The sequence below is a fragment of the Drosophila nasuta genome, chromosome 2L (assembly GCF_023558535.2).
Source record: "Drosophila nasuta strain 15112-1781.00 chromosome 2L, ASM2355853v1, whole genome shotgun sequence".
Taxonomy (NCBI): Eukaryota; Metazoa; Arthropoda; class Insecta; order Diptera; family Drosophilidae; genus Drosophila; species Drosophila nasuta.
In genome coordinates, this window is record NC_083455.1 from 22,265,110 (window position 1) to 22,407,835 (window position 142,726).

General features: G+C 37.4%; 1 protein-coding gene across 2 annotated transcripts; it reads left to right on the forward strand.

The window, feature by feature from the left end:
* Positions 1 to 17,973: 17,973 nt before the first annotated feature.
* Positions 17,974 to 107,278, forward strand: LOC132783404 (fasciclin-3). 2 transcript variants are annotated; one of them, XM_060788555.1, is made up of 6 exons: positions 17,974 to 19,114; positions 99,460 to 99,777; positions 99,843 to 100,188; positions 101,274 to 101,707; positions 104,344 to 104,374; positions 105,659 to 107,278. In XM_060788555.1, exons 1-6 carry the CDS (start codon positions 19,072 to 19,074, stop codon positions 106,269 to 106,271), a joined length of 1,785 nt encoding a protein of 594 aa, XP_060644538.1. In that variant the 5' UTR covers positions 17,974 to 19,071; the 3' UTR covers positions 106,272 to 107,278. The 2 variants fall into 2 exon arrangements, with proteins under 2 accessions (XP_060644538.1, XP_060644530.1); XM_060788547.1 differs by lacking the exons at positions 101,274 to 101,707; positions 104,344 to 104,374; positions 105,659 to 107,278 and adding an exon at positions 103,126 to 104,112 and having other exon boundaries at positions 99,843 to 100,187.
* The last annotated feature ends 35,448 nt before the right edge of the window (positions 107,279 to 142,726 follow it).

A 142,726-nucleotide genomic window follows, 5' to 3' on the forward strand; every position in this document is an offset into this window, starting at 1 on the left:
AATGCATTTTACAATAGAAGGGCTTGAAATTCAAAATTGAAAATATTCATTTATTCAAAAAGAGAACAAAAACTTGTTTTCCTAGATTAATCATTTATTAAAATTAAAATATTAATTTATGAATAAAAAAGGAAATTCGATATTTCTTTGCTAGATTCATAATTTATTAAATTTAACAATAAATTTTAATGACCAACGTCAATATAAATCTTCAATCTATAAAAACACTTTTTACTCAACTATACGATCCACATAGAACTTCGATTCTGTGCGAGGTATTCGAAGCCCGCAAGACAAACTTTTATTGCATTTGGAATCTGTGTGGTTTTTCGTTTCGTTGTTGTTGTGACTGCTTTTGTTGTTTTTTTCCTCTCTTTTATTTTTGGACCATGGCTAACGTTAACTGCTCGGATTATTTGAAATTCAAGTGTCATCAAGTCGAGCTTTTGAGGCCACCGACTGCAGTGGGCAGTGGGCAGTGGGAAGTGGGCGTGGCGCGGTCATGTGGGCCAGTCTCGAGCGCGCAACAATTTATGTGCATTTATAATTGAAAGGGACAAAACAGGACAGTGAAGAAGAAAAAGCAGGAGGTGAACGAAAACGAAATGAAATGAAGAACGGACAATAAGAGCAAAACAAATGTCGGAGACAACGACACAAATTGAATTGGCTAAAAAGTTTTAATTAATTTATTGTTACTTCAGCTGCCAGCTTGTACTCCGTATTTATCCTCTTTCTCTCAACAAAAAAAAAGAGACAGAAGGGCGAAACAGTAAACCTAGTTGGCTGCTCATTTAAATTGTTATGTTTGCTGTGTTGGGGACACTTTTCATTTTCATTTTCATTTCGCATATTGCTGTTGTTCTTGCTCCTTGTTGCTGTTGTTGTCGTAGATGTTTTCGAATTAATGCATGGCTGCGAAAGTTGGCTAATTGTCTAGTGTCTGTGTGTGCGTGTGTGTGCGTGTGGGCTACAGCTCAATTGAGAAGAGGGTGCAGTAAATTGAGTATCTACTTGGTCTGGGTAATGGCCAGCCATGAGTCAGCATCTTTTTGGTCCACTTACTGCTTGTTGGCGCCCTCAAGGCATCTCTCACAACTTTAACCCATCAAATACAATTTCACTTTGGTTTCGGATGCGAAAAAAAAGGAAAAAACAAAGCTGAAAGTTTTCTAATTGAAAGCATTATCCCTTGCCTAACACCTAATGTTACAACATTTACAACAAAATAAACGTACTTTGGATTTGTAAATGAAAATGTAAATTACTTAAACGATTTGTTAAAGCTTCGAAAGCGCATTGAAAAGAGATTAAATCGGCAATTATTTGAATGGCAATTGCAGATAGAAATTGTATTTGTAAATCAGCTTTAGATATAGCTACAAGTATACTTGTTAAAATTTATAAAACTGAGAGAGTTAAGAGTTGATTTGGAAGTGCAATTTGATTTTATTAGTTTCGTGTTTTTGTCTCTAGAAGATTCTAAACTAACAAGTAAGAAACCTACAGTTGAGTGTGCTCGACTTAAAGATACCCGCTAACAATTTTGAATAAAGCAAAACTGTGCGGTATTCATTTTAAAATATATTTAGTATATTGATACAGTATCACATTCAAAATATATCACAGAGTGCAAAATATACCAACAAAAATCCGTAATAAGTAGACGCTATGTATATACTTTATAGGGTCAGAGATGTCTCCTTCTGCCAGTTACATTTATTTCTTTATAATACCCTTCTATGCTATCAGTAGCAGGTATAAATCCATATATTTCTTATATGTCATAAATAACTTCAACAGCATTTGCACCATTTATTTGCTAAACACAAAAATGTATTTTAATCCCAGCTTGTATTTGATATCAATAAATTGTATGCAGTGGACTATCGACAGCTCTCTTTCCATCTCACTCCTTATCGATGGTACTTTAAATCAAAATACAGTAATTGCCTTGGCCAAAACAAAATGGTCATTTGGTACTTCAGAGGCAAACCCGAAAAATGTTGCTGTGACATTTTTATTGAATTTTAATTTATGCCTCTGACATTTTTCTAAACAACACAAAGAGCAACGTCAACGACAACAACAAAACCGAAAACAGGTCGAGAGGGTCTCGATAGTTGAGAGTCGAGGCATTGTTGAAACCAATATCAAAATCAAAGTCAATAACCTGGCTAAAAGGCGGCTGCTGTTGATGCAACCAAAAACAAAAACAGAGAAAACGAAAAAAAAGCAATTTTAGTTCTTGAAGCGTGACAACAAACGACATTTTCCAGGCAGCGTCTTGGACCTTTTTCAAGATGCAGACAGGAGGAGGTCGCCTTGTTTTGATTACCTGATTACCTGAGACTGAGACTGAGGCTGCGCTGAAGATCTTGGTTGGAAGTTGGAGTTCAATGACATTGTCGCTGTGAGGTTCGTTTCTTTTTGAAATTCAGTTAAAGATTTTCTAGATATAATTTCTGAGTGTATCTCTATTGTCGAATTTTTATGGCTACTTAGCCCAAGAAACTGCAGGCAGTCTTTCGGCTTTGATATGGATTTATGTAAATGCGCGTTAGGATTTTCTTTTATGCCGTCGATAATCGTCGGTTCACTGAACTCAGCCTAGCCAAAGGTGACAGTTGATAAGCAGCATTGCACGTTGTTGCATCATCAACAAGTTGTGGCAAGCATTTTCGCCTCAACTGGCAGCGAAGTAGAAGTAGTAGAGAAAATACAATTTTCACACTCGACGAGAGAAGCAAACATGGCATTGGCTAATAACATAAGCGGGTAAGCAAACAACTTCCCTCCCTCACTCCCATCTCTAGCTCTCTGACTCTGACAGCGCCGAGAGAGAGAGAGAGTGCGAAAACTAATAAAGACAAGTGGCAAGTCAGTAGCAATTGCCCCAGCTCTAGCACAATCCACAAACCATGTCCAATCTCTGCCACATCTTTGGTTGCATGCACTTGTTCTGCCCAGATCCTTTCAGCAAACACATGGCTCGGTGTCTGGGTGTGTGTATGAGTGTATGAGTGTGTCAGGGTGTGTGTGTGTGGGGCGTCCCATTAGTGCCGTGCGCTAATCGCCATTGTCCACCCTTGTCAAAGTCGCACAAGGATAGAAACTTTTGCTCTGTTTGCTCTCTCTTTTTCGTATCTCAAAATCGCAGCATTGAAACATTTTATCTGAAGCAATTGCTTCTTTCACTTTCCTTCTCTGCGTTTGCTTCTCCTTCTCCTTTTCCTCCTCCGGCTTAGTACTAAAAGCGCAAATAAATAATCAGCAACAGTTGCCAAATACATCAACACTTTTTCCACACACACACACTCTTAAAGGGGCGTTGGGAGCATTGTAAGGCGTGGCTGGTAGTTTGTCACTATGTAATCCCTTTTGCTTTTTGGCATTTAAGACATTTGCTGGTTGCGCTCATCTAATAAATTGCAATAGATTATTGTCAGCAGCTTTCAATGTGTCAAGTCGAGCAACCCTCGCATTTGTTATTGTCCTTATTACACTTCGCTCTCCTCCACTTCTCCTCCTCCTACACATCCTTGTAATCTTTAAGCTGCATTGCGAATTCAACTCAGCACTCAAAACATATGATATCGAAACAGATGTAAATCGTCAAACAGATATTTAGTTAAATCGCGCGTAAGTAAACCAACCAAACAAAAAAATGGGCCAACTAATGGCCAATAACGCGGCTCCTTGAGCCACTCAATTTTGGTTATCAGTGGGTCAGCAGTCAAGCCACAATCGCTTATGGTTTTTGCGGCTGCTCTCAATGGCTTTTTCCATCGTCTTAATTGCTCTTGAGACGCGTCAGCTGCGATAAGCAGCATAAAGATGGCAAACGAAAAGAAAGAAAATCAATTCAAATTCGCGTCTATAACTTTGGCTCGAATTCAAGTAGCACTTTCAAGTTGCAACCGAGAAAGCGATGGAAGTTGAATTAAACTTGCCCAGACTTGGCTGCGTTGAGTGTGATAATTCTGCTCGAGACTTTTGCTCTTTGCTGGTTTCTTTACATTTTTATACTTACTTAACAACGAGCTGCAAAAGTAGCTAATAGAATATCTTTGTTGTATCAGCTAACTGCATCTTTATTAACACTTAAAAACACTTTTAAACATTTCAAATTTAATTAAGAAACATCCAATTTAACATATATTGCATTCAAGAGTAAATAAATTATATATAAAGTATTTATTACAAGAATTACAAGTGATAAACATAAAACAATGCTACTGTTTATGCATAATATTTGAATGCATATTCATTCTTCTAATGCATCACTTACTAACTATAATAAATTGTTTTATTTCCATTAAAGCTGCTACTTCAAGAGGTAAACATTTTATTATACCCGCTCCCCATAGGGTAGAAGGGTATTATAACTTTGTGCCGACAGGAAATGTATGTAACGGGTAGAAGGAGGCATCTCCGACCCTATAAAGTATATATATTCTTGACAGCGTCAACGGCCGAGACGATCTAGCCATGTCCGTCAGTCCGTCTGTCCGTCCGTCCGTATGAAACACTGGATCTCAGAGACTATAAGACACAGAGCTCTAATTCTTTTTCGACAGCATTTGTTATGTTTGCACGCAGATCAAGTCTGTTTCAAATTTTTGCCACGGCCACTTCCGCCCCGGCAAATCAAAATCGAATAACAAGCGTAATTTTAAAGCTAGAATTTTGGTACATACAATAATAACTATAGTAGTTATGATTCCTGAAAATTTGGTTGCGATCAGATAAAAACTGTCGAAGTTATTAAAGAACAATCTGGTATATTGTGCCGTCTATGGTATATTTTGAATGCGGTACATAATCGATACACCAAATATACCATTAGCTTTCTTACTTTTTTATTTTCATGATTGTAGGAAATCCAAAATTCAATCTGAAATCATAACTTTGAATGCAAAGCTTAAAGCTTAAAGTGCTGTAAAGCTTATTAATAATAACTGTAATTCAAGAAGCAAATGAGAATTGCTTAATTGATAATTAAAGCTGTTGCAATTAGAAACAAACAAGGCAAAATACTTCCACCTAGCGAAATTTAATCTCTACACAAATGAGCGAATAATTTTCAATTTCCATTAAGCTGCTTTCATGTAAATCACGTAAAAAAGTTTGCATGTTTTAATTTGAAAAGATATATACAATATATTTTTCTTAAAATTATTGATAGATTAAATTTCAAATATTACATAGATGCTTAATTTGGGCGATTTAGTTGCCTAATTTGATTAATCAATAAATAAATATTTAAGGTTTCGAAATTTAAAACAAATTTTCATCTAAACTAACGTTTTTCAACTTTGATGGATTAAATTTCAAATAACAGCAGCATTTAAGGTTTTCACTCAAAGAAATTTAATTTGTACAAAAATGAGTGAATAATTTATATTTTTATGTAAATTTCAGCTACCAACACAAAAATTAAACAACTCAGTTTGCATGAGAAATATACTTTTTCCAATATTCGACAGATTATATATCAAAGAATAAATAATCTAACTATGTAATAGAGTTTATTAAATTATCTTTTCATTGCACAAAATAATTTGATATAATATTGTACAATCTATACAAAATGATGTTGCAATAATATTAAATTTATTTTGCTATACTTTTTTGTACTTTTTGGCCCCAACCACATTTAGTAAAGCTGCAAATATTTGTTGACTTTACTTAATACTTTTACTCAACTACATTTATGCTTGAAACTTGGCCCCAGGAGTATTTGGTTGATGTCGTAGAGATTCAGAGCATTGTGTGTGGGAATTGAGTAGACGCTTTTGCTCACATCGCTTGACCATTGAGTTTTCAATTTTCCAATTTTCCATTTAGAGTCCTGCACATGACGCAGACCCCTGTAGGGCGGCAACTTTTAATTGCTGCCACGGATTTTGCAGCCAAACGTGCAACGCGACTGTTGGCCATGGCCAAGACAATGGGCAAACATTGAACATCATCATCAGCAGAAGCAGCAGCAGTAGAAGCAGCAGTGGGTAAAGTTTTGTGTAACATAGACAAAACTACTAAATGTCAAAAGTGTCAAAATTTCTTAGAATTATGTCTTGAGAACATCAAAAGTTGCCCGTAAAGCTCAAAGCTGACTGCAAAGTCTGTTGCGGTTGCCAGTTGCAACTCGTCGTTGTTCGTTGTTCGTTGTTGCTGCTGCTTTGGTTTTTCTTACATGCCGCAAGTTTCTGCTTGTAACATTTTCGACACATTAACGAGAGAGAGAGAGTGGGGAGGCAGAAGGATGCAAAAGGTAGCAAAGTAAAAGAGGAAACGATGACGCTGGGCACGTTTTGTCTGCTTTTCTTGTGCTGCAAAAATTGAAGGCAGCTCAAAGCACACCTTCAACGCGGTCTCAGTGTTGTGTGTGTGTGTGTGTGTGTGTGTTTGCCTGGGTGTGCCTGTGTATGTATGTGTATGTGTGTGTGTGATAGTTGGCCATGCGATATGTGAAATTGAGAACAGTAATGACGTTGTCAACGAAACGTTATGCCAACTGACAGACACGCCAAGAGTCACAAGAGCCAAACTGAGTCACGTACTGCAGCAGCAGCCACAACAACAACAACCACAACAACAACCAAAGCAACATCAGCAATCACAACAACAACAACCCAGGCAATGGCAAGCTGTTCCAATTTCAAGTCTTTGCCGTAGCCAAATACAATTAAGTAAATAATAAGGAGCTTAAGAATGTTGCCAGCAACATGTTGCTCTACATGTTGCCCGCACGTGCATAGATGCGGGTGTAGAAGAGAGAAGCATCAAATAGAATAGAGTGTTAAGCTAAAACCATACAATATGTGGCCAAGAGCATAAGTAAAGCATAAACGGACAACGGACAGCCAAAACAGAAACAGAAACAGAAAACGAAGCAGGCCAAAAGCATTGAAAGCGAAGACTTAAAACAAATGAAGGGAGCAAGAGGAGCGGGGGAGAGCTGCTGCTGCAGCAAAACTGGGTGCGTCTTGCAACAGTAGACGATGTCTTAGGCATGGAAACCTGTTCCTCATGATGACCATGGCTCACAGCAGCAGCAACAGCAGCCAGAGCAAGTCGTAGCATGACTTTTTTAGTGACGACACAAACCGGCTTTGCAGCTTGGCAACACAGAAGGCAAAAACGGGGGAGGAGAAGGTCTGACTGCCTCGACTCGACGACTGTGCAAAGTAAACTTCACATTTGCCGTCTACTTATTGTTATGTTTTATAATATTTTAGAGACAAAAGCCAAAAGACAACGGGGCTCAACACACATACATTAGCAACAGACATGTTGAGACTGTGGCAACAGCAACAGCAACAGCAACAACAACAGGCAGAGGCAAGGCGACACTTTAGTTATTTTCCACTTCTTCTCCACTTGCACTTCACATTTCAAAGGCACATTAAAATGCATGATGATAAAAACGAGCGCAGGAGATGAGAACGTTGCCTTGAGGCGCAAAATGTTGCTGCTGCACGGTGCTCGGTGCTTGCTGCTGCCTGCCTGCAACTGGTTGCAAGTTGCATGTGGGTTGCATTCACTTTGGTTTCATCTTTAATTGTAAGCGGGTGTGTGTGTGTGCCTGTGTGGGTGTGGGTGTGTGTGTGTGTGTGTAGGTGTGCCAGGAATATGATACATTTTAAATTTTCAAGCATTTTACATGCTGTGTGGATGCCAAGGCAAAACTTCACTTCAAACGCTGCTCGTGGGCGTTGACGAAGTTGAGAGAGAGAGAGAGAGAGAGGAGAAGTGGAGTGAAACAGAGACAGAGACAGTTGTAGAGTGCTTTTGCTGGCTGCTTCTTGCGTTGCCGGGTTAATGTCAGTCGTCTGCGGCTATCTGGGGACTCTTAAGCTCTAAGCTCTCTAGACTGGCTTTGCCTCTTGCCAAAAGGTTAAGTAGTTGAGCCTGTGTCGGGGTCTGGACTCTGCAACCCTGCCACACAGTTTGGCTTCGGCGTCGGCTCTGTCCTTAGCCTTGAATCAACATGCTAGAGTTTATATTCTTTTCAATTTTTGGTTTTTTTTTGGGCGCCTCAGGTCTTCTTTTCCACTCGACGTTTGTTAGTTGAAGTCGCTAGATATAATTATAATGCAACATGTAGTCGTCGTTGTTTTAGTGCAGTACTTAAACGCGTATTAGCCGCTGGCTACCGCTGGCAAATTGGTAATGGGCCAGGTCAAGAAACACACACGAAACAACAAACAGCTGAAGCTTCAACTACAAATAGACAATGCCAGTTAAAGTTGGCCATAAAAATGATTTGACCTTTTTGGCCAAAGCAAAACGCAACTGTAACACACACACACATTTTTTGGGTTAAAACGTCGAGTTCCGGCACATAAAAACTAAATCTAGCCAAGAGTGAAGAGAGGCGATTAGAAAGAACAGAGATGGGGGAGAAGTTGGGGAACCAAGCCAAGAGAAAAAAGAAACGAAAACGAAAAAGAATCGAAGCTCAAGCAAAGCAAAGCAATTGAATTCGAATTTGTGTATCTGTATCTAATCTAGCGTGGAGCCAGCCAACAAACGGCCAACAAACGTCGCGTTGCCAGACTCTGACTATGTGTGTCTGTGTATGTAGGGGTAAAGGCGCAGGGGGAAGCATGCGAGGGAGCTGCACGTAGCAGCAGAAAAGGAGAGTAAACGCAGTAAACACAGTAAATAAATAAAAAGCGATGCTGCTGCTGTAGTTGCTGCTGCTTCTCTTGCTTGAATTCGTTTCAGTTTGCCTCGGTTTCTGTTGCCTTTTTGTCCATTTTCTTTTATTTATTTACTTTTGTGTTTCGTTTGGTTTTTTTTTCTTCTGTCTTTTTTTTTTTGTTTTTTTGGTTAAGCATTGACCGTTGCTCGCTTTGGACTTTTTTTCAAAAGAAGAAGCTGTGACTGTAGCTGAAAGAAAAACGTGAGGCGGCGCAGTCAGCAAACAAACAAACAAAACAAAAGCTACAGATACATCTACAACTAGAGATACAGATACAGATACAAGAGATACAAATGAATACAGTGCTGCATGAACACAGTGTCTGTGTGTGTGTGTGTGTGTGTGTGCGTCAAAAGCGCGCGCAACGAGCATTGAAAAAGCCAACAAAACGAACAACAGGTACAAAAGGTACAGTCCACAAATGGAGCAGACGGCAAGGCAGGCAGGCAGGCAGACAGCGTTAACAGCGCGCTGTTAGATGCTGTTACCAATTGGTAATGCTTAGGGGAACAAAGTGGGAAATGAAACAAGAGCCCTGAGAGAAAGAGCGAGAGAGCGCAACATACGCTGTTAACTTTAACAGTTTAACGCTGTAGTTGATCAGCAATATGTTGATCCATGCCCTTTGAAGATACATGTTGTTTGGTTCAATAGCAACATGAAATGAAAATACACATATTGATAAATACTTTTTTACTATATACTCAAATATTCACCACAATAGTATCTAGGTCTTATAATTATGGTCTGCATTATGATAGTTTTGACTATTTATTTATTTACTACTATATATTGTACAGCAACATGTTGTTTGTCGTAGCAGTATGTTGATCTTGGCAGCACACTTATCTCTGCTCATTGACAACAGAAACATGTTGATCTTAGCAGCATGTTGATCCACGCTTACTAAGTACAGCAACAATTCACGCATATTAATCTTAACAACATGCTGTTTAACTTGGCAGCATGTTGCTCTTTAGTTATTGACAATAGCAACATGCTGATGGACTTGGCAGTATGTTGATCAACTTGGCTACATTTTATCCATGACAGCAACATGTTGATCGACTTGGCAGCATGTTGATCCATTCCCATCTACACTTCAGCAACATGCTGATCATTTTGGGAGCATGTTCGATCGGCTTGGCAGTATGTTGCTTCAAGTATTCACCACAACAGCATGCTGCTCATCTTCGCAACTTGTCAACATGTGCAATTGACATTACCAGCATGTTGCGCGACGTTGACAACATGTTCGCCTGTCGCTTTTAATTTTGTATGTTTGAACGCAAACATTTATTTTGCATCTTTCGCAGGCACTTAAGTTAGTTGTTAACTGCCAAAAAGTGCAAGCAAACGCAAAAGCAAAAGAGAAGCATACAGTAAACAAGCAAACAGCTTAATCCCCAGCGCCCTTAACCTTTTGGCTATGGAAAGTTTTGCAACATATGCCAAAAACCACAAGTTGAGATTGCAACGCAGCAGGACGACGAAGGCAGGACTTGGAGACTGTGCTAGCTAATGTTGCAGCGGCGACAACTTTGTGAACTTTGCCAGTTGCTGTTGTTTTTAGTTCGCTCCGCATAAAACCCATTTGCCATTTACCATATTCCCACACCGCCACCGCCACAATGGTCACCAAGCGTCACACACACACACACACAATTGGCTGAGGTTGCGCAACTTTTTGCACTAGCCTTTCGCACATAAATCTCAATTTGTTGCCACGCTCCAAGTGCGAATAGTTTTGCGAATACTGTGCAATATACTCTATGTGAATGACTCACACACACACACAAACTTACACATGTGTGTGCGTATACTTTTACTCACACACTCTTAACGTCATAAGTGCAAGTCCCTCTACTCAGCGTGCGGCACATTTGAATTTATGCTCACTCGAGTCCCAATTGGACCCAGCCAACCGCAACATGTTGCACGCTCTCCACGCTCCACACTGCATGTTGCACGCTGCTTGCCGTTTGCTGTTTGCTGCTGCTGCTGCTGCTGCTGCACGTCGCATCAACGCTAACAATGCCCAAAAGTCAAGCGTCCAACGCTGCTTTTAAGTAGACAGCAACTTGCACCATTTTTCAGCACTGCATACCCTGCCTTTACTTAGGAGCATGGCAGGGTATTTTGAACTCTGTCAGCAGAAAGTAGTGACCTGTAAGAGAATAGTGTAATATATCATATCAACACAAGAACTTAAAACGACTATTGATTACTCTGCCGTATAAGTTTAATGTAACTTCAATTAAATATGTATATACATATAAAAACAGAATTAATTGCACTTAGAACTTATTAATATCAAAGAAAAATCTAATCAAATTAATGGAGGGAGAAATAATATTTTCGCTATTTATATAACTTTTTTTAAATAAACCTATTTTAATCAAACATTCCACATTTCAAATAATTAATCTTTTTTTACCAAATTTTGCAATTAATATTATTATAATATTAACACTTAAGTACTTTAGTTTTTAGTTTCTTTATTTTTGTCACTCTCTGTTAGATAACATCCCTAAAAAACTCCCGAAGAATTCGCGTGGAACCGATTCTCTCAACTTTAAAGTCGATATTATTTAAAATAAATTTTTTAATCGATATTCATATATTGAATTGTGGCTTTTGCCAAGTAGTTTCCAACAAATATTTATGGGTTTTTATATGTAAAGTAAAATGAAATTGGAGTATGCAAGTTTTTAATATTTTCATAATTTGTTATTCTACTTAACTGAAAGATAATTTCATATAAATGTTCACAAAATATTCAGTTTAGATCTATTATAAAAACTATTTTGCCAAGCTGAAACAAGAGATATTTAAACAAATTATAATTGAACTACATTTGCTATTTATTAATATATTTGTGTTTGGATTATATTATTGATTTTTCGATAATTTCATATAAATTGTAAAAACGAAAAAGTAATAATTGTCCTTTTTATTTCATAAAAGATAATTTTTCAATGATGAACTAATCATATTAGCATAAATTGAATACAATTTTGTGCAAACAAATTTGTGGCATTAATATATGTGAATTTAATAGTTAGAAAAATAAGTTTTTAGTTGAACTCAGATACAACATTTTAACATTAACTGCACTTGATTTATGTTAAGTAATTTGTTTAGGTAACTTTTGTTTTTAATGCCAAAGTGAATGGACTTTGATTTAGACGCATTTTCAGTTTCATGTATGCTTATGCTTTAAAATGACTTTGCCCGAGATAAGCGCCTGCCACGCCCTTAACGCCTTTGGCTGCTAATCAAAAAAAAAAGAAAGAAGAAGGAGTAAAACTAGTGAGGAAGGGCGAAAGCATTTGAATCCAGAATCCAGAGCTTATGCCAAAAAGGGCTTGGTGCGAATTCAGTGCTGACGTTGTTGGTTACGTTTCTAACAACAACAACAACAACAATAGCAAAGTGAAAAAAATGCTTTAATGCAAATTGCCAGCGGCTGCTTCTACACCCACCCACAACAACAATAACAGCACCGACAACAACAAGAGAAAATTCTCATTACAAGCGGAGTTTAATCTGGAGCCAACGCAGTGAGCAGAGGCCCACGGGCGAAAGGCAGTCGGAGGGGAGGAAGGGGAGCCACCAGCAAGTCAAATGTGTGTAAAGCTGCAACACCCTACGCCCCTCTGCAACACTGTCCTTTGCCGCCTTCGAGCGATGCTGCAACAAAACACAACAAAAATAAAAACAAATAAAACAAAGAAAAAAAAAAGCAAAATAAAAACGAATATAAATTCATTGTTTCGCACAATATGAGCGGAGTTCTCTTTGCACTTCCCTCCTTCCTTGCCCCATGTGGCAGCCCCCACTGTGGTACAGTGGAGTCTGCTGCTGTTGCTGTTGCAGTAATAATGGCAACACAAAACTCAAACTGAACTGTAACTCAATTGTAATGCAAGGTCTTTACTCGCTCATCTCCAGCACAAAACCGGGCAGGTCGGACCTCTCTCTGCTATACGTAACGCCTCCAAAACACACACACACACACACACACACACACACATCTAACCCTGCCACATGCCCCCGTTTGGGGCAAGGATGCCTGCCTGGCGTGCTAAATTTGCATGTTTTGGTAACTTTATATAGTTGTACTACTCGCTTCTAGTACTTCAAACCAGCTTCTAGGCGATTTTCATTTCATTATATTGCAGGTTATTGTTTTTTCCCCCCATTCACACTCAATTCTCCCTCCCTCCTCCCTCCTCCCCCTCTCGCTCTCTCTTGAAGTGAACGCTGCACTATGGAAATGACTTGCAATGAAATTATAATGAGTTTCGACTTGGCTTTTTCGGTTCGTGGGCGTTGATGTTGCCACAACGCAGAGCGGCGGCGAGGGGCGTGGCATGATTGGATGCCACATTCGTTTTAGCATAAAATGCATATGACAGCACACACACTGTGTGTGTATGTGTGTGTGTGTGTGTGTGCTGTGTTGGCAGTTGCAATCAGAAAGCAAAACTCTCACATACTACAAATACTAGAAATAGAAACTGCAGCTATAAAACTGATGTTGCAAGCTGAAGCAAAACTGAAATTGAAACCAAAACTGGAACTGGAACCAGAGACTGCAGCACTCACTGCAAATGCACTCTGATTCCGGACTCTGACTCTTGTCAGATTGTCAGTTCAAATCTCGCAGGTTACGACCAGAGAGACATCCAGTGAGTGAGCGTTGAGTGTTGACATCTTGGCAAGCTGTGAAAGAGTGCGAAAGAGAGTGCAGAGAGCTCAGACATTTCAATCGAGGGGGGCAAACTCCTCAAAAAATATAAATATATTTTTTTTTTGCTCTCGCTTAATTTGAAAAAGTTTTGAAAGTCAAATTAATATACAGCATAAGGGACAGCAAAGGGCACAACAAAGTTGTTAAACTTTTAACCCGAAAAAAAACATTCAGATGGGGTTGCATATTTTATGTTTCATATGTTGGCATTGAATTTTCAAGCAAGAGATGAATCTAGCTTAAACAAGTATGAAAGCTATTGCTAGACTGTGAAATACCCGCTACACATTTTGGTTGTAAAATATACCAAATTAATATACCGCGAAAATACTAAAAAAATATATCGAACGTCATAGTTTTATATATGTTTATAGAGTACTACATTCAAAATATACCATAGATTACAAAATATACCAAATTAATATACCGCGAAATACTTAAAAATATACCCAACCTTATAGTTTTATATATATTATATTTATAAAGTAAAACATTCAAAATATACAATACAGTGCAAAATATACCAGATTCTAAACCAAATCAGCTATGACCCGTAGTAAGTAGGAGTTTTTACCCAATTTTCTTCTACGATTTTCATCCGATTGCAACCAAATTTTGAGGAATCATAAAAAATATAGTTATAATAGCCTGTTCCAAATTTCGGGGCGGGGCAAAAATTTGATCTGCTTGAAACAATAACAAGTGCTGTCGAAAAAAATTATAAAACGATCTCTTATAGTCTCTGAAATCTGGCTGTTCATACGAACGGACGGACAGACGGACAGACGGACATCGCTATACATATGTACATTATAGGGTCGAAGATGTCGCCTTCTGCCTGTTACATACATTTCATGGAGGCATAATACCCTTCTATGGATAGCGGGTAAAAAAAGGATTGCAGGATTTGAAGAGGGTGGAGAATATACATATATTATTGATGTTTCGTAAACTGTAAAGCATTTAATATGTGAATATATTTAAATATATATTTTTGAGTTAATTGGCGTTTGATTTTAACTACAATATAGAGTAATTTTTATAATACTTACACAAGTATTTATACAAACATGAAAAAATGCCATTGAAAGCAATTGAAAACGTAAAGAAAAGTGAACAGCAAGTCAAATATTTCAGAGTAATTAAGTAAAATCATATTTGTTGTTGTGTTTTGTGTAGTGTGTTGCAGTTATGCTGCAAAATTCTCATGCTTTATTTAGCAGTTGTTTTTAACAGCTTTCAGCAACTTGCACAAAGTCCTAAGGACAAGACATCCTTGGCATATGGCAAACAGTTACAGTTACATTTCTAGTAACACAGACAGACAGAAAGATGGAGAGATGGAGGGACAGCCAGAGAGAGTTACGGTTGTATCCTCCATTCTCTCATGCATCTGACATTGTTTTTCTATATATTTGCTTGCCACATGCCTCATCATAGTCTGGCAACCGCCGACGTTGCTGCTTCTGCTCCTGATGCTGATGCTGATGCTGATGCTGCTGTTCTGTCGCCAGACGGGCTGCCTTTTGCCTTCTGGAGTTGGAGCTGGAGCTTGTGCTTTCTGCTGCTGATGTTGCTCAACCACACACGCAAAATTGAGTTGCTGCAAGCAGCGTTCTTGCCACTGGCAGTGGCAGTGACTGAGGCAGTGGCAGAGACTGAGGCTGAGGCAGAGCCTGCAGTTGTCCATTGCCAACGCCTGTTAGTTTCGCCGGCTGCATGCCGTTTTTCCGGCTGCTTTTCCGGGGTAGAACTTAACACGCCCCACTGCGCCCTACTTTAACTTCCACTCCCACTCTTCTGGCGTTGCCTTTTGCCTCTCCCATCCATTTGCACATTACGTGTAATCATCATTTTCTGCTGGCAATAAACACATGCTGCCTGTTCTCAACTCAACTAGCCCCAGTTTGTGCCACATCCCAATCCACATCCACATCCTCATCCACATCCATATCAACAGCCACATTCGCATTTGCAGCCACAGAGTCCAGGCGTGAGCATATCTGGACTACATTTTGCGACGCCTTTGACCAAGTGATGAACGGGTGGCAAGTTCTCTTCCCTTCATCCTTTACCCTTCTGCACTCCCTTCCCACACACCTCCCTCGCTTGCACACATTTCCATAGTGCTGCTGTTGCTGCCACCGCCTGGCTATAACATGAATTTACAATTTCCAGTGCACTGCACACTGTTCACATTCTTTATAGCATGCGATATTTTTATTGCATGCAAAATGCAGAGCCATCGACAAGCAAAAAAAAGAAAATATAGAAACATACAAATAAGCTAGGCTAGGCGACTGCAAGTTACTCTAAGTACTGAGTTTATAGGGTTTCTTTTCGAATAATAAAACATTATTAAATATATACATATATAAGAGATAATAAGTCTGTGCTAGATATCTTGATCAAGTGCTTCAAGTCTTGTTTTTAATTCATTCTTTCTATTTAGACTATTAAGATTTTATGTGTAAATTTGTAATATAATAAATGCCAGTGTATAGTAAATTATTATTAATCAACAATTATTTCTTCTTTTAATTCAGAACGCATCACTTTTTATATTTACACATAATCTTGAGTTCTTGTTGATGTTTTGATGTTCTACATTTTATTTAAGTGTTCTATTTCCATTTCGTTGAAAAGTAAATTAACGTTATTTATTTATTTTATATTAATCAGTTGTCCCATTAATATGTAGAGCAATCATAGACAACAATGAAAGCAAAAAACAAATGAGAGTTGATCAATAAATGGACATCGTTATTTTACGGGTTACATTTATTTTAAGAATCTGTATTTTCAAATATTATTTTCTCAGTTAGTATTTAAATATACCATACTCTGTATTAGATATACCACTTTGTATGCTTACCAAATTTGTTGATTGAATTTCGTTTATTTATTTTATTAGCGTAATTAGAAACTCAACATTATTTTAAGAAAATAAGTAAATTGGTTGTTTTTAATATTTTTTCAGCTAGTATTTAAATGTACCACATTCTCTATTATATATATTGTATTCTGTGCTTGTCGACATTTTAAGATTTACAATTATGTAAAGAAAATAAATAAATTCCATGTTTTTAAAATAATTATTTCTTTGTTAGTACTTATAGTTACTATTATATATACCATATTCTATATTTATTATTATTTAAGGGTTACAATTATTTTAAGCAAACAATGTTTTGAAGTAATATATTCTCAGTTAGTATTTAAATATACTATATTCTCTATTATGTTGAATTGGTTTTTTTTTTGGTTTTATTGGCCTAACAAGTAACTTTCGTTTACTCTCCGCACATTTTGTGAGCAAGCTGTTCAGGCAATTCGAGAGGACACGAATTGTTGCATGTTGCAGTGTATGCATTGGTCCTGGAATGCAGTGTTGCATGGTGGCATGCTTGAGCGTATGCAAAATATAGCCAAAGGGCATTCAAAGCGAGTATTTGTTGAAAAAATAGAAGCTTTGATTAAATTTAAAAGGTGGGTAATATTATTGGCCACGTGAGTTGCACGTTTAGTGTATGTTTCTGTGTGTGTGTGTGTGAGCGAATGGAGATGCAGCGATTGCTGCTGTGCTGCTGCCGGTAAAATGAATATGTTATGTGGCATAATAAATATCGGTGGCGCCGCAGATACCCTAGAGACCTATTCGCTTATAGAATATGCATATTTCGATTGCAGTTCATAATTGATTTATGTAGATGTGTTATGTTGAACACTGTGTGTTGCAGCTAATCATTGAGGTCAGTTCAACAGAGTTGAACACAGGGCTGGCATTGGGAGCTGCTGCTGGGGTTTGGCACTGGCCGCGATTTGTGTTAGCTATTAGCCTATAGACAGAGCCACAGCGGGAGACCTTCGATAGGAGCGTATTTGCGGTAAGCAAAAGCAAAGCCAAAGCGAAGCCAGAGAGTGTGCCACTGTGCAACACACTCACACACAGACAGGCTGTAGCTGTGGCAAACAAAAGCCAGAGATTATCAGGCAACAAATAGACAGAAATGCGGCTGCCACACAAATGCAAGCAGCAGCAACAACAGCAAACTGTTAGAGGAGAGCCAATGGCAATGCACAAGAGACAAACAAATTCAAATCAAACTGCCTGGCTGCCTGCCTGCTGCATGCCACAGTCGCTTTGTTGTTGCCTCCAACTCCTCTATGTTGCTGCTGCATGTCAAAGTAGAACACAACACTGGCAACAAATGCAATGCGGGCAGCGCAACATGAAATGTTGCTAGCTTACTGCGCATGTTGCTAACGCAAATGTTGCCAACATACGCTATCTGTCTGTGTTTGTGTGTGAACTGCGCTGCTTGCATGCGAGTGTGTGTGTGTATGCTGCATATGTGTGTGCAATCAACACACTCTCCCCTGTGTGTGTGTGTGTGTGTGTGTATCTGACGCTGTCGCTGTCGCTGCCGCTGCTGCCGCTGCGTGGCTGACGCTGTCGGTGTCGCTGCCGTTTGGCAACTTCATAGATACAGATACACTCAGTCTGTTGGTAACTGTTGCATTCAACGCTTCGTTCGCTCTCCAACCGAATTAAAGCATTTTTATTCTCGCACACACACACAAGCAGTTCGTGTACTTCGTAAAAATAACCGACGCTCGTTTCAATCGTTCGTACGTTCGTTCGTTCGTTTGTTCGCAACGTTCGTTAGTCGCTTCGTAATTTCGTTTTTTCATTTGGCGTTTTCGGTTCTATCGCCCACACTCTCTCAGTGTGTTTGTGTTATTTGTGAGTGTATGTGTATGCATACCGTAAGCGTGTGAGTGAGTGAGTTGATTTTGGAGCCGGTAACCGAACGTCGTTCAACGTCATCGTCATCGTCAATTTCATAACGTCATTTCGTTTTGGCCGTTCGCCTCACAGCACTCACTGTGTGCACTGTGCGTGTATCTCTGTCACAACTGTATCTGCATCTGTATCTGTTACCCGCCCGCAGCTAGTCAGCCGGACTTGCGTCTTTCGTCTGCTCAATTTCGGCGCGTTAAGCCAAAAATAAAGTACAAGAAATTAAACACAACCACAACAAAGAGAAACACGACAAAAATCCTTTCATATTTACAAACAAAGTGCTCAACAACAGCAAAAAAAAGTGAAGTGTAAAGCAAGAAATCCGCAAAATTGTGTTTGACAGTGCGCGCTAAAAGTAAACACATCTTAAATATATGCACAACAGCAACAACAACAAAAACACACACACCTACACCACATATATTATACACCACATACCAAAACACACACAAAGGCTGCAACGGCCGTAAAGTGCCCCCCACTTCAACTAAAGCGACACATTTTATGCTTGAGCTAAGCAGTAACAACAACAACAACAAAAGCAACTACACAGGCAGCCAGCAAAATCACTAAGCTCTTTGCCAAATACGCGAGAGTGAAAAAAATATATATAATAATAAAAAAAAGAAAATCAAGTATATATAAAAACGTCCCCAGCATCATAATAATAAAAAAAAGAAGGCAAGCAAGCGCCTTTGGCCAAATATCAAAGTGCACATATTGGGATTAAAGAAGCAGCTAAACAACCAGAAGAAGTATAAGAAGAAGAGGCAGCAACCACACAACTACAACAAAATGTCACGGATCGTTTTAGTGTTTCTGGCAGCCATTTTATCAGGTAAGCAACGACGACGACGTCAATATGATATCACGAGGCGCGTTTATTTTAAGCGCTGATTGAAACTCTCACTGCGAATGTGGAAAAACTTGTTCTCACCTACATAGATGTATGTAAATTCCTAGCCATTGTATCGCTAAACTAACTTGATTGATGAAGCCTAATCGATGGTAATAAAGCTATACAATTGAATAGCTTTGCACAAAAAGTATTCACTTCCTCATTTTTTTTTTTTTAACTGCTGCTTGCAACTGACACTTGAATTTGGCGCTCTTTTTGCGGCTTGTCTTGTGACCTCTTTATGCAAATTTGTTGAACGTTGCGATATTTTCAAGTACTGCGCATGCTCGTAGGCTCCAAGAGCCGAAGTTGTTGTTGGCCACACGAAGCCAAACTTTTTCGTGTGTGACCTTTAGGCGAGTGGCAAACAAAGGTCAGACATGGGCAAAGTAATGCGGCAGCCGAAATAAAGCGATTGTCAAGAAGAGAGTCTTATCTTCTGGCTCCTATGTTAGAACTATCTGCGTCTTATCTTTCTCAATTTATGCAACTCAGCTGCTGAGTTTCTTTAAAATTTAATGAAATGCTCGAAAGAATTATGCGACAATAAAGGTGTTCATGCTACATCCTAGCAATTAACAAAAAAGAACGGCAATCCTCAACTGCGGCCCCCTTTCTGCGCTTTCTTTTGGCTGCAAAATTTACAACTTGCCTATTTAATTAAAATCCTTCAATGGTTTTTTTTTCTTTCCCACTCTCGCTGCTGTTTATTTTGGTTTTTTGTTTTGCCGTTGCCGTTGCCGTTGCCGTTGCCGTTGCTTGAGCGCCAACCTCTTATTATGCCACACAAAATTTTGCGAGGCCTTCATGCTGTGAAGGCCCGCACATGGCAGACACGCAAACAGACAGACTCAAAATAGAGAGAGAGAGAGAGCGAGGGGGGAAAAACGAGATGTAGTGAGTCCCATTCTCATTAGCTGAAAAGAAGCTGTTGCTGTTGCTGTTTCTGATGCTATTTATCCTGCTGCCTAACAACATTAACAGCAATGGCAGTGGCAGCATCAGCATGCGGCATGCGGCATATGAGGCAGCTGTCTCATTACAACAAACGCACAAAGCCCAAACCGTGAGCCCCCCGCCTCCCCCCGCCACCCACATGAACATATGCGAGGCATGACGTGACTTTAAGACAGACACTTTTGTGCTCGTCGTCATGCTAAGCCTCGGAACCTTTCAAATGGCGCCCAAACCGTGCGAAAGCAACGCGACACAAACTCCGCTCCCTACAAAAGCCCTCGCCAAATGTATGCAAAGCTAAAAAGAAGAAGAAAAATCCTCCTGCACAAAAAAAAAAACAAGCCAAAAATGCAGCAAACAGATTCAGATTCAGATACAGCTACGTATTCTGATTCAAACGGCTGCTGCAGATGCTGAAGCTGATGCGGATGCAACTTGATGCTGCTGCAGCTCTGATGGCACTTCACACTGAATACTTAAACATTTTTCTGTTTTTTTTTTTTTGTGTTTTGTTTGTTGCTTTTGTGTTTACACAAATCCATGGGCCAGCGCACACATCACAGACATTGCAGCTACTACAGCGACGATGTCTTGTAATTATAAATGTTTAATGCGCCGCCTAGACTCGCCGCACACAGAAAGAGAGAGAGAGAGAGAGAGAGAGACATGAGACATGACCAAGCAGTAGTTTTACGCCGCACACGCGGCGTATTAGTAATGTTCAAAATGTCAAATGCAAAAACTGCTTACAGCTTATGCATTTTAATGGCCACAAATTGAGGCGCTGCATATGGTCATAACTGCAGTCTAACTCTCTCTCTCTCTCTCTTTCATTCACTTTGCAAACTATAATAAATAAAATGGCAAAACAAAAAGCATACAAATTTGATATCCAAGTTGGCGCAGTGCCTTCGACTACATTTGCTGTCCAACTGATTTTGGCAGCCAGCAGAGATAACTCTTTAGTATTTCGCATAGCAAATCGGTTGTAGCTGCATTTATGGGAATGCTCTGAAAACAATTCAAAGTGATTGTTTTAGATATGTTACACCAAGTTGCTAGTACTTTTAGATGCATGCAGAAAGTGAGAGTATATAATAGACAAATATTGAATTACGATATTTAAAATATTTAAATAATCATCAACATTATTTATGCATATTCTTATAAAATTTATATTAAATATTTGACATTTCTTTATGATTAAAAATAATAATAATAATTAATTTTGTTAGAAGTATATGAAAGCAAACTTTAACTTGTAATGCAATGTCTACATCAAATTTATAGTAAGGAATGCAATATACCTTAATTTTTTTTTATTCATTTTTTCATGCAATGTATATGATATATCATTAATTTCTAATTACTATTATTTATATTTCATGAAAAGCTATTAAATGCAGTCTTAACTATATTAAAAGCAATAATTTATCCAAAATATCTTATATTTGTTATACTAATATAATAGATCTTTAAATTTCACCTATTAAATGTAGTCTAAAATATATTAAAAGCAATGTGCTTTTTAAATATTTCTACATTATCTATAACAATCTATATATTTTGTAATTGAAGTAATAATATTCCTGAAATTTCTTACTAAATTCCGATTCAAATATATGAGACTTAATACACTGATTCCTTTGGTGAATTCAAATGTATAAATCAAATTTTACTGCACAATTGCAGCATAATATTTGTCGAAATTTCCACACAAGCATTATTACAGATTCCTTTTGCTGCAAATGTACGACTTCCTCAACTTGATTGCAACGCTTAGAGAGTGTATCACATAGTTTGCAGATACTTATGTATAGTTTGTCATTGTGTATTCTTTTAGTAGTATCTCTGCCAATGGTAATTGCATGTGCATGTGCACAGCATAAAGACAAAACCTGAGCAAAAGCGACAGCAAGAGAGAGAGAGAGAGAGAGAGAGAGAGAGAGAGAGTCCTCATTCATATTCATAACGTTCTCGTTTCGTTTCGTTTGCTTGACTTTTTGCTGCAGTCTTAAAAAAAAGGATTTTTGTAACTGAAACTGAAACTAAAACTGAAAATGAAGCTGAAAACGAAACGTTGCCCAAAAGCGATATCCAGGTGAATGGGGGAATAAGACAAAGGCTTAGAACCCGCCTCGAGCTTGGCTTCTTTTAAATACCATATGAAAGGAGTGCTAAACGCTGTCCATCTTTTTTGTTTTCTTGTTTTATCGCTGTTTCTTTAGCCTTTTTGTTTTGTCCCGTTCGCTTTTATTCAACATCCGCTTTTTAATTGCTTCGTTTTTTTTTTTTTTTTTTTAATTCAACGCCTGATGTATTTTACTGGCAGCATCTTTATTGATTTTGTGCTCTAAAAATTCTTGCAACAAATTGCGGATTATTGCGTAGAAATTTGTTATTTGCTTTTGGCATTTTGCTGACACTTTGAGCGCATTAACGGAGCATTTTCATCTCTCTCTCTCGACAATGATTGTTGAATTATTTGAGTTGTTGACAAATAAAATACACAACTTCATGACTAATTTGCTGAAAAATGACTGAACAATGTCAGCAACAAGCAGCAGCAACAACTATAATATCAACAGCAGCAGAGACAAGTTTTTGCATGCATAAAATGCTGCATTTTGTATGTCACTGTTACAGTATGTGTGTGTGTGTGTGTGTGTGTGCACAGGAAGTTGGCAACGCTTTGGGCCATGTTGGAATTTCGGGCAAAAAGGCACACGCAGATCGTTGCGAAAGAGACAGAAAGAGAGGAAGTTAAAGCAAAACGAAAACTTGGTGCGGTATTGACAAAGCGTATGCCAGGCAAATTAAATATAATAGCAGACACGATTGCGCCCCAAAATATATACGTATATATATATATATCTAGGAAAATTCTTAAGAAAAGTTACAGCTTATATAAAAACTTTTGCCTCGTCCCCTTCTAGTAAGTAAGTAGCACACACAGTTTACAATTTACAATTGACAGCAGCAAACTTTTGATCGATTTGTATGCGTTGTCTTCTCCAGAAATGGGGCATGGCACGTCCCAAGTCGCAGTACTTTGAATATGATGAGCTTCAAGTAGCAAAACTCGCTCCCTAAGTATGCTTACGAGAAGCGACGACGACGAAGGAACACAGGTGATGGAAGTTAGAGGAGTCAGTTGGACAACTTTCAGCTGAGCATAATATTTGAAAGTAGTTCAATAACTTTGATACTATTTCTTGTCTGTTTTGCTTTTCTTTCTTGTTTTACCGTTTTTTTTTTAAGTTTACTTAGCATTGTTAGTCGATGATTTTGTTCAAGAGAGAGAGAGAGAGAGAGAAACCTTTAGTAACTGAATGATTCATAGTTTTTTCTAAGGCTTCGTCTAGTATTCGTTACGCATTCTATGAGTAATTTAGATTTATATTACAATTAGAAGCTACAGATCAATGTTGAGTTTATCTGAGGTACATAATATAGAAGCATTTGTAGAATGACTCAGTGTATTATAATATAAAACTCCTCAAATTTAAGCGCTGCATAGCAAATTATATTTGATTTGTTGTTCCCAGAATTGCTAATGAGAAATGCTTTTGAGTGATTCAGAATTCATTGAAACGCAATTGCAATAATATAAAGCTAACTCCCATTTAAAGTCGTATCAGCAAACATTGCTTATATTTCTAATCAAGAAACGTTTGACTTACTTCCTAGCTTAATAAACATTTTCTCTCATTCTCTATTTCTATTTCTACTTCGATTCATTCTTACTTGACCTAATTATTAATCAACTCTCATTTTGGTTTGGTTTCAATTGCTTCAAAATCGATTCTTCTCCCTTAAGCATATATAATATATAACTTATTATATACTCGTCTGATAAACACAATAATTGCAATTATTATTGTGTGGAGTCTACTCTCGTTGCATGATTCATAAGCACTCATATTCGATTCTGTGCACAAGTCGCACAAGACTCGTAATTAGTCACGCAGGAGAAAAGCATTTTCCAATTTGGCCAGGCTAACTGTTTCGATTGAGAACCGTGCAATATCCAAAGTTTCATCAGGTGCAACTTCACTACGACTCATCGTCATCGTCATCGTCATCGTCATCGTCATCGTCATTGTTGGAATTGTTTTGTGTTCTTTCATCTACTCTTATGTAGATTCGGCGCGTTGTCGAGTTGTATTTGTTTGTGCTATTTTGTTTGGCTTTGATTTGGGCCACGTTTTGTGCTGATAACACGCAGTGCACCTGTGTGTGCTAGTTTGTAATTTCCATTATTGTTGACTGCTTCTCGTTTTTGGGACAAACGTAGAATGAATGTATATTGATTTTGTTGTGGTCGCAACGGGGGAAACCCGATTAGATAAGAATTCTGCCAGTCTCGAAATGTCTTATCAGTATCAACAACAATTCTGTTACACTTACACACACACACTGTGGCAGGTTGCTGATAAAATGAGTGTGCATTGTGTCATATATTTATGGGGCATTATTCACATGTGGCCAGCTCAATGCAATTTGCCATTTTGTTGGGGGGGGAGGTGAGAAAAGTCGACAGGAATCGATTCGTTGTGCAACAATTTGTGGCACTAAGCACTGACCACAGACTTGAGAGTTGCTGCTAATTATAAATGCAAATATTTTGGCCAGTGGTTGACCAAAACGCACTGCAACTGCATTTGCAAAAGCCAAAAGCGAAACCAATGCTATTCCTCTCCCCCAAAAATGTAATTAAACTTTAATAAACCACAAAATTGTTGTTGTGGGACACACATATTTATTCAACAGCCACTTGATAAGTACTTACCAAAATGCTATTGTGCAATGTCAGATTGATTAAAATTTAATCAAAAACATTTGTGCTATGGAAAAATGACTGAATGACTTACTCATTGAATTGACGGGCTGCCAGTCAGTTGCCTAGCCCAAGGGAAACGGAAACGAGGCAACATTTTGGTCTCGTGACCGAAATTGTAATAACATATTACGTATTATTATTATTATGATTATATCGTTGAATTTGTGTACAATGCATTTTTGGCATATAACGCACAACATAATTAAATGTGCTGTTTTAATTAAATTCGCATTTATTAGATTCTCTGATATTCTACATATGTGTAAGCATTAGAGATCTTCCTCTCGTCCTTCCTCTGCTACCATCTATTAAATTGCGAAATAATTGAAAATAATGCGCATGCAGCGCTGGCGTAATAATAATTATTATAATGCTGAATGCTGCCAAATCAAACAATGCATCCTGTAAAAAAGCAAATGAGTGAATGACAGAGATAATGAAAATACAAATGAACTACAAAAAAAAAATGGATCAAACAAGCATCAGCAACAAAATTTTATGAAAATTATCAATTAAATTTGGAAATTGCAAGAACATTAATGATTATTATTTGAAATGTTGAATATAGATATTTCAAAAAAATATTTAGAAAATACATATGTACCCAGAAAATTAAAACTCTTAGATTCTAATTTAATAATGAGACTGTAATTAATTTTAAAGAGTTTAGTATTAAAGTCGATTATCAAAATATTTTATTTAAAATCAAATTTTGATTTGAATAAAATAATCCCAATTCGACATTAAATAATTAATTTAAATAATATTGTTTAATAATAAAATTGTTTTATAAAATATACCGAATAATTATACTGCAAAATACTAAATTATACCGAAGTCTGCGTTTAGTATATTTTGTAGTACTACGTTCAAAACATACCACAAAATACTAAAATATTCCGAATGCTGTATTTAGTATATTTTATAGTACTACATTCAAAATATACCAAACAATACCAAAATATACCAGATTGTTAGTAAGATCAACTAAGATACTTTTTTCCCAACAATTTCTCATTTGTTATACCTAAATTTTAAACTATCGAGTGCGTAGAACACCATCTCTATAAATTGTACTTACTGCTATTTATAGCCAAGTTACTTTATTTTTCCATATAATTACTTAATTATCTGCGCAAGTTAAGCCCCTCGTTTCATTTCCTTTGCTACATGTTTCTCAAGCCCGCATTATTTGTTGTATATCATATCTCACCTTCGGGAACTTGTGTGTGAGCACTTTCTGCGGCGTTGTTCTCGCTGTGTTCGCGCTGTTGCTAGCTGGCCAAGTTAGGAGGAGCTCAGCTTGGCTCAGATCTCGCCAGCTCAAAGTTCAAAGACTTATGGCATGTGAATGTATGGCATATTCTTTTCTCTTATTTTTTGTATTTTCTCTCCATTTCTTTTCTTTGCTGTGCTGAACTTCTCGTTTGCTTCATTCTGTTATTTATTTTTTATACATATAAGAACATTTTTTTTTTTGTTGTTGAGCCTCACCCAAGCACATGTTTACAACTTGTACATGAACAAAGCCCCACAAAACGCAGCTGCTATCTTTCATATCTAAATGCTAAACTTTTCTGTAGCTTATAGATACACACACACACACTTACACACACACACACTCGTAAGTATGTGTATTGGTAACTGCAAAGTTGTTGCTCACGAACCGGTTTTACAATTCTTCTCGACTAGTTTCCATTTTTGTTCATTAAAACTTGACGCTTGTTCTTCGACTCTGCTTCTTTCGCCGTTGTTGTTGTTGTTTTTATTTCTCAACATTGCTATGCGTTTTTTTGTATATTTTTTGCCACAAAATGTGGTTAGTAGTATGTTTTTGTTGTTGTTGTCGTTTATTTTTCTTCTTTTTTCTCAAAGCTGCCCAGTTTGTTGCTCTCTGCGAAGCGTAAAAAGCGAGGCACGCACACATGCGCAATGATTGCCACACTAAGTGCGGCCAAGCGTGTTTCTCTCTCTATGTGTGTGTGCGTGTGTATTGGTGTTAATATTTTTAACTGTTATGGCTCTCACAATAGTTGTTGCTGCTGCGTTTTGTTGTTCTATATTATTGCCCCCCATTTCGTATATAATTTTGTGTGTTGATTGTTACTCACTTTTTTGTTTTGTTTATTCAATGGGTGTAGTCAGCTCCCCAAAGAGAGAGACAGAGCAAGAAAAAAAAGAGAGAGAGAGAGAGAGAGAGAGAGAGCAAGGGAATTGTTAAAAGTTAATTATTTGTATTTGTATTGCTAGCACGTTGTATTTGTACAACTTTTTCGCTTCTGTTTGCAGCGCGGTGCTGCGACTTTTTTGAAAAATAAACCAACACAAAGAAAGCGTATGGAGAGACCATCAGGGAGTCAATTTCAGTTTGGACAGCCGCATCATTGCTGTTATTATTTTTATTCTTTCTTTTCATTTACACTCATGTAACCCATTTTCTGTTTATACCGACTACCCATAGCGTAGAAGGGTATGATAACTTTGTAACTTTGATTACTTACTACGGTTATTACTTGCTTTGGCTAACAATCTGGTATATTTTGCACTCTATGTATATAATATATCAATATACCAAATATAACATTTAGTACATTTCTAGTATTTTTGGTATATTTAAATATCAATACTTGCTTTGGCTGACAATCTGGTATATTTTGCACTCTATGGTATATTTTGCATATACTACTAAACAATATACCAAAAAACCAGTATAATATATCAATATACCAAATATAACATTTAGTATATTTTTAGTATTTTTGGTATATTTAAAAATCAATACTTGCTTTGGCTGACAATCTGGTATATTTTGCACTCTATGGTATATTTTGCATATAGTACTAAACAATATACCAATATCCAGTATAATATATCAATATACCAAATATAACATTTAGTATATTTTTAGTTTTTTGTGGTATATTAATTTGGTATATTTCAAAATCAATGTTTTGCTTTCAATAATAATGGGTAGCGAGTATCTCAAAGTCGAGCCCACTCGATTGTAGTTTTCATACTTGTTTTGTTTCCATTATCAACTAACCTAACGAACGCTTGCACATAATAATTAAGTGGTATTTTTAGCCTCAGACTTCAGCAAGTCCTTTTCAGTGTCTAAATTGTAGGGGATCGCTGTTTGTCCGGCAATTAAAGCGACACACAAACACACATTGCTGGCATGACAGCAGCTCGTTATGTGCCAATTGTGCGGGCCAAACACTAAAAATTGACAATTTAACACTCAGTTCAAGCTAGCAGGCAGTTAAGGGTTGCCTGCAATCTCAGTCTAGTGACTGGGACCAATGTTTAATTTGATAAATTGTGCCAAGTTCGTGCCACAAAACAGTTGTCAGCCAAATGGTTAAAGCAGCAACAGCAGCAGCTACTGTCGTTACAGTTTAACTGGCCAGTTGTTCATTAGCCAAATGTCTGTCTACGGCTTCCTGCTCCTTACTCTAGTTTTGCTCACTTTGCTTGTCAACTTCATCAGCTCGAATTAGAATTGATGTGTGCATATTATCACCCGACACTTTGCATGCACAATGAACTATTCGAAAATTGTGCGAAATAATGAGATGAGGTACAAAATTGATGCTGTAGAGAGCATAATGAAGTGACATGAACTAATTGAGTCAATCAGAGATGATGGCAAAATAGCCAGAGCATGATTCGATTAGGTAACTACTCAAAAAGAGAGACAGTCGAGCAAGTTAGATGAGAATAGTTAATGAAGAAATGTTGCACATAAAACAGAGGGAAAAATATGTTTAAATCTTTAATGTATGCAGAACATTTAAAACTATAAATGTATACGAAATAATTATGCATAAAAAACGAAAGCAGAATGATGTAGTATCGTAATGCGATATCTTTATGTTATGCAAATTATGAAAGCAATTCCTTGATGTCAACCAGCGCAATAAAAATAAGCCTATGGCGAAATTTTCTTCTTTTCATATTTATTTCTTGTTTGTTGTTTTTTGTTTTGATGTGCGTGACAAGTCCAAAGTAATTCAAATGCAAATGCCAACTTGAAGCTTCATGCCTTAACTTCAACCCTGTCCACTACAAGAGTCCGAGAGTGAAAAGCTGCGGTCATAAAACAAAAGTTCCGCCCTCTCTCCGCTCTCCTCCCCATCACCATCGTGGCTTAAATGCCAAGCATTACAACCTTAAACGGGCAAAGTAAGTGAACTTCTTCGTGAAGCAAAAGCACAACAAGCCAAAATGTACATAGAATTAAAATTAAATTTAAATAAATTTCACGATGCACGCACATCGAGTGTGAGAGAGTTTTAAGTCGTTTCAGAGTCTTGGTCATAGACATACATATTTTTTATGCACAGTTAGTTGCTGTATTTTTTATGTAATTACTTTCGAAGTAAGCGTGAGTGCGTGAGTGAGTCAGACAAGAAAGTTTTTCACTTTACGACGACAACGCGTACGCTTTATTTTTTGCCTGCTTGTTGTTTATTTACTTTTATTTACGAGTATTTTTACTTTTTTCCCTTTTATAATCAACCGACTACAACTGAAAGTTGTCTGCTGTGTTGCCCAGGTCCAAACCGAACCCAAAGCCCAGTGGCTCTCTTAACTTATCGCATAATGAACAATGCTGTTTTTTTTTAAGGCCGTCCAAGTTATTTGCTTTTCATGGCTGATAGCGTTTAACTATGCGTGCAGGGTTTTATCAGTCAGCGACCACGATTTGTTACTAAGAAGAAAAACCAAAAACTTTGTAGCTAACTTACTTATTTTGAACGCCGCAAAGCAAAAATTCCAAACTGAAATCTGACAGGTGAAATTAACAAGGCGGGGCCTCATGATAGATTGACTAGTCATAGTTAAATTAAAAATAGTTCTGCAAGCAAATAGAGTGGAAATTGTTTAGTAGAAATTCACTATCTATTTTATACAAATTTGTGCAGCTCATTTGGTTTTCATTTGCAACGCCCTTCAAAGCACTTTCACTTCATAGAATTGCATTTACAAATGCTTACATTTGTGTGTATTCTCTTCGTTTCACAGCTGTTTTTTTCAACGTTTTAATTTCCGCATTAAATTAAGTAATTAAAAGCATAAAATTAACACACAAAACAACAACACACAAAAACGAAGGCAAACAGATAAAAGTAGCAAAAAAAACTGACAACTGCCAACAACAATGAAAACACAAAACGGAGAAAAACTTTCACCTTGGCCAGAAACACAGTCAGAGTTACAGATACAGATACAGATACAGATACAGCTACAACTATGACGTAGGCTATGGCTAAAAATACGCCAGCAGTTTGACGTATGACTCTTTTTTATTTTAATGCTGTAAAAATTACATAAAAATATTAAATGGAAAAGTTAATGAATTGACAAAACTTATAATTGAGCAAACAAATAAACAATGCAAGGTACTTACAACATTTTTACAGCTGCAAAAGAGTGGGAGAAGAGTAATGTAAATAAAAGTAATTAAAATGTTTACTAATTAAATATATTCAACACAAAAATTAAGTGCAACTAAAGCGATTTAGCTTTCATAATGTTTAGCCAGAGGCTAAATGCAAATCGAAGCCAAATATGAAATTTAATTGCAGCCAAATTGTGACATTTAATTATAATGGAATTTTTATTGTTTAGTGTTTGTTTAGCAAAATATTACGCACATATCGAATAGCAATAAAATTTATTGAAGTCAGTAAATTCCAAATAGAGCATATTAAAATTTTATAAATACGAGGCATCTGTTCGTCAGTCAGATGCAAAAAAAAAAATATTGTGTTTTTCAACAATTTGTTTGCTAATTGTTTTTTTTCGGCTACTGCACAAAATTTAGCTAATATTATTTGCAGACGCTGCACATGTAATAATAATAATAATTATATAATTGATAATCAAATGAATTTATCTATGGAAATGTGAGCGCAATAATTGAGAAATGATTTTATAATCAAATTATTAAAACTATTTAGAGCAACATGCGAGAGGCAGCGATGCATTGTTTTAGCCCAAAATGCTGTCAATACCTCAGTGTGTGGTGTGGTCTGCATATTCCGCTAATCAATAATTGTTGTGAATTCTCCATAAATTAACATTACTGCACAATGCGATTGTGCATTATTGGCAAATTTGCAAACGGAATGCGGTAAATTCAATTCAAAGCTAATTAAGTCACGACCAAATGCCCAGTGAAAAGGTTGAGAATGTCAGTTAGTTTAAATTTATAAATTAAGGCTGAAAAGTTAGCTACACTTCGGTTAACAAAAGTGTTGGATACCAATTAGCAAAAATATCTCTTTATTGGAAGTTTAGTTCCGATTCTAAAATTAGCATTTCTATTGCTATTCCACACTTATATTGCATTGATAAAGTAGCAATAAAAAATCATGTACGAGTGTATTACACTTGACTTACGACAGTAATTCTCTCACGTTCTCTTTGATACGACATGGAATATGAGCTATCTGGAGTAGTAACAAAGGGAAGTAATGCTCATGAAGTAATTTTGAAATACAAGTTTTCCATTTCCAGATAAAAGAGAGCTTTATTCATTGATGTCGTACTGAGAAAACAGCTGAGCAGTAAATAAACAAGAGTGAAGGTCGAGTGCCTTCGACTGAGAGTTAACCGCTACCCATTTCAATATAATAATCTACCAAAAATGTACTAAAATGAACTTATCAGAAAAATACTAAAATATACCAAAATTGCGGAAAAATACTTTATTATACCTAAACATTTGGTATGGTGATATACTAAAACATGCTAAATATACCAGATGACAAACCCTATGGTTAAAGAGTAGTGAAAATACTGAAATATATATGTATTTGGTATTTAAATATACTAACACATACCAAAATATACCACATGACCAACCCTATGATTAAAGGGCATCAACAATTATGCTCCAATCCAGATTTTGCGAACTTCGCTTTGCTCAGTTATTCTTGTTCAATTTCGCCTACTTAAATGTCGTTTACATACTTTTAAATGGTTACAAGGCATAAAAGGCAGCCATTAAATAAATATTTTGTTAGACATTTCACTCTGTTTTCCACCTTTCCCTTTTGAATGCCCATTTTCGCTATGTGGCAACAACACTGTTGCAATTTATGCACTCCACAAGTTGCACACACTAACATACATATATACAGTTGAAACTCAAGTCAAGTCACCAAGTTGAGCAACAACAACAACAACAACTGTACAAACATTCAACTACGAGCAAATGGTTTACAACTTTGCCGCTTAACTAACTTAAAATCGCATAAAGTGAGAGGTTGCTTTGGGCTCTAGGATTGAGCATAGATGAAAAGGCAAGGGAAAGGGGCAGGGTGAAGAGGAGGAGGACGAGGGCGGGTGAGTGTGCGCAAAGAGGCCCTCAGCAAATGCTGCTAAGTATCTAAATTCGATTTGGTTGCACTTAACCGTGTTGCACTGCGCAGCTTAAAGTTTGAGCAACAACAAGAGCAACAGCAACTATTGGCGACCCACTTTGACTCGGCTTGGTCGGCGGACCACTTGAGTGGGTCAAGTAAAACCTTTTTGTCAGCGATAAAAATGCGACAGCAACAACAACAACAGCAACGAGTCCAATTTAACGGTTGCCATTGCCCATAAAGCTGGCTGACTTGAAAACGAGTTCTGCAAGTGGCCGCTGTTGTTGTATTTATTTACTTCTCGAGCTCGCTTTTTTTTTTGGGCGGTTTTCTTGGCTCGCTTTTTTCTCATAGTTGCCGCACATAAAAATAATAAATATTGTGGTCGTTAGTTTTGGCTCACAGCAAACAGCAAACTATTCAAATTGGGTCGTCTGGGGGTTTTGCACTGAAATTAGCTGGCTTTCCAAGTAATTCGAGTAATCGTCGCTTTAATTGCGACCGCATTCAAATTGCGCAATTGCAGTGCAGTTGGAGAAAAGTAATTTGATTTGAAAACGTATTTCATATACCATACAACAAACACAATAATCATAATAATAATTCGCTGACATTGAAATGTGTTGGCATTTTTATGAAGGAAATGTATAAAACGCGCGCGTATTTGTCGCCTGACTCATTGCGAAACACTCATCGACATTTATGAATACGAATACGAGTACGGGTAACAGTTCAATTGCACTAATTGAACATGATTCATTTTTCCCCGCTTTGACCCCGTCGTAGTTTGTCTCTAATTAAACTGAATATTCAAATGAGCAAATTTTTCGTTATTTCGTCGCTGACGATGACGTTACTGATGCTGATGCTGATGCTGTCTCTGCGCACAGTGCTGCATAAAATTTGTGGCACATTTAAGCCCAGAACTTTTGGCAGCAAATGCGCCATAAATAACCCGTTAGAGCTATCCGGCTTCCGTCTATATGCATCAAGTGTGAAAGTGTCCAACAGCAGCAGGAGCTGAATTTTGGGTAGCTTAACAGAGGGCTCTCGGTCTGCCTGTCTGGCTGTCTGTCCGTCTGTCTGTGCATCTATTCAGTCTGCCTGTCAGTTGCTGGTTTTACCATTTTTCGGACCATAAATGAGCTGGGGGACATTCGAGTTTTGTATGTTGGCCATTTAATGATATAATGTAGCTGGTTTGGCCAACTAAATGGCCAAGCTACTGCTGCTGCTGCTGCATGGGTGTTGCAATTTGAGTGTTACTTATTAGAGTTTGCCAAAAGCATTGGCATTGACTGCAATATTTGCAACTGAGAGGTGCTAATTTAAACCAACTAGCAATAACAGGGATTTGTACAAACTCTCTGTGTGCATTGCAATGGCTTTAAAAACATAGATCAATTTTTGGAAAACAGGTGAGAATGAGAGAAAATGCTAAAGCAGTAACAACGAGAAATTTTACAGAAAGTTACTGTTGAGTTTACTCGACTTTGAGATACCCGCTACCCATTTTGAAAGAAACCATAATCTAAAATTATTCCATACCACAAAAGTAATAAATATACCGAAAGCTATATTTGGTATATTGAGTTCAAAATATATCCATTCAATCTCATATGGAAAATTGCTTTAAATATTAAAATTAATAAATCAATTGTTCAGAATTAAGATAGAAATTATAGTTACAAAAGAAAATTAATAATATATTCTGTTTTTTATACCCGCTACCCATAGGGTAGAAGGGTATTTTAACTTTGTGCCGGCAGGAAATGTATGTAACAGGTAGAAGGAGGCATCTCCGACCTTATAAAGTATATATATTCTTGATCAGCGTCAACAGCCGAGACGATATAGCCATGTCCGTCTGTCCGTCTGTGTGTCTGTCCGTCTGTCCGTCTGTCCGTATGAAACACTGGATCTCAGAGACTATAAGAGATAGAGCTATAATTTTTTTTCGGCAGCATTTGTTATGTTTGCACGCAGATCAAGTTTGTTTCAAATTTTTGCCACGCCCACTTCCGCCCCCGCAAATCAAAAAAAAATCGAATAACAAGCGTAATTTTAAAGCTATAGTTCCGAATTTTGGTATATACAATAATAACTATAGTATTTATGATTTCTGAAAATTTGGTTGCGATCAGATAAAAATTGTCGAAGTTATTAAAGAAATACTTTTGTATGGGCAAAAACGCCTACTTACTAGAGGTCTTAGTTGCTTTGGCTGCCAATCTGGTATATTGTGCCGTCTATGGTATATTTGGATTACGGTACTATGTCGATATACCAATTATACCATTCGGTATATTATTTTAGTATTTTTGCAGTATACTTGGTATATTTTGAGAAAATACCGCAAAATATATTTCTTTTATTCAAAATGGGTAGCGGGTATCTCACAGTCGAGTACACTCGAATGTAGCTTTCTTACTTGTTATTTTTGCTCATGTTGAACAAACTTAATGCAAATACAAAGTATTAGATTATTAAAGCAGTGAATCAAGTGAACACATTTCAAAATTAAGTAGAAAAGAAAACAATCAGTCTTCAAATTTCAGCTTTTTATGGAAAAAGGCTTAAAAACTCAGATCGATATTGTGCAAGTATAGTGAGTGCAAATATTAATGCGATGAATAAGTTTTAAGACTTTGTGAATGGAAATCATAGTAAATGATTTTTAAAATAAGATAGAATTAAATATTCTATTCTTAAAGCTGATTTAAATTCTATGACATACTTTATGTTTACAGCTTTTTAATAGCTCAGTCACATTTGTATCTACACATGTATGTTTTAAACATTGTATTTAATAATCATTTTCTTGAGTTATGTTATGAATTTGTATGTGTATCCATCACACAACTTAAACCAAACTAATACCTCAACATTTTGCTCTATTTTCTTGCAGGTAAACAACCTCACAAATAACATGTCAACCCAAAATGAACTTTTAAGGTAGGCGGGCGTTCGGCTTTTGAACGTCTGAAAACTGTAAGAGATATCATAGAATTAATTTATTTGAAACGAACCCGTCCAAGCGAAAGTTGTTCACAAATCTTGTGTGTGATGGCCAAAAAGGAATTTTCTATGCGAGGCACGCCTCGCTTCGGTCGCCCAATAAATGTCACTTGTTGGTGCGCTACCGGAAAACTATTAAAAAAGAATTATCACCTGAATGGTGATAGAGAGAGAGAGAGAGAGAGAGGGAGAGGGGGGACCGTGTGCCGTCGTCAATTTCTGTTGAAATGCCACAGAATGTGCCGACGAAGTCGGAGGCAATTAAGAGATGCCACGCACACACACACACACGGGGGAAAAACAAAAGGAAAGTTGGCGGGAAAATTGTTTGTCGTCGTTTTGAAATTGTAAACAATTTTCGAAACACTCGAAACGTCAAAACGGAAGCAAATTTTGTAAACAAAAGCGAAACGAAAAGAAAAGTTTACGCTTTGCTTCGTTGCATTTTGGGATAATTTTTCGTTGTATTTTTTTTAATTTTTTGTGTGATTGTGATTGTTGCTTAAGTTGTCTGCGTTGACAGCTTTGAATGCTGCACAAATGTTTGGCCTGTTGACAGCTGCTGCTGCTGCCAATGGAAGGGGGAAGGGGTAAGAAAAAGGGAACGTTTTGGCAATGGAACAGCGTTAGGCGTTAAGTGAGCGTGGGCGACATTTGTTTACATTCTGACGAAGGGCAACATTGTGGCAAACTGCTCAGCCTGCAGTGTGCAAATGTAAACAAAACAGCAGCGTCGAGTTGCACTAGAAGTGCAGCAAGAAGGGGCAAGTGTGTGTGTGCGCGCATGTGAAGAGCAACAAAAGCATGCCACACGGTGCATAATTAAAGCAAAACAAATGTGGCAAAGGCACGAAAACGGGGAAAGGTCATAAAAAAGAAAACAACAACGTGGAAAATGTCTTCAAAGTCAGCATGCGCTGTCTGCACTGATAATAGTAAACACCTTGAAATTGTTCATTAACAGGAAATACAGCTGGCAATTAACAATAGATTGTTTAATTTTAAGACTTCGTTTGACCCCAAAAATAGAATCGAGCATCGAATTCGGAGTTTGAAGTTATTACGAGGGCAGAACACACACACAGCACGTGTCTAACAAGTGCAGGGCAATTGCAATCCGATTACAATCAACTGCAATCAATGGCAACACACACACGCACACACACAAATGTCATTGGCCTCACTTGAACTTCCCCTCCCTTCTCCACGATGCGATGCGCTGCGCTGCGTCGACCCATCAAATTGTTTTCCGGCTTTTGTTTTCGTTTTTGCTTTTCCATTTTTTTCCCAGTTTTATACCCGCTACCCATAGGGTAAAAGGGTATTATAACTTTGTGCCTGCAGAAAATGTATTCAATAGGCAGAAGGAAGCAACTCCTTATAAAGTATATATACATATATATTCTTGATCAGAGTCAATCGTCTACGGGTCTTAGTTGCTTTGGCTAACAATCTAGTATATTTTGTACTCTGTAGTATATTTTGAATGTAGTTCTATATAAAAATACCAAGTATAACCCTTGGTATATTTTAGTATTTTTGTGGTATATTAATTTTGTATATTTAAAGAATATAACCTCATTTTTGACACCAAAACGGTATATTTCAAAGTCAATACTATATAAATATACCAAAATTATCATGTGATATATTTTAGTATTTTTATGGTATATTAATTTAGTATATTTACAGAAAATAACCTCTTTTTTAGCACAAAATGGTATATTTCTAATTCAATACTATATAAATATACCAAAATTAGTTTTGGAATATTTTGCTTTTTTTGTTTTTAACAATTGGGTATTATTTAACAACAATGCACTAAACTATGTTTCTACTCAAAATGGTATATTTTGAGTGTATATATCAAATATAGTCTTCAGTATATTTTAGTATTTTCGCGGTATATTTATTTGATATATTTTAAGAACAATACTGCATTTTTGAGTTTTATTAAAAATGGGTAGCAGGTATCTCGCAGTCGAGCAAACTCAACTGTAGCTTTCTTACTTGTTTTTTATAGGGCGTTTGCTTTTGCGGTTTTTGGGTTTTGCTTTGATATGGCCAAAATGATTGCGGCTTTAAGTATGCGCCTGCTGTATATGTCATATATGTATGTATATGTACTGGAATATTGCCATAGCAATAACGTAGCGTCTGCAACCGAAAAATAACTTTAACAAACCAGTGCAAACTCAACTAGAGAAATTCAATTAAATTGCCCAAGTCCAGGCAAGCACTTCAAAAACTATAACAATCAAATGTGCCGACTAAAATAAATCTATCGAAAGTCAACTAATTGAATTTCGAACAGTTATCATCCATAGGAGAGGAGGGAGGGAAAGCGAGAGAGGTGAGCAGAGGGCAAACTCTGAAATCAATTGACTTGTTACGGTCGGTGGGAGGCGGAAGGCGGGAAGCGGGGAGGAAAGCGAAAAAAACAAACCCAAAATGAAATCAAATGTTTTGTGGTTCGCTTCAAATCCGCAAAATGTTGCTGCTGTTGTGTTTGCCATTTTTTTTCGGTTGTTTGTTTATTTGCCTCTCATGTATTGTATTATATAACATGGATATATATACATGTGACACAACAGACCTATTTGACCATAGCTCTTGGTTTCGTTGTTGTTGCTATTGTTGTTGTTGTTGCTGGTCTGGTTAGATCTGTAACCACAATCTGTTGCACACATGATTTCATTTTTATTTCCCATTAAAATCACATAAAAATCTAACACACAAAACCCAAACTGAAATACGATGGCAGCCAATCGAAATTGATTCTTGATACGGATATATTTTGACCATCTGCCCCCGCTCCCCCCTCAAATCACCTCAACAACATTCGCTTCTTTATGTGGCTTGTGGTTGCTGGTTGTGTGTGCGTTGTTGTTGCAATAATTGCTGCATGTAATTCCCAATTAATACAATTTGAAATGCAAATAATAGTTGTTCTGTTTGCAATTGTGGTTGCCAACTCTGGTAAGCTTCAAACCCACAATTGACTAGTTTTATTATAACGTTCTGCATTCCAGCCTGCTTGATGAAGTGTCCTTTTTGGACATAGTTAACACAGCAAATCAATTTATCCTTAAGTAAGACATTATTTTGTTGTAAATTTATCTTACAATTGCTTACAATTTCTTTATTGAATTTATTTTTGAATATTTTGTAACAATTTTCTTGTTTATTTGCATCAATATTGTAAAGATATCATTGCACTAGTTTTCTTTTAATTTAATGAAAGTATTTTGTTAGAAATTTCCAAAAAAGCTTCCTTTACTTAAATAAATACATAATTTTATTGCAATTTTTATTTTACAATTGGATTTAATTTCTTCAATTTATTTCTTCTACATAGGAAATTATACTACAAAAATTTCTCTCATCTTTGCTTGCTTTCGTTTTCAGTTGGCTTCAAGTTTGTGAAGTTATTACTACACCTCAATATATCTTAAATGAATATATCATATTAGAATATTTTTCACTACAATTTCTTTAATATATTTTCTCATCTCTCCCCTGTACTTGCTTTCACTTTCAAGTTGTTCAACTTCTATAAATCCGTGCTGCATTTCTTCATTATTTCTCGCTTAATCTATCATTTGGATTGCTTATTATTCCAATTAATTTCTCTGATCGTTTCTCTGGCCCCCTTCTGTTAATCCCCCTTCAGCATGTTCGCCATGTGTCAGGGTTCTTGGAATGCATTGGAGAGTAGCAAGACGCTCTATAAATCGACCACCTATCACAGAAAACAGTGGCAAATGTTTTGCTGCAGAGCTTCCAAGTATAAACAGTGAACGTGGAGATATTGTGTGGCAGTTTCCAGCTGCCACGATCAGCCAGCCCTTTGTTCATTATAATTCTTGTAATTTGCCTCGGCATTGCTGTTTAACCTCAGCACAGAAATATTTATTGATTAAAATGCACAAAGTGGAGGAACGCGCACAAAGTGAGGCATATTTGAGGCATGCCACTTGACGACAAGTGGCACACGCATGCAAAATTGCTAAGCGTACTGCCAGATACAGTATCTGTATCTGCATCTGTGACTATGACTGTGACTGTAACTGCCTAAAATTTATTATGCCCTAATTAGTCATGTTGTGTAAGCATAATACGCATCACTAGGGTTTAGTCTCTCTCTCTGATAGCAGCATAGATTAGGGACGATGTTGGGGGGCGTTTTACGAGTTCTACGAGTGACAATCGCATGGATGTCGCTCTTATGTATCTGAATCTGTGTGACGTGTGTAACTGTAATATGCATTGCACACGCCCCAACTCTTATCGAACGTCATGTGGCAGCAACATCAGCTGCAGCAGCAGCAGCAGCAGCAGCAGCGTCATCCTCAGTTTACAGTTCCGTTCTGATGCTGCCGGAATTGTCGACAGAGAGCGACAGCAAGTCGATGGGTTTCTCTCTGGTATGTTTCATTTGTTTCACAAGTGGCTTCAAGTGTGCGGCTGTTGCACATTCAGCTCATGTCTGCTGTTGCTGCTTTTGTTATTTGTACTTTTTGTTGCCTGCATTTGTTTATGCATCTTTTGCCGTCTGTCGATTGTCGATTGTCGACTCTCGACTGTCGTTGCATGCCTCTGCTGCTGTTGCTGCTGCTGCTTTGTTTATCCATCAATGACGACTGACAAGAAACATGCGACGACGCCCACAAATACAACAATAATAACAACAACAACAACGACAACAACACCACAGACAATAAGTTGTCGTTCTTTGCTGGCAGCTCAATTTAATTTGCTTTAATATTTATTCCCTTCATTTCCCTTTGGCAGTCATTGTTTACTTCTCTTCTGCATTCTTCGAATCCCTTTTTTTTATGAATATATGTTTATAAAATATTTCCGTTTTGATTTGACAAGGCGCTGATTGAAATGGGTTAAACATTCATTAGGCGATTTGCATAGCACAGCATCGATTGATTTTTATGCTTTCAATCAACAAAACTTTTCAATTTGCTTCATTAAACGGCCGACAAAGCAAAAGAGAGAGAAAGTCTAAAAGAAACTAATGAAAAAGTGTCGGATAAGTGCAATAAATCAGAGTGATGACCTTTTATTAAAGCTTGTTCTGTTGATTGAAGCAAAGAATTTCGAGCGTCATTTTTAATAATTTCAGTTTGCAGGAGGAAATTAGAAAAATATAATGCGAGAAAGAAAACAGAATGTGGAAGAATCACAGAACGTACAAATGACTCAACATATTCCATGGTCAGACTTGATTGCGGTTCATGATAAACCCGCTTTTGTCGGACTTAAAAAAAAGAAGAACAGTTAAGTCTCAAATTCGGGTCAATTCTCAATTAAAGCTTTCCCAGGGAACTTCAAAGAAAAAAGCAAAAAAAAATCATTCGAATTTTGTATTCTTTTTTTTATTTTCTTGACGGTCTGATTTAAATGTATTCATTCAATCGTTTAAACATTTTTGCATTTTATTCAAGTTAACAGCTGGGCGGGCAAAAGGTTCAGAGACAAAACTTTTGCGGAAAAACCGAGTTAATTGTTTGGGAAATGGCAAAAACACAACAAACAAAAACTAAGCAATAAAAAGAAATAACATAACAATAAAGCAAAAGAGTAAGACCAAAAAACAAAAAAAAAAACAAGAAAACAAAAAACCAAACGTAAAATGCGCTGCATAATAATTATGAGAAAACATAAAAGTAACTAAAAAGCTGAATTAATTATAAGGAAAAATGTTGAAACACATCCACAGAAAACAGAAAACGTGCACATTGAAATGGCCAAGAAAATGTTGCTTGTCCGAGCTCCGACATGTTCATAGATTAAAGGGTGGCAGAGGAAGAGAATGAGGAAGGAAGGTGGCCAACAGTTCTGGGCGTGGCTGGTGAAAACTTGCAGATGTTGAAAGGTCATATATGTTTGAGTGTGTGTGTGTGTGTGTGTGAAAGGAAGAGGCAAAGAGCTACAGTTGATTGTGGGAACTGACTTAGTCGTAGTCACTTTATAGAGTATCTGTTTGTTTGATATTGACATTGATCAAGTGGAGGCCAATTAGCAGCTGCCAAACGAAAAAATTGACTCGCAACACGAGGTCGCCCCCAAGCCAGAAACACACACACACATACACACACACACACACACACACACACACACACATCTCACATAATATAAAAGAGTTGTTGCTCTCTTTCAAATGGCTTAAATTGTCGCTGCGGGGCAAAGACAAACATGACAGCTCAACTAGGCCTTAAAACACATTAAGGCAGTTCGCATGTGTTTCTTTGGCAACTTTATAATTTGTTGTTTTATAGTTGAATCAATAATTTGATTAATTGCCAGAACTTTACTTAAGTTGTGTAAGTCAGCAAAACTAAATGAAACTCTGAATTTATCAATTTAAAAGCGACTAATAATTCAATTAAAATCATATGCATTGTAAAGTATTCAAAGCATTCTTTTCAATATTTATACAAGCCAAAAAAATTTAAATTCGAAATAAATAAAATAATATATAAACAGAATACTAATTTACTAGTCCGCACGTTGACATTCGAGTAATACAATTTTGTTGAAGTATCAAGATATTAATTTGATATACAGATGTGAAATAAAAAATTGCAGCACTTTCGGCTATTACAGAATAAATACTGAATTTTACCAAATTCTATATTCAGTATATTGATATACTATTACATTCAAATTCATCCACTTTTTCATTTTCTTAAACATACCAAATTATTATACCGAAAAAATAATGAATACCAAGTCTATATTTAGTATATCGACATACCAATACGTTTAAAATATACTATATATTACAAAACATACAAAATTTTTGCCATATATTTTATTATTTCTACTACAACTTTGTAAAAAGAGTATTTCGAATGCGTATACGTAATATGCACATTGTACTTTGTTTTAATTGACGCAAATTAAAATGTTTGCCGATTGTCATTTTGGGCTTTCGCTGTCGCTGGTTGTGTGGGCGTCGCTTTTGTGCAGCCTCAGCTATCTTTGAGTGGCGCTCTCACCTATTAAATTTGTATTCAAGGTGGAACCAATTGGGTTTCGCTTGGATCTCTTAACAATTTCCTGCAATTTGCCATTGCGACACACATGGCAAATCAAATTGAAGCGTGAAGCTTCGTTTTCTTCTATTTTTTCTTTCAATTTCAACCAACTAATTCTTTAGCTTTTATCTCGCTTTACAATTATTTTGCAGTTGTTGAAGTATTTGTTTTATTGCTACGTTTGTAATTGTGTAAAAATTTGTAAATACGACAAAACAATTAGAGAGAAGAAGAGAAGAGAAGTTGGAGGAGGGGAGAACTTCAACGCTCGACATGTGCACAATTCTCATGTGCCAGCTTCAATTTGTATTTAGTTTTTCCTTTTTTTCATCTCAATTTTTTGTTGCTTTTGTGCTGCTTTTTGTAATTGCAACATAATTTGCCATTACACGCTACTTCTTCTTGTTGTTGTTGTTGTTGCCAGAACTGAGTTTTGTGGGTCTCTGGGTCTCTCCCCAGCTGTTGCGAATTGCAAAAGAGACAGACAGACAGAGAGAGAGAGAGAGAGAGAGAGATAGAAAGAGGAATGCAGACAAAGACGAAGACAATTACAAGCAATTAGAAATGAATTGCTCGAAAATGGCAAACTTTAGAAACAATGCAAACTGTAGCTAAAGTTTCGGTTTGTCTAACCATTCAACTCCAAGTGCGTGTATGTATGTGTATGTGAGTGGGTGTGGCTGTATGTGTGTGTGTGTGGCTGAATGTGTGTGCTTGTTTTCTTTGTAAACCTTTGTGCTGTCTAAAGACATGGTCCATGTTTAAATTGGGTTTGACTAGTGGAAGTCTTTTTGAGAGTTGCCAGATCTAAATGTAATTAATATTGCAATTGAACAAGTTTACAACTTTCGAACTGAAATAGCTTAAGGGGTCAGTCAGTCAATTCATTACAATGAGGCAGACTTTAAAAGCAGATATAAATGCAAATTTAAATTATAAAAGAATGATATTAAAGCTTGGTGTGCGCAGTTTACAAATTTTAACAGTTTGCTGTGACTTTTTACAAGTTCCATTTAATTACCGACTGCCTGGGATATCACAATTTTCGACAAAAGATACAGACACAAAGCTATAGAATGTGAAGTAAATAGCGAGAGGCAAAAGATACAGATAGAACTGTGCAGATACTCGTTTTTTTGGTCGAAACTTATTCACACTCGGAGTCTGGCTGTCGCAATCTTTTACTCTTTTACAAAAGATAAGCTGCAATTAGTTGCAAATTTTGTGGCACACATTGGACAAGCGCTCTCCCAGCTGTGTGTGTGTGTGTGTGTGTGTCCCTGGGGCATGTTTTGTGCAGCAGCAGCAACAGCAACAGCAACTGCAACAGTATCTGTAACTCGCATATACATGATTTTTTGTGTGTTTGACCGAGCGGACCGTTGCCGGCAGCTACAAAGCGGATACAGATGCAGATACAGATGCATTTTGCAGCCATAGATGCAGATACAAATGTGTATACAAATGCTAAAGACAAAGCAACAACAACGAAAAAAGAGGCAACCAGTTAAATGGCAATGCGTGTTCCGTTCGTGTTTGGTGCTCATTGTATGCACAATGAATGGCAACATGTTGTTGTCCACAGCAACAACAATAGCAACAACAACAGCAACTAAAGCAACAACTACATTTTGTATGTGCTGGCTGTTTTACATTTTTGCTAAACTATTTTTGTGCATTTTCAACATTTTTAACATTTAAAACTCGACAAGCGTGTGCACACTTTTTGCACCGACTGTGACTGTGACTGTGATGTTGCCCAGTTACAACCGGCAGGCACTGTTCATGTTGCTGCTGTTGTTCTAGTTGCTGTTCTGCTTCTCGTTCTCATTCTCATTCTCGCATTCTCGTTACTCGTATTTGTTGTGTATGAAAACGTAATTAACAACATTTTCCTACACTTTTATTTCACTTTTTTGTTACAACTCTTTAGGGATGTACCCCAGGGGTGAGGAGGGGCAGGCCACATGCCACAACAAAATGATATAACTTATGCCCTCGTTTGTAGCCGATTGCTGTTGTTGTTGTTGTTGTTGCTGTCGTTGCTCTGGCAATTAAGTTACTTCAAATATTGCTGCTCTAGACTCGATGAATAATTAACTTTGTTTTTTATGATTATTGTTTTTTTTTTTTGTACTTTGCATAAACTCGTATAAAACTCAATTGGTCGAGGGCCGCTCAAGAGTCGCTTTGATTGCACATCAAATAAATAAAATTAATAAAATTAAACAGAGTCAAATATTGGCTGCAAGCAACATTCATAAAACAAAAAACGAACGAATGGAAAATGAAAACATTTTCAATTGGTAAAGTTCAAGCCCAGCTACTTAAAGGGAACTTGCCACTTGAACCCCGACTGTTGTGGCATGCTGTGGCATGTGGCAGTCAGGCAGGCAAGCAGCAACAACAACAAATTAATATGCATATACACTCGTTACTTCAATTTGGAATATGTGTGCCACTCTACTTAGGGAGGGTCAAGATGAGTCTGTGTGTGTGTGTGTGTGTGTGTGTGCTACACTCAGTAAATAATCAGTCAGAGATCAGCAAGAATTAAATATTCTATATGCTGTATGCTGATGATGATGATGATGAAATTCCTCAACAACAACAACTCGAGTTGGGTTTAAGAAACTTACAAAAATTTGTGTTCTTTGTTATTTTTAAATTTAGAATGCTTTGCATGTGTGTGTGTGTGTGTGTGTGTGTGTGTGTAGTTTATGTTGATGACGAAAATTATTATAAAGCTGTTTGCGTCATCAGCTGAGCAACAGTCAAATAAAGTTCATTCAACAAATATATTTTTGTGATATATATATATATATATATATATATATATATTTTAGTGTCAAACAAGACTTAGAAACTTTATTTGCTATAAATTTGTTTCTTAAGCTTAAATGAATGCATTATTATTGGCGAAAATTCAGCACAATAAATAATAATGAAATAATAGGCATACTGAAATCTGGTCTTGGCTGCTTTGGCTGACAATCTGGCATATTTTGTACTCTCTGATATATTTTTAATTAAGTACTATATTAATATACCAAACATAGAATAGAAAAGTATTTCACAGTCTAGAGAATTCGACTATAGCTTTCAAATAAGTTCATTTTTAATGAATTACTTTATCAATATATCAAAAATAGAATATAAAGGTATTTCACAGTCTAGACAATTCGACTATAGCTTTCTTACTAGTTCAATTTGAGTAAGATCTAAACTTGCTTCTAAAAACAATTCGATTAAATCTATGTTAGCTAAACAAAATTACACAACATATAAAATCAACACTTATTTGAAGCAATTTTCTTTTCGTATAATTTGATATTATTATAGACCCACACAATAGCTGTATTTTATGTTATTCTGTAATTCCCAAGACCAATCTATAAGCTGCCCACATTGTCCGAAATCTCAATTAGCGCTTACACCGAAATTTTCAACCGGAAATTGCTTAAAATGCATTCATTGCCTCCACACATCGAGATTGATCTGAAAGAGACCTAAACAGTATCTGCAACTCAAGCGATTGTTGCCACCGCAATCAGAGAGTTGGGAGCGAAGCCAGTTCGCTGCTGAGCTGAACTGAGCTGAACTGAAAGCCGCAACAATCAACAGCAACACCGCACGAATCAAAGCCAAATCAAGCAACGGGCTTCGTTATGATTTTGAGCCAAGCCAAATGCCAATTGGGTAGCTTTAATTACTAGCTTCTGGTTAGGCCACAGTTACGAGTTGCATGCAACAAATTACCAACAAAAGTGGCAGCTCGTTATGCACAAATATATCCATATTGGAAGAGCAGAAGGAGCTCTGGTTTGGTTTGGTCTGGACAGGTCACAGCTCCTAATAAATCGAGCAAATCGTCAAAGTCGACTAATGACATCGCCAGCATATGAAATCGGTTAGACCAAGCTCTTCCTCTTACTCCTTCTCCTCCATGTTCGAGTTTGGTTTGCGTCTTGAGCGTCTTGGCGGCCTGAAGGCAGTCAGCCAACATGCATAAGCAAAGATAGTCATCATCAAGGCGAGCGCATTAATGACTCAGTGAGCACTGAGAGGGGGGGAGGGGGCAACAATTGTTGTGGCTTTGCATTTGCGGTGCAATTTATATGCAGCGATTGCAATTGCAATGCGTGGTGCACAAAACGCATACAAATGTAATTTGTGCAATGCGCTCTAAATGCAAACAGCAGCTAAGGGCTAAGGCTAAGAGAGAGAGAGAGAGGGTAAATGTTGGCCAGACAAGGCGCATATGAAATCAGTGGCAAGCAAACATGCACATTACATGGCGGCTCATTTTGGTGAATAATTGAGACAATTACGCATACGCCATGTGAAGTGTGCGGCGCTGATGGCAAAGCAGATGAAGGCAACAGTTGAGATGACTTGATAAGGTAGACGACAAAGTGTGCCACAGAGAAAGAGAGAGAGAGAGAGAGAGAGAGAGAGTGAGACAGGGGCAGAGTAGACAGATAAACGATCGCAAGCGGAGAGTAATTGAGAGTTCAACTTAAAAAAAATATTATAATAAAAATAAAGTCATTAAAATGACACTTTAGTTAAGTTTTTAACGTTTTTGTCTAGGTTATTTTAATATTTTTAATTAATGTGGAAAAGTCTAAAACTAAAGTTTGTTTCGACTCATTTGATATTCTTAAAGGAATAAGAAAGAAAATATTACAAAAAGAAGGAACATTAAAATGAAAATGAACATATTAAATGGCTGCAATTTTAATTACTTTTCTTTACATTTCTGCTTAAATAATTTCATGTTAAATACAAAGCATAATATTATAAAAGAAAAAAATTTTTGCATAATTTTCTTTTCTCCCTGCATTCAAATATTGTCCTAAATGATTTCTGGAAACTGTTTCAGCTGAAATAGAAGTAACTTCTTTTGCGAAATACTAATTCTACTTATTTTTCAGTTCAACTTAAAACTTGTTCTGCTCTACGTGAAGTTTTGAAGCTTTCAGTTGAACTAACACTCAATAAATAAAATAAAATACTTAAATCAAAGAAGAGTGTTAACTTATATCAGTTAATACTCGTCTTTCTGTATTAACTAATGTCAATTAATACTCTTCTTTCTTTATTAACTAATGTCAGGTAGTACTCTTCTTTAAATATTTTTAGCTACACTAACAGCTAACAATATCCACTTGCATTAAATTTAGAGCAATTTCTTTACGTCGCTTCAAATGCATTAATTAATTTCACCAAATAGTTGAAGTTTATGCACACATTCAATGAATTTCTGAGCTTGTTATTTTGCTGTTAAATATTATCAATAGCAAGTCAAACAAGCCCATACGCTTAATGTACTTTCAATAAATTGCTAGCACAAGTTGCCACTTATCTGTGACTCTATAAATCGAAATACAATTAATTTTCCCACATATTTTCAGTCGGTTGACATATTTAGTTAATTGATGAAATTGCTAAAAATAAATATGCTTCGCATGCTACAATAGATAGCTTTTCATTGCCAGCGAAATGACCTCCAAGCCAATAACAATAAATACCGAGAAAAAAAAACAATTAAATAAATATTTTATAATGAAAAGCAAATTAAATAACGTCAATAGCTGGGAAAACCAGTTCGTTGTCAGCTGTCAGAGGAGGGAGAAGAGGAGACGAGGAGTTTATAAAAAAAACTTTCACGTGTCGCACGTTGATAAAGATTTAAAAGACCGAGACAATAATAATTATAATTAATTATGAAATTATTACGCGCAGTTGCAATGCGTGTATGTGTGTGTGTGTGTGTGTGTTGCAGCTGGTGTAAAATGTTGCAAGTAAAAAAAAAGCGAAAAGAAAAGCCGTGAAAAGCGAATGTCAACAAAAAAGCGAAAATTACTTTCGCCAGGTAGCATTAAGTGGCCGCTCAACACAGCAGCAGCAACAGCAAAAGCAGCTGCCACGCCCCTCCAGCTAAAGCGCAATGCAATTTGCATGTTTGCTGTCGCTGACGCTGACGCTAGATGGCGCTGTACGAGCAGCAACAACAACAACAGCGGCAATCAATCTAATTACTGTCAATTTGTGCAAACGACGCGTTGGACGCTCAAGGCAAGAGGAAAAAAAAGTAAATATAAAAACGATGGAGGAAGACAAAAAAAACAAACGCGTAGAGCGCACTTCAATTAGGCTGCCACGCCCCCAACCAGCCAGCGTTATGGGCGGCAGGTTATTGGGTCGTCATCGTCATCGTCATCGTGCTGCTATAAGTGCAACGCACTTGCCGGCTGTCAACTAAAATGGAAAGCTAACATCAATTAAGCGACGTCCATAAAAAGTTGCCTGATCTCGTCTCTGGCCATCGCCTTGGCTCGCCTCCTGGCTGCATTTACAATTAATTTATGAGCTCAGCTCAGCTCGCTGTCTGCCTGTCTGGCTGTTGTGTGGCAGCTTTCACATCTGGCCATAGATAAGTCGCACAGAGTCCAGTCGGATTCGCAATTCAAGTCGGCTTAGTCAACAGTTTGAGTCTGCCAAAAGTCTCGCGTCACTTTTATGGACATTACTTGTTACTTTTTATGACGTTCTAGCTGCAACGTTGACTGCAACTGCAACTGCAACTTCTACTCTGTGCATTTGTGCAGTTGTAAGCCATACTAATCCTGTCCAGCAATTTGGCAGCAGTGACCAGGCTCAGCTGGCATATCAAAGTGAAAGGGTTTTATTTTCAGCCAGATCACCACTTGGCCATTGGCCATTGGCCATGGCACCGAAATGGCCAACAAAGACATGAAACCGCACTCTCTCAAACACACAAACACACACACACATATTTGGGGTCACTTTGCATTTTCGGTTTGTTTGTTTATTTGCGCTTACCTATTACACGTTGTAGCCACACCCAACAACTCTCTCCGTCTCCCTCTCTCTCTGCCCTCAACTTCTCTGCGGTCTTTCTGACTGTCTGTCTGCCTGGCTGTCCGAATGTTTTGCCATTGCTGGCTAATCCGTTGCCATTTTGGTCGTTACTGCAAAAACATAAACTGCAATCCTGATACCCTAAATCCATCAAGTCGACCACAAGCTGCACTGCAAAGTCATTGACTTTAAAAGTATGCACTTAAAACTATTGTTCATCATAAATTACTTATGATCTAATAACTATATTACGATATATAAATACACAATAATTTAAATCAAGATTGATTGATGAAATGAAAATGAAATAAAGAAACAAATGAATTAAAAGCAAAAAATTGTTTAACAAAAAGCGATCTATTTTGAATAAAAAAAAAATATTATTATTCTTTTAATAGACTCAATTAATGTACCACAAAAATACAAAAAATATACAGAGTTATATATTGATATATTATAAATAGAGTGCAAAATATGCCAGATTGTCAAATTAAAATTAAATCAAATTAAAATTTGAAGAAAAACTTCAAGTCATTACAACATAAAACAAATTACGAGTGAATAGTATTATTAAAATCAATTAATAAACTGAAGATTAAAAAAACAAGTATAATTTATTACACAAATATCTAATTAAATTTTAAATAAAAGTGCAGGAATATAAAATTATTACAAACAAAGCATGTCAATTGATGAACTTAACATACAAAAAATTGATTACTATTACGTTTAAAAATATTCAAAGCTTTGCGAAATAAATAAATAAATTTTACTTCTTATTGGTTAAAAAAAGAATAATAATGTATTGAAAAATCATAATTAAATGTCAAAAAAGCTTTCAATGTTAATACAATGAAAACAAAATTAAGAATAAAAGCGTAAAAAATTAAAAACATTTGACGTCAACAAAAAATGCAATAATTTATATTGTAATAAACTATTTAAGTACAGAGAAAAGAAAGTTTAATAACCATAACGAACAATAATAAATTGAATAGATTTCAAAAAAAGACAAACGCTGTGATAAAGTCATGAATGCCGTTTGGCATGCATTCAAATTACAAAGCGAACATTGGCAGTCATCCGCCCATGCAGCATGTAGCCGGTAGCAGCAAGTGGCATGCAGCATGAAGCATGCAGCATGCAGAGTTGTACTGCAGGTGGTGTTGCTACAAGAGAGCTAGCTAGCTGGGGCGTGGCTCAGGTGGCAAGTGGAGATGGCTTTTGTTTTCTGCCAGCAAGCAAGTAAGCCAAATGCTGAAGCCTCTCTCCCTTCCCCTCTGCTCTGCTCTGCTCTGCTCGTCTCACCAATTTTTACCTGGCTGGCAACACTTTTTGGTGTTGCTTTCAATTTGGCTGCCTTTGCAGTTGCTTCCGCTTTTTTTTTTCTTTTTTTTTTGCATTGTTGCTATTGTTGTTGCTGTAAAGTTTGCCATTTCCGGCGCGCTCATGCGTATAATTTTTGCTTGAAGCTGTCGCTGAGTACGACGAAACAATGCCGCCCCAAAAAAACAAAAGCAAAAGAAAGTCTGTCCTCCCCCCACCACCCAAATAGTGGTGATGAAGGAAAGCGAAGGCAAAAGCACAGCAAACACAGCAGAACACAACAACGAACAACGACAGCCGTAGCTAAAGCTGGGCCAACGTGACGTATGCGCAACGCAATACGAAAAAACAAAAATAGGAAAAAAACGAAAGAAAATTGGCACAACTCGTGCATTTTCACCATGTTTGAAGTTTGAAATGGGCAGCTGATATTTCGGACAGGTTGAAATTTTATGCAGCGCCGATTGAGCTGCGGAGGGAAAAAGATTGTGGGCGGTTGATTACATTTTGTCGCTAGCTTAAAGCTTAAATTATGGCTTACACACTGACAATTGTGTGAGCATTGGATGGCATGGGGGACAGGCATGACGGCAGGACTTACATTGCAGCTCAATGAATGGCAGAGCAGGACAATGGAGGCACAGGACATGCTGGACTTCGAGACCGCTCTGCACAGTTTTTATGGCCATGGCCCAGGCTTTGTGCTCGGTTTTTTTTTTGCCGTAAATTCCAGTGGCATTTTTTTTTGTTGTTGTTCCTGTGACAGAAAGCTGAAGTGCAACAACGGCATTCGAACAAACTGCTTGTTAAAAATGTGCATTTAATCAAGAAAGCCTTTGGCAGCTTGTAAAACTCCCACGCTGTGGCTTTAAACTTTTCTTTTTGGACAAACACTTGAACTTTATTTATCTAGCTTTTGCATCAACACGCAGCACGAAGTGCCAGCTCCTCTTCCACTCGCTCCCCCTCGTTTGTCCAAGCAACGACCCTCAATGCAATCAAGTCACAGACTGCGTTCAAGCATGGAACAAACACCACCTGCTGCTATTGCACACGCAACACGATAACGGCAACAACAACAACAACAGCAACAACAACAGGTGGCACTTGGCTTCGTCATCATCGCCATAAATGGTCACGCTCACGTACACCTCGTTACAAAAGTTCCCCGCTAGCCACCGCAACCCGCAGTCAGCGCTGCCGGTCTCAAATGCCCCATAGTCATCGCTTTTGGTTAGATTATCCCGTGGCTCACTTTTGCGGTGCCCATTTCCATTCCCATTTCCATTTCCATTGCTGCCATTGCAATTCCAATTTCACAATTTAGATGGCGCATTGGAAGCTACCAAGCAAGCCATAAGTTAACCAACTCCCTAGAATACTTAGGCAGTTTCTAGACATTACACGATTTTACCCTGTTTCAAATACGAATGCAAATTGCTTGTGGACACACACACACAACCAGACACACACACATTCACTCAGCTGACAAGTAAGCGAAGGCAACGCAACAAGAATAAGAAAATCCGAGCAGAAACAAACGGAACAAATGAAACGTTGAGACTGCCGCCGCAATGAGGCCAATGATGAACGCAAATCAGGTACAATGGTTGCCACAAGGGGAATTGAATTGAAGCAGGTACAAAAATTTGCATAGAACATTTTCACAATTACATGAATTAAAATATTATAAAGACAGAATATATATAGATTGAAATATTTGTGTAATAAAAGCAGATTGTTTAGACAACAATTTACTTTATAAAAATAAAATAAATTTACAGCACAAAAACATAGCTTAAAGTATTGCATAAATCATCAATAAATAGAAGAAAAAATTAAAGAGATAGTCTTTTTTTAGAATCTACATAGAATTATTTATAAAGTAGAAGGACTTATTTTTTTTAAACAATTATTTTCATTACTTAAATATCAAAAAATATGTATATATTCTTAGTAAACATATGTATGTATATTGTTTTCAAAATTCTAGTATTATTAAGAATTCAATTCCAAATTTAAATTTAGGGTACGTAACGTAACTAACGCCTTTAGCTTACCAAATCAATATACTACTACTCCATTAATATACTGTAATACGTACTAAAAATACCGCTTTCACATTATTGTATCACATTTCATAATCATTTCACTCACTTTTTCAACAATTTACTTAAGCATTTCATACTGAAAATTATTCCCGAAGTACAGCTAGAGGAACTAAGGCCTTCAGCCTACTAAATCAATGTACCATTGCTACAAAAATATACTGTAATGTATATTAAAAATACCTTTTCCACATTTCATAATCATTTTATTCACTTTTTGAACAAACAACAATAGCAGACATTTCATATGCATATAACATTTTTTTTCCTATAGCTAAAAAGTAATTTCGATTGTAACTTTCGTTTGTGCATATTCACTTAATCGATTTCTAACGATTTATTTAACTGCACACATTCAATACACTTCATCCCACTGTGGCACATTCCCACAAACACACACAAACGCACACACATACAGACGCTCACATATACAATTACACATACCACATTGACTTGGCTTCCTTCGCTGCACTTAATGCACACGCTTCAGGGAGTTTATTGAAAACTTTGTCGTGCCAAAAGCAAGTAGCTGCGGCACCGAGGCAGGGACAGGTTACAAGTGGCATAGCTATACAGTGAAGAGAGGCGAGGGAGGGAGCGAGGATGTGCTTGGGACAGTACACAAAAGACAGGTATTAGTGAGCCAAGCATATTTGGTTGGAGCATCTGAGCAGGTTGTCGACGTCGTCGTCGTCGTTGGCGTTGTCGTTGGCGTTGTCGTTGTTGCCGCTTCAATGCTGACACAATGCAGCGAACGCGCTCCACGGTTGCCACCGCTATTGTCTGCCACCGAGCGCAACCCTTTGAGAGCCACCCAACCCAACACCGCACCGCACACACCTCCCTCCCCTAACCTATTCCTTTCTCGCGGTAACATGTTCTGCCTTCGCGTCCGCGTCTTAAGTAGCTTCACAGTGGGCTGACTGCAGATCTTATGAATGCGAAGCATGTTGATAACGCATTCGCTTCTAGAAGCTCCCTTCCTACTCCCCACTTGCTTTTTATGCACTGTACGTGTTCAGGACACGTTATGGTCATGCCAAAACGGATGATGATGGCGATTATGAAGATAGCTTGCAGAAGATAGCGCTTGCCAGCAGCAGCATCAGCAGCAGATGCAGATAAAACGCCCGCGCATGTGACTGCCAAAGGATTTTTATTGATTTCAACAAAAAGTTCGTGACTGCTCCTTACAGCTAACGCGCCAGCCAGCTATACTCTCTGAGCAGCCAGAAGTGCAGCCAATCTCTCCTCCTACACATGCTAACGTTGGCTTACAGGCATCATCGTTTTGGCATTGTTAGCCAAGTTGGCCCTTTGTTTGAGCCCACTTTCCCAACGAACTCTAAACTGAAGTCTGAAGTGATTGGCTGCGTATGGGAATTGAGCGCGAAAATAGCTTCATTATTTAAAGTACTTAGACGCCACAGTTCTTCAGGATGTGCCAGGATATGCCAGGATGTGTGCGTGCTGTTCAGCTGTGCATTGGGGCAAGGCTAAACAACATCAGAAAAATAAGAGGCGAGAATGAGAATGAGAGCTGAGAGCACAAAAAACTGAAATGGAAATTGCCTAAATAATTTGTATACCTCGGAGACATTGCGTCCATGCATTCAATTGAATGATTCGACTGAGTGAAGATACCAAAAGCAAAATCGAATACATTCGTTACACATTTTCCTTTTTCTTACGCTTCCTTTGTCAACTCTGATTTTATCAAGCGTTAACATGTGTTTAAAGCAAAGATTACAGAGTCTTTAAAGGGACATTTTTTTGAAGCAACTCTTTAATATCGAAATGCATAAATTAATAATACGCTAACCTCAGCTCAGCATTTGAATTGCACAATTCAACACCATCATTTCCTTACTGTAACAACAAACAATTGTTGCGGTGCATTATTAAACTTGCAGAGCGAGCTCATGGGAAAAAACAAACCATAATAAATAGTTTGAAAAAGAGAGACGAGAATGCGAGGAATGTAAATCGAATGCATGACAAAATATGGCAACAGACGATAGACAGAGTCAGACACTGAACCGGAATGTGCCGCAACACGAGATTCCATCACCATCACCAAACTCACCAAACAGTGTAGAATATAACCGATAAAAGGTTGAACAAAATGCTGGCTAGCAAAAATTTGTCATCACTGCAGGAAGCCGGAAACTAGCAACAGTTACTGTTTGCACTCGTTGTTGTTGTAGTTGTTATAGTTGTTGTCACGCCTGGTGCCAGAACTTTATTTGTATTTGTTCGTTTCCCTCTGTTTCCCTCTGTCTACCTTACCATTAACCAACCTTATCAACAGGGCGCGTTATTTCTTTTTCTTTTTTTTTGCTCTGGGCGTATTTTTTTTGCGCTTCGTTTTTTGCACTCGCAATGATTGCAGGTTCAATGTACCTGAGATCCAGCGCACGAGTGAAACATGCAAAATATATGTAAATTATGACATAACACAAAAGCCAGATAAAGCAGAAGAACAAGTGCTGAGGGTGGCAACAAATGCAGGTGACATTAGGTGTAAAAGTTGCCGTATTAACCACCTGTTGTACTTCTCCAAAGAAGGAGAAGGCGAAGGAGGTGGGAAAGACACACACAAGCAAACCCCTTTTTCTATCTTGGCAAAAGAAAAACGCGTGTGGCGGAAAAGCAACTACAAAATGTGTTTATTATGTCTTGCGCGGCGGTGGTGTCTGCGGTGTATTGCTGGAGTGTGTATGTGTGTGTGTGTGTGTTAGTTGTCTAATGGGGCATATGTGCGATACACATTATATTAAGTAAATAAATGTGCCTTAGAGACTCGCAAGACATTGCGGAAATTTGCATAGAAAAATACGTTGATTTGACATGTGAAGTTGTATAGATAGAACAATGGCGGGGGACTGCATATGAAATGAGCCAAGAAAAAGCTGAATAGCAAATAAACATAGATAATGTATAAAGAAAAACAGACAAATGTGAAGCTGAAGCTAACGAGCAGTAAATGTTTGGAAAATAGTTGAAATAAGAGCGGTTAATAAATGCATTAAAGAAGAGGGAAAGGAAACAGAAATAATCTTAAATTTAAGTAGCATGAAATAAAAATAAGTTGAATTCAATAAAGTTTAGTAGGTGCTACTTTTGGGTAAAGCGAATTCTCCACTTCGATAAAAAATATAATACAATAAAACTCTATTTAACATTTAAGAAGTCAAGGGGGTCGACTGTAAGATACTCGCTTCACATTTTCAAAGAACAGAATAATCTGCTAATATACAGCAGACTACTAAAATATACTAACGGCTATATTTGGTATATCGATGTAGTACAAAATATGCCAGATTGTTAGCCAAAGCAGCTTCTACATTGTGAGTGCAGGGAATAAAAATGAAGCACTACTCTTCTATCCACTGTTGGCTTAAACTTTAAACTTTAAATTCATCCCATCTCGATGATCTAAAATAACATCAATGTATGAAACAATTTGCAATGATAAAATGCGGTTGAAACTATCGCTGTTATCTCTGATGGCTTTTAACTTTTGCATTTGCCGCTTGCAATGATTTGAGTGGGCAGCTTTTGAAACTAAATCTAAACCATTTATCTTTTCATTTTTCGTTGCAGGTACGTTACGTTGCATTCATGGTTATCTTCATTGTAAAGGTAGGATGGGTTAAATGCCCCAGCTATGCCCTAAAATAAACAACGCTCATGTGGTTTTTATATGTGTGAGTACTTGTGTGTATGTGTGTGTGTGTGCGTCGATAATCCACGCACAAGCCAAACATTTGCGCAGCTTCAGTTTGCGCGGCGGAATACGGAAATACGGAAAAAATGAATAAAAATGCTGGCAAAACTGAGCCGCAGGCAACACAAAAGAGTCGCAACAGCCACAGCAGCAACAACAGCAGCAACCACAGCAATAGCAACCACTGGACAAAATGTTCACACTTGCAATTAAAAACGAAAAGGGAGAAAAAGAAATGCTGGAGAAAAATAATAACAAAAAAAAACAAGGGAGACGTGCATCAGAACTGGGGCCACTTTATGAGACTGCAATTGGGTCAACAATGCCATAACAGGGCGCCACCTAGCGGCGCTAAACGAATTACAGTGCAAAGCCAAAGTGGCATAAAAATAGAATAGAATACATAGAGAGAGAAGAGCCATGTGCAACGCTCAGCATGCAACACGCAGCGTTGAGAGTCAAGTCCGATGTCTGCTGCATACAAAGTGCAGGCCAAACAGTTTGCAATTAAAATGGGGCCAAGAATGGTGAACAACAATAACAACAACAACAACAACAACCAACAGGCAGCCACAGCAGCCAAGAGCAGCCAAGAGCAACTCTGGCAGACCAAAAAGCCCAGTAGTTAACAGTAGCCGGCAAAAGTATGTGCGCACTCTGTATAAGTTCAGGTGTCTGCAAATGAAATTAGAAAACTGCGTCTGACTCGACTTGACCGTAAAAAGCAGCTCCGGCTTCGTTTTGGTTTGCCCATCAGCCACTTGCCACTTGCCACCAGTCCACTTGGTGAATGTTGTTGCTGCTGCAACCGCGACGGCAGATGGAACGTGCAACCATTCGACAGTCAGACTGTCTGTCTGACACGCATTCTAAGCTATGGCGATGGCTATTGCTATTGCTATAACGATGGCTTTCACATTCCGGGCGCTACACTTGACCAAGTTAACTGGTTGCCAGTTGCCAGTCGCTAGCTATTTCTGTCATTCTAGTTGTTGTTGCTGTTGCTGTCTCGGTTTCAGTCTCGGCTTCAGCTTTGGTTCTATTCCCGCCTGACCACTTAGCGAACCTGCTCGAGGCCACTTTCCCAGTCGCCACCAAACCAATACACACTCACGTACACATACACCAACACACACACACACATAGACAAACTATCTTCTACTGTTTATTGGATTCCATTCAGCGGCCGCCATTCTCCACTCCACACTCCACACTGTGCACTCTCAACTCTCGACTGTCGCTTGTGCTCTGTTTTGTATTTGCTAAACATTTTAACATATCTGCGCCCCCCTCAACACCCCCTAAGTCACTCCTCCACTTCTATACACTCTACAGAGTTGAGCTTAATGAAAAACACTCAAATCCCGAACGCTTTTGTTCCGGCCAAGTTTAGTGGAAACGCATTGCAGTAACAGCTTCTATCACTAGCCCTTTGCTAAAAGTGGAAAGCGGTCTCTTTTGTTTGCCTTCGTATCCTTTAGAGTTTTAGGCGGCATCATCGATGCTGGGTTTTTGTGGCATCAAAAATGCCAAGCAGTCTTTTAGCGTAATTAAACTTTGGTTTTTTTAACGACACAATCACGTTACAAAGCGAGAAGAATGTGCAGAGAATTTCAAGCAGTGAAATGACAAGTTAATAAGTTTATTTAACACAAAATTAGTTTTTAGTTGAGCAGCAATAATAATAAAAATATATTTTTTTGTATATGCTGCACAGTTGTTGGCCCAATTCTCGACTCCTTTCTAAAAGCTGACCCACTGACTGATGACAAATTTCCGTCATGTACACAGCACAAATATTAATTTAACCCCAAACTCATTACAAGCCAAACGTCTGGGTCATTAATAAAAGTCGCCTACGAAACGCAATAAAAGTTCCCAAAAATAAAAAGCCAACTAAATAAAAGTAATAACAACAAATCAAAAAAAAAAAACGAGCAACGAGAAGACAAATGATTGACTATAAATTCAGCTGTGAAGGTCTTGAAAAGCCCCGAGAAATAAACAAAAGCAAAAAAGACAAAGAGAACGAATGAAATGCTGTAACAAATTGACTTTCACTTTAATGATTTCTTTGGCAATAAACTTATAAATTAATAAGCATTAAGCATACATACCTACAACAACCAACGTCTAAGAAAAGCTGTGTTGAAAACTTGACCAAGCGCATTCACAATTTACAATTCACGTTGCATTGCTAAGTGGCCTTTCAAAAGGCTTTCAAATTCGAATATTTATGCAGGTACGAGTGTGTGTGTGCGATGCTATAAAGAAAAGCATGAAACCAAATAAAAATGGTAAATAACGAAAAGGAAAATGCAACCAAAATGCACTCAGGCCATGACTTTCAATGCACTTTGTGAGCGACCAAGAGAGTGACAGAGAGAGGGGAAAAGGGGCAACCAGAGAGTCAAGTCAACATGCAAATGCTGCCCTCCTTCTTGCCATGTTGCCTGTTACCATGTTGCCATGGACTCATGCAGTCATGTCGTGTCGTTCAGCCATAACGCCGCGACCCAAAAAAAAAAACAACAACACAGCTCACACCATGCCACAGAGCGGACCAAGCCAGACCAGAGTCAGAGCCAAGAGCCGAGAGCCCCACAGTTAAAGCCAAACGAAGGCAAACCAAACCAAACTGAAAGTCATAAAAGTCTCTCGCCTGTCAGTTCATCAGTTCAGTTGACGGCCAACCCAAAATACAGAAAAAAAAAAAACCATATGTGGGTCAAATGTGTTTCGGCATCTGGACATAACACGCCTTTCATATTGACACTCTTCCAGTGTCCAGTGTCCACAGTTTGAGAATTTTCGCGCTTTGATTTGACCCCTCAGCAACGAAAGAAAGCCTTTATGTTTATTGAGCTGTAATTTAGTAATTTTATGAGCCTCTCTCGCAACTCGCAACTTTCAGCTACTCATCGGAGATTTATGACTCTAATTAGTTGTTGATGATTATGGGACATGCAACATTAATGGCACCATATTTGATTTACGGCAAGGGCAACTAACTGTGACAAGGATGTTTATCAAAATTTGAGGTAAACATATAGAATGAAATAATTAAGAGGCTTAGCTACATAATTTGAAAACTAAATATGTGATTGAAACTAAGATTTTAACTTAAGACTACTTTATGTAATTACGGTTAGCATAGAATAAATTTGAGGTAATTGAACAAATTTATATAGTAAAGAAATCTGTGATATTTTGAGACAATCAAAAATGCAATTCATGAGAAAGCTTAAACTGATTTTAGACCCGCTATCCATGGGGTAGAACAAATATTTATATACAAATCGGTATATTTTGAATTCAATACTATATCAATATATCAAATGTATTTTATATTTATTATATATTATTATTTTTTATATAATATATATTATTATACCTCTGATATATTTTTAGGATTTTTGGACATGCTAATTCGGTATATTTTAAAATTAATACCACCCTTTATATACATATAAGTAAACCAAGTATAATATTTGGTATATTATTAGTATATTTACGGTATATTATGTCGGTATATTTTGAAATTAATACCGCACTGTTTTGCTTTCATTCACAATGATGACTTTAGCTTACTTACTTCTTTATCCTATTCACTCTCAAATATTCCATTTGTAGACAGCAAACTTGAGTCCAAAGTAAAGTTTAAAAATGCATTCTAACGAATGTTCTACTAAATAAAGAACAAACACAGTAGAAAGTTCTTCATACTCTTAACACTTCTATTGAATAAATGATTAATATTTATCAATAGAATTAAATCAATAAAGTAATCTTTGGCAGGCAATCCAAAGTAAATGAGTTTTACTTGTAGCTGCCATATTAACTATTGCCTTTAGTGAAAATGTTTACTTTATTTGCTAGAGCGCAAAACATTTACCTGCGAGCTAAAGTTGTGCCGGAAATGTTTTGTAAAAATAGTGAATAGTGAAGAGAGGACAGCAAAAATATGCAACATAGAAATTGCAATTGCTTGGCTTGCTAAATTTTTTATGCGAAGCATCTATGCAATTTTATGAAATTCGACTTTATGACTCTGTGCTCTCTGTATCTTTTAGCAATTTGTTGGTTTGCTATGGCTGCTGCTGCTGTTGCTGTTGCATTGTTGTTGCATTATCATTTGTTGGCTGAGTGCACTTTAAATAATCGTTGGCTCTTCAAATTGTTTTGTATAAGCTACGCTGAGAGTGCGAAAGAGGAGGGGAAATTGAATGGGTCCAGCAAATTTTACCTTGGCTGCAATTTTTATCAAATTTTTTTATTGTTGTAGCCATAGCTGTTACTGTGGCAGCTGTGCAGCGATGTTGATGAGCTTTTTATGGCCGGGTCATTAGAGGGCGTGCCACGCAACAACAGCAACAGCAAACAGCAACAGCAAACAGCCAATGCAACAGCATCTTTTGTCTTGACTGGCTGCACAAAACATTAGCATCATCATCATCATCATCATCGTGAACGTTGTCGTCATCATCAGCATTGTCTTGGCTGCCTTGCATCTTGATGTATCTGCAGAATTGTGGCAACCAGTTGTCTTTTAACCGGTTTTTTTGGGCGTGCTTGCGTGCGCCAGCAATTTGCCCGAACGTTTAACGAGCTGTTTATGGGCCCAAGCTGCGACTTGGTTTTGGTCTGAAGCTCCTCTCTCACTGTCTCACTCTGTACCCTTGTGCACAATCAGCTACTTGAAATCTAGAGCTAAACATCTAAAACAGAACAGAGGGTACTTTTGAGTACCTTTAGTTTGGCATTTTCGAGTGGCTCAGCCCATGAATACTGCTTGCTGGTAACAAAAAGTACGCATTCATAGTGTGTTCACTAATACTATTCATAAATTCAAATGAAGCACTGCATAACAACAACAACAACAACAACTACATCATAAGAATAGAGTGAAAAGTAAATAAAGGAATGGAAAAAATCAAACGCCAAACAATATGAACAACTGAAAGACGGAGAGACTGAAAGAGTCATTCTTGTCTGCTCTTGTCTACAATAGTTTGTTGCTCGAATAGTTCTGTATTTTTTATTTGTTTTTTTGTTCATCATTGTTTTCTCTTACGCTTTGCTTATGTTTCCATGTTTACCTTTTGCTTGTGTCATTGTCATGACCAGGCAGGCAGCGGCATAAATATTATTCGCTTATCTGTTATCAACTGATCTCTCTATCTCTCTCACCATGAATCTCCTTCTCCTCCTTGTCTCTAGCTAAGCCTTGCCCTGTCCGTTTTCTGTTCTCCAATCTTCTCTGCTAAGCTCTTTGGAATTTTAGCTTTTTCACAATTAGTTTGAAAAGCAAAACCCTTTAGCATGCTGCCAGCCGTTTTCTATTCAGTCGACAGCAAGCAAATGATTTGAATAAACTCTTTAAATAAACTCCAAATAAAGGAAAATTTTAAAAAGAGATGAATAGAGATTTCATTTACAAAGAGATAAATTTAAATAAGCTGAAAAATTCTCATTTATATACTTTTATATATGAACATGAAAAAGTGATCATAAATAAATTTAATTTATATTTATATTATAATTACGATATTACGACTCAAGACTGACTAAGAAATAATATAATAATTAAAAATTACAAATTATTTTATAAAAAGATAATTTAGAACTAGAAATTTACAAATATGAATTCAACTTTTTTTCGAAAAACGAGCTTAAAATTTTTAGCAGAAATATTTAATTTGAAAAAAAAAAACAGTTCTAAAAATAAGATATTTATCTGAGTACTAAGAATTATGCTTTAAAAAGTGCGTCATGAAAATCTAGTATTTTGGACTTAACATATTTTGAGAATTTGACATTCTTCAGTCTAATGTTCTTAGTTTTAAGAATTTCTTCCTATTTTAAGAACACAATTTATAAGACGCATGTTCTTAATTTTAGAAATTGGTCTTTTTCTCAGTGTACCAATATTTTTTGCCAGAGTTGCAATGCTTAAAAAATATCCTGCGCAATTTAGCGGAACATCGCAGGCAATAAAAGCTCCTCGATATATTTGCCAGTTGCAAGCAAAAACGCAATTTGGCTGCACAGTGTGATCAGGTGCACTGCCTGTGGCTTATTGCCTCTAGCTGCTGCTGCTGCTGTTGTTGTTGCTGTTGCTGTAACTGGCTCTGGGCGCAATTTCTCGTACGCTCGATTAAAGCTGTAAGGCCTTTCGCTATAACGCTGCATGTATTTCCTCTCTCCTTCAGTTGTGAGACTCCTACGTGGAGTCGTGTTCCCCTCATCATATTTATGGAGTTGGCATTTTTGCATTTATTGCCGCTTTGTTTGCTTCATTCCCCTGCACTTCCTCAACTCCCTTCCCAACGGACATGATTTTTCAATGCCAAGCTACAGCTCTAGTTTCCTGTGAATTCCCCCAAAAGCATTTGCCGTAAGCATTCCCTAGTTGCCCTGCTCTGGCTCTGACTCTGACTCTGACTCTGCTCTGGCTTTGGCTCTTGCTTCGACTCTGGCAGACATCAATGCCCGCAGTCAGTCTTGTCGGCTTAGTCGGCACACCTACTCCCCTCCTTTACCCTCCATCTACGACTGCAATGGGACACACACACAACATGCACTTCATTTCAAATGCCTTTTTCTTTTGCCCAAGCTTCGACTCGCTACTCGGCCCATTTCATGTCTTCGAAGTTATGGTCTGGACTGCCGACTGCCAGTCCAGAGTTAAGCCCAAGGCCCAGAGCACTTCCTTCCTGCCACTGAGTGGAATTGTGGAACTGGAGTCAACTCAGTAAGTCCGTCATTCGTTGACGTTGTCGTTGTTCTGACTCGGAAACGTTTAACTCTGCTGATTGATTGCAGTCAACAATTGTTTGTTCTTTATACAACATTTATTTCCAGTTAGGCGGTTAGTCATCATAGGCCGCATTTTTTTGTTCCTTGTGGGCGATTCTTTTGTCTCGCTTTTTGCTTCATTTTTTTGTTTTGTTTGGTTATGCTAATGCTCCATTGCTTTCTTTGCGGCTGTCTTAAAGTTCTCTTGTGGTTCGCTTGTTATCTTTAATTGGCTTTCCACTCATTTATTTGTCGTAGTGTCGCAACAATTGCCTGTTTTTCTGCTCGGCCATAGATCAAGTTCTATGCAACACGAACATATGTAGCATGTTGCTTGTAGTTTGCCCACACACTCACGCCTAAAGGGGCAAATGTTCTCCCCTTCGAAAGCAACTTTTATAATTGGCCGAGTGTTTTCAATGTGTTCAATGATTCATGGCAATTTTGATTTTATTGCCGCCTACCACAGAGAGTTTTGTTTTGCTTTTCCTATTGTTGTACTCACTCTCTCTCTCTCTCCTGGCTTTGGAATTTTGTGAGCAGTAAACTGACAATTATGGGGCGAAACTAGTAAATTTAGCCTCAACCTGTAAATGCTCAATTGAGTGGAAATTCGAATTGAAAATTCATACAGGAGGCTGTTATGCAAATTGCCAGAATTATTATTTTTGCATACATTTTTAAAGGAAAGCCTTTCTTAGCATTGATCTAAGTGCTGGCAAAGCTCTCTAATACTTCAATATATTCTATTCTAATACTGTCAAGAATTCAATTTCGAATTTATGTTTTATATCACAAAAAAAGAAAAGAATATATCATTCTATGAATGCAATTAATTACATTTCTTTATGGCTCAGCAAATACATTCTTTTGCTATTACTCACATGCACACCTTGCTTCACTTCAAACTAATTTTCAAGTGCTCCCAGCGAATTCCATATTTAATTAAAACTGGTTCGATTGCCATAAAAAAGAGTGGCGTAAAGAAAATGTAGAAAATAGATGAGAAAAAAAACGTAACAAAAACGAGATGGAAGCACTCTTTTAACGCTGCTTTATTGCTGGCTTTTTTAGTTCCGGAAATTGATTGACATAATAAAATAATCCTTGAGAGTTAATTGAAATGGACGAGGCGAGTAAATATAGAGAGACGGACTGACGATGGCTGGATAAAGCGTGACAGGTGGGAGAAAAACCCAAACGAAAGCAGGGAGCAAACAAACAGAAAACAGAAAAAAACAAAGGCAAAAGCAAAAGCAGGAGCAACTACAGCAATTAAATGAAATTAATGCGAGTTTTATTGAAATGAAATTTGCCATAAAAACACACACACACACACAGAGAGAGAGACTAAAAGGCGTAGCGGAAAAACGAGCAGCATGAAATGGTGTTATAACAATTCGATTAGCATGGTCAAGTCTCGCAATAAATTTATAACCTTTAAAGCGACGCAAATTCAATTTACCAAAAAAAAAGAAAACAAGAAGAAAAAAAACAACGTTATATCTGTTGGCCATTACTCAAAACTTTCGGCCCCATGTTTGCCATCAATAATAAGGCTAGAACGAAAGGGGCAAAGAACGAGGGACGAGGCTACAAATAAAGCCAAAATCGAAAGACGAGAGTTTTTGGGAAACAAAACTTGAGTAAATTTTTCGGGGCTATAATCTGCCCGAAGCTTACAACGCGGCACGAAATTTTAATTATGGCCAGCTTAACGGGGGAAAAACTTTGCTACGGTCAGTGAGTCTCCTTCTTTTCCCCCGTCCACCTCTTTCTCACCCAATGAAATAGCCAAAGTTGTGTAACAATTTATTTACTCGCATATTTGCTGCTGAACCCTTTTAAAGTCTCTTGGCTGTCCTGGCAATTACTCGGTGCTAGGACATCTTAGTACCCAACTGTCAACCATTTTTAATTGACTCACAATCCCTTGGAGACGCGCGCCCCATGCCAACTTTTGCAAATCAAACACGCATTTGAATCCGATTTTAATTGGCCTCAAACTCTCAACTCAACTCTCAACTCAACTCAACTAAACTCTCTCGCCTTTAGCTTGAACCCAACTCGAACTTGGCCCCAACAAATTTATTGCAATCGGCGCGTTTTTTGAAGTCTTTTCTTGCTGTTTTATGGTACTTTTGTTTTATTTTTCTGAATGTATATATATATTTTTTTGTTGTTTTCGCATTTGGTTTACATTTCCTTGGCTGTTGTTTTAAGCCAACGCTTCGTGCTCCGCTCTTCCGTAAAATTAATGCCCCAGGACAAGAGAGAGGTCGCAACAGGGTTGGGCTTTTGCTAGCCTGAGGCGCAGTTGTTGTTGTTTCGCTCGCTCTCGCTCTCTGTGTATTTCCGGCTCAATTGTTGCACTAAATACTTTGCACAAACAACAACTGAATAACCAAAGACCAGTTTTAAAACGGAACCAGTTCGCGTGCCAGCTCAACTGAACATATGTTAATGCCCTCAAGCAGGACCCAGGACCTCGAGTCTTTCGCTTGAGTTCATCTTTTATTTGCATCGCGTTCAGCTTTAATTAGATACGTCGAGCCAAGTCGACTCATCATTATCTACGCTCCAATGATAAAACCATAGCGAATGCAAATGACGAATGACGAATGACATTTGATATGCATCTTCTAGTGCGTGTACAATTTACGACCTAAGGCCTAAGTTTGGGTTTTTGGCAGCTGTCAGTCTTGTTGTCTTTACCAGGAGTTAAATAGGGTTCCAAAAATAACAGAAACATAGCTTAAGCTATTGTGTAAATGATTGAATGGGTCATCAGTTAATTGACTAGTTAGGTGCTTAAAATAATGGAAATCCATTAAGTGAGTGCCATCAAAAATAATTGATTAATTAGCGGCTGCTAAAATCGAACATCAAGTCATATTGAACTATCAAAGAATCAACTAAGTACTACTGCCACTTTCACAAATTAACCTCTTTTTTTTATTTGTATATGTAGATAAAATATCTTAAAAGCACCTGTAAGCTGTCAGCCACAACTTGTTAAACTGTTCGGAAAGCTTTCATTTTGGCTTCGCTTAATATTGATTAATCTTTTAACCAGATTAAAAATGTCTGTGTTTTTTCTCATATGCTATGATAGAACCTCCCACTTTTATTTCTTATGAATACTTTTAAAAATGCTGAGCCAGAACAAAAAGAAAGAAACAACATTTGATTGATTGTCGATGCAGGGCCGTGTTAAAAACTTTAATAAGTTTAGCCAACGCCAGCATAAAATGAATTTATACAACTTCAAAAAGACAACAACAAAATGAAGTATGAATACGAGCAAATATTGTAGGAAAAAAGTTAATTAAATTGAAAGCATTCACTGGATGCCGAACCAATAAATAAATAAAACAAGAATTTACAACATGTAACTTCCGTGTATTGATTAAAACTCGCAATAAAAACAATCAAAAATAAATAAAAGCTGAAATGTAGTAAATTGCGAACAGCAACAAAAAACGATAAAAAAGAAATAGAATGAATTATCGCCATATTGTAACTTTATATGTTGTCGTCCTACAACACACACACACTAGCATTTTAACCTATTGAATTTTGCCAAAAGACATCGCCACTTCATGTTACAAATTAGCCACAGGTTTTAATATCAGACTCTTATTTGAGATGCACATTTTTCACGAAAAGAGAAAGTCACGTTCTAGCTGTGAATATGTGATACAAAGATACCCTTAAAAAGTGCATTTCATTTGTCATTGAAAAGTATATTAAAATCTTGTTAATAATTGGTCGGTCAAAATAAAGAAATGTGTTAAGCCTGTACTTAAATAATAGCTTCCGGAATTCAAATAATTTAATGGAAGTAAAATCTGTAAATAATATACATATTTATTTTTTAACATACATCAGGGAAATATCAATATAATGTATGATTTATAGCTGTGATTTCGACACGCTCTCCTTTTTTTCGCTGTCTGTTATTTAGTAAACGAAGGGTACAAAAAAGTGGAAATACCGTGAAAATGTAGCGCCAGGGGATGCTGAGTGAAAAATGCATTGCAATGCAACTGTAAATGTGAAAGGCAGTTTTTAAATGCGCTGCAATGCATCTTGTTAATTTAATGCAATTTATTTTCGCGCTCTTGCTGCAATTGTTAAATGACTGACTGACTGACTGAGTGACTGACTGAGTGACTGAGTGAATGCTTGACTCCTGGACCACTGATTGCAGGCGTTTTGTAAGGATTTTCGGTGCAGAACTATTGTGGTCATAACTAACCAGCATGTGGGCAAGAGACCACAAAAAGGGAAAGGGGAAGGGAAGCAGGCACGTTGAAAGGTCCTGCAACGCAATCAGTTGAGTCAAGTGTTCGTGCCAGGACTGATTTTCACAGAGATTGCCTGGCAGGCGTTGTCTATTGTGATTATGCGATGCTGGCTGACAAGATGCCCAGGAGGCGGTTCACACGGAAGCGACGACAACAGTGACAGCAGCAGCAGCAGCAGCAGCAGCAGCAACAACCAACAGGCAACAAAAGCAGTTCATTATAGTGGCTGCAAAAAGTCAGGCCAGGAAGAAGGCGCTAACCAAAAGGCAGCTACGCAAAGAAGAAACCAAGTAAAAAAAAAAAAAAAAAACATAATAAAAAACTGCAATGTAAAAAGTAAGCCAACAGTTGAAAAGAAAATGAAAACGAAAAGAAAACATCAACAGTAGCTATAGTTGAAGCTGAAGCAGCAGCAGGAAAAGTCTCCTTGAGCTGTGCTTATCTGACAGATACAATTTTCAAATTGCTGAGATACTCTCACGGCATTTTGTACGTTTGCTTAACACACAAAAACCGAAACAGTGCGGCAAATTGTTGGAAAACGGAAAACTCGCAACTGTTAACTGAAATCGAGTTGTTTGCTGGGAAAATGCCAAAAGCTGCAAGCAATTGAAATTATGCAAGAAATTTCACTTCTGATGATGTGATGATGATTATGCTATGCCACTTATGCAATCAGAGTTTAAGCTAAGCAAAGCACAGCAAACCTTGGCACACTTTAAGGCCCAATTTGCAATTTTTGCAAGTCGCATTTGGTGTGACAACGATTTAAAAGTCACTCGGCTGTGTTTGCACATCGATAAGAAAGAGAAATGAGAGAGAGAATCCATCCGATGACAACTGGATCAAGCAAGACAGTAGTCAGAGACAGTCAGTTGTCGGGAGAGATAGTAGTTGCTTAACCCCAGTGTCATTCTTAGTTTTAATCAACTGTTGACAGCTGAATGGCTCATTAAAACGCAAAGAAGAAAGTAACAGAGAACCAGAGAGAGAACGAGAACCAGAGAAAGACAGATTAAGAGAGTCGCATCGAGATAAGGCCAGAATGCCATTCAATTAAGATAGTCCGAGTCCGAGGACTCGGTAGAATGTCACTTTTGACATTTATTAACTCGCAATTGTTGATTGTATTTATTTTCGTCCTTTTTGTTGTCCCTTTTGCTTGGGTTTGTGGCAATTGTTCAATTTATGCGGGTTGTGTTCAGCATGCGAATGTGCACAAAATCAAATACGTGTAGTAGATGGATATTCCCTCAGGGATGATAAGCACAACTACATAGAATATGATATGTTTAAGCCAGTCAAAGAAAGCCAGAGACACAGAGACACAGAGAGAGAGCGAAGTCAGTAAAGCAAAGTGGCAGTAAAATGCTGATGGCTATTTATTATTGGGGGGTAAATTACGCTAAGCATTCGAGATGCACTCTTCAGATAGTTTTAAGGCAGCAGAAGCAACCCTAAGTATCTATTTGAATTCTAAAGAAAAGGGATCGCATTCTGTTTGCCTAAAGAAACCTTTGCCTTTTTTGTCTGCTCGATAAACTTGAATGCATTTAACAATGCGAGTAAATTTAACTTAATTGCTTTTTTATGCAATCTGATTAAATTAGAAAGTGAAATGGCAATATTTCAATGACTCTTTCAGCCAGTCTTGTCTGCTGTAGACGAGCACAATGAATCAGTATTAGAGCATTTACACATGAGAGATTTCAATATGCACATATTTCATTCTAGACACATTCAAACACACACACACTAACACACACTAACACTCACTATAGCCTACAGACATTCCTCCATATGTGGGTCACAATTCTGCTTGATGCTGCTGCCAGCAAATTTAACAATTCCCAGCATAATACGATATGTTGTCATCTCCACTAAGCGTATTTCCCACACACATATATATAGTAGTATATAGTATTGTCGCTCTCTATCTCTAGCTTTTCAATTCTGTATTTCATATCTGTTTTTCAATTTCTATATGTCATCCATCTGCATCTATCTCAGCTAAATGCTTCTGTTGACAATTTAGCTTTAGCTTGTCGCCCACTCTAATTTCTCTCTTGACAGCTTTTAGCCGCAGACTCCGCTTGGCTGAGACTGCGGCACACAAGGAGAAGAAAAAGAAAAACACAGAACGAAAGAGATGGAACAACAGATAGAAAGAGTGCGAGAGATGGAGACAGCTGAAAACACAGAAGTTTCATTATGCTGGGTTTAGTTTTGCTTCCAATTCGCGACATGTTGCAAATTTTTGCCGCTCTGTTGCATTTACGTTTTCTGCTTTTGCCACGAAGTTCTCTGTGGGCCATTTTGTCGTGATGTTGCCAATGTCATCTGTCAATATTGATTTAAAATCAATTCATCTCCCGCTGCGACAACTTCTGATTTCATCTTCTCTTGGTCGCGCAGCTTGAGTTTTTCATTAGCTGGACTCGCGCTGCTCCCCAAAGTGGGTCGCAGTTCATTTTGTGTGGAAATTTACCAAGTCTTTAGTTACACTGGGAGTAGAATTCTCTATTCTAAGTATGTGTTTGTATGTGGAGTTTGTGCGTGTCTCTTATTACAAATTTATGGTATACATGCTCTCTGAATTAATCAAATTTTGCTGCGGCGCGCCCATTGAGTTGAAACCCTCGGATAGTGTCTGATATTCTCTGATAGTAGTGGAGCCAAGCCCTTTCAGTCCATGACACTTGTCCATCAGCTTGGCAAACAAAACGAGCCAAGTCGAGCCCAGGCTGCCAGTCATAGTTCAGTTAGTCAGTCAGTCAGTCAGTCACTCACTCATTTCAATTGAAGCGAACGTCATTTGAAACGTGGCCACTCCACCCAACTTTGTTTGTTAGCCAGCGACCACAGCGATTACCAACTGAACCACCCAGTTTACCATTTTTACCATTTACCAGTTACCAGTTACACACAAGGTTCAACGCTCCAATATGCAAATTGAGTCTTGTTATTGTTGCTGCAGTTTGTTGTTGCTGCTGCTCAGCACGCACAACAAAAGCACAAAATTTTCTTTCGTTTCATTTCGTTTCGTGCCTTCCTTTTTTTTTTTTTTTTGTTACTTTTCGCCACTTTAAAAAGCGATTTAAAGCGGCGCTTGGGAGACGTCAACAAACTTAAATACAATTTGGCGAGCATGTTTTTAAGAATTACAGCACGAAAATAATGTAAGCATGGGCTTTACATATGCATACCCCACGTTAATCCAATGAAATGACCATACAATGCAGCCGCAATGCAGTTATGCTTGAGCAAAGGCGACTATCAAGCTACCCTGTAATTGGATATTAAGTAAATTAAATGAATATTTAAACACTTCATTTTGTAGATCAACTCTTTAAGTAATAAAATAGCACTCCTTTCAAATAAATTTATTGCAGTAATTATAAATTCACAGACTCCGCTTTAAAGCGCGTCTAGGGTATCAAAGGCTTTGACCAAGGACTCTCTGTAGTGCTGGTGTTGACTCCTCATTTCAATTGCATTCACAACACTTAACAATTTACTACCAACTACCAACTACCGAAGCGAATTACATACATCGTGGGTGTGTGTGTGTGTACTATATAAATACATATAAATTTTCACGCAATAAAAGGCAATGGCTTTTAACTGGGAAAACAGACGACAATGAGAACATCGCACGGGGGCAGTTCTGTAAAATGTTTAACAAAAAAACGTTAAATGAGTCTGCGATATACGAGTGAAGCGCGTAAAAAATTGCAAAAGGGCCGCTTGAAAAATGGCAAAAGAAAAGCCAAATTACATGTATACATAAAATATATGTTGCATTGTTAAATGGCTGCAAAATAAATACAATACAAATATTAAATCATTAATCCATTAATGACTGAATTCGAGATGTTTTCCAATTTTTTCTCTAACAATTCACAATTGACAATTGTAATTAATATTACAATGAGAGGAATGTGACAAATTATGGCAACAATTCAATCAACGTTTTTTTTTCTTAGCATATCTATTACATTCATCTTGATGGTAGAGAAATTATCAGAGAAAAATTTAAACCATTTATGAATAATGACCAGCTAAGATTTCATTTTAATTAAATTCTCATATATTTGCTGCAAATTGAAATTGAACAAAACAACCACAAAATTGTGGGCGTCGTACAAAGAACAATTCAACAATTGTCACAAATAGAAGTAAATAAAATTATTACTCTACTAAATTATAAGCATGAAAAGCAAGGAAGGAAAACTGTTGTTCTTCGTTGTTCGTATAGAATTTGCATATAAATGATTTCACGTTCTAATCATTTAGTTAGTTGACTTATCGGTAAACCAGCAAATGTAATCAGCATTAAGATTTTCCGCAATGCATTGTGAAATTAAATTTAATTAAATCGAGACACACACGCATAAATTGAAGACTTCAAGAGTCAAAGACATTTTGAGGAGGAGGGGAACTAATAGCATTTTGAATAACTTTCTCTTCATTTGTAGCTAGCAAATACTTTGTGCTTGACTCAGCCCATAAATGTGACGAGCCCACACAACAGCGAAATACGTGCTGAAAATTTTAATGTTACGCGCCTAGAAAATCACTTTATGGCATCATTGTAATGCTTATTTTTATTGTTATTTCAATTAGCCAACTGATTACTAATTGCATTGTAATAAATACCCCATAATATAATAGAATATTTGCAACATCAATTGAGAACGGTAAATTAAAGAGAAAATACATTTTATACAATTAAATTTCACTAAAGTTCTGAATAGGCAATAACAATGCTGATGACTTTAATGCTTTCTTAATTGCCACTGATATTAGTTTTTGCTAATACTATTGTCGGATTATTTCACTTGAATTTACGCCAGACATTGTTACATGTTAATTGAAAGATTTCAGCAACATTTAAAACCACAAGCAAGTGGTTTAGTACAGAGACAGGCTATAAAATGCAAGTAAAGGCCATTAAGTGTGAACAGCATATGCAGGCCCAACAAGTAGGAAAGCTACAGTCGAGTGTGCTCAACTGTAAGATACCCGCTATCCAATGTGAATAAAAGCCAAAAAGTGCGGTGTTCATTTTAAAATATACCAAATTAGTATACCACAACAACTTTGAATATCAAAGGCTATTTTAGATATATTGTTACAGTATTACATTCAAGATACACAATATACAATTTCCTAGATTCACAAACTTATAATACTCTTCTACCCTATGGGTAGCGGGTATAAAAAGACAACATTACTGCAAGTGAAGCAGCAAACTGTAAGCTTAGCCAAGTTGCATTAAAATGGAACAACATTTTAATTACACGAAAGTGCGCTTTGTTTAATTAACAACAATAATAATGAGACGCAGCCACAGAATATAGACGGCCAGAAGCAGAAAACTTCATGTTGCAAGTTTTGGCTAATTGATGTGCCAAACTTAAAGCAAACACCTAAAGAACAAGCGCGTGTGTGTGTGTGTGTGTTGTGGAAATAAGAGAAAGGGAATGAACGAAAGGACGATAAGTGCAATTAGCAATTGCTGTGAGGCGTTTCAAAACAATTTAAATAAAGTTCTAGTTTCCAGGCAGCTGCTCTAATTCACTTAGCCGGGCCAACTAAAACTTGTCAAAGAACACAAAAATATTTCAAGAAAATGGCTAAGAAAGCCAGCCAACAAATTGCGATAAAACCTGAGCATGAAAATGTCAACAAAGCTGACAACACCAAGGTGGGCATGCCAAATAAAAAAGAAGAAAAGACCAAGGAAAGGGAAACTAAAAGAGAAAAGCGTAAAAAAGGGAAGTGAGGTGAAGATAGAAAGCGCTGCTAACACGTGCAGTCAATTTAGTGTTAAAAAAGCCAAAGTTTTGTCTATTATTAAATTTGCAAGAGCCCCAACAACAACAACAGCAGTAGCAAAACTTAGCACACAACAAACTGGCAGCTTGAGGGACTGACAGCCACGCCCCATAAAACGCCTTTCGTCACCTCTCTCTAGGGCTGCGACAGCGGCAACAGGGCAACATTTGAATAATTACGAAAGTTGACTGCAAACTGAGCGAGACAGCGACAAGCGAACGAGTGAAAGAGAGAGCAAGCGAGTGCTGCGATGATATTATGTTTACAGGCGATTTATGTGTCTCCTGAGCTGCAATTTTTAGCAGCTTACCAAATGGAACACTTTGCAAACTACATGTGTGTTCCCAAGTGTGTGTGTGTGTGTGTGTACGTATGTATGTGCGTTGAATGTGTGTGTGCTGCTGTGACAAGTTTAAAAGACGTGCGAATTTATGTAAGGAAATGCATTTTAAGTGAATTAAATTCCCAAAACTCTGCACTCTAGCAACATCCAACATGTTGCCAGCAACATGCTGCGAACACAATAGTTGGCAACATTCCATATACAATGGGCAGCAGCATTCTTTAAGGGTGCAATTTCAATGCTGGCAAACAGCCAATGGCTGCAAAGCATAAAGAAGATAAAATCTGCAAATAAAAAGAAGGTAAATATATACATTGAGGTAAACTTAGAAAAATGTCGATGACCATAATGAAGATATGCTACTGATGATGATGATGATGATTGCGATGTGGATAATACGTTGAATAACAACCCTGCAGCCGCAACCCTGGCCAGAGCAAAACCTAAACCAATTTGGCACGCGAAAATTTCATTACAGCCGGCAAATTTAATAAACCATCAACCGGCGACTGGCAAGAAAAAGAGGCAGGCAGCAGGCAATATTGTAAATATGCGTAAGGGAAACGACTGGCAAATGGAACACACTGAACAACCCCCCCAACCCCTGCTACAACACTGTAGAGTTGCCAGGCTTTCCGGCGATTAGAAAAGTGCACACCTCGCCATGCTGTCCGCAAAACAAATGTTCAATTTCACAGCTGAACTTGGGTTTCCATTTTTTGGTGTTATTTGATTTCCCTTTTTTTTACGTTACACGCACTGACAGGGGTTGCTTTAGTTTTTATTGTAAGAGGACGTGGGGTTGCTTTAAAACAACACACGGTTAGACACACAAACAGACGCACACTTGCATACAGTTTGCAGCTAAATGTTTGGCGTATTTGCGTAGCATTTGCATCGCCATTTTTGATTTATGCCACAGCGTATAGAAAATGGAAAATGGATATTTATTGTTGGTATCCCGGCGTGCTTTCAAATGTCAGCTGCGGCCATTAAAAAGTGCCCTATATTTTTCTACAGATTGCTCATCAAAATGCAGCATCAGAAAGTTACATCAACAGCAACAGTTGCATCGATCAACAAAAATTTAAATTTCTTAAATTTAGACAACTCTTTAATACGTTGATTACTCAATGATTGGCAACAGCAGCCAGAAAACTATCTTTAAATTCAGAAAAAATGCAACCCAATCACTTTCTCAATTGAAACCCCATCAAAATTTCACACAAAAATATATATTTGTCCATCGATCTAAGCCGCACTCAGGAAGTGTTTAAAATTCCATACGATTTAGTGGAAAAATCGTTTCGATTGGTTGCTCCAAAAATATTTCAATTGACATAATCAGCGAGCTGTCAGCGACAGGTGAGAAAAGCTGCCGAAATTGCAATAAAATATTTTAATACCTCCTGGCATCAAAAGCCCACTCACACACACACACACACACACACACATGGGCGCATTCAGGTTTGTCAACACCTCAAAAATGCATGAGGCGGTGACTTCATTAGTTTGATTGTGTTGGCTATTTGTTAGGGCCGCGTCGAGGGGGGGGGGCGAAAGGGTGGCAGTTTGTAAATAGAAGGCACTGTTAACCGCAAACACAACAGGTAAACTCTCATATAGTTTATTGACAGCGACAACAACAGCAGCAGCAGCAGAAGTGAAAAAGCGCGAGTATAAAATATTTTCCTGTGGAAAATTGTTCTCATTCATTCATTTTTTGTGACTTTGCTACCGAAACACTTTTTGGCTTAAAATGTAAATAACGTCATTTGTAATGGAAACTAACCTAGCAAAACCAAGCGATAGTGGTCATAGAACAACGATAGTAACTATCGCATAAATACTTTCTTTACAAATATATGATGTTTCCGAACCTATTATTTAAGAGTTCTGGGCAACTTTAAAACCAAGCGATAGTAGTCATAGAACAACGATAGTAACTATCGCATAAATACTTTCTTTACAAATATATGATGTTTCCTAACCTATTACTTTAAACTTTTAAAGTTCTGGCCAAGTTTTAAATCAATCGATAGTAGGCATAACGATAGTAACTATCGCTTAAGTTCATTCTTTACAAGAAGATGATGATTCCTAACCTATTACTTAAAAGTTCAGGCCAAGTTTAAAATCAAGCGATAGTAGTCATACAACAACGATAGTAACTATCGCATAAATACTTTCTTTGCAAGTGGATGATGTTTCCGAACCTATTATTAAAGAGTTCTGGGCAATTTTAAAACCAAGCGATAGTAGTCATAGAACAACGATAGTAACTATCGCATAAATACTTTCTTTACAAATGGTTGAAGTTTCCTAACCTATTACTTAAAACTTTAAAATTTCTGGCAAAGTTTAAAATCAAGCGATAGTAGGCATAAAATAACGATAGTAACTATCGAATAAATACATTCTTTACAAGTAGATGATGTTTCCTAACCTATTACTTAAAAGTTCTGGCCAAGTTGAAAATCAAGCTATAAAATAACGATAGTAACTATCGGATAAACGCTTTCAATACAAATAAGTGATGTTTCCAAAAGGAAACAATAATTTAAAAGTTCAGGTGCGCTGGCCAACTTTAAAATACACCCTTCAGACATATATATATCATAATCTTGTGCTTTGCAACCATCGCATACACATACCAACTCATTGAGGCTCGCACATTGCCGCACAGACACTAATGCATTTATGCAACGGTTGCGGCATTGTGAAAATTCCTTTGGCTTGGAAATACCCAAGCTGAAATTGCAGATAGGGTTTGCTAGGTTTTTGTTCATTTAAAACTTGCAAATATGCATATATTTTATGGTAAACATATTAAATCTTTCTTCAATGTTGTAATAGCAGCTTGTTTCTAATTGAATTTTTCTATTTATTTGAAGTACTTTAAAATATACTTCTCATTTAACTTGTGATTGTTAATAAGTTATTTAGTTCCAATGGTTGAAGTTAACTACAGGGTATGTTTTAATCTAGTTTCTATCTTGTTCAAAATTCAGTTGACTTTTTTAACTGTATCTCTGTGTTATGAAATATTTCACGCTGGCACTTTAAAGCTTTTGGGTAGTAAGGTGGATTCGCAGTTTCTGCACTGACAGCGATGGCAACGGCAACAACGAAGGGCAATAAAAATTCCACAGTGGCGTTAGCGTTGCCAACACACATACACACACACACACACATACACATACACACATTGAGAGTAATATAGGGGACACACACCCTCAGTAGAGTCAGCTGATATTTGTGTGGATTTGCGGCACATATTTGTGGCAAAAACAATGTCGCAGAACGCGAGTTGCTGAAAGTAAAATGCAATAAAATAAAATTAAATGCACAGAATTTCACACTCACACGGAGACTGTGTAGAGAGTATTTTTGTGTTTGTATATATTTTAATATACATATATATATAGTAATATTTATGCTATAATTTACATATACGCTCACATTCATTTTTATACTCGTAAAACAAACTGCAGCTCATACTGCTCTCTCTCTCTCTCTCTCTCTCTCTCTCTCTCTCTCTCTCTCTCTCTCTCTCTCTCTCTCTCTCTGTCTCTGTTTCTCTGCTCTGCTCTGGTGCTAAATTGTATTACTGCACGCGATTCCCTAGAAAGCCATTAACAGAGACAGTAACAACAAGAACAACAAGTAGCATAACAGCTACAGATACTGTGTAACTCACTAACTCAACTGGGCACTGCCATATACCATATACTCATATGCCATTTTGGCCTGGCTCTCATAATAAGCCAGGCCAAAAAAAGCTATTCAACCAATTCTCACCACCCCATGAAGTCCTGCACAGCAGCCGCAAAAAAGTTTCTTGTTTTCGGGCATGGATAGAATGGAGAACTGTGCTGAATGGTTGACTGGCCACCGTCGCCTGGAATGTGCCCCACAGTAATTAGTGTAATAAGCCTCAATGTGCACACACTCAGACATCACATATACTATACTATATAAATAAAACTGTCTGCCACTCCTATGTGTCTCAATGCGGCGAAAGTTGCCTCCGAAAAACTCCTGAAATGGAATTGAACTTCAACGTTTTTGCCAAACACATTTTAAACTAAGTAGAGTTGAAGATAAGTTTTGCAGCCATAAATCAGCTTTTTGCAATGACCACAAAGGATGCGATTAGCATGTTAAATAACTTTAACTTTAACTTTATATGCAACAGTCACATCAATTACAATAAGTTTATTTGGAGCAATTTGCTTGACAATTGTAGTTCGTGGAAATATTTTTCTCTAATTCGATTTGATTCTCTTTTACTTACAGGTAATTATACCCCAAACAATAGACGAAGTAATGGAGGGAATCGATGTTGCGAGTAACGCGTAAGTGATTGTCATAGAGCCAATTGACTCCGCCCACAGTCACGCCCACAAATTAGTCACGCAATAGCGTAGGCAAGTGGGTAGTAAGTACTTCAAGGGACACGAAAAGTTATCGATGGAAAATTGTCTAGTCAGGTTTATGTGGGATTGCTGAATTAATAGGCCATCAAAGGGAGCCCAACTCCCTCTCTCCCTCCCTCTCTCAGTCATGAAATGCGACCTCGACCGCAGCTGTGCGGTGCTTGTGTTGTGTTCTGTTGTGACTTTGCCTCCTTACTCCGTTCACAACGTTGACAAGAGGCTACTTGTGGTCGACTCTTTCATAAAAGTTAAAATGCAAATACAATTTGCCACTTAAAATCAACATAAATTGATGCATACGCCGAGCTGAGGGGTAAGTGGTCGGCCTCAAAGGGAGAACGGGAAGGGAAGGCAATCGTTTCGCATTCGAGAGCCACTTCAAACAATTTACAACAAAAACGATGAAAACACACGCTGCGGCAAAAAGCGAAAGACACGACAAACGTTGAGGGAACTTAGCACACAAAAAAAAAGCAAAAATAAATACAGTAAAATCAATGGAAAAAGTCAAAAGCATAAGAATGAAAACGGGAGGGAAAATTTCTGCGAAACAGTTATTAAAAGGAAAATCATTTGAAATACTCGACAGCAAAAATTGAAGTACATAACCATGACAATCTATTATTACATTTGCCATTTATAAATGATAATGTGTATAGCCAGCTGTCTGTCTTAAGCTCTTTCTCCAAATTGGCAAGTAATGAAAATAGATATTTCATGGAAAATTAATTGAAAATTGATTAAGTTTCTCCAAAGTACTCGTCGTACTCATGCTGCACTTTTCATTTGGTTGAATGATAACAAAAGCATGATTGATTCGAGACTCAACAGTCTAATGCAGAATGAAACGTTTTAAATTTTGAAAAAACAGCTTTCATTATATGTCAATTTCTTACCTTTTAAATCAGCAATTTTATAAATGTAATATTTTAAATTCGTTCACAATTTTCTAGAATTTAAAATTCATTCTAAAAAAAATATTTATCTTCCCTCTTTAAACTCTCCTTGTGGCTATAATTTTGTGTTATTAAGAATCTTCATTTCTCTAATTAAAATGTACTAAAAGTTTAATGCGCTAATTTAAATCCCATGCCGAGTTCACTAACACATATCATATTATGCTGCTGGGGTTCCTTTGGCCGCTGTCAGAGGAACCATTAAATATCTATGGCATGTTAGGAAGCAGCTGTTGTCGAGCTTCAAGCAATAATTACCTAGTCACAGAAGTCGCACAATTGTACTCTCTAATAAATTCATAATTGACAACCTTTCCGCCCCCTGCACCTCCTTGTGACAGCCTTTTGCTCACATATGTATGACAAAATGCTGCGGGGCGGCACATTTCACGCATAAATAGGCCGCACTTCCACTTCCCCTCCACTTCCCTTCCACTTCCACTTCGAGTCTCAGTTAGTTCGCTTCCTTTCGCAGTCTCCTGGCCAACTTCCTGGCGAAATGCTGCGCTTCCTGCAAAGGGTTGCTCTTCTTCTAGCTCTTGAACCCCTTTACAATTACTCTTGTTGTTGTTGTTGCTGTTGCGATTCATGCAGAGCCCTTTTGGGTAATTGCAAAAACTATTAAGCCAAATTATGGGTTTTAATATACGAGGCGCATAAAATGCCGGCTGCTCGCTGACTTTCCCATCCACTTTTTTTCAGTTGCTCTGCACTTGAGTATTTGAAGTAGCGTGAAAATCAAGCACACGCGAAATTATTATATAGATTTGAACCCCAGCTAAACCTAAGCCCCTTTGGCACTCCTTCTCCGCTGACGTATGTTTGATTGCAAAATATTTGTTTGCTGCCAACAACAAAAAAAAAATGAACGAAAATAAAAATGCGCCGCATCGAATTATATGAAAAATGCAAGGGTAATATTTGTTCGACCTTCGTTGCGCCCCCTTTCGACAATTCTATATAGAACTCCCACACAGATCAAATAATCCAGCCGCTGACTCTTCTCTCCTCTCCTCTCCTCTCCTCATAAATATAGTAGTTTGTGTGTGTTTTTTGGTTGTGCCCCCAATTGGCCTGGAGTCCTGTGGCATTCCCATGACGCTCTTTAAACGATTCCTGGTTAGTCCTATGAGAGCCATACACAAAAAAAATGTATGCCAATTGTCGGCTCAAAATTGCACAAACAGACAACAACAACAACAACAACAGCAACATTGAGCAGAAGAAGAAGAGCTGGGCAAAAAACAACTGCAAATTTGGCAAATAAAAAATGAAAAGTCATTTTGGCATATTGGGAAACCAAACGGTGAATTTTCATCTCTTTCCACTTTTCCTTTTTCTTTTTTTTGGTTAGTTAGTTTTATTGCTGTTTGTTGTTGTTGTTATTACAATTGTTGTTGTTGTTGTTGTTGTGCTGTTCGTTGGGGCTTTTCGATTGCTGCATAATTTAAACGGTGTATTTAAGCGGAATTATTGACTATAAAATGCCCATGGTGTAAACTGTATAAAGTGTATTAAGAGTTGGGAGAGGAAAGCATTCAATGTGTGCAAATGTTTGGGCCATAAGTGTACTTTAGATACGGGCTATTTGGCTTATTTTGGCTGCTGGGTATTTGCCACAAATTGTTCACCTATTGATGAGGCCAGGAATTCAGCGATAAATCGCAGCAGATGCGATTGCGATTTGTGGGCACGAAGGGAATTCATTAAATGGTCAAATACTCACCTAGTTCTAAATAAATAAAAAAATAATCTTGTTGTAAAAAGGCAACCTAGGTATTACAATTAAATAAGAACAACTCGTGTGTTTTTTTAAGTTATTAAATCTTCGTATAATATTCGTTAAAGCAACTTGTTCAACGTTGATAAAAGGAATGAAATTAGAGAGAGAGAGAGAGAGAGAGTTAAAAGAGTCAAACACTTTTCCATAGCTCTGTTCTTTTACAAAATTTGATATTACTAGAAATATTTTTACTATTACAATTAATAATTAATTTAGAACAGTTAAAATAACTATGTTTCTAAAGAGACAGATCAAAGTTCAATTAAATTACTCACTATATATAGAAGACTTCTTGAAAATTACACACTATTTTTGCTTTCCAACCTCTACATTTATTCGCCTTGAGCAACTCCAAGAATATTCATGGAATTACACTCAAATTGCGATGGCAACATCATCTTTCATCTAAAGCCAACTCAAGGATATATTTTTCGTTCCTTTGCGATTTTGCTTACGCTAGAGTAACATCTGTAATCCTGTCTGCAATGCAGTAGTAGAATACACTTGGCACTCACTGTGAAGCTTATGCTTCATTTTCACCCCATTTGCACTTGCTTGCGAATCTCGCATGAAAAGATAAATTGCACTGCACTTGGCCATAAATTAAATATACAAAAAAAAAGAAGCAGCAATTCTTTTGCTCTCGCTTTCGTTGCTGTTGCTGTTGTTGTTGTTATTGTTATTGTTGTGAATCTAACAGAAATCATCGCATGAACGCCTCTTAAGAATGCGGAATGTGCACAGACTTTTCGTTGAACTGAGGTCTCAGGACTCCGAGTATGAGAACCTTGAACAGACGGCTGCTGTTCACTGAAATTTTAATAACTCAATTACGCACACATTTGAATTCATTAGCGCCACACGAAATAACAAAAACAGCAACAACCAGAGGCTATTGGTTCAAGCGGGGCGGCGATGCAAAGTGAGGGGTAGAAAAAAGCAAATATAATAAAATGTATATAAATCAAATTTAGCGCTGAAATGGCAAAAGGAGTGCGTTCTGTGAGGAGGGAAGGGCAGCAACAAAGAGGGAAAGCAGCTACAGGAAAGAGGCAATCGACAAGCGTCAAGAGAGGGAAGAGGAAGTTTCCTCTTCTTTATTTTTTTTTTTTTTTTTTTTTTTGGTATGCTGAACCTTTGTTAGCCCTCGCTTTGCGTGTCGACGAGGAGTTCACTGCATGGGGTGCATTTTTAGGGAAAGATTTTGGTTGGGATGGGTGGGGAGGGGGGAAATTATTGCCTGTGCCAAAAGCATTTGAAAAACTAATAACCATGTACGGATTTCATAATAAATCAAGTACGCAGCAGCAGCAATAGCAACGAGAACAACAGCAACAACATCCTCATCAGCAAAGCAGTACAGCATTCTCTCCCTCTTTCTCTTTATCCTTGTCTCTCTCTAAATCCCTATTTCAAATAGACAAATGGACGTTTGCTGACAATGCCATAACGTCCGTTAGAGCATGCTACAATGTTGCATTCATTATGTTGCACAAAAGCAAAGACAGCTACATATGTTACACACAGTGGGAGACAATAAAACCGGGTCCCGAATTTTCCATTCTGATCTGGCATTTGCCAATCAGCTAATAAGGTCAACTGACAGACCAGATTACCAGCCAGGTAGCCTGCTCTCGTTTCGCAACTCAAACTAATCGCAATTGGCATGTTCTCGATAAGGCAGCTAAGACCTTTCCATATCAATTGTCTAATGCGGCTTAGCTCAGTCTACTCTCTCTCTCTCTCTCTTTCGGCTAAGCACTTCCTGCATTGTGTGCAACGAGAGAGAGTGAGATTAACGAAGGCTTCGTCGTTACAGTTACAGTAAACTGACGCTTGAATGGATCGCAATCGTTTGCCGCCGGTCGCTAATTGACAGCTTAGCATCGGATGAGGTCAGCTGGAAGCAGCCTAGCCAAGCGGAGAATGCTCCGCTCCTCGTAAGCCAAACCAAACCAAACCAAACCGAACCGAATCGAAGCGAAGCGGAGATTGTGCATATGTTCAAGCGAGGCGAATCAAGTGAAAGTCTGACTTGGCACTCAAGTCCGTTCAGCAATTGTCTTGGCTCTCTCCCATGTCCAATCGATGGTTAATCGATCTTTTAATGTGAGAATCTCTTAATTTACATTCTTGAGTTTAGGAATATATTTTTGTTATTCATGTATGTATATGCATTATCTTTTCTCCTGTATCTTTTGTATCACAAAGAGAAAAAATCTAGATTGGAAAGTAGTTTAGAACAACAATTTGAATATAAGACATTTTAACTTAAGATTAAAATATTGATAGATTTTTTTTGTAGAATTTCAATCTTTATTTAAGTACAAACCTTCTTGGTTCAATTTTGACATCATATACTTTTGATTCAAGATTTTATTCTTGATTTTGCACTTTTTTTCTGTGTTCTATAAAAAGTACAAATGCATAAATAGGTTTGTTTTAAAAGATGATAATTCAAATTTTGTTATCCACTAAAACCATTCAACAAGTTATAACTGTCTATACTAAAAAATAAACTATTTTATTTTTCTCTGCAATGTTAAATTATTGAGCTTAATTTCAATTAAGTTTAATACAATCTTGTTGGTCTTCGTCAATAATGTATTTGTGTTATTCATAATATTGATTGTGCAAACGCATGAGATTGTAAACTGTAAATAGTTTTAGACTGTCTGTTTAGTGCTGATTAAGCAGGACTTAGACCATTATCTAATAAGCCGCTTTTTGCCAGTAAACTTTAAGCAGCTCAACACACAACAACAACAGAGTGTGTAATACACACACGCACACCCTCACAGAGAAATGATGCCACTCCCAGGCAAGAACATATCAAACAGAGCACTTCTAATTAATTAAATTTTCGATTTTCCATTTAATTTGACGAGAGCTCGTCTTTCACTCTGCTCATTGGGTTCGGCAAATAATTTGCGCACATATGTATGCATATATACATATATTTTGTATGCAAAGTATATATGTATGTTTAACTAGATTATAAGCTGCTTAGGGTCAGGCATTGTTATAGCTCTAGCCAAGGCAACTCGTTTCCTGTTTCCAGTTGCCTGTTTGCCATTATTAAAGTAACCACTGCTAACTATTATTGCGATCGAGCATTGTTCGACTGACGTTGAAGCTAATTGAAAACTTATCAAGTGCATTTGCCTAGCTCATATTTCTAGGAGTTACAGTACCATGTGGCATTCAACACTTGTCAGTTGCCTCAGGTAAGATGCTTAGCGGTTCACACAAATCTCTCCCTAAGCCCAGCTCAGTTGCCTCAGCCTCAGCCTGAGGCGCTCTTGACGTCTCAATTTCGAAATGGCCAAGCTAATTACATTGGACTGACAGTTTTGCTCTCCATTTCCTCTTCCCCCTCCTTTCAGTATTGTCAACCACTTTCTATGGGTATGACATAATTCCACATGAATGCTCGAATTTCGACCGTCTGCCTGACTTTTTACACTCGCCCTTACAATGATATAATTAGACTGAACCCTCTCGAGTAACCCTCGCTTTTCCTCTAGCTCTCACTCTCATTGTTGACACACCCCTCGTTTGTGTGCACAGCTGGCAGCTGGCAAACCCAATCAAATGTTAAGCATTACAATTGTTAAATGAAAACTTTTGCTTTTTAATATGAAATTATGCAAATTCTCACAGCTCACGCTGCATTTTCACGCATTAAGCGACCGAGAAAACTTTGTGGAAATCACAAATGCAGTAACAATAATAATAGCAGCAGCTGCAGATGAGATGGCACGACTTCAAAGATGCGCTATATTAAATCACTTCATAGTCATAAATATCTCTAAAGAAAGAATTCTAAGAATTGAGACACTGTTATACCCCATTGACATGGCAAAACAGTTGAAGGGTGTAAGAAATAGGGAGGTGCAACAAACATTTATTACGATTCGCGAAAACCCTGAAGTGAAGCTTTAGTATATAAAACATGCAAGTCAGCAAGTGAAGAAATCCTTAAGGATTTACCAGCGATATTCTCCCAATGCTTTAGCTAAAAGCTTTCGAGTTGTGAAATTTTTGCGTTGATTTCTCCAGCGTCGAAGTCGAAGGAGGAGCGAGGGAGTAGGGAATATTTTGTGGCACTCTCAGGACTTGAGTGGTGGCGTAACAGAAATTTCAATAGACTGCTTTGTTTGTGGCACATGAAATATGCAATGAATTTGCTCTGATTTTATTAGCTAATCGAAGTGTAGTGACAACTCACAGGCTTCAATTTTTAATGTGACTCTTAGCTGATTATCTTGGGGTATTCAATTTGTATGCTACACGCAATTTCAATCCGCATCGAGTTTTAATGTGTGTGTGTGTGTGTGGACTGTTAATAGGACTGACTCAAAAAGCATAATTAAATATTTCAGTTTGGCCAAAACTGTCGGAGACAATTAGTGCAAAATCGTGTGGAGAGAGAGCAACGAGTGAAGAGAATATCGAGAAGGCAAAAGGGACGACAGACAGCTCATCATCATTAACACCCAACACGACAATTGAACGTTGTCCATGGCAACTTGACTTGAATCGTCGCTCGATTGGGTAATGATGCAGGGAAAAGGAGGAGACTCCAGCAGCGGGGGGTAAAGGGATTCAGATGTGGGCTGCTCGGCTCAAATTGTTGCTGTGCCAGCATAATAATGTGGCCAGGGAATCGATGACGATGTAAATCAATGCAACACACACACACACACAAATACACTACTACAGCTAAATGTGTTTGTGTGTGAATTGTAACAATCATTAATTAATGTCAGTCGAATCGAAATGAAATTTTGCGACAAACGTTTTCCGCTTGAAATTAACGTAAATGAGCAGCCGCTGTAATCATCGTCATCAACATCATCATCATCGTCGCTATTATCATCATTATGAACTGAAGGCAATGCTGGATTTGTTGTCTGCGGGTCTGAGAAGCAGGTAACCCGCAACTCTCCTCTCTTCCCTTCTCGTCGATCAACAGTTCCTTTTGGTTAATGACATTTGGTAGAAAATGTGAATTATTCTGCAGCCAGCAGAAGTTGCCTCGTAGTTTGGTTATTTACGACAAAACGGAAACGGAAAGAAACGAAAACATGACGACAACTTTTGGCACAGAATGTCGGATGCAAAAATCTAGCAAATGTCCTGCAATTAATTATCGCCATGTTAAGCAAATTCTCGTATATCTTCCATTTTTTTTACAGTCTCTGTGATTTGAGTTTTGTGGAGCGTAAATTGCATATTGATGTGATGTGTTGTGATGTGGCATCAACAAGGCAATTAGCAATGACATTGCAATCAAATGTTGCATAAATTGAAATGGAATTGTCTGATTAAAGAACTATGAACTGCCACAAAAGCAAAGTTTAAAAATATTTAAATATTTTCTGCTACATCGCAATAATTAAATCACACACTTTAAACACCATCAGATATATATTCCTCACACACATTGTAAATAAGTGAAGCCACTGCAAACTCAATGTTAAGTTGTGTAAAAGAAAAAAACAGAAAGGAAAACAATAAAACACTTTCATTGTGTGTTGTTGTAAGTGTTGAACTGGCTGTTGGCTTTTGTTGTCAGAGCGCCTTTCAATAGCCATTACATCATGAACATCATGAACACCATCTACTCATCATCACCTTCATATCACAGTGGTCATCATTTTAATTGTGACTCAAGTTAAGCCACAGCAATGTTATTATAATTATTATTAATATTTTTATTGAAAAAATGAAGCATATTGCATCAGTTTTGATGCGCACAAAAGGCGACTTGGCTTTAATTAAAAATGCGTATTGAAAATATGTTGAAAATTCAATGAAGAGATATATACGAGTATGGTATTCATGTATATAAAAGTTTACACATGAAATGCCATTCAACAGGGACACACAGTTACAATATTGAATGGCTAACGAATGTTTCTTGCAGTCAGCAAAGTGTTTTCAGTTGTCAGCCACAGCAGCAGCGAACTGTAACACAAACAACAAGAACATTGACACAACACAACATAATTGCAATTTAATACAGTTTTATTGACATTCAACGGCCCGTGAAAAGGAGTCGAGACTCGTCGTCCGTTCATTAATTAAAAACACTTTGGCCGACATCCTCTTTCGCTCACTCTTCACTTCGCCTCGCCTCTTTATCTCCTTTCATCTCCTGGCTGAATGGACAAATGTTTGTTGGCTGGATTTTCAATTTTGAAAAGCTGCCTTTACACCCATATTGACGCGCACAAAGTGCAGCAGCAACAGCAGCAGCAGCAGCGAGAAACTAAACGGCCAAAGGCCTCGCAGCCTGTCAAACAAATCACAACATTTATTATAACTGGCCCCAAGCACTGAAGCTTTTAATTAGAGAGGTGCTGTTGAGCAGCTCTTCCCCTCCCCACTCACCACTCAGACTCACTCTCTGCCTTTGCATAAAACTTATTCCATCATAATAAATCTTGGGCGCAGCCAGGTGCTGAGGCTAAGAGAGGGAGGAGGAGAAGGCCAGGCCAACTCATAATTAGCCCTATCCATAGAGCAAACTAGGAAGTGACCCAATGGCCCAACGCGCGGCACGTCGTAATTATGCAAAAGTGTGAAACGCGGCAACAGCCAGAAGAAGAAGAAGAAGAAGACGTGCACGAAAAAAAAGAGAGAAACAAAAACAACAACTAAACAAGAGAGGGAAAAATGTTGACTAAACAAACAGTTTTCTGAGCTCAACTTTCGCAACATAATTCGTTATTTATGACTTCAATTATGTTTGCCCGTAGCCAGAGCACAAATACATATACACACACACACACACACACACACACACACACATTTATATAGTCATGCATATACACTGGAGGTTAAACGGGCGCAGTGAGGCGCACTTAACCTCCAGGAGGCCGCAGGCAGCGACTCCTGCGCCTGCCTACACATTTGTCGTCACCTCAAATTGAGCAGCGGAGCAACTAGAGAGAGAGAGGGAAGGGGGGACAGACCTCATACAATGAGAAAGTTAAGGTGCGGTCACCTTTCGCTTTTAATTAGACTTTCAACAAAGGTCCAAAAACAATGTCCCATCCGCTCGCTGCCTGCCTGCCTGCCTGATAATAACACAAAAAGCGAGAGCCAGCCTCACTCTTGGGAGTGCTTTTCACTCTAACATTTATGATAAATTACATGGAAAAAGTGCCACACAAAAAAGTTTCAACCCGAAAAACTTTGACGTTAACTTCCTATGCTCTCTCTAATGATATAATCGCATGTGTTCTGGGCTAAATCCAAATGCACTTCAATTACGCAGCAGAATGTTGTTTTAAATTAAACATAATTCCTATTAAAGATTCTCATTTCCCAAGTCAACTTTGATATTGCATCACATTAAATAGTTGGTAGATTAAATATACACACACTTACATAACATATGTGTATGTATTTGGACACAACTTGAACTGTAATTATTTGTGTCCGTTTATTCCAATCAACAGATTCACAGAATTACGTTATTAATTATTGAACTCATTTGGCTTGATTATGTTAACGCCAACACACACACACACTCAAACCTAGTCATAATGAATTGCATTTTTTTTTCTGCACTTTTTTTTGCATAAAAATCTACCTTTTCATCGCGAATTAATGTCAAAATATTTAATAAGGTTGCAATACAATTTTTAATGACTGAACAGTTCATAAAAATGAAATTTTATAAATTTTAATTATGTGTCACATGCAAAAAAATACGTGCAAGAATATTTCTATGATTATGTATTCTAAATACCCTGTAAAAAAGAATCACTTAAATTAATAATAAAGCAGGAAACTAACCCATTAAGCTAGTTGCAAAAGGGTAGAAATGGTAAAAGTCTATTTCATGTCAATGTCATTTACAATTCATAAAATAATTTATATTATCAGCACTGGCATTATGCAAATGAGATTTGATGACACAAATGCGTAAATAAAACCATAGAATCGTATGGTTTTATTAAGTGTAGTGAGCTAAATTCACAGCAACTCTTGTAATTGGCCAGTTCCAAGGCCAACAACAATTGATGATTGCATCTTAGCTAGACACCCACGATTGTGCTTAGCTAACCATTTCTAGTTATCACCAACAAACGAAACAAAACGAGCTGAGACCAAAAGCTGTTCACCTTGGGGTCGATCACTAGAGACAATTGCGGACCCCTCGATTGTCTAACTGCAACTGCAATTCAGCTGCATAACCTTGAGCCGCATGTTGGCAGCTCATTTTCCCACAAATCAACTGTGTGAATGGTAAATACATTTAAGAAAAAAATACAATATACAAAATACAGAAACCACTCTGACAAAAACACGTTTCCCGCTTGACTTTGTTCAATTTGCATGTGAAAAGGCAAACGTGAAAAAAAATAAGAAAAACTGAGCCATGGACAGAGTTGCGTTAACTTGACAAGATGTTGTTTATTCAAATATTTATTTGTTGAAACATTTATATAATTTCGAAATTATTTATAACTGTCAACGCACTTGCTAATTGCCAAACAATTTGTTCAGCCCTGGGTTGCATAAATAATCAAGGTAATTAAACGATAAACTTGGCAAACAAAGAACACAGCAAAAACTCAAATTTTCTTCAAATATTCTTAAAAGTCAGGAACAGCATAACGATGGCTAAATACACTTACAAAAAAGCTTTTACAATCATTTTAAATTTAAAACCAAAATGCTTTGCTTTATTATTATTTAATGTCTTGCACATTCAATGATAGATTTGTCATAGCCGCTGTCAGAGTAGACTGCAAGAAAGTCAAACTTCAAGTAAAGTTTCTTTAGCCCTGTTCTGACACATATACATATATAGTATACAATAAGTTCACATAAACTTTGGCCGCTCCTTGTTTTGCATTTACTTGGCAGCTGTCAAAATTGTTTATGCATTTTATTTGCATGAATTTCATTCACAATTCTCATTCTGTCTGCAGCATTTCATTTATGAAATGATAAAAAACAGCAAACAAAAACAATAATACAACTCGTATGTGGCTTAAGTTATAAAAAGACACAAGTCAAGTACAACTAATTAAAGTTTTGGGTCAGCAACTTCCAGTTTTTAAAGTGCTTGTTGGTTTTGCGTTGAGTTCTATGACTCAGAGCTTGAAGTCAAGTCGAGTCTTTTATCGGCTCAACAGATCAACGTCAACTTTTTTTAAGAACTCAAGCTTAAAAGTTTTGAAGAGAGAGGTATACTCTTTAATAGGAATAGAAATAGTATGAAAGAGATTTATAATTTCTATTTAAAACCCCCTTTCACAGCATTTTCAAAGCGTACGGGGTATAAAGAACCTGAGTTCAAAGACACTTATGGCATGACAACAGTTAGTTATGCCCAAGTAAGCAACGTTATAAAAATGTATTACAAAAATTGCAAACCGTTTGCTGTTCATGGCGTTGACACACGAAGCATCAGCAAAAAAAAAAAACAAATTACATTTATTTATATGAATTAATATCTGTGTGTATAGTTTATTTATAATAACATATTTAACATATAAATTAGCTGCGCATATAAATTATGCAATTAAAGTGTCTCACACAATGAACAATGAGCTGTGAGCGCAAAAAAAAGGAGTTTAAAAAAAAAATACAAACAATTTGTTTTTTTTAATTTGAACTTGCCTGGGAATTACGTGAATAACAGCATAATACCCAAAAGGTCTTAATTTAAATCAATAGAAACGGAATAAATGGAGAAAAACTTTAAATTTGTTTTAAATATTTAATTAGTTTTCATTTAATGTTTGTTGCCATAACTTTAACACTTGAAAAAGCAAATTAATTGAACACACTATAAAATCCAACAATAAATATTTGCCATATTTATGTAAAAGGCAACGACCCATCGCCATCGTAATGCCTCTTTAAGGTCAACGAGTGAAAAGCCTGTCAAGAGCCTGCCAAGCCGCCCAGAGGGCATGTCAACACTCAAAGAGATCAATAACCTTCACACCAAGTCGCTGAATGACGCGCGCGATTTTAATTATTTGCAATTTTTTTGCAATTGTTATTATTGCAGCAGTAATTAATTGATTTTCGAGTTGCAACAAATAGAAAATTAATGCCAATTCACAATGAGAGAGAGAGAGTCTTGAACAGCAAATCATTTGTCAATTCACGAATGCGAACGCGAGGAATGTCCTCCAACTCCTGTATGTATAAATTATGAAAGCAAAACCACAGATCAATTTATTTTGTGACCAAAATGTCCCAGACATTTTTGCGCTAGCTCCCCGCCCCCCTTTGTTTCTCGACTAATGCGATTCGTCGTGTTCTGTCAACGTTGCGCCGCAAAAACAATTAAAACCCAGTCCGAGACATTTTACGACGGCGTCGTCTGGTGAACTGTTATTGTCCTCTCCTTTTCTCCCCTCCTTTAGCTGGAGCTGCCATTAACTTTATTTACCTTTGGCGCTGATTTGGCCAACAGTGTTTTGTTTTTTTGTTTCTCTGTCTGCACATTTGATAAATGTTTTGCAAATAGCTGGCGACACTTGGCGGCCAGCCAAGCGACCTAAAAGTAGGCAACAGTTTTTTTCTCTTTTTCCATTTATTTATTTTTATGCCTCAACATGCATTAATAACTGTCATTTTGTGTGTGTTGCTGGCGTGGAACCGCTTCAAGCCGATTTCTTTGATATTTTTTTATTACATTTGACAACACCGACACCAAGAACAAATAAAAACAACAAAAAAACAGGGACAGAAAAATATGAAAGAAACAAAATACTCGTAAATTCATACGCGCTGTCTGTGTGTCGAGCTCTTTTGCATATCTCAAGGAGCGTATGCAGCTTTGGCCCAGAACAAGGCGTGGCCAACTGGCGCGTGTATATGAAAATTATGTTAATGAATGCCTGGATGACTCCTCCGCACCCGGTTAGGTGGAATTATGTCACCAGCTCGCCTGGTCTATGCTCTGTATGGGTTATTTCACATTTTACTAAATTCTTAAAGAGATAAATACTATCAAGTTTAAGAATATGTTTTTAAACTAAAGAAGAAATCAGAATAAATATCTTAAATAAACTTTAGTTTATAGAAGGGTATTTTCAGAGTCGCCTATAGCCTGTGTCTGTCTGTCTGCGTTATCATACGTTGCTTATGCGTGGGCTTCATGCATTAAATTAGAAAAAAAGGTGAGGGCACAAAGTCTGCTGCCATTTAGAATATGTTTTTTTTTTCTTTCTACGTTTCGAAGAGAAAAAGCTGTCGCCGCTGTCACATGGCAGACTAAAGTAAATTGCTTTTAAGAACACGCATATATGAACTTCACAAAGGGTTAAGCCAAAAATGTAGGCAGATTAAAGAAAAAGCTGAAATATTCTGCATTTTTTTAAATGAAAATTGGAAAAAAAAAACAAAGTTATTGAAGAGTCATTCAATTACTTTTATTTAGCAACTAGATAAATTCATAAAACTTGAATATGTAATTTTTCTAAAAATAAAAATGGAGAAGAATATAAAGTTATTGAAGAGACATTCAATTACTTTTACTTAGCAACTAGCCAAATTCACGTTATCAAAAGATTTGAACAATTTTGAGTAAATCTTCATTTATCCGAGTTTATGCAATTACTCAGCTATGCTTCGCTTTAGTATGTTTATTTAATAGATTATTATCATATAACAATCAGCAGACAAACACACACAGTAATTATTCATGATACCATTTTGTGCTTAATGAAGACTCAAGCCAGAATTGTTTTATTGACAGTCGACTAACAAGTGTGTATGCTTGGCTTAAGCATAATATACTGGCTAGATAAGTTGTTATTTTTTAAGTCCTGATTGTGTGAGCTTTAATTGAAAGCCAGTCTAGAGGCAACAAACTGGCATGACAGAAACAGTAAAAGCAACAACAATAACGACAACAACAACTTTGGCATTGGCTCGACGTGACGTATATTAATGTGCCGGTCACAAAACTAGCGCAATTAATTTGGCATATTTGTGGGTAAAATGCATAGCAAACATGCTGTAGAAACCAGCTCAATGCTACTTACAAATACATAGAGCAATATGGTATATATATATATAATATATAAATCGCTTTTACAGTTGTGGAACTGCTGTAAAATTTATGTGGAAAATGCACCGCAAAATTTATCACACGTCCGTCCGGTGTTCAGTTGACTCTGACTGGTTTCTCTGACCGTCTCCGTCTCCGTCTCGAGCTGGCAAATCGTTTAATACATATGCACATACACATATATGTAACTGTGTATGCATTTTGTATAATGAGCAATATTTGCATAAATTTCTCAATAAGTCAAGTGGCAAGCAGCGGCCAACTCTATTCTCAACAGACTCGTCTAACTCTTTGTGGTCTATATACGAAGGTCTGCCCTTCACTCCGCCCTTCGTCTCTCGCATCTATTGCCCCTTGGCTGTTGCAATGCATTAATTATGATAATAATTCTTGAGGCTTTAATAAGCATTTGGCATTCTGTGTGCACTTTGCTTGCCTTTCTGCCTTCTGAGCTGTTCAAATATGCAAACAGCTCAGCACTTGCAGTCATACCAGTTGCCCCACTCATCGTTGTCGTTGTTGTCGTTGTCGTTGTTGCTGTTGTTGCTGAGCCACTTGACTACATTGTCAGGTAATTACAATAAGACGCTTATAAGCTCATCGAAAATTGTAGTGGCAAGTTGAATCAGCAGCAGCAGCCACATTGGTACTTAAAGAACAGCAACAGCAGCTGTTGTCTGTCTTTGTGTTTTTGGTATATTTTACAATAATTAACTAGAAAAGACTCGACTTAGTTTGCCACTTGCTGCTGCTATGACTACACTTTCAGCTATCTAAGCTTGCCACTTGGAAAGTTTTTCATTAATTGGCAAAACTATGCTGTAGCAGCAAGTTTTAATCAATCAAAATGCAATTATTAATTGCAACTGCTGCAATTCACTTTTCCTAGGGATTGCCTAGACTTAACTTCACTTAACTTGCAGCTGGACTGCAGCTGATAACACCTTGAATAGACTTTCACTCTGGGCCCCTCAAAAATGGAAAATGGAAAATTGCAGGCATTGGCAAACGCCATCAATTTTCGGCAGTCTTTCACTTTTTCTTTTCCAAAAAAAGGCCTAGACTAGAGCGGTTAATGGGTTTGATTACTGAATTGAAGTGGATAATCATAGATGGTGTTGTGTGTGTGTGTGTGTTGCCCTTGCCTGCCTTTTTGGAAAGTACAAATTGCGACTGCACCTTGGCCTAGGCAAGAAGTGTGAACGGTTCACTTTTACTCGCTTATTGAGTGTTTGCCACATGTGGCAAATATTATCCGGCATTGACCCTTGAATTGAACTCGCCACAAGCACATTTTATAATTTGTCGCATTCGCTTTTGTATAAATCATATGAAATGTTTAATAAATTTGGACACCTTGTACATAAAACGTGATTCATAAAGGCCATAAATAATGTTCATAATAAATAGAAAATCGGCTGGAGAAAAGCAAACAGCGACACGGCAATTTGATGTTACAACCAATCATTATTAATAGCCAAAAAGGCGCAACACACACCAAAAAATATACAGAAAAGAAATTGCACACACGCCATGTTAGCCCGATTAATAATATAAGTAACGGGTTTTTTCTTTGTGTGTTGTGTTTAATTCATGTTTGCGCAGGAGCCAAAGTCAAGCTCAAGTCAAACTTCAAGATACACATTGCCACAGAGAAAGAGATACCACATCTCAAAACACGGAGCAATAACTAGCAAGCGCTTTCCGTTAGCCATAAATCAACAATAATTATTGTTGGTTTTTTTTTCTTTTTTTTGTTGTTGCTGTTGCTGTTGATGTTGTGTGCACTGCAGGTGAAGCAATAACAATGCTTGATAAATCGCCGTTGATAAATTGAAAATTACTAAGGAATACAATGGTGCAATATTTGCCAGGAACAACTCCAGATAAAGAGACCATACGGTGGCGAATACAAATACAAATACAAATACACACAAATAGATATAGATATATTCCTTTTATGCTGAAATTGCATGCCGACTTCTTGCGGCAGACTGAGACAGACTTTTGGACAGCAGGACTCTCTTGGCGTTGGATTTAGCTTATTTCTTATTCCTTTGACCCAAGCAAGCAACAGACAGCTTTGACAGTGGGAGCAATAAACTAAATATTGTCGACAATTCAAATGCAGTTTAGTTTATAAAATGGAAATGACTAAATAAATACTGAATAAATACTAAACTCTAAAATAAATACTATTCAAATGCAGTTTAGTCAAATATAGTTTATAAAAGGATGAAAAAAACTAAATAAATACTATATTTAACCAAATACTACGATAAATACTATTCAAATGCAGTTGATTCAAAAAATAGTCGAGAATATGCAATGTTTATAAGAGGAAGAAAAAACTAAATAAATAATAAACAAGTAAGAAAGCTACAGTCGAGTGTACTCGACTGTGAGATACCCGCTACCCATTTTGAATAAAAGCAATATATTTTGCGGTATATTTCTCAAAATATACCAAATATACTACTAAAAACCAAAAAAATATACCAAATGGTATATTTGGTATATCGATATAGTACCGCATTCAAAATATACCATAGACAGCACAATATACCAGACTGTCGGCCAAAGCAACTAAGACCCCTAGTAAGTAGGCGTTTTTGCCCATACAAAAGTATTTCTTTAATAACTTCGACAATTTTTATCTGATCGCAACCAAATTTTTAGGAATCATAACTACTATAGTAATTATTATATATACCAAAATTCGTAACTCTAGCTTTAAAATTACGCTTGTTATTCGATTTTTTTTATTTGCGGAGGCGGAAGGGGGCGTGGCAAAAATTTGAAACAAACTTGATCTGCGTGCAAACATAACAAATGTTGTCGAAAAAAAATTATAGCTCTATCTCTTATAGTCTCTGAGATCTAGGTGTTCATACGGACAGACGGACGGACACACAGACGGACAGACACACAGACGGACAGACGGACATGGCTAGATCGTCTCGGCTGTTGAAGCTGATCAAGAATATATATACTTTATAGGGTCGGAGATGCCTCCTTCTGCCTGTTACATACATTTCCTGCCGGCACAAAGTTATAATACCCTTCTACCCTATGGGTAGCGGGTATAAAAATACTTAATATTATATTAAAATTATACTAAATACTAAGATAAATACTATTCAAATGCAGTTAATTCAAATATAGTGGAGAATATATGAATATATATTTAGAATATATATTTTAGTATATACTAAAAATACTTAATACTAAAAGTAGACTAAATACTAAGATAAATACTATTCAAATGCAGTTGATTCAAAAATAGTTGAGAATATGTGATGTTTAAAATAGAACGAAAGAACTAAATTTATAAAAAAAAACTGAAAAAATACTAAATACATTAGCTAACAATTAAAGAGCTAAATAAATATGAAATACTACTATAAATACTAAATACTTAAATAAATACTAAATACATGCAATAGATAACAGCTTAATCAGCTATCGATTATAATTCTCTATTTTACATTTGGCACGTCAAAAAAATGATCTTTGAAATCTCGCCCAGATTTAACTCTATTCCCATCTCTTCTGTACTAAAATTCAACGATTTGAATGCAGTGTCTGCCCACTAAGTGCGTTCGCATTCATCTAAATCATTCATTCATTCCATGCCATTCCATTCATGCCTTAAGTTGCAACACTTTTTTTTCGCCACATCTCAATCAAGCGTGTGTTACTGTGCGATAAAAATCTAGGCGAAAATCCGAGCGAAAAATTGTTGATGTGGCAGCCCCGCGGGGAGTGGGAAATCAAATACTTGAACGTAATATTTAAGGAAAAATCACGTTTCACATAAAAGACGCTAACGTGGCCAAAGTCAAATGGAAACAATAGCCACAAAAAAAATACTACACAAGGAGTAAGCTAGAAGGAAGGAGGGGCCCAGAGCAAAAGGGGGCGTGCCACTTGCTGCTGAATTGCCCGGCAATGGGCAAGCAAGTTGATTTTATTGCGCTTTAAATTAAATACTATATATGTGGTACAATTTATATTGTAGAAGGAAAGTGAAGTGAAATGATTTTGTGGCGGTTGCCACACACACACATATATAGTCTCACACTCTTGTCTTCCGCTAGCCTTAAAAAGAGAGAGAGGGAAAAAAGAGTGTTCAGTGGAGGAAGGAAAACGTTGCACAGAACACAGAAGCTGAGGCATGACCACCGAACTGGACATTGTCCGTCCCAACACTCGGAATCTCAGTCGCCGTTGGGTCTGCTCGACTCGACGAAGTTGAAAACTGCAGACATGGCATCAAATAAAACAGAGAACAGCGACAACGTTCCACAGCGAAATTCCGCTTGCAAAAAGCTAAATAAATAAATATCACGATGCGAAACGCGTCCAGGGAATGCGATACGTTGACGGAAAAGTAGACGACGTCGTCGGAGTTTGGGGAAGCAACTGCTGTCCTGGCATGCTGAAAATAAAAAATAGATTCACTTGTGAATTGTATGCGAGAGGCAGGGGGAGAAGCACCAGAGCAGAAAAGGGGAAACGTAGCATACGACTCGACTCGACTCGACTCGTCGCAAGCTTCATATAATCCAAATTTCTATACATTTGTTGCCATTGTCGACGTCATCATCAAGCATCATCAGCGTCATCATCTCTGTTTTCATAGTGGTTGTGACAATGTGCAGCACATGTGTGTGTGTGTATGTGTGTGTGTGTGGGAGCTAACATTTTCTAGTGAAAATGCCAACGCTTAAAATTTAAACGGAAACTGTGTTCGCCAGTAAAACAAAAGCGTACTATAAATTCAGCAATTTTGGTTTATTCACCGATCTCAAGCTAAGGTGTGAAGTGTGTGTGTGGTGGAAAAAACTCGCTCACAACTCAATAGTCCATGGTTAGACAGCTTGTTTGAGGGCGAGGAGGTTTTGAATTACAGCTGGAGTGCAGCTGGCCAACTGGTTGACCCGCTTTAAAGCCAAACAAATGCAAATATCAAAGACGAGCCAATGAATTGGCAGGCATCAAGCATTGTTGTTATTACTGCTGCTGATGTTGCTGTTTCCTGTCTCTCCGTCTCTCCGTCTGTCTGTCTGTCCGTCCGCCTCAATGTGAGTGCAAGAGTGCGGCTGACCAAACAAAAATCTTGGCAGCTCGGCACGTCAAGCAGTCAGTCGAAAAAGCCAAAAAGCGCAACGAAAACGAAATGAAATGAAATCAAATCAATGCATGACCAGCTGTGCACTTGGCCAGGCCTACCTCACATGCATCGCCTCCCCCGTCCCCCCTCTTGCTCCGACAATCAGTCGACGTCGCCCAGCAATCTCTCAACCAACAGAGCAGCTGCAACAGCAGCCAGCTATGGCTACGGATACGTCTCTATGACTCCGTCTCATGTTTATGGCACATTTTGCAATTTTGCGGCTTTCATTTACAAAATTAGTTAGATTGCTGCTGATGTTGTGCACTGTGCACAAAGAGAAGGGGGAAACAATGGCAGGCAAGGGTTTTGCATTGGAGATATTTTTTGGGGGGGGGAGGGAACAGGCAATTGCCAAAGTGTTTTGCAGGCTGTGAAAACCGAAGCCCGATGCGGAAAACAAATGGCATATCAATCGATCAACACAACCGAAATTATTATGGCTAAGTGAGGGCTGGAAAACAAAAACCAACAGCTAAATATAAAAGGCAACAGTTGGCCAAATGCTTTTGGAAAGGCAACAAAAATGAAAAGAAAAGTGAAACTCTTCCATTCAAAAGAAAAAAAAAAGGAAATGAGTGAATGATGTGCTTTCGACAAGTGACAAAATTTGTCATAAAGTTGATGAAACTTGGCAAATAAATCGATTTCAGCAGTGTAGAAAAAAAAATATTGCTGAATAACTTTTAAGGAAGGAGACACAAATATAATAACGTAAATGAAGAGACAGAAAAATCGAAGACTTCAGTCGAGTTCAAAAGTATTATAAAAAGATAAGTTTATAAATGCAGCTGAGTTCGATTGAAATAAAAAGTTCAGAATAGCAAAGAGTAGGAAGCATTTAAGCAAAGGTTTTACCTCTGCCAAATAATTTAAAAAATAACTCATATCAAGTCGAGATATATTTAAGAACAAACCATAAGCAAAAGCAAAGCTATAGCAGATGCCAATGCGAGAAAAGTTTTAATTTTCATTGCGACCAAAGCAAAGCAGAAATCGAAAATAGTTTACAACTGCAGAGCAGAGTAATTGAAACTTAATGAGAAATGGCAGCCACAAGCAAGAAGATGCAAATTCAGATACTGTATCTGTGAGATACAAAACGCAAACATAAAATGTGACAATCACTTTGTTGGTTGTCATGACAAGTTAACATTTTCCACTTACCACTTACAAGATACAAGATACTTTATACTCGTATGTTGCACAACACAAACCAACCACAAAAAACAATGCATATTAATCTCATATATATATTTTTGGTTCGCTTTATCTTACAGATGCGCTCAGCTATGGCCAGGTGAACGTCGAGCCAAATACAGCGCTGCTCAACGAGGGCGATCGCACCGAGCTCCTCTGTCGCTACGGTCGTGCCATCAACTATTGCCGCATCGAGATACCCGGCGAACAGAAGGTCTTGAATCTGTCGCCCGTCTGGAGCAAGACACCAGGATTTACGTACTATGGAGCTGGTCTGAATGCGGGTCAATGTGGTGTCAGCATTGAGCATGTCAAGGCCAGCAATAATGGCCAAGTCAAATGCAGTCTTGGCGTTGAGGGCGAGGAACTTTCAGGCACCATCGATTTGGTCGTTGCATGTAAGTAGTGAAGAATTCGAGACTGAAATTAGTTGTATACTAATTTGCATTTTGCAATTTCTCAGTGCGTCCCAAGCAGCCAATGATTGAGCTGATCACCAAGCCGAATCGCGATGGTTACTTCTCGGAGAACACCGAGTTCCATGCTCGTTGCATTGTTCGCGATGGTCGCCCGCCAGCCAACATCTCGTGGTACATTGACAACATGCCCGCCAACAAGAACACCAACCAACTGCAGATTCTCTCCACGCCCACCCACGACAATGTCGAGTTGTCCACCTCTGTGCAGGAAATCAAATGGCACTTGGCCCCCGAGGACAGCAACCGCAAGCTCGTCTGCCGCTCCCATCATCAGACCGATCGCGAAAGTGTGCCCGCCCAGGAAGCTGCCTACATCATAATGGTGCGATGTAAGTATCCTTGAATTCTAATCTACTACCTTAAACAATGAGAGAAAATTAGTCTTGCAAAAGTAATTAATATAAAATTCAGTAATGATATAGCAATCCAAAAAAGTAAAGATTAGTCAGTTAGTATAGACATAAAAAACAAACAGTTCGAATTATATACAGTATATATAGTATATATTATAGATTTTAAATGACTATTTTGTAGAAACATTTTCAAATCACTAAATCCGACTGCATGACTAAAATTTACTACAAAATTCTCTCGATTATTGTTGTCATAGGTTTCACAATCATATTTTTAGTTTTAAAGTCTTGAATACATTTATCAGTTTAGAAATTATCTATTTTTAAGAAATTATGCAATTCATATCACATAAATTCCACATATGTATATATTTAAAAAAAATAAGTAAATATCATAAATTTCATTCAATAATGGGAATAATATATTATAATTGGCAACTAATTTTATCACTGTCGTAAAAAATTAGCTTAATGCCATAATCGCAAATTATTATTGTGCAAAAATTCATCGGGAGAATAATTTAAATTAGTCTTAGAAGCTACAAAATTTCATATCGGAAAATCATGCGAAAGAAATCTACAAAGCATTATAGCCTTCTTTACTACATTTTCTTTATAGCATCATATATTTCGAAAATATGTGCGACACTATCTAAAGTAAAAAAAGAAACCTATACCAAACATTTTGTAATAATGAGTAAAGATGAACATAAATATAGCTCCTTATTAGCACATTAATTGGAGTCAAAAATAATCTTGGAATTATTGTTCTATATAAAAAGTGATTTATTTTATCGTAAAACAAATAAAGTTCCTAAAATATATCTTGGCTCTATGTAAAGTGCTAGTCCAAAGCTATAAGAAAATCCTTTACTTATTTTTAAAGTTATTTCATTCTATGTTTATTTTACTATAAATAGTGTCGCATTACCCATATATAATACGTATTTACATTGGGATCAATAATAATAATAATAGAGCCAACGAAACGCTTTAAAGCATTCTCATATTAAATTCCCATATGCATGCTAATATTATTCGCTTGCCACGCTTTTTCCAGATGCCCCCCGTCAGTCAGCCCGAGGCGTCCGTTTATGGATTGTACTTGGAGCACACTGCCATCGTGAACATTACGATCCGGGCAAGTCCGCCACCGACCATTGAATGGAACGTCGCCGGCGTTGTCATCCCACAGGGCCGCACCGAGGGACGCTATTCGGCATACGACCCACAGTATCTGGGCAACGATCTGTACAATGTGACACTGGCGATTGGCGGTCTAACTCTCGAGGATACGACCAAGGTGTACCAGCTGCGTGCGAGCAATGAAATCGGCATCGCTGATTATTCGGTGCGCATCAGTTCATCGAGCAAGCCTCCGAGCAGCAGTTTAGATGTGGCTGCCATCGTTGGCATCGTTGTGGCCATCGCCGTTCTGCTGCTGATTGTGCTTCTTGTGCTGTTTGCGCGTGCCACCGGCAGATGGTGTTTTGGAGGTAAGTCACAGTGTTTTTCAAAGTCTACTCGCTATTGTTTTGCTTCAATTCTATTCGTTCGCTTTTTCGTGGGTTGCCCATCATAATGTCATCATCATGTCCTCATTATCACAGTCACATTTGCCCGTCATCAGCTATGCTAACAATAATTTCAAGCCCGCTCTCCACGCTCTCCACTCCACACACCTCACTGCACTCACCCATCACCACCCAACATCATCAGCTATCAACCATTAGACACCATGCTCATCACATTTGCCAACATTTGCCACATGCTGCAATGTCTGCAAATCAAACACATGATGGCAAGGCGGGGGGCATCAAACCCCATTTGCATGGGCGTCGCCTGCGGTGGAGGGAGGGAGGGAGGTAGGGAGGGAGGGAGGTAGCATGGTCGCGGCATTGAAAGCCACCAACCGAGCTGGCAGCAGCCACAGCTCGTTGTTAACTTTCGACTCATTGTGCGGCTTTTAAATTTTAATTAGCGGCAAGTGGCAAGTTGGAAGTGGCAGCGGCAGCGGCACCAACTCTCGCAGCCTTAAAAACTCTTCTAATTAAACATTTTTACTTCACTTTTCGATGCCTTTCCATTACATTTTTTTTTTTTGCTGTTTTTTGTTCTACTCACACTCACACTCGATTAATTTGCCTGAAGAAATCCTAGACAAGGATTTTTCCGGGGGGAGGAATTTGTCTAGGTGTCTTCTTGTTGATTTTTCATCGCCAATTTGCCAGCATAATTATTAATTTAAATTTGATGCCAAGATAAACATTTCCAAGAAAATCTGTAACGAAATATGCCACAAGTTGTTTGGCTCTTTGAAATGAGCTGGAAAAATGTAAAACGCGAAAATGTGTAAGCCAAAATTAAATAGTGAAGTGAAAACTGAAATATTTCCGTATAAACAAAATACAGAAACTAAATTTGTAAACCATTTGCATTAAATAATATTAATTATTATATATAAATCAACAAACAAAATTGTCACCAAAATTCTATATGTAATTGAAAAGAAGTGCAAAAACGAAAAACTCTACCTTCAAAAAGTGTCTACAAATGACAACAACAAGAAGAGCTAACATAAAAGACGTCGTACAATTAATTATTAATAATTATTTTTAAAATATTATTTTTATTTTTCAATTGTTATCTAACCGAAATTGAATCTTTTTTATTTTTGGTTTTTGCTTTTCTATGTTTCTCTCGACAAAATTTTCTCTCTTTGTTTTCATTTTGTTTATTGGACTTTTAGCTATGATTTCTTTTGGGTAAATGGACAAACTAACCACAATAAACAAACAAACAATCAAATAAACACGTATTACGATTAAAAACTGGTCCGATATGGTTGTGCTTTAAGGCAGCCGGAACTCGCTCGTCGCTAAATGTTAGTTCTTGTTGTTGTTGCTCTTTACAGGCGCCACCCTCAATACAGATCTCGGTCCCGATTCTGAGGCTCAAATCCATCCCGAAACGCACGAAGAACTCGATGGCCAAGACAATGCCGACGAGCATATCGATACAACGCCACAGTCCGAAGAGGTCACGCCCCCAGTAACTGATAAATTGGAGGCCCAAAAGAAGGCCGATCTGAAGAAGTCGGCGGCAGCCACAGCGGCAGCCGTCATTGCTGCCGGAAATGGCCAGCAACATGGCGCCGATGCCCCGAAGCCACCCAACACATCCGTGTAGAGTTCCCAACGATCCTTTGCTTTAAGCAAATGATCATCCCAAAAGCAAAACGAATTGAAAATCGCTCTCTATTTCGCTCAGCAATGAGCTTCTCAAAAGGCGCACAAAAACAAAATGAAGAAAAACAAAAAATCGGAATTAAATTAAAGTTGAAGTAGGGATGAGAATATAAATCTATCTATCGTGTAGGCCAAGTAACTTTGTAAGCTCTTTAAGTTTAATCAACGAAAACTCGGAAACTCTGAAACTCGGAATCTCCTGGAATCTCGCAACAGTTCAAAAAGAAAACTCCAGCAATTTTTTATAAATATTTAAATATATTTTTTTAATATTATTCACAAATTCAAATATGTTGTATAATAATTTCTCACACACAATTTTTTGCATCGCAATTAATCAACGTATTAAGTTAAGCTAAAACCTGCCAGCAACTTTTGCATTTTTTTCGCCTCGAATAATATTTTCTTGCTCAACAAAACAAAATTAGTTTATAGCTAAAATGAAAAACAAATATAGTAATATATTTATAAACCTTGGCTCGAATAATTAGATAAACTAAATATATATCCCACTTATATGCTAAATAGGTCTAAATAATAAACAAAAAAAAAAAAGTAAACAAATTGGCTAAAATCAACAAACAAACAAACATTCTATTATAATTTTGCACACACTTATTTCAGTTCTATGTAATTTTAGAATTTGTAAAAACAAAAACGAAAACAATTAAGTTACAAATAAATTTTGTTTTTATTTAATAATAAACAAATTGGTTTCAGTTAACACAGTTGTTGATGATGATGATGATGATGATGATGATGATGATGATGGTGTCGATGGGCTTTTGATTCACATTTCATAAATTTGCTGTCATAATATTATTCTACATATTATTAAACTGAGTTAAACAAAAGTATTAAAATATTCTCCACTATTTTCACAGGCAAATCATTGAAGACGCCCACAAATGAAACGTAAGTAGTAAACCGATTATTTTAGTTGCTCCATTTTCAATTCGCAAACAATGTCAAAATAAGTTCAAAGTGCAAACGGGGCCAGGTCATAAAATGAGTCATGCTTTTGGAAAAGTCTAACCCAATGCAACGGTATCAGTGTCTGCCTAACTACATAAATACATATATTGCATTATATGCTAGCTAAATACATCATATTTGCTCATTATGCTTCACATTTTCTTTCCAATAATTGCGTAGTTGAATTGTGCGTATTGTCTTGTTGCATGTTTGTGGCTTTTAGCTAATTTCTAAACTATTATTTTACATTATTTTAATTCTAATATTTCTTTAACATGCGCTCGGCGATCAATCAAAAGTTCAAGCTCATTATCCATTAAATTCATTTGTTCAGCTATCATCATCGCTAGGCATAGTCATATATATAAACATATATATTTAGTGAGCTTAAGCACACACACATACACATACACTTACACATACTTATTGTACTCGTAGTTTCCACTGGCAAAAACGAGTTGATAGAGATTCGTTTCCATTTTGATGGCATGCATTTATTTTAATTGTTTTTTTTTTTGACCATCTTAACGAGTTTGAAGTGCAACTTGTCAGTGGAAAATGTCCGGAAAAATAACAACTAAGAGTAAAAACTAAAACTTGTCGCAGCAAATTTGTGTCTCGTCTCATTTTGGTTTCGTGTCGTTTTGTTCCTTGTCTTGTCGCCTCGCCTCGCCCCCACCCCAAAAAAATAAAAAGATCGAAATCAAATCAAAATCACTTTGCAAACAAATTTCACGCTGCCATACACTCACCAAACACCCATACACACATACACACACATACACCTCACACTCAAAAATGCTCGCCTTGCCTCGTCCAGAATCGCTCGCCCGTCGTCCTTCCTTCTGTCTCTCTGTCTAAATCTCTCTGTCTCGCTCTCTCTCTCTCTCACTATCGTGCCGTAGCGCAAAGAACAACTAAATCTGCAAAACTGCATATACTAAAAAGTCAAGTCGCTGTCCAAAAAAAAAAAAAAAACACCTCTAAATAAAGTTGGTCATTTCGCAAATGCATCACAAAAACACAAAAACAAGAACCAATTTTCTATTCCATTCTCTCACTCTCTCATACACACACAAATAACTTCTTTTGTGTACTACTCGTATAACATTTCCCACTCACTCCAATCAAAAATACAAAACTGTCAAAATGCAAACAGAAAACTGTCAAAAATGTTGTTTCGCCTCGTTTCCAACCGCTTGCGACCCGCTTCGCTCTTTGCAGCAGCAGCCACCACGACAAACAGCTCGAATCTGGCGAGGCAGCGCATCATGGCCAAAATGTGGCACTGCTGGAGACGCCCAATGGCATCACGCTTCTCGGCTCCAGCAAATTGCGCGAGGCAAATGGCAATGGAAATGCGAATGCAAATGCAAACGCAAATGGTCATAATCATGAGCGTGTGTCGGTTGTGGAACGACGTCCGCCTGCGAATGATGAGGATGATTCATTTGAGTATGCCACAGATCGGGAGAGCAGTGTCTATAATCCAACAACGATGCCAATGCGCAGTGTGCTAATGGGCCAAGCAGCCGGACGCAATTCAACCCAACAGCAAAGGGAGAGCACGGAATCAACGGAGACGACGGAACATTCTGATTTGCTGCAGCGTGGCAATCAGCTGGGCATTCCAGAGTCGCGTTTCTCGCGCTGGCTGCCCAAGGATCAGCGTGAGCTGCTCGAGAAACAGGCGAAGCTACTCTCCGGACGCAGTCAACAGACATTGGCGACGACAGCGAAGCAAACACCGCCAGCTGCACCGCCAAAACCCATTAAAAATCAGCAAACACCAACGACGCCAACGACGCCGAAGCTGCCGCAGGAAACGGAAATCTAAATGAGTGTGTATGTGTGTGTGTGTGCGTGTGTGTCCAATAAAGTGTATACGTGTGTATGTGTGTGTGTGTGTGCCACTTAACTGGCAACCGTTTCAATGCGATGAGTTGCATAGCTGCCTGCTATGCAATACTGCAATTCAAACTCAGCCTTAAGCGCCAGCGAAACTCATGACAAGCTTCATTCCAATACACACACATACACACAGACAGGCAGTCATATGTATGTATGTGTGTGTCTGTCTCACTTAATTGGCATCCGATTCATTGCGATGAGTTTCATAGCAGGCAGCTATGAAACTGTAATTTAAACTAGGCATTAAGCGCCAGCGAAACTCATGACAAGCTTCATTCAAACACACACACACAGAGACAGGCAGTCATATGTATGTATGTGTGTGCCACTTAACTTTCATCCGATTCATTGCGATGAGTTGCATAGCAGGCAGCTATGAAACTGCAATTTAAACTCGGCGCCAGCGAAACTCATGACAAGCTTCATTCAAACAAACACGTACACTCAAACACACACACAGACAGACAGTCATATGAACGAAAGGAAAACCTCATCGCGAATTTCCATATATTGCATGAAGTTGAGAATTTTGTTTCGAATACGTTATTTTTTTTTTGTATAGTAATGCATGACAGCTTACCTGGAGTACTCGCCATACGAAAGCTGAATGCTATGTCACCCAAATGCGAACAAAGTCAAAATGAGATGCGCAACAAGTGTCCACTGTACTTTTCATTACTTTTCCTTAAGACCCAAAACATAAAATTATCCTTAATATATGTATATGTGTGTACTGTATCATTTTTTGTATTAATTTATAATTTACAATTAACAAAGAAAGAAAGTATTTAAATGGGAAGAAAGAAAAGCGCGTTTAGTTATTAAGTAGTTAGTGACTTTTGCCTTAAGGTTCTCTTCTTTATTTTATACTTTAATTTTATACATCTATATATTTTTAATAAATTAACAAAAGCAACAATAAAAACAAAACGATTAAATGCCGTGAGCGTGTGTAAGTGTGTGTGCTTAAGGGTTCGAGGGCTCAATTCCTAAATCAACTTTAACTAAACAAATATTGTTCTGTTTTTTCTGTTAAACACACAATTTCGTTGAAGCAGACACATAACATTAACCCAAAGCTCTATCAGATGCTGCCAGACATTCAAATTGACCAAAAAAAAAATATGTATTTATAGACTAAAGATAAAGTCTAATAGGGGTATAGAACAATCTATAGTTGTGCCGTGTCTAAAAAACAAATTACGTGGCCAACTACAAGCATCAGATAAAAGCGATATCGACTGGGCCTACGCTGCGTATGGAAGGCCAATGACAGCAATGTCAAGCCTAACAAAGGCCAAGGTCAAGTGCAAAGTTTTGCCGAGCTACAAGTGTGGAGAGTGAGTTGAATATCAGAAGGGTTTATGTTCTAATGGCTCCAGCTGAGATGTTGAGATTAAAATGTCAAGGACTTAAAGTTTTGAAAGAAAATCGTTTGAATTGAAAATGATTAGAAAAAGTTTCCAAGATGTAATAAATACTGTCGAAATACTGTGATGAATAAATCTTTAAGAAGAAAACTTTAAAATGTATAGTACTAGATAAAGTTTTTTTACAATTTTGCAGTTATAGTGAATTGTCTGAAAAATTCATAATATATATTTGTCTTCAAGACGTTCCCTTTATCTAGACTATTTTTCCTTGCGTGTTTTTTTGTAATTCCCTGCCGAGTCGAGTTTCGAGTCCTTTCCAGTTTAATAGTTTCCCTTTTTATTAATTGTGCCAAGTTCTTGGAGAGCAAGTTCGAATTTTTGTTTGAGCTAACACTTTTGGTTTAATGGTGCCACATAACAATTACAATTACGCAATTTCCCGCACAAGTTGAAGCCGCTACTAACCATGATTACCAAGCCAGCAAAACTTTCTAATCCAAGCCAAGTACAACACACACACACAAAACACACACACACTGACTCAAAGACTTACACACCTTTCCATGTGACACGTAACACAACAGCGACTAACCCGCTTTAATGGCCATCTTGGGGTTGTTGGCCCAAAGGCGCGCTTTCTATTTGTCTGTTCCCCTATCTATCTATTGTCCCCGGCTGCACGACAACAACAAATATTTTGACACATTTAATAAGTAGCCCAACAACAACAACAACAACAATAACTACAATAACAACAAGGGCAAGAATAACATGAACTAAGAACAAGAACAAGAACAAAAAAAAGCCATCCCTTAACCACAATTGAAACCAAAAACAGCAGCGACACCGAAAGCGCCGACATAAAAGCGACCTCCACCTCAACGGCGACGGCAACAACGACGGCAACAACAACTGGAGCAGGAGCCGCCCACGACGATGACGCTGAGGATGAGCAACAGAATGGGGGCAATGGAGGGGCGTCGGCGGCGTCAGACGCAGAGCGAGCGAACGGAAAGAAGGCGAAGCGATTGCCAGCCTTTGCTGTTGCCATTTTAAAGCGATTCAATGAGAGGGATGCCAACAAACACAGCAGCAAGGACAACAATGCAGAGACAGGCATAAATGAGCAGACGCAGGACAACAATACAACAACAACAACAACAACAACAGCCACAGCAGCAGCAACAACAATCGATGGCAATGACAATGAACCAAAGGTATACAACAACTGTCTTAGTCCATAAAACAGCCCACAACTCTCTCTCTCTCTCTCTCTTTCTTACTGTGTGTACTTGTGTATGTGTGCGTGGGAGTACGAATGTATGTGTGTGTGTGGGCGAATCGTTGTTTTCTACACCATTTAGCTTAGCATACTCTTTTGTAGACGCTGTAAGAGCTTTAATAATTCTTTATAATTTCCTTTTTTGTGCCAAGTATAATCACACAAATATTTTGTCGTTCTCTTTATGCTCTCTCTTCTTCTTCTTCGTCTTATGCTTACACAACAAAATACAACAACAACAACAACATAATAAATATTCTTTTGATTTTTGTCGTGTTGGTTACGCATGCAAAATTTTGTGTAATTTGTATATATCTACTACATATATATATAACTGTATCGATATAAAAGGCTTTAGTTTGGCAGAGCACCTCACCCGTGTGGACTTTTAAGTAAATCGATAAACGATAACGATAACGATAACGATAACGATAACGATAACGATATGCGATATACGTAGAACAGTAAAAAAAGGAAAAGGTACCACAATTGCCCTTTTTAAACACCTCAAATAATTTAAATAATGACCATTTGATTTTCTTTTCTTATATATTTAATGAAAATGTATTGCAATGAAATTAAACAAAATATCTTTCGCTCCACAGCAAGACAAACAACTCGTCTATGCTGAACTTGTACTAAAGCCCGCCCAAGACAAGACATCAGCAGCCAGTGCAACAACAGCAACCACAACAACAACAGCAGCAACCACACCACTAGCAGCAGTGGCAGCAACAACAAATGGGGCAGCAACAACATCACCTGTGGACGGAGCTGGAAAACATGCAACAGAATATGCTGAAATAGTTTATGTGCAAAAGGGGGAAGGCAAAAAATGAGATGCACTTTCGAATGCCCAATGAGGCTGTACAACAACAACAACAACAACAACAAAATTATGCAGCACCAGCAACCACCAGCAGCAAAACAACAACATTTAAGTAAATACGTTGCGAGCTAAAACAAAAAAATGAAAATGAAAACACGAAACCCAATGCATAAATACAACACATTAAATAATAATGATATTTAAATATACGAGTACATATATAAAATTAAAATGCGAACATGAAAAAGTCTTACGTGGTTTTTCAAAAAAACTCCATGAGTGTGTGTACTAAAAATCTTAAATCTAATTAAATGTAAAGTTATAAATGTCAGCAAAAAGTAAACATAAATATGAAGAAGAACAGAAACCCAACAAAAAAAACCCCAATAAATGTGTTATACATTTTTCCACATAAATTATTCATAAAACATTAAATCAAAACTAAAAAAAAACGACAAAAAAATAGCGCACAGAAGTTGTCACACAAAACACAGCCCACACATCTAAATAAAATTTACACAAATAAAATAAATCAACTTATAATAAATAAATACGAGAATGCAAAACAAAAATATTATAAATTAAATTTACATAGGCAAAAACAAAACTGAAATACAAAACACAAAAAAAAAAACAGAAAAAAACGACAAAAAAAATATTTGAAAAATCTCAATTATTTACATAAATGTCTCGCAAATAAGCTAAATGTAATTTAAGCCAAGAAAATATGCAAAAACCCGAAAACAAGAAAACGTTTAGATCAATCCTAAATTATTGCTAAAAAAAAAACAATTTTGTATACAACAAAAATGAAATGTTCTTTTAAGCCTTTTTGATACAACAAACAATTTGAGCAGCCAGAGCAAAGCATTTAAAAACTACCATACAAAAGAATAAGAAAAGAATCTTTAACAAACAAAGCAAGACTCAACTTTACGACAATTAAGCAAACCAGTATTGGAGTCAACTTGGAATGGATTTCGGAAAGAATCTCAAAATAAAGCAACGGCAAATCAAATTGTAAACAAAAGTATTTTATGCTAATTTTTATTTTGTTTTATATTATTCAACTATCTCCATCCATTTGTCTCATAGTATTTCATTTTTGAATATTATTTGCGTGTGCTCTACAAACTCGTAACTGGCATATTATGATTATTTACATAAATTATTAATATTACTATAATGAATACAATGATAATTACGGCTAATTTAAGCGCATAACTAATTATATATATATACTTTGATTATTGATTCTGTATCTGTAAGTTATCATTTGTATAAAGTTAAGATGAACAACTTTTTTTGAATAAAATTCTTTACCGTAAACAACAGTCTTTTTCTTAATGAAACTTGTAAGGGAAAAGTAAAGTATAATGTCTTAATTTAATGACACTCTTGAAGTCGTGACAAAGCATTCACTTAATGAGTGCAAGAAAGAAGCTCAGACACTCACGCCACAACAACAGTCGAGCTTCAGTTGCTCGCGGGCGTATACTTAATTTCAATTATAAACCTTGTAAAGATGCCTACCTACAAAATGACAATGAAACCCATGAACATTCATAGAACTCACAGTTAAAGAGAGGATGAAGAGAGAAGCTGTCGAAAAGCATTTTATTTGTTTAATTAAAACTACAAATTTGATAGGACAACAATAGCTGCAGGTAGTAGTAGAACGACAACAGCAACACAAACTACGAGAACTACAATATTATTTGAATTAGGCAATGCCAAATGCCAAATCTGGGTAAAAGTAAATTAAAATGGAAATCGAGTTTACCGCACAAACATGACAGGCTGGAGTGTCTGCACTAGTCACGTAATTGAATAAAACCACTTTTGAAATTTGAATTTGAATTCGAGCTTAAATTCGAGTTTGAATGTCATCGTCTTGTCGGGTTTCTGTGTCGAGTACATACTGTACATACAAACATACATAGGAGTTAAGGGCAAAGGAAAAGGCAAAGGCAGACGAGATGCAAATCCCCATGACAATGGCAATTACACAAAACTGTAGCATACTTATGAGCGTCGCACTCGTATGCTCCTAAGTTGCCGCCCCATTATTCATGGCCACAATCTCGTGATTTTTTTTAATGCCATGTTGGCTCCTCTGCTCAAAGGAAACATCAACTTTTGCCGTTGACTTGCCTCCCCCCTAAAAATAAAAACGTAGAGGAGAAGCTCAACTGTGGATCTGCATCTGTATCAGTATCTGGAGCTGGCTGCTGGCTGATGGCTGCCGACTGTGAATTTGGCTGCCGTCGTGTCAGTCATGCGCTGGGCGCACTCAACTTTTTCTGACATTTCAATTTATAAAGCTCAAAATCTGCGCATTACCCCAAAGCATCGCGCGCGCTTTACATTAGACCAAAAAACAAGAGAAACCAAAAAACATTCTTTAACCATCTCTTTTTTTGCTAGCCAACTGTGTCTGCTGCGACAGCGTAAAAGCAAAGTACACTCATTGCATTTTCATGCCGACGGCTGTACATTGAATTTGACTTGCAGAAAATACAATGCGAATACTTCTGCAATGTACGACAGGTTTTTCAGGTGGTGTCTGTGGACGAGCACACGCCAATGTTTTGGGTTGACATTGCAACCTGAACTGAAAATGGATTGAGAGTGCCTGTTGTGCAATTACTTATCAACAAGGTGTAAATCAGAAAGTCTGTTCTTGCTGTAGTATTAATAATATAAGTAACTTTTCATTAATTGCATTTAATTTAACAAGTTAACGCATTGGAACCGTAAGATAAATATTTAAAATAATTGCTAACTTTCAATTAAATCTGTTGATTTCTAAAGCGAGTCCAGATATTTTGCAAATATGCTAAGCTCTTTTAAACCATTTTGAAATTGTATTTAGAGCAGTTCGATTAAAAAGACTGCAAGCTGTGAGGAGCTCGAATACTTTGCCATAACTGCCTGCTAAGCCTTCATAAGAAATGTGCGACAAGTTTTTGCAATTGCTTTGCTGGCAAGTTACCCATGGGAAATGCTGAGGAAAACACCTGGCCAACAAAACAGAGAAACACAACAGAGAGCAGAGCAGCAGCAACAAATGATGGACTGAAACTATAGTCGAAGCAAAAGCAGAAAAACTTTCTTTCTTGTTTTAGTACTTTGTTTATTTCTCACTCTTTTGACTCTGTGTCTACGTTTGCTGCTGCTGCTACTGTAGTTTACCTTCAGTTGTTTCAGTTTACATGACTCTTGATTTTTGATTTTTGTTTGATTGTATTTGAGTTTTGCCGTTCAGCTGGTCCCCATCTGCAGTCCCTTTGCTGTCTTTCGGCTGTTTGTTTAATGAATTTTGTACTTCTTATGCCATAGTTTTTGTCCCTTCACTGTTGTTGTTGTTGTTGTTGTTGTTTTTTGTTATGCTAGTGACAAATGTATGTAGATTTGATGTAAGTGCAATTTGGCAAAGTAAACGAAGCAAAGTTTCCTTCATCCACTCAGAAACGCACACACATACACAATTATTCAATCACCCAATCATTCAGAGTTACATAGTTAGTTAGAGTACGTTAAAGTTACCTCTGCTTGGGTCACATAATTGAATCAATGAGCCCAGCGACATATTGTTTATTAATTGGAAATTCGGATGAATATCATGTGAAATGAAATGCATACGCAACCTGCAAACTAATTGGAATGTAATTATTGCCGCATGCATTTTGAGCTGATTACGCAATCCACAAAGGCCATTCTGTAAAGACGAACGATATCCGCAACGCGTCTTAGAAGTACTTCAATTTAATGTAGAAATCTTTAAGTAAGTACGCAGAGACAAAAAAATCGCTCGTTTCAACCCAAAAATCTTATTTCAGGATTGTTCTTTTTAAGATTAAAAAAATATTGATTTCAGATTTTCACGAAATTAGATTTTTAGGTTGAAACAAGCGTGAATCACGAATTTTATGCTAAAGGTGAATTTCAAGATTAAAATCTTGATTCATAGTGGTTTAATAAATTCTCAGATTCATTTATTTTATGTTATCATTAATTTTAACAGCTCTAATTTTCATAAATTTTATAATTTAAATGTTATGTTATGAGTATGAGATTTGGCCTGAATGAGTTTTTCCTAAAATGTGTTGTTATGGTACTTTTTCGCTGACTTGGTTCAACTGCTTAATAAATATAAGTCTTAAAATAATTTCATTACTTGCTGCTTGATAATAAAATAATTTTCGAATACCTCAACATTTACATCAAAAAACATATCAGAACATAATTCTGGAAACCATAAACTGTGTGTGTAAAAGTTCTCAATGCATATTCTTTGGCGAATTGATGAATGAAATTGAGAAGAGCTTCGAGCTACCTTTGATGAATTAAATTTGTATGCATATTTTTCTCCTCATAACCTATGACAATATTGAAAAGCTTTCTGTTTTTACTGCCCTCCAAGTTCAATTGATTGGATGTTGTAGATTTTTGAGTTTAGCTTTGCTCTATCATTTCCTTTCTTCGACCTCCACAAATATGTATTTGCATCATCAGTCAATAGAGGAACTCAATAAGCGCGCCTTGAAATTGTTTAAAAAGCAACAAACGAAAAGCTCAGGACGAACAGCTGTTCCCCAGTAAACATCCACAATGTCTCTCGCTCTCTGCTGAATACAAAAGCACACATTGAGCTTAAGAGAGAACGCTCTTGTGGAACGTAAGCTCAACACGGATATTTTCTTAGCAAAGCTCCCTTAAGTTGACGAGCTTTTAAGAGCACGCTTTCGTCTAACATAGACTAATGGCTTTTGTTTAGACATTGCATTTTAGCTGGCGGGTAAATGCTGGCATTACTTTTTGAAACTATTTCATCTGACCACCAACAGCGCCAGACTGACTAATTGATAAGCTCTTAAATAAGTGTAGGTGCATTTTTTAAGAGCAAGTGCTATTAAGACATGCTCAGCACAGCATATCACTGAGATTGAAATAGAACTTAGGCTGAGACACAATGGTAATTCATAAAGGAACTGTGCCACTTGAGCAGTCAACAAGCTTTTGCTTATGTCCTTCATAATATGTGCTCTCTGTGCCTGCGTGTGTGTGTGACGTTTGTGTATGTGTGCCACTTATACGCTACCATTTGAAGTAGCAACAGGTCTGAACACAAAATCTATTCCAAGAACTCTATATACACTCTTAACTCGGCAGATGTTATGTAAGCAATGATATATTTTATTCCGTGTTTTTCCACGATTCGTAACTCGACTTGTTTTTCGTCGGCCTCATCAGCTGTAAAAAGAATATTTTACTGGACCAGGTTGCAATTACGCTTGATTGCCACGAAAATGCGTAAATTAAAACTTGAAATGAAATACCAAAAATAAAGAAAACAACACAGGAAAGGCACCAAAAATTCAGGAAAAAAACGAAAGTATCCGAAAACTTTACGCGCTGAGGGAGTTGCCTGGCTGAGCATCAGGAGCAGCAGCAGAGTAAAAGGCAACAGTGCGCATACTTAATTATATTTCCGTTGTTTATATTTCTCATCGCTGTTGTAGTTGCTGTTACTGTCGGTCTTGCTATTGGTGTTGGTGTTGCCACTTTTGCAGCCATATCCCACGCAAATTTCTTTTATAAAATTTGTGGTTTTAATAAGCGCCCGAGCATGGCAGAATATGCCAAAGCCAAAAGCATAAAAGGGACACAATTAATTACTCTTGAATTAAGAAGAAAAAAAACATAACGAGAAACCAAAAGGAACAGCAAACTCTGAGCAACAAGTTTGACTTTTGTTTAACGGTTTGCCACGCGAAAATTGATATGTAAATAAAAAACGAATAAAATTTTCAAGAAGTTTTCAATGGCACGTGGATTGTGTGTTGTAAGGGTTAAGACGCTCCCACGAACAAAGTTAAATAAGGGAGTTTTTTTCTATATTTTTCAGTATTTTAAATCTTTAACTTAATATTGCAATGAGTGTAAATATATACATGTAAAGTAAGCGCACTCTAATGACCGAAACCGCAACTGAATTTTTAGGCTTCGCGAGATGCATTTTTGACCCACCAAAAAGTGTTGCCTACTTTTGAGCGCAGCCCAAAAACACATATTTTACGCTGCATTAAATATTCAGCCGAAAATGATGCCAACCATTTTTAGCGGTATTCTAGTTATTTTCGGACTTTTTCTATGAGGACAACTTTGTAAATTACATGTCAGAAAACGTGAAAATGTGTGTATATTTTATGTAAATATATTTAAAATAAGTGGAGAGCATAGAATTCAAGTGCACACACTATTGCTTTCAACGCCACGCGCTGGCCCATTATGAGAGCACAGATATTTATAATGAAGTACAGCTGCTCGTGTTGCTGCAGGTGCAGCTGCATGTTGCAAGTTTATGAACTGTCCCCATGCAGAACTAAATGTTTTGCTAAAAATAATATGCGACCCACAAAACCACAAATCTAGCACAGTGCATTTAATGTCGAGAGGCCAAGTAGCAGCAAAAGCAACAGCAGCAGCAAAAGCAAAAGGCTGTTCTCCGAGTTGTGGTCCCGAATACTATATGTTATGTTGAATGGCCGAAAGGGGATGGGGAGGGGGGACAATTTCACTTTTCAAACAGTGACATTCAATTTTCAACTGAAATGCGTTGTGGCTGTGATGCGGAAATTGAAAATGTCGCAACAGCAAACAATTGAAATTTGCGGCGGGGCATTTTGTGAAATGAACTTTTCCAAATGCAATCGTGATTTCAATGCATTTAATGTGATTATAATTAGAATCAAATTGTTGTCCGCATTCCATTTGTCCTTGAATTGCTGCTCAGCATCTCAAGCGCGGCATGCCCAATGCAATTGTTGCGCTGCCATCGCATGAAAAGTGAAATGTTGCACAGTTTAACACCAAACAAGGAACAGGAGAAGAACAATAGTATCAGCATCAGCAGCGGAATCGCTAACAAGTTGTTGCCTCTCCGACTGAATGACTGACTTGCCGCGTGCCTAGCTGAATGCCTCGCTGGCTGCCTGGCTGCTGCTCCTTCTCGCGCACGCTGCTGTCAGCTGTCCTCGTCAGGACGTCAGTGTAGCATTTCAAGCAAAGTATTTAATTTCCAGAGCATACACACACTGTAGCCCCAGCAAACAATGAGCCACATGAAATGTGTGCCAAGGCGAAGGCTGTGAGCCTGCAGGGAAAAGTGAAAGGTAAACAAGACACGCACAAAACTATTTTCCCCCATTTTTTGTGTGCCGCTCATTTTGTTGAGTATCTACAGTCCAATAGTGTAACGACTACACAAACTTACAAGTAATTTAAATCAGGAATTTACAAAAAAAAAGAAGGAATTTGTACTAATAAATCCAAGTGCCTAATATTGAAAATATTTACTAGAAAAAGATTATTTAAGATTTGTATGTTAAAGTTTTTTATATACCTATCTTTTTTTAATATTCACAAGAATTACAAAAAAATTACGTTAACTATACAATTTTAAGGATATTATAAATGTAATATTTTGTAATTCTTATAAATATAGATACAAAATATGAATATATTAAGAAATTAATTTACCTTTAAGTAAATTTCAGAGCTTAAGTTTTGCCGTCGCATATTCAACTTTAACTTCATTGCTTTTTCTTATGGCATTAATTTTGTCATACGTCGCACAAAACGAATAGAAGAAGCAAGAAAGAGAGAAAGGGGAGAAAGAAAGAAATTCGGAAATAAACAAAAAGGTAGCCATAGCGAAAAATATATTTGGGGCTGAAGCACTTTCACATAAATAAGAGTAAAAGCACAATAAAAGGAAATAAATAGCAAAATTTGACATTTGAGGCATAAAAGTGTTGTGGCGAATGAGCGAAAGTTTTGCTGGACGAAAATCTGTGTTTTAGTTTTATGGCTTAAATCAATTTGCAGGCAAGGCCAAAAGTTAAAGCTGATTATACACTCGTAGAATATGGAATATTTTTGCGGTTCTTTGGCCAGGCTTTGACTGTGACTCTGACTCTGGCTTTCACTGTGGCATTGTGGTTTCGGTTATATGAATGCCGGAAGTTGAGGTTGACCCGCTGCCAAGTCAATAAATTCTCATTGCCTAAGCCATAAATCAGCATCATGGTGCGCTAAGTGTCATTTTTTGTGACGTCGAGATGGCTTTTTACCTGCCCACCAAAAAGCAACACAAACAACGAATGTTTCGATGGCTGAGGGTGGCTGGATGGCTGAATGGCTGCATGGCAAGTGGCAGCTTCACAATGCGCGTTATAATTTACACCGTGCTGAGCGTCAGAAAACTACAACTGTCATTTGACCTTAGCCAGGCAGGATAAACCAGTTGGGGTGGAGGGGGAGGTCACAGTCTGTCTGAGTATGAATAGAGATGGGGATAGTGTTGATGGCAGGAGTTGGAAGCTATGGAGAAACGTTATATATTTTACTGAAAATGGCAATTGCTTGATTTGAAAATTGGCTCTGATGGCTTTTCATTTTGAGTGACTGATGCGAAAGGGCAAGCGAAGAATGACAAAGAAAGGGGAAAGAGATGGGTTTAAGGTCGCCAAGGTATAATATAACAACGCAGTCATGTGATTGATGCTCAACTCTTGCCATAGATTGCATTATTGTAAGTCAGCCAAGTGCAGAAGAATGAATTACGAACGGAAATGCAGTAAGAGAATAATCCAAGCTGCTTTTACTGGTTTAATTTCAGCTGCTTAATGATGAAACCCATCAATTGGACGACTAAGCGCAACAGGCTCTATCGTCACTCTCTTTCACTCTCTGTCTCTCTGTCTCTCTGTTCTGTTGGTGTTGTGAGCCCAGCTGCTGTGATTGCCATAACAACTTTTGAAATTAAGTCGCTGCAAGTCGGCAAGCGAGCCATGGGCCAAGGGAAGTGCAGAAGCAGAAGAGTGAGGAAGTGCCAGGCGAGAGTATACAATTGATGCAATTGCAACGATACTTTGATTTTATTCCATTTTGCAGGCGACGACGAATGCTGCCCCAACCAAGGACCACGCCACACACCAAGGATATCGGGGAGAGCGCGCGGGTGTCAGGCTGAAAGACTGGCAGTCGACGAAACAGTTGCCAATAAAAATTGCATTGAAAACGCTTAACCAGGCAGCGTGCATCAAATTGATTCCATTCGCAATTCACCATGCGCTGTTGCCTTCAATTTGAGACCCACAAAAATATTGTCTTGCAATACAGAATTCCTCCCTGCGAAAACAAAGAGATGTAACGATAAAAACGGCACCGAAATGTAATTTTTGTATCGCAAAACGAAAAAATAATAAGTATAAATCATAACGCTAACAATGTCTCGACTTGCAGATACCCGAAACCAAAAGAAAAAATTAAACTCATCAAACGCAACTTAAATTGGATATTGTTAGTTTGTAGGAACTATTTTACTATAAATTTATTTTATTATAAATGCATTTATTCGACTGCAATCAAAAATACACAATATCAGTTAAGCTAGACAATTTAAAATAATAAATTTTTGTAAGCCTCTTGAAAAATTGCTAACACCACTTGTAAACGATTTATTATTTTGATGAATATTCAAATTTCCACAAAATGCACGTTTTTTACATTTTTAAAATGATTTTCAAATGTTTATTGAATTGAATAACATGTTTCTGCTAATGCCCAAAAATACTTAAATGTATTTTCATAAATTAATCAGCAGCAGGAGCATGAAATACCCATGCATGAACAATGAGTGCGGGTAAATCCAGCAAATGGCAAAACGAAAAGCAAAAGTGACATGCGTGAAAATACGTGAAAATTGCTGTTATTGTGTGGGTGCATATGTGTGTATGTGTGTGAGTGTTGTTGTAGTCTACGTGCTCACACTTGTTGTTGTGTTCGATTTCTGTGCTCAATCCCTCAATCAACACCAAGAGCAACTGGAACTGGAACCAACGCGATTTTCACATGCCTTTAAACTTGTTATTTCGAATATATCCGCGGCACAATTCGCAATTCGCACTCTTGCCAAAGTTCGATTCGGATGAAGGACATATTGATGGGTGGCTGGGGGAAAAACAGTCGCGGCTTTGGCAACAATTTCACTTGTTGTTGCCAGATTTCTTTATCTCTTATAAGCAGAGAAAACAAAGCCAACAAAAAAACGCAAATCGAAAGAAAAGCCACAGTCTCACTCACTCACAGAGCGTTGTGTGGTGTATGGACAAACTCTGGCGATAGATCTATTCAATTTGCAAAAGTTCTCAAGGGCTTGGCATGTTTAGCAGCAGCTCATTGAACAAAAACGAACAGCAAACAGCAAGCGCAGCAGTCTTAATTAAATGCATCCGTTAAGTTAATATCTTTTAATTAATTATGCACTTACCGAACGTGGACTTAACACTTAACAGTCGACTGCCATTGGGCCATAAAATTTCATGAATATGGCAAACACTTTGGCGCACAATGAGAAGAAAAGCTGCTTGAGACGCATTCCAAGTGCAATAAATGCCTCTCCATTAGGAGAGAAGAGTGTATTCGCATAAGTGGTAGAAGTGAGAAATGCGAGACAGGAATAAATCAGTAAAGTCATAAAATAAAAGTGTCACGAAGCAACAGCTTTATTTAGATATATAGGTATTACAAAATTGTTCACTATATTATTAAATTTAATTACTGTAACGTAACTTGTATTGGCATCAAAAACAAGCTAATTCCCATGTATCGATTGCAGGGCGTGGCCTCGTTTTTGTGTCAGCTCCGTATTGTGACAGGTGGGCTGGGACAAACGCTTAATAACCCAGTCGAAGCGAGACATCAATCAAAAAGCCACAATCAGCCACACATAAGCCGTAACCCATCCGTAGCCTCTACTAAACCACTTGCTTTCACACTCGCTGCTGGTGGCATAACCTTCAAAAATGTGGCAGCCACAAATTGCCGCTGGAAATCGATGGCTAATAGCCGAGTTCATTTTTGTCTGTGTTGGTATTCTATGTGTAGTCTGCGTCACTGTCAGTTGTTAGTTGATGTTGCAAAAGGCAGCGCAGCAATGCACGAAACATAACCCAATGCACAATGTTCGAAGAGGAGAGTAAAAAACATAGGTAGCAGTGAATAAACTATGCAAACTGGAATAGTTAAAACATTGCTGTTGGCTAGAGATGTTTGTTGTTGATAGATTTTTATTGAAATGTTTTTTCTGTATCGAGTTTTTGCGTACAAATATTTGAAGTAGTTGAACACGACATTATAAAATCAATATTTATAAATACAACTTGGATTAATACTGACAGATAATTAATTTTTTTAGCACATTTTGATCCTTGATACTATCGCTATGAATATCGCCTGCGATTCTTGGCTCGCTGGCTAGTGGAAACTGACAGCAGAAGTGTAGTTTTGTGGTGCCTCGAAATTTGATTTAAGGCCAAGCTGCCGTGCTATGCCTTGGCTTAGTTTGCCTGCAGTCAGCGAGACATTGGAAAAACGCGACAAGCGTGAAAAAAAATGAAACCCAACACACACACACACACACACACACACACACTCTCTCGCTCACATGTGCGGTGCCGTCAATGGCAGTGAAAGCAAAGGCAAAACCGTTAGTCAAGTTGAAAGATTGATTAGTTTTTAACAACTTGTGACTCGAACAGCGGCAATGGGGCAAAGGCTAAAAAAAGGTGTGAGGTAGGGAAATTCGAGGAAAGTTTTCAACACGTGCTGGGAATTAACAGTGAAACGAGAGGATGATGACGATACTCTTGAATGGCAGCAATTAGCAAAAAGGCGGCAGCAACAACAGCAACAGCAAACGCAGCAGCCACAGCAAAGTTGTCAAGCCATGCTGCTGCTTTTGCTTTTGCTGTTGCTGATGCCAACCCTGCCACAGGTTGTAGCTGCTGCTCCTGATAAATTGTGTTGCAAGTTGCAAGTTTATGGTACAAGGCGAGCTGGCAGGCAGTCAGGCAGGCTAAACTTAAACTCACTTCTCGTAAAACAGTTTGACCCACCCAGCCAGAGGTAGCAATAACATAGCCAGGCAGCTAACCAAGCTAACGCCTAGCCATGCATGCTTTATGTGTGGTCGCCCTGCTGAAAGAGCGACAGAGAGAATAAGAGGGGAGCGATAGAGAGAACTGGCATACAACTGCATAGAAAATCACATTTCATATTTGCATACGAAATGTATTTGCGCTCTGCGAAGCACAACAATAAACATTGTAAATATTTTTTATGTTCATGTTATTTCTTCTCTTCTTTTTCAGTCACACTCTCGCCTATGCAGTAGTCCTCTTTTTCTTACTCGTTGCGTTTGCTTTGCTCTCTTTTATTTCTGATGTTAGGTTTTATTACTATACAATATATTATTCAATTGCATTTTGTGTTCACATGCACCACTTTTACCTCCTCCTCTTCCACACATACCTGTTCGTTTCTTTTGTATGACCGTCAAATATTTGAAGTATTTAAATTGGATTTGGGCGCGAAGTGTAAAAAGCGTCTATGCAAATAATAAACATCGACTATCATAATCTCTGCAGAGCTTAACATTTTATACATATTAAATATTAAAGTCTTTAAAATTGTAACCCATTTTTTATATACGTACGTGCCGTAAACTTCTGTTTTTAATAAGGTAGGACGTTTAAAATTATCATCTATTGCAGCATGACATTCTTTAATCTTTTTCATTCTGCTTGTTGCATCCTAAAAGTATGCAATTAAACAATTTACGCAGATTTAAGACTTAATATATTTACATCCTAAAAGTATGCAATTAGAAACACAGTAGAGTCAGCAAACCTAAGCAAAGATTCAATACTTATCAAACTGTAATATTGCAAATATTAAATAGACCATCCTAAAAGTATGCAATGAATTTTCGATTATGAAACTCCACAGCAATTAAATTAATTTCCATATTAAAAGTAGGCAACGCATTTTTGTCTTGCGCCTAGTTCATTTGCATATTTGCTACCTAAAAGTATACATTATTATTTAAAAAAATAGTTACATTACAGCAATTTATATGAATCGAAAAAAGGACATTACTCTCAAATATCCTAACGGATTTTGACCCAACTAAGCGCATTAAAGTCCTATGACAAAGGACTATCGATCCGCATCAAAAAAATATGGGCTCATATAAGAATCTCACACTTACAATTTTTTGGTCCGCGGCTCAATAGAAAATGGTCAAAATTGCAAATTTCAGGATAATTCGAGAACTACAAGGACGATTTGAATGACCTTTGGCAGGATGATAGGGCTCATCAAAATATTGTGTTTGACACAGGACTCGTAAGGATCAGACAGGATATGGCCGAGATATACGCTATTTTTTGCATTAAAAAATGTCCTTGTAACTTGATTGTTTGCAGGACATTCGTCCTTTTTAGTATGCCAATCATGTTATATTGATGAGAGCTATCCTTGTGCCAAAGGACATCATGATCGTCCTTCAAATGGCTGAGATACAGCGGAATTTCTGACATTTTGCCATTTTTTATACTCTACCCCCTTGCAAAAATTTTAAGTTCCTTTTTTTTAAGATTTTTAAAATCCTTTAGTCTCAATCGATAGTCCTACTCGCCCTGACTACAAAAAGTCGGATTATGACAAGATCCCTAACGATTTGGCAGAGATATTAAAAAAAAAAACAAAGAGCTGAACGAAAACAAATAATTTTAAATTTTAACGAATTTTTTAAACTGATGCCGAAAAATTCAATTTTATGTAGCATACTTTCAGGTCGCGCCAAAGATAGTTTTCGAAAATAAGCTATATCTTGGTCATTTCCTGCCGTATTTTCAAAGGATGCATATTGCTGGGATCTCAAGGACCAACTGTATTAATTGACATCAAAAAAAAAATATATATATATATGGGGTCATCTAAGAATCCAAGACTGGTAATTTTTTCGTCCGAGGCTCAAGAGATAAAGGTGAAATGTGTAAAGCGCAGTATAACTCGCGAACTACAAGAACGATTTAAATGTCCTTTGGCAGGATCATAAATCTTAGCAAGAGATTTCCTTTGACACATCGCCCGTAGGGATCAGACCTGATACGGCCGAGAAATACGTTATTTTCTGTATTTGAAAAAGTCCTTCTTAACTTAACTGTTTGCAGGACACTCGTCCTTTTCAGTACTTCAATCAGTTTGTATTGATGAGAGATATCCTTTTATTATTATAACTAACTAGCCACAATAAATGCAATGGTAATTTCTGATTTACTGACTGATTAATAATCTAAAATATTAATTTACAAATATTTATAATTAACTGTAACATGTGTAGAGAATTGTTCGAGTTGAAAGACATTCATTTATTATTCTTACAACGATGGCTTCTTTGTGTTTATCTACGACTGCGCTTGACCTTGACGAACATACATCCAATCGCTAATTAAATAATAAAAGGTTCAATTTCTTTTCGTCTTAATCGACATATACTGATCAAGTTCTCAATATATAAGGTAAATTGTAAAACTCTATCTTCATTCTTACAAATAGATTTCAAGTGTTAGCAAATCGAAAGACCTTAAAAACGAAAGTCTAAAGACTTAAAAGCAAGAGTTGATTTAACTAATTCGCTTTGCGAGACTGACATTTTAAGAAGCCCAACAACAGGAGCAGCAAAAACAACAACAACAACAATAGCAACAACAGTGACCCAGTGCTTCACGTGTTGCACTAGAGAATGTCGTCGGATAATTGGAAAAAAGCCAGAGTGGGGTGGGAAGTGAGAGTGAGAGAGAAATAGATCCTGGCCAACAGATAGCCGACGATTCTAATTAAATTCATGCTCACACTTTCGTTTAAGCAAATTTACAGCAAAGGCGTCGCTTGCCAAAGGGCGTGGCAGCGGCAGCGGCAGGACAGGAACTGTTACAGTTCGCCGGCTAAGGGACAAAAGTTGAAGGCAACATTAATTGCAAATCCGCAGCGCCAACCCAGAGAGAAAGCGAGCGAGAGATAAAGAGGAGACAACAGTGTGGAGAGAGTGTGGATGCTGAAACAGGAGCCTCAGCCATGTCAGCCTGCAGTTGCTCACTGTCCTCGTTGTGGCGCATATCCTTGACCCGTTTTGTTGCCCAACCGAGCCGCGCCGCGCCGCATCGCCGCAAAATTAAAACGGCTTTTTTCTTAGTTCATTTCATTGCATTTCATGAACAATTTAAGCCAATTGCGAGCCTCGCTCGGCACTGTCCTTACGCCCAGAGCTTTATAAATTAATTTTAAATAACAGTTTACACTGCGGAGCAACAACAAGCAGCTGCAGATGCAAGTAGTAAACTAGTAGATACTCCAAATAAAAGTTTGCATTTTGCATGCGAATAAAACGAAAATTTCATTTAAACAAACAAGAGCAAATCTCGCTATCTCTAATTTACTGAAAGTGAAAATTTAATCATAATTCAAGAAACCTAATCAAAGCAAACTGAAGCACCCTATTGCTGTCTTAACCAATGGACAGAGTATTAAAAAGCAACTTATACTGTACTTAACTTCATCTTGCACTTTAGCTTGCAATATTTTTCCACTTAATTAAATTGTTTTGAGATATAAAAAATGTAAAAGTTTTTTGTAGTTCATAAATGGAAGTTGATTTGAAAACTTGACTCTCACTGCATTTGTTTGTCAAGTGCTTATTATATTAGTCAGTAAAAAAAAAAATGAAAACAGTGGATGTTAAACTTTAAAAAGGCAAGAGTTCGACTTGGCTGAAATATTAAAGGCATTTTTAATTAAAATCCTGCAGCTGCTCGCAAAAACTAACCTCAAAATCTTATTTGCACGCCTAACCACAATTTAATGTAGCATACATTTGGGCTTCCCCTACGACAGACCCTTACGTCGCGTATACGACGCGTATAGCGGCAGTCAGAAAGCATTCAGAAGGCTCGCCCTTTTTATTTATGACTTCAATAACGCGACGTACGCCTTAGCTCAAGTGGGTGTGGCATGCCTCACAAAAGTTATTAAAATGCGCCAGCCTTCAGCGTTATTCTCAGTTATTTACTGACGACGCGTCGCAACCAAATCGCGACAGGTGGTTGCCACACGTGCGAGCGTATAAGTGTGTGTGTGCGTGTGTGTGTGCAAAGGCGTTTGTGTCTACGTGTGAAGTAATCTCATTAATAGCAGAGGCGTAGATTTGCCTTATTGAATCGTTAGAAGATGTGGCAAAGTCTTTAATAAAAATAAATAATTATACAATTAAGAAGTCATCTTAGAAATGTATTTAAGTCTACAAAAAATATAACAAGCTATGAATTTTAAATAAAAAGAATTGTTTTAAATTTCAAACTTGTTTTTTATTTAAATACTATAAAAACTAGCAAGAGTTCACTAATCTGTTTCACAAAAACAATAACAATTTAAAAGCTTTATTTAGCAGTTTATTCTATATTGCCTTTAATTCCATCTATACTTTCACAATGAAAAATCAACAACAACATGAATTAATTCAACAAAAATACTTCAAGTACAACTAAGCTCCATTTAAATGAACTGAAATATGTCATGTGCAGTGACTGTGCAACCCCACCTAGCACAATGGCTGCCAAACTGTGGGCAAGGTAATTTCTGGAGTATTTCGTTTTCCGCTCGAATTGCGTTTGGGGCAATTTGAAGAAACATTTTGATGTTGGCCACACCGACTGCATTTTGCGCACACATTTAAAAGTAATTTTTAATAGACTTGCAACACTTGGGTAGCATAATACAAGTCAACTTTTTGGCCCAACAAAATATTATGCAACTTGAAAGTTGTATTTTGCCAGACTTGGGCAAAAGTTTTCATATTGCCTTTGCTGCACGGACCAGCACCAGCACACCAGTGCGTATACGTAACATTTACGTATTCGCATACGTATCGCATGTCCCATATTCGAAGCAGCCGCAGCAGGCCCTGAAGACTTCTGGCGCTCGGCCTTAACTTGTGCCAAATAAACAAATTTTCATTGAAAAAGATTTTTGTAGCACTCGGAAAATGCAGCTGAAGTTGCTGCCAAAATGCAAAAATGTTTATAAATATTCAAATTCTTTTCTTTTTTTGGCCACTGCCGTTTGCATTTGCCTTCTCGCTATATAAACTACTCGTATTTCAACTATTTTCTACAGGACTTCTGATGTTTGTTAATTCTCGCCTGCTACGCAAGAGTAAAAATTAAAAAAAATAAAACATATCTAAGCCAAAAAATGAACTTTAAGTCAACAAAAGAGAAACTTTAGGCAAAAGTTTTCTTGGCAATTGAAAGCAAAAATCTCATATATGTGCTGTGTATGACTGCATATGTATGCAGGCTATGCTTCAGTTGAATTGGCATTTTTCTTTGTGTATAAATTATGCTGGTCAGCTTTGTTTGGAGGTCAAGATTGGCAAGGTGAGAAGCTCCATTTGAAATGCAAGTAAATGGCTTGGTTCACATAGAAATAATAGAATTATTATATCTTATATTGTTGGGAAATATTTTAAAGTTTTTACGATGCAGCTATTTTAGTTTATACCCGAAACTGTCAACACAGCCATGAGCTTTGATTTTAGATAGTTTGTCTACAGCTCCAAAAGCAATCTATTAAATTTGTCTACAAATTGCATAGAAAAGTGTTTTGTTTTGGCTCTGTCGCCGTAAACACACAATAAAAAACAGTTTGAGCAACTTTACAATCCACTAAAAAAACTATAAAAAGTAGAATGCGATGGAATAAAACTAATCCAGCAGGAAATAGAGCGTATGCGTGGCGGTACTTTCAATTAAATGCAACGCTTCGACTAAGCTGCAAAATAGTCGCCTGTCCCATCGGCAGACAAACAAAAACAAACAAGCAAACAGCAAGAGCAGAGAGGAGAGCCCAACAACCGAACAAACAGGCAAGCAAAGAGCCCAACAAAGCAGCGCGTCAAAAAGCAACAAATGCGTTTAATCAAACATGCAACATAGGGAGACGAGTACGATGAGTACGAGGCAAAGGCAGGACATGTGCCACATCACGAGACGGGGGCGTAGGGGACATCAAAGGCTAACGGGAGTAGGAGGCGTGGCAACCTAGTTGTGCTAAGAGCTGGGCACAAAATGCAAAAAATTAAAACGAGAGAGCAGCAGCAAAATAAAACGAAAAAAAAAAATGGAAAGCAAGCGCAAATATTTGTCAACTGTAATGAACATTTCATATTTTCTTCTCAGGATTGTTGTTGTCGCCCGTACTGATTGTTGTTGTTGTTGTAATGCTTTTCAGAGCCCATTTTCTTTTCACATGCAGCAAAGAGTCCAGGTCTCAATGAGAGTAGAAGCAGTTGCAGCACCAGATGAAGAGCTTCCATCATAAATAGAAATGTAACACACAACACATGTTGCTGCCCTGCAGTCAAATTCCGCAACTCCTCCTCCTCCCCCTCCTCTTGCTCCTGCTCCCCTTCTTGTTCGTATCCTGCGTGTGCTGTCAGCCATGTCTATACACAAAACACACACACACAAGTGCGTGTGTTGTGTGTTATCACTTAACAGCACAAATCGGTGCGAAATACGTAACCAGATTCTAATTTATTTTCAATTTAAAAAGGTAAATGCGTCAGCCCACAAGGGAGCGCTGAATAGAAATTGTATGTGTGTATGTGGGCGTGGCAGACAAGCAATTGCCCCGCAGCAAACTATTTGACAAGAGCAACAGCAAAACGTATTTTTTACGATTTTAGAACAGCCTGCAAAAATGACACAAAGCAAATGTTTTGTTGCGCTAAAGCTAAGGCTTACAGCAATATCGAAAGCCTCAGGTGTAATATGGGCGGTGAGGCAATGCTTGGTAAATTGTAACTATGCAAAACACACACAAAAATTAAAATTCCTGCACAATTTAAATGCCAACTCGCAAAAGGGGAATTTCCATTGAAAAATGCCTAAAGTGCAGATTGCAGCTAACAAAATGCCTTTTCCTTAGAGACAAAACTATTTGGCAAAGCAAACAAAGCTGCATTCTAAGCACATGTGGATTAGATGTGAGAATGGATGTGCTACAAGTAAATAAAAGAAGCAAAGCAACTTAAAGCTATACAACACAAAAACGTCTACTTACTACGGGTCTTATTTGCTTTGGCTGACAATCTAGTATATTTTACGCTCTATGGATTATTTCAAAAGTAGTAGTATATCAATATACCAAATATGAATTATTTTTTTAGTATTTTGGCGATATATTAATTGTGCATAATTTCAAAGCGATAGAGGGCAATATAAATATTTGGTATATTAATTTGGTATATTTGAAAAATTATATTGTGAGGTATCATTCTTAAAATATACCAAATTATTTTAAGAATGATACCTCTATATATAATTTTCTAAATATACCAAATTAATATATAATATTTATATATAAGGAATGCATTATCTTAAAATATACAAAGTTTTAAATATACCAATATTTGGTATATAGTACTGAATTTAAATTATACCATAAAGTACAAAATATACTAGACTGTCGGATTTGACTTTTATTCAAAAATCATTCATAAAATATACCAAGTTATAAATATACCAATATTTGGTATAAATATTGATATAGTACTAAATTTAAATTCTACCATAGAGTACAAAATATACCAGATTGTCGGATTTTACTGTTATTAAAAAAGGCGTAGCGAGAATCTAACAGTCGAGCACCCTCGACTGCAGCTTTCTTACTTGTTATCTCTGCTTCTGACGCAACTCAACTCAAGTTAAAATTATGCGCTTGACTCTAATTACAATAACTTTCATAAAAATGTGCATTGCATTTGATACACTCATCAGCAATTAAGCAAAGTCTTGAAGTCTATAAATCGCAGACAGCGAACTCAGCTATCTGGTAGTCTGGTAGCCTGTCAGTGTCAGCTACATTTTTAATGTAATCGTCTTAAAGATACTTTCGCCTATTAGTCAGATTGCATACATTATAGCATAAACATGCCTGGCTGTTGTTTTACGCTCACCTGACGCAAAATGCTTTTACAAAAATTTAAAGCGAAAACAAAAGAGAGTGAGAGAAAGCAGTGAAATTTTAAGCACTGCGCTGACAGGCAGGAAAGAGAGAGAAAGAAACTGACGAGCGGACAGCCGACAACAGCAGCAACAGGAATGTGGCGACCTAAACACGCGGTTCGCTTATCAGAGCAACAACAGCTGCAACATACTCACAAATACACACACAGAGTCATAGAAGCTGTATGAAAATTTCTATTGCATAAGCCAAGGCGCGCGACTCAAAAATTCCCGCAGCCATTTTATTATTATGTGCAAAGTTGTTTTTTACACACACACACACAACAAGAGCGCGAGAAAAAATACGCGAAAAATAATAAAAACAAATTCAGCGAAAAGTGAAAAATGCTCGAAATGAAAAGAAGAGCGAAAGATGAGGAATAAAGGTAACTGAGGAGTTGAGGTGGAACAGCAGCAGTAGCTGCACATTTATAAGAGGAAGCGGAATGACAACGACACTTGATGCATGATGGCAGCAGGGTAATAATGACAACGACCAAAATGACTGCAATGAGGCACACAGACAGACAGACAGACAGACAGACAGACACAACAGAGGCAGCAGCAGCAGAACAAACAGGAGCTCAAAGAGTGGAGTCACGAGTCAAGTCGTGTCCTGCCACAGAGCCAGCAGCAAGTCGAGCTGCTGCTGCTGCTGCTGCTTCTTCTGTTGTCTCATTTGCAGCATTTCGCATGCAAATGCTTGCAACGTGCGATAAAATGGTGCAAGAATGCAATAAGCTGCTGGTAGCCAACCACACACACACACACACCGAAGAGCAGCAGCTTTCGTTTCGAGACGATTACGATGGTGATGATGATGAGGTAGCTGCAAACACCTTCAAACTATATTCATAAAACAGCAGTGTGTGTCTCTGCTATGCGTGAACGGGGAAAGTGATCCCAAAGTTGGACAACAAAGTTGACGCGGATTCTATATAACATTGAACTATTTAGCTTTCAAATGAACGCCCTTAGCCAAATACTGTTTGACATACCTAGCGTTGAAAGTTGGCCTACAAAAATGTCGCGGATTCTCTATAGTATTGAAGTTAAACCATTTAGCTATCAAATTAAGGCGCCTAGCTAACATTTTTTTGATATACATATCCTACCGTTAAGGCTTTGAAATCGAAGTAGTTGAAGATTCTGCATTGATGGATGCATAACCATTTAGCTATCCAATGAGCGCGTAATGCCAAAAACTATTTGACATATCCTGCTTTTAAGGCCACGAAGTTGCAGTGCCTGTAAATAGAAGTAGAAGTTTCCACAACGTTGCCAGCACAAATTTAGATTGATCTCCACTGAAAGCTGCCTTATTAATTTGCGTCCTGTCACGACAGTTCAGACAGAGATACCGAACAAGCGGCAGACGAGCAGCTGCCTGGCAAAAGTTTAACAACGACCATGAACAAGTTTTTGGGTAGCTAAAACGTTTAGCACCTTTGCCAGCAAATACACACACAGACACACAAACACACAGACACACACACACACACAGACACACACTCAGCCATAACGACGTTCGCACTTCAATCACTTTAATTGAAACACGAAGTCTACTCATTTATCTACATCAGCTGCAAATATTGCTTTTACCCCTCTGCAACTTCCTTCCTTCTAACCACGCCTTCTTGGCCTTGCTCAGGTATGTGTGCCAAAGCTGATAATGATGAAAGCTGTCTCTCAGCTGCCTTTTGTGACTTAGTACGTGTGTGTGTTGAGTGTCGTTTCTGTTGCTGAAGTTGCGTGAAAATACTTCAATTAGGCGAATTGTGAACAGCACCAGCAAAAAGGTCTAAAAACTCGGAATACTTTGCTACGTAATCCATACATAATGTAGGGTAACCACAGCAGAGGCTGTTAAAATAATAAAAATTAAAGAAATACTTAATTCGATTTAATGTTAACTATTTACAAATATCTTATCACAATTATCTTTTTGAAACTCTTTTAAAATATTCAATGTAATCATTTATGTATCTTAAGTAAACTAAAAGTAATAAATTAAATTATTTCCCAGAATTTGAATTTGAACACTATCACAGAGTATGTTGTAGTCAATGTTGTAACAATTTCCAAACATTTACACTCTCCAGGGGCATAAAGGAAATTGGCAAAATCTCTAACGGACGACAGACTCACAAAGTGAAGCTTTGGGTGCCAATAAAAAAGCAGGTTCAACAAGTATCAAACCTTTAGGCCTATCTGAAAAAAATGCGATTGTTTAAATGAAAGAGAAACGAGAGCAGAGACACATACTATATTTCATTATATTGTGCCAAGGAGCAGCAGGCAAAAGCGCAAACAAAAAAATGTTCAGACAACTGTTTAAATTTACAAAGTATTAGAAATTATATAAATATCAATTTAACATAAGTTAATTATGCAATTTCGCATAATAATCTAAATGCACAAAAACTAATATGTAATTGCACATTTTGTAATGGAAAACAAAGTAAAGTTATTATAGAAAAAAAAAAAACTAAAATGTAAATGTGAATTTAATTAAATGCAATGCATCAACAGAGAAAAACAAAGCATTAGCGAACTTAGTTCGAACAACAATAATAACGAATTTAGTCTGCTATTGAAATATGTGAAAATAATTTAATTAAATTCAATTAAATAAACACGCGTATTGTAAACAAGCTAATATATTAATTCCAAATACTCACATGTATTTATGTACTCAGCAAACACAATAATTAATGTTATTTTAACTAACTAATCGAGAGGAAATGAGAAGAGATGTAAGCTAATTGGAAATTAATATGGATAATTCATAGAAAAAATTAATATTCTTTGTTAGCTTAAACGATTACTCTTTAAAAATACTCAAACTAATAGTTTGATATGTCATAATAATGAGAGCTTATCAACGTAGACTTTACGAGCTTGGTTGCACTTATTTTAACAGTCGAACAACAGTTTCGGCTAAAGTTTATTCCTAAAGATCTACTGAATTAACAATGCTAAATCCTTCATTTCAGCTATCATTTCCTCATAACAAACCATTGTCATTTATGGCCGCCAAACGACTGAAGTCATAATTTAATGTGTTCTTTCCTTTGTAAGCTCCGCTCCGCTCCGCGCTGCTTCATCATAATTTAATGTGTTTTGTGGGCGAAGAAGAAGAGCATTGTCCTTGGCCAATGGCCATGATAACCTGGCCAGTTGACGCCAATGACTTTGGCTTAATGTACGGAGTATACGTTGCCATAAATTGCCGTTATTAAAGACAGGACATTTTGCCAACATCAAGTGGTTGACCGAAACGCTGAAGAGAGGATTCTATAGCTAGCTAGCTCGGGTGCCAACTAATGGCCAATCAAATTAAATATCTTCCCAAACTCTGATTTAAAATGCCAATAATTTTTCAATGGCAAGACGATGGGCCAACGATCTGCAGCCCTGCAGCCCATTAGGCGGGTCACAAAACAACAAACAGCACAGATGCTGACTCATCAGACAGCTGCTGGCTCATTTGTCCCAACTTCAGCCAATGTTGGGGACTATTTTTATCACTAATAGATGCCACTTTGTTGCGTGGCCCAAAGGCCAGAGAAAGAATCACAAGTTGCGCTGCCCCCAAAATTGTTGACAAATTTCAAGGCGCACCTGGAAGACAAATTATCGAAGCGAGGACACACAGGCGGGGATGCGAACTTTCTGCAAGGTAATGAAATGATGACAAAGCGACCAAAGAGCGCTGATAGCCAACAGTGGCGACGGCAGCATCAAGGACACAGGACGACCTCGCTAGTCGTCTAGTCGTGGCCAAAACTTTTGTTTGTTTTCCTCACTTTGGTGGATGGCGATGTAAATTTCTTTGCCCTGCTTTCTTTTTCTGTGTTTGGTGTTTTTTTTTTGCCACCGTCATTAATTACATGCTCAGAGTGTGAGAGCGGAAAACGATCAGGACGTGCAGAGGAAAAGCAGGACGACTATCACGAGACTTACGGCCGAGAAAAGCCAAGCTAGGCAAAGGCAAAGGCAGACACACGGGGAAGGTTAAGTGAGGTTATGTACACACAGCCCAGCTATCTCGTATTTGTATTTGGTTAGATGTCGGCGATTTCAAACATCTCGAAAGCTTGTTTCTCTCCCTTTTCCTCCCCCCTCTTTGCGCTGTCGTAAAAGCCAAGCCGAATGCCGGCCATTTAGTTGATTGCAAACACAATTAGCTACGGTTTATTTGATTTTCAAATCGCCGAGCCAGACGATGGTTTTGATTAGATTGAATTTGGGTGAGTTTGCTTCTAGAAGCTGCGAATTTATAATTCGCTTTGAACTAAATGCATCTAATGATAGAGAATATTATGGCGAAAATATTGCAGGAGCTAATGTCATAAAATAAAGACACTAAAGTTCAGTTGTTAACAATAAACTTTATAACATAAAAACGATTCATTTCCTTTGGGCAGAAAATATAAAATTATTTTATACCTCTTAAAAAAAAAATAATAAACACTTAGTTGGGAATAAATGATTTTAATGATAGAGAATATTATTTCTGAAATTTATATGCCATAATAAAGGTCATACAATCCGGATCTCAGAATGCATATGCATAAAAAGAAATTCAATTTTTAAACTAATTAATTTTAAGAAAATTCTTAAATAACACGTAAGAAATCTACAGTCAAGTGTACTCGACGTCGAGATACCCTCTACCCATTTTCAAGGAATGCAAAATAGTGAAGTTTTAAAATAAATGAATATACCGTTCTAAATATATCACAAATACTCTCTGTATCAAAATTTGAGACTCTACGAGTAGTTTCAAAATTACGCTTCTTATTTAATTTTTATCAGACAGATAGAATACTTCTATGAAAAACAATACCCAAATAATATTGTTCAAGCTGAACAAGGCAAAATAAAATAAAAAAGATTATAAGTTTACCTCTAAATATCCTTTTAGTTTAATTTAATAAATACCTTTGTTAGAAAATTTTAAGGTAATTGACTGGTAATCATGATGCGGACATATTTCGAAATTTATAAATATTGAATTATTACACTCATGTATCATAAATTGATACAATGATGACACAGTATCATATTTGGGGAATATTAAAGCGTGTCCCTTACAGCTTTCAATGATTGAAAGCTTGATTTGCTTTATTGTGGCCTTGACAATCATTGTTAACGCGCAGCCCAAGCAGCAAAACATTCTGTTGTTATGCTTTTCTTCAGCAATTTTCTTTTAGTCGCTCTCGCATAAATCAATCAAATGCCTTGCAATGCAATTGCCAATCAATAAACGAACGAAAAAGTGCCAAAAAGAAGAAGATGATACTGGCTTCGACGACTTGCGGCAAGTGCAATTTATCACTGCAAATAGGCAAATAGGCAAAAAAGGCGTTGGCAGCAGATTCCTTTCCTTTGGCTTGCTTTTCAGCAGCATATCAATTTCAGGCGTCTGTTAGCTCATTTTTAATGCGCGACGACATCGCGCGCGCCTGCATAATTATCCAGGATCCCCCCACTTCCCCGCGCTTCCAATCGAAAGTTGGCCAACGGCGGCATTTAAGCCACCAATCAGCGTCGGAGCCAGAGACCAGGCGGAGGGAGTTGGCTAATGCCAACACGATGGCGCCTGTTTTGAATTTTGAAAAAGTACGCGCGAGGCGAAGCTAAGCGATGTCCCCTAGCCCGCCCCTCGCACTCCCCTCAATTGAGGCAGTGCAACACGGTAGCTGCCGTATGCCATATAGTCAGGCATAACTGCACCAAAGTATGGCAATCATTTTTGCTTTAAGCCAAGGCGTCGCGTTGCGTTGCGTTGCGTTGTGTCGCGACTGCTTGGCCCGGCTCGGAATGACCAACATTTTCAATTACAACAAAGGAATGCCGGTCATTATTTATTATGCCGACCGCATGGCCTCGAGTCATATCTGTCGCCCCACCACACCTCTCTCTATCCTTGCTGCGATCTCGTCAGCGAACTCATTTCAAGCATTGAGCGGCACAACTTAAGCCTTCCACAGGACGATTGTCCGTTGGCTTTCTCTTGGCTTGGCCTGGCATTCATTCATCTAATATTCATGAAGAAAATGTTGTGCTGTACATATACATTTTGCACTCACTGTGTCTGTGTGTCTGTTCGCTCCGCCTTCATTTTTCACAAACAGGCTTCGCTTGGCTTCTCCTTCTCTTTACTCCTCCTCAGCTTGTTCCGCTGTCCATTCGTCTGGTTTTTCATAATTTTACGCTCGACTACAAGACGTGCAAGCTGCACTATTTTATCGTTTGGCCTCCCCAAACACTGGCGACTCCGTTCAGCTTCAGCGACTGTCAGTTTTATGTGTTTTATGAAATTTTTCACAGCATATTTTGTGTATATTGTATTACGCTTTTGCTTAATTTTGTGCGCCGCTTGTTGTAAAATGTTCTGGCGAAAAATGCTCTCATAAATCAAACACAGGCATTACCCATCCCCCCACCCCCTCTTCCTCTCTTCTTCGTTCATTCAGTTTGCCTGCTTAACATAACCAAGCTGTGTGTGTGTGTGTGTATAAGTTTGTGTGCCAAGTGGCGACGGGCAAGTTCATTGGCTTGAGGTTTTCGGGTAGGCAAAATTTTAATTGCATTCTGGGAAAACTAAGTTGTAGTTTTCTATGCCAACTCGCTTCTCTCGCTCAATTCTACAAAAGGCCTTGTCTGCCTTCGCTGTCTTCGTTATCCTTTTTTGGCCGTCGACGCCTCTTCCTTCTTTAAGGACAAAAGGTCAAACATATTTTAATATTCATGAGAGCTCGATTCCGGCCAAAATGGCATGCGGCAAAACCTCAGCCAAAAACTCCGTCTGAGTTTAATAAAATTGACTAAAAACCAATAAATACGATTTAATTTCATTAAATGCACGCATTTTCATAAGCCAAATAGCATAGTTAAGCCACAATTATGGCACTTGAATTGGATTAGTTTTGTATTACACCAAAAACTTGATTGTTTATATTGAAATATTTATGTTAAACCCAAATTAATATCAAAATAAATTTACAATCGTTTAGCAGAGAATTTGGTTAAAATATGAAATTAAAGTAGTTTTGCTGCTGCAATTAAAAATGACTTACATCCCTTCAATTTGTGCAATGCAATTTACTTCGTGTGGCATTTAATTGCAATGCTGGCAAATGGGTCAATTAAAGCTCAATGTAGCAAATTATGATTGACAATCGGACTCAAGCACAACAAAGGCACAAGTACAACATTATTAGCATGACCCGGTTTTTTTTTTTTGTTTTTTGTTTTCCGTTTTTTCATAATGAAGTTGCCAAAGAGACCTGAACAGAGGCTGGTCAAAAGGCAAATGAAAGCAACAATACGATGATGAGAATGATGACAAGCAAGAAAGAAAGAACGAACGAACGAGAAAAAACAAGCAGGGAAGAATACAAGAAAATGCTACTAATTTGCTACTCTCGTATTCATAATGCCTCAATGTTGTAGTTGTTGTTGGCCAATGCCTAATTGTTGGCCAGCCCTGACACAGTGCCACAGAAAGCCAAACAATGGCAAACAAAAGTAAAGGCAAACCCTTTTTTTTGTGTGCACATAAAGCCGAAACAACAAATGAGTTCAGTCAAATGGGCAAATGCGGCGTATGCGTAATATTATTTGTGTTGTGCGGTCTCAGTGGCTCTCGATTTGATTATGTAACAAATAAGCCACACAAGTGGCTCACCAAACAGCAGCAGCAGAAGCAGCAACAGCAGCAGAAGCAACAAATAAGTTGTACGTATTGCAAACAATAGAAATATATATAAATTTTTGATTTATTTGAGCGTATAAAGGACACACAGGAAATCCAAGAAGGAAAAACAGAAGCGCCACAAAGTTTTCGTAACAATTGTAGGCCAGGCCCTCTGCACCCCTGCCCCCTCCCTCTCTCCTGCTCCCGCTGCCATGGTGGCACAACGAAACACCTACAATAATCCTGTTAAAATTTTGTTTGTTTCCAGCGCACACACACAAAAAGAAAGTTCTGTTGTTGGTTGTTTTCGGGTTTTTATGGCTGCAACTTTGGCAGGTTAACCAAACTCAAATCGATTTAGGAGCAGCCAGCAGGAAATTGATTTCGTATGCCGCCTGCAAAGCGCAGTCCTTTCCTTTCGTCTCCTATTCGTCCTTCGTCTTGGCTCCTTCCTTACGTTCGTTCCCTTGTTCCTTCGTTCGTTCGCATGGCCCAAATGACCCAATAAAACACAAAGCTCGCTGCGGGAAAATGTTTCTTTGATTTGCCAGCGCAACGCTCAAATTAGCTGCTCCATAGTTTTCCCTTCTCTTTCCCAATTTCGTTTCATTTTGTATTTGTTCTGTTCTCTCTCTTTTTTTTATATCTGACTATAAAATGTTTTCACGCGAATTTTAATTTTGCTGCGTTTCCCTCTAACTTTCTCCCACTTCTCTACTTCTCCGCTTTTCCCTTTCTGTTGCGTTGTAATTCACCCTAGAGCACATCGTTCAGTGTTTGCTTTTGTATTTGCTTGTAATTCATTTTAGCGTGAAACTTCATTTGCCAGTTTCCCCGCCCCTCCCCCTTTTACCTATTGTTTTTCTCCCCATTACCTGCCCCAACTCCCTAGCTCCTCCCTTTGGCTACAAATCGCCCCTAGTCAATTTGCAATCTGGTTGCTTCAAAATGCAATCGATGTGTTTCAATTTGTTTCGACATTATATTAGATTTATTAATTAATTTCACGTGCAACATCGGATTGTAACCTACACAACAAAAAAACAACAGAAACAAAAACTTTGACTATGCATAACTAAATACCAATTAAAATCCCACGAAATATGAAATTATATTTATTTTTACTAATCACAATTTAATATTAATTTACATATAATGGAAGAATTTCTAATTATTGTATATAACCAACAAGCAGATGAAGAAGTTATTCATAGAACAAAGAAAACACATAAAAAAATATTTAATAAATTGATTAAGATAACATTTAAAGTGTCTTTATAAATAGCATTTAATAAATTGATGGAGAGTATCATTGAAAAATGGCATAAATTAAAGCAATCAATAAATTCAAACTATTTATTACTATTATTCTAGAACTATCTTAGACTTTGAGTCAAAGCATATTTGAGAAGATGAATGAAATACAGTAAACTCAATTAAAATCTCTTTGGCAAATATGTAATTATTGTGTGCCAAAATTGAAATAGAACATTTACTCAGTAGCTTGTAATTATTCTGCTAACTATTTTATAACTGTAAATGTGACTAACTTCATTTCAAAACAAAAAGTTGAAGAAATATTTTAAAAATCAAAGATTAAAACAAATTAATAAAAAAATATTAAATAAATTGATTAAGAATAACATTATAACTTTCTTTTTAAATGGCTTACATTAAATCAATCATCAATTCAATATATTTATTAGCATTATTCTTGGATTATCTTAGATTTTGATTCAAAGCATATTTGAGAAGATGAATGAAATACAGTAAACTCAATTAGAATCTCTTTGGCAAATATTATATGTAATATTATATGTAATTATTGTGTGCCAAAATTGAAATAGAACATTTACTCAGTAGTTTGTAATTATTCTGTTAATCATCTTACATCTGTAAATATAACCAACTTGATTGCAAAGAGAAGTTCATTGAACTGAACTGTTGCTACAGTTATATTATATTACGAAACACTCGACTGGGATTCTAATAGTTCACAAGTGTGTCTGAAACTATTCAACATCAAGTATTTAACTGTAGTTGTTTTAGTTATTATGTGCGTGTGTGTGTGTTGTGTTGTGTTTATGGCTGCTTGAAGTTGAAGTTACTTGCAACAAGTTAATAACTTTGGCACAAATGTGGCAGAAGTGTCTCAATTGTTGCCTGGCACTCATGTGGCACTCAGCACACTAAACGACACGGCAAGGGAAAACTCCCTCGAGGGAAAACTCTCTCTTAGTAATTATGTAACGAGTGATGAAGCGTTTCTTGCACTGTTAACAACTATTTGCGCTTATTAAAATGAAATTATACAGCTTAATATTGTGCATATTTTTGTGCGCTTCTTCTTCTTCTGTCTACTGTTTCCTCAACTTCGTCTTCTTCTTGCTGCACACTGACACAAATTTATGTAAACGATAAGCAACAAATTATTTGCTGCTTACACGAAAATAACATAACTGATCATTGAAATTTGTACAGACAAACTACGGATACTCTTTGAAGGGTTTGCATTAAATAATTTATAATAAAGATCTATAACTAAAAATATATACATATTTTTAAATATTATTTAAGCTAATTATAGTTAAACACACACACTTTATTTGCTATAAAAGCATACTAAACTAAACTAAAATATACAAAGAGTAAAATATGAAAAGAAAAATGTAAAGTACAAGTTAGAAGCCCATTTATGTACATTTTAAGATTAATATTCGGAAGCACGTTTCGTCTAAGAACAAACATCATCTGAATGAAAAATTAATTAATCACAATTAATGAGAAATACACAAATTTCGCAATGCAGTTGAAGCATCTCTTGTTAAGGGTATTGAAGCTTAAACCAAATTACTCGACATTGTAAAAGCTTCGCTCAACCATCAAGCGGAAGCGCATAAATTTGCCAAAAGTTCGTTTTGGGCATACCAGCCAGAGAAATAGAGAGAGAGAGAGAGAGAGAGAGAGAGAGAGAGAAAGAAAGAGGGAGAGTCGAAAAAAGGGAGAAAGAGAAACTAATCAATCTTAATGTCACAACGAGCAACAAATTTTTGCTGTTGTTATGCCAAGTTGTTGTTACTCTTGCTGTTGATGTTGCTGTTGCTGTTTTTGATGTCATTAGAAAATGTTGCAGGTGAATGGAATGCGAACGATCCATTTTCAGTTGAAGAGAAAAACTTTTGTCAGTTGCTCTTTGGGGAGAAGATGTGAAAAACAACAACAAAAACAACAACAACGATGAAAAAAAATCATGAAAAGAACGAAAGAAAAATCGAAACGTTTAAACTTTAACGCTACGATTTCTTTAGCATTTGGAGGCGTGTTTGGATTACTGTACGAGTATAAAAGTCTTCTATACTATACTCTAACAGCGTATCGGAAGGCGTGTCCTCTACTTGTGTATGTGTGTGTGTGTGTGTGTGTGTGTGTGCACCCTGTATTCAACGAATTTGACAGTGCGTTGGACGCATGACAAACGTGCCGTCTGGTGATTGATGTCTCATCATTCAGCTGAAAGCACAGAATTCTTTTTTTTTAAAGCCGTTTTACAAATGTTTACAATGTTGCGTGATTTGCAATTGAATAAGAGAGTGCAACAGCAGTAACAGCCACAGTAACAGCAACAGTGCTTAGCCGAGGACAAGTCATGACATGAACAGAACTTGGTCAGAGGAAAAAGAGAAAGCCATGGGTTAACTGAAAAGTTTTCGTGATGACTGATAAGAGCTTAGCCATTAGGTCAGCCAAGGGATAGAAGTATCACATAAAGAGAATAATGAGACATTTTGTTCTCTAAACCAAACCAAAAGAGCACACAAAAATACAGAAAAGAAAAGCAAGAAAATGCAGATGAGCTTAGGAAACAAATGACAGAAGGCAAAAAGTCTGCAATTTTTGGGAAAAGAATGCAAATTAAAGTAAGCATAGAGAACGTCCAAGTTTTAAGTTTGGACATTGCTAGGTAATGGATTGAAAACACAATTGAAACTTAGAATACTGGCAAATAAAATAGTTTGCAAATTAAATGCAATTATACGTAAAGCTATATGATGGGGAAATCTTGGATGAGAGGTTAAGGTGTTGTTTTAAACTAAAGATGTAGAAAAATAAAAATAACGTAACAAATGAAGAAATCTAAGAAGGTGTTAAAAGGATGAGAGTTCAAGTGAATAAAAAGTCAGCTTAAACATGAAATAGAAAAAAAATGCTGTCAGAAAAATAACCAGGAAAGATAAAATATTAATATTAGCTTACTGTTATTCAAAAATATTTCCCATAAAAATATTTTCTGCAATTTTTGAAAGATAAACCTTGAAAACTCAACTTAATGCATTGATTTTAAATTGAACAACAGGCTTTTAATGGAAACACGAAACTTTTAACACACTAACACACAAGCAAGGTTGCTATTGAATTGAAAGTGAAGAAGCATTAAAAACTTATTAGTTGCTTAACTAGGAAAACTTCTTAGTCTGCCCAAGAAGTAGTCGATGCTCTGAATTTGGCAACCTTAAAACCCAAACACATTACCTGACACAGCAACAACAACAACAACAACAAGTTCTCGAGGATTACGTGCGATTGGAGAAACAAAGTTTACAGCGAAATTGCCAAAAAAAAAAAATAAGAAAACTGAAAACGAAAGAACATTTAACCTTGAAAGGTGTAGAAAAATGATTCGCGTTTAAACTGGACTCGCAACTCGGTGGCACAGTGTTTTCCATTTCCATTTCCATGTAAATTTACAGTTGCCAAACGGAAAACCCAAAAACTTCGCACACAAATCGCATAAATAGAAGCCGTAGACGCCGACGCCAAAATAAATTATCTGAATCGATGTTCAACCTCCATACGCACCATAGCTTTGCCTCTCTCCACTCTCCTCTTTCATTGTTTCTATTGGCATGCTGCAGCTGGCAACAACTTCCACAAATACTGCAACAAAAATTGGCATGCAACATCCGGTGGCGGCTGCGCTTAGAATGGCAACAAACGCCAAAAGGCTAGAAAACAAATGTCGAATTGAATGTCAGAATATTATTTGAAGCCTGCAGCCATGCCGAAATAGTAGCAAGCTATATGCATACATAACTATAGAAATGGTTGACTGCAGCACAACCAGAGGCGGAGGAGCAGGAGAAGAGAGGGAGGAAGGAGGCGAAGCGTACGCAGCTTTTGTGTGTAAGCCAAAATGCATGTCAATGAAAATA

Bases quoted from the DNA above. Each gene is read 5' to 3' on its own strand.
- LOC132783404 (XM_060788555.1), top strand. From the start codon at position 19,072: ATGTCACGGATCGTTTTAGTGTTTCTGGCAGCCATTTTATCAG. The intron at 101,708-104,343 runs GTAAGTCACAGT...CTATTTTCACAG, and splicing joins CGGCAGATGGTGTTTTGGAG to GCAAATCATTGAAGACGCCC. The intron at 104,375-105,658 runs GTAAGTAGTAAA...CGCTCTTTGCAG, and splicing joins AAGACGCCCACAAATGAAAC to CAGCAGCCACCACGACAAAC.